Below are 144,179 nucleotides of genomic sequence, written 5' to 3' on the forward strand. Positions count from 1 at the left end.
AAACCCCCACCCCAGCCGTGTATGTATGCACCAAACCCCCACCCGTGTATGTACGCACCGAACCCCCACCCGTGTATGTACGCCCCCGAACCCCCCCAGCCGTGTATGTACGCACCGAACCACCACCCGTGTATGTACGCCCCCGAACCCCCACCCGTGTATGTACGCACCAAACCCCCCCCCAGCCGTGTATGTACGCACCAAACCACCACCCGTGTATGTACGCACCAAACCCCCACCCCAGCCGTGTATGTACGCACCAAACCCCCACCCGTGTATGTACGCACCAAACCCCCACCCGTGTATGAACGGACCGAACCCCCACCCGTGTATGTACGCACCCAACCCCCACCCCAGCAGTGTATGTACGCCCCGAACCCCCACCCGAGTATGTACGCACCAAACACCCACCCCAGCCGTGTATGTACGCACCGAACCACCACCCGTGTATGTACGCCCCCGAACCCCCACCCGTGTATGTACGCACCAAACCCCCCCCAGCCGTGTATGTACGCACCAAACCCCCCCCCAGCCGTGTATGTACGCACCGAACCACCACCCGTGTATGTACGCACCAAACCCCCACCCCAGCCGTGTATGTACGCACCAAACCCCCACCCGTGTATGTACGCACCGAACCCCCACCCGTGTATGTACGCCCCCGAACCCCCCCCAGCCGTGTATGTACGCACCGAACCACCACCCGTGTATGTACGCCCCCGAACCCCCACCCGTGTATGTACGCACCAAACCCCCCCCCCCAGCCGTGTATGTACGCACCAAACCACCACCCGTGTATGTACGCACCAAACACCCACCCCAGCCGTGTATGTACGCACCGAACCACCACCCGTGTATGTACGCCCCCGAACCCCCACCCGTGTATGTACGCACCAAACCCCCCCAGCCGTGTATGTATGCACCAAACCTCCCCCAGCCGTGTATGTACGCACCGAACCACCACCCGTGTATGTACGCACCAAACCCCCACCCCAGCCGTGTATGTACGCACCGAACCACCACCCGTGTATGTACGCACCAAACCCCCACCCCACCAGGGAATGTACGGACCGCACCCCCACCAGTGCATGTACGGACCGTACTGACGCCAAAAAAACACGTACTGAACCAGGACAAACCATATTTACACAAGGAGAGTCAAGTAGAGTTTCCCCACACCACCAAACATGCCCAACAACCCCACAAACATCACATACACTCACCTGCAACTGCCAAACTGCCAAACAGAGGCCCAAAACTCAATCACTCCTCATAACACACTCACACAAATTTCAAACACAGCCACACCCACAAATGGACCAATAAAAATGGACCACACACACAAACCATGAGCCTTTGCAACAGACCCACTGCTGCCAGAGCCCACAGACGACCCACACCACCATACTTGAACCTCACACTTGCATACCTTCACACAACCACCTACACAAACACCCCCTCATCACATTCACACACACACCTCCACTACCACACCCACACACCCACAACCATCCACACCCACACCCCCACAACCATCCACACCCACACCCCCACAACCATCCACACCCACACCCCACGCCATGTCCACCACCAAGAATCCAAAGTTCACAAAGGAGGAGCTGGAGATCCTTGTCGACGAAATCCTCAGAGTCGAGCCACAGCTCTTTGGGACATTGGTCAGACAGACCAGCATATCCGAAAAAACGGCCATGTGGCAGAGGATCATCGATTCTGTGAATGCTGTTGGGACCACCAGAAGGACCAGGCACGAGTGCCAATCCAGGTGGTACGATCTGCGGAGGACGGTCAAGAGGAAGATGACTGACAATCACAACCAGGGGAACATCACTGGAGGAGGGCCGCCCCCCAGACCGGTACAATACCATCCCTGGGAGGAGAAGGTGATGTCCACGCTGGCGGTGGAGGGACTACACGGACTGCCAGGACTCCCAGACCCTGGTGAGTACACAAACAACTCACCTCACATGGGGGGGATGCCATACACAATCAATCATGCATGCCACCCCCCCCAAGCCACCACCGCACACAACAACACTCCACAAACACACACATGCCACTAGCGCCTCCATGCCCCATGCATCAATCAGGGCCATGCCAAGTCACAGGCCACACAAAACACCAACACAACACAGGATGTGGTCGATGCTGGGAGTGGGGGCAGCAAAACTAACATTGAGCAACTCACAAGCACACAACAATGCCCTCAGCCCATATGGCCCAGGGCACAGCCATACAAACTGTGTGTACCCACACAGTACTGTCTTGCCTGCAAATGGTGGCTGCCATGCAGGATGACATGGGTCTGAAGGCACAATTTGCACATAACAGCAGACAATGAAGATGCATCGCTCTGATAGAGTCTCAGCACACACCGCCACAGCAGCAGCCTACACTCAGACACACTGCCCAATGGGTGCCCGGAGAACAGGGACTAACTCACATGAACAAGCCAATGGCCATTCAAAGACCGGCTAACTGTGTGTGCCCAGGAAGCTGGCCTGAGGTGACAGAGAGTGACAAAGAGAGGGAGGGAGAGGGGGAATGAGAGGGAAGGAGACAGAGGGGGACACAGGGAGACAGACAGAGGGAGGGAGTAGGGTGACAGAGGGAGACCGACAGAGGGAGGGAGGAGGGTGACAGAGGGAGGGAGGAAGGGAGACACAGGGAGACTAAATCACCCTTGGGTGGTGTGGCCATGTCCACTCGTCAGCCGGTGGACTGTGTGCATGCAGACCAGGTCTGGCAGTGCCTCAACCCCCCCTTCCGTAGATGAAGACCGGTCCATGTGTCAATCTGTGCACGAGTCCATCCGTGCTGCAGGCACAGACCTAACCACACACCCAGTATACCCACCCACTGTGTCGGTAAGAACCCTGTCACAAATGCTTCAGTCCCCTACCTGCAACATCAAATTGCCTTGGCAAAACACCATTTGGCCACGTACAGTGCAACACGTAAGGCGCCTCTGCATGGCTCGCTACGCCCGCACACCACACTGCTGACTGTGTACCCAAATAGATGCATCAACTAAGATTGTGTCTCACACATGCGTAAAGCCCTGACAGCTGTGGCCAAGGGACATAGCCATGCACAAGTGCACTGTGAGAGGAATGCAGGACAGATCCAACTACCCAGAGGAAGAGTGCCAAATCAGAAATGCATGCAACATGGATGCCACATGTGACACTGTTAACATTGTCTCTCTCACACACAGGTCAACGTCGACGAACACCCCCAACACTGGGGGGGAAGTCTCACAGGACCAGGCTCCGCGGGATGAGGACCCCACCGCCAGCGATGACTCTCACCACTCCGTGGATGACCCAGACCAACCTGGCCCCTCTGGTGTCCAACCACCTGCAGCACCTGCGTCAGGTACAACTGTGCCAACCACCACCCCCATTCCTGCCACATCCCAGGAGACGTCCAGGAGCCCTGCCCGCACACGACCACCCAGCCAGTCTGCCCAGGAGGGACACGGTCCTCCGGGCACCCGGAGACCCGATGCACCCACAACGGCAGGCCAGGTGCACGTGGGCAGGGGTGGCGGGAGTGGAGGACGGCGGAGGCGCGAACTTGACCAGGCAGCTCAGGACCCGGTAGTGTCCCAGGTCAGCAACATCCTGGATACATACCGGCGTGACACCAGGGGCATGGACCAGATTGCGTCCACCCTCAATGACATCAAGGGGACCCTCCAGGAGATGAAGACCCTGCAGTCCCAGCAACATGCCTGTCAACTGCAACACCAAGGAAGGATGGAGGATAGACAGGCTGAGCTCGTGGCGGTGCAAACCCAAATGACCGGTGTACTCCGTCGGATTGCCGACAACATGGGCAACCCTCCCTGTGGCACCAGGCGAAGGCCATTACCAGACACAGGGAGGGATCAGGAGGAGGAGGATTCATCCGACGGAGCGTCACAGACATCGTCACGGACTGCTTCCGAGGGTCCCCGCAGGAAGGTGGGTCGTCCACGAAAAAGACTGTGAGAGTCAGCAGAACATCACCATCTCCCAGGTCACCTGGCCTGGCACCTGGCCCTCTGGCCCAATAGCAGCACATGACATTCTCTGCCACATGGACTTGCTGGTCACTGTCTGACCTATGTTGACGAAGACTGTGGCATGGACTCTGACATTTTGCTACGGCAAGGATACCAACTCCCCCAGTGAACTTTGGATTCTACACTCCCGCTGTGCACCTCTTGTCATCCCCACAAACCCGTACCCCACCACAAATAAATTAATCACACTTACAAGATGATGCCGTGATTCTACATTATTACAATACATGTGTGTGTCGTACAGTCAAAGCATGCCTGATCTCAGAATTAACTCCAACCATCCAAAGCGTGGGGTCGCAGTCTTGCCCAGGACACACATGGGTCCCAATGTCTCATCTGATACAGACATGGAGTACCATACTCACCTGTGCTGGGCCAAACCAGCTGAGTGGTTCCCGCACAACTGTGGCTACAGACACATTCAGGGGAGCAACAGTCATGCGCAGAGGTCAGGGATCATGTGGAGTGACCTGGCTTGCCGCTCCCAGGTATGTCTAGACATGTGTCCCTACAATGTGCAGCATGCTTGCGTCAGGCGGATGTTGAGAATGGTGGCTAGGCCAAGGTTGGATGCATGGAGATGCCAGAATGCAGTTTAGGATCACAGTGCCACATGGTTGTGTTGGGGTTGTGGGCTGCATCATGAGTGTGGGCGTGGATCGAGAAGGTCATCCTGCAGCTGGCTGTGAAACATTCCCCCCATCCCGTTTGGACGTTGATGTGGCCTGGTTGCCCGACGCAGTAGCAGAGCTGTGCAGATGCACTCCGGATATGGACAAGTACCATGGGAGTCGTAAGGCACATGTCCGTAGACTGCAGGGTAGGATTCGACACGGATGTTGTAGTTGCCCTGGGGGATGGTCTCTCTTGCCTTGAGGTGGATGGAACTGTGCATCTTGTGCATAATACAGTTCCCACTCCCTGACAAACCCCTAGCATCTTGTCACTCTACACATAGACACATATGCACCACCTATGAAAACTATGCCAGACATGCCGCACGCACAGTGGCAACAGGCCACCATTGACAGGGAAGAGGCACCTTGGAGACAGAGGGACAAATTTATTAGTCATGTGTGTTGGAATGACAATGATACTCTGTCAACACATACACAGGTCATGTGGATGAACATGTGGGAGCAACACTGGCACCCCCCATTGCAACACAGATGCTGGTATCCCATTGACCTGGCACACAAGTGACGGATAACAGCTAAACACCCCCTGCTGCCACGGAGAGGCCGCTATACACCATTGAGGCCCTGATGGGGCAATCACACACCATGTCAACCCGGTGCAACCTGTATGTTTCCGAGGCCAGTGTTACACACAATGATGGCCTCATCACAATCCCCAATCCCCTGCCACATGACAGTCACCAAGTCTGACCATGGCTCCAGGTGAAGCCTGCCCCATGTCATGTTCCCCATGTAGGATCACCATGTATGCAAATGGAACACACATGAACCGGAGAAGTGCACACAGACTACAAACAATTCACACACCCAAAACGACGTGAGGCATCCCTTACCCTAAGGAGATTTCAACACTTGCCCGTGCATGTGACGCTGAATCAGCACATGTTGTTGTGTTCATGAGGAGTAGCAGGAGCACAACAATGCCACCAGCAGACAGCATGCACATGGACCTGTGGAAGAGAGACACACAAGGATTCAGCACAAAGGAGCACATCCGCAAGCATGTACTCAACACGTATCATGTTGTTAACATGACAGGTGACAATGATGACCCTCAGACAACATCCTTCCATTGCGCCATCACTTGAGTGACACTTCAATACACACCACTGACTCACTTGGCAGACATGCAGATGGACACACACATTGCAACACATGCCACACACGGCCCAATGCGTGCACACTCAGACACTGGAACTCACCACTAAGCAAAGAAGTTGCGTATGAGCCGACTCCGCATGTCCTCCACAGCCTCCTCCTCCTCCACATCACTTGCCCCGTCACCAAGGCCTTCATCCTCCACGGGTGGATGGTCCTGGTCATCTTGATCCAGTATGAGTGGAACAGCTTCCTCCACTGCCATGTTGTGCAGCATGCAGCAGACGATGATGATCTTGCACACCTTCACCGGGGCATATGGGAGTGCTCCGCCGGTCTTGTGGAGGCACCGGAATCGGCTCTTCAGAAGTCCAAACGTCCTCTCAATGACTCTCCTGGTCCGCCCATGTGCGTTGTTGTAGCGGTGCTCGGCAGCCGTGCTGGGGTTGCGGACAGGCGTCATCAGCCATGGCATGTTGGGATAGCCAGCGTCCCCTACAAGGAAACATCATGGACAGAAGTGTGTCAGCACAGGCAGTGAGATTGGAAGATGACGCCAAACACTGAACTGCCAGAGTCTACCCACCAACAATACATGCTCGCTCGTTCCGCAGCTGCAGCATCATTTCAGGCAGCCTGCTACGCCTCATGATGAAGGCATCGTGTGCTGATCCTGGAAAGCGAACACAGACATGTGAAATCACCATGTTGGACAGACACACCACAAGGGCATTAATGGAGTGATAATGTTTGCGATTCCTATACACCACCTCCTGTGCCTGTGGTGGTACCAACGCAACATGTGTCCCATCTATGGACCCAATGACATGGGGCATCCCTCCCAGGGCATAGAACTCACGCTTGACATCTGTCAACTGCTCACGAATTGGGAATTTAATGTACTCATCCAGGTGAACCAACATGGCCTCTAAGAAATCATGCAGAACACGGCTGAACATCGTCTGGGACATGCCCCCGACATCAGCAATGGTATGTTGGAACGTACCCGTGGCAAGGAAATGTAGGGATGCCATCACCTTCAACTTGGGTGTCAGTGCACTGGGATACCTGTGGCGCGGGAGGAGTTGTGCTTTCAGCCGGCCAGTCAACTCATCAATCAACCGTTGGCTGAATCTGTAGCGGCGTATACAGTCCCGTTCATGCAGGGCAGCAATGTCTGGCATACGTCGAGGGAGAGGCGGAGCCCTGCAGTGAAATGGAAGGAACACCTAAGAGTGAGCACTGTACAACAACATCGTCAATGCACTGAGCACATGTTACACAGCCAATACACATATGCCACGTTGTGAGTCAGGTCTGTGCCACATTTCCTGGACACGTACGCCAGTCAGGTGACACTCCTACCAAGGGACAGCCACTAACGGAGGGGGGCAAGATCACGATGACATGGCATGAGACTAGCTGTGGGCCAGTGTAAGTGAACATGCACACGCATCACAGGATTCACAGACATCCACACATGTGCAGAAGTAGTATGCGTATGGTACAGACAGGTAGTTGGATGCGATATGCACTGGTCACATGTCATAGGAATAGGACAGGCCACACACATTGCCTTTGAGGAGTACATGTCGAGACAGAACATACATAGGGAGCATGTGGATATGTACTTGTGTTGATACTCCGTGTAGTTGCATACATACACACCTCATGGCAAATCACATATGTGGGCTGGTGTGCGGAACAGTGTGCCATGCCCATCGACACACAGACACATGTTGGCAGCAGCAACTGCTGATGCATTGAACCACACACCTACAGCAAAATCATGGAAAGACATGCCACACACATGACATGGTTGCAGCGTGCAACGCAGCCATACACATGTCATGTGTAATATTCCGTGTACCTGGCATCAGGGGACAGGTGCGGGTGTCCGTGACTGGGACATGCAAGTGACTCATGGCTCCACTAGTGTGTACGACATGCACACATGTCAAAGGAGTGCAGGGGATGTGTGGTACAATGCGCACCATCACACACGACATGTGTACACAGCTCATCGTACATGTGCTTTGCCCACACCTCAGGGGTAAAGTGCCACATCACATCCTGACACACCTGTGTCACACACATGTGGTATTGCACAGACAATGCATTGGTGTCCACCCTTGGCAATACCTGTCCGCTCCATTCCTGTCTGTGTGCCGCCTGTCACCACTGACAGTTGTGAAACGCACCGTACATACGCTCGGAGTGCGTGTATAGGGTCCCTGGGCCAATATTGCCGCTGGCGTATGCATACGCCACAGTAGTACGGACCGTACAAGCGCTTGTACGGTCCGGATCACAATATGGGCGCTGGCGTATGCGTACGCCACAGTAGTACGGACCGTACAAGCGCTTGTACGGTCCGGATCACAATATGGGCGCTGGCGTATGCGTACGCCACAGTAGTACGGACCGTACAAGCGCTTGTACGGTCCGGATCACAATATGGGCGATGGCGTATGCGTACGCCACAGTAGTAAGGACTGTACACGCGCTTGTACGGTCCGTACTACTGTGGCGTACGCATACGCCAGCGCCCATATTGTGATCCGGACCGCACAAGCGCTTGTACAGTCCGTACTACTGTGGCGTACGCATACGCCAGCGCCCATATTGTGATCCGGACCGCACAAGCGCTTGTACAGTCCGTACTACTGTGGCGTACGCATACGCCAGCGCCCATATTGTGATCCGGACCGTACAAGCGCTTGTACAGTCCGTACTACTGTGGCGTACGCATACGCCAGCGCCCATATTGTGATCCGGACCGTACAAGCGCTTGTACAGTCCGTACTACTGTGGCGTACGCATACGCCAGCGCCCATATTGTGATCCGGACCGTACAAGCGCTTGTACGGTCGGTATCACTGCTTGTGGGGTGCCCTAGGGCGTGGAACGCACCGTACCTGTGTGTAAATGTATGAAAACACATAGGGGACACATGAGGGACAAGTATAAGGGCCTAAATGCCTGATGGTTGCCATGGAGACTGAGTTAAATTTTTGAATTTGAGCACCAGGTGCACAGCAGAAGTCAGTTTGAAAGAATCTACATTGTTGCAATGTGGATGTTGACTTGACATCATTATCAAAACTGAAACCATGCAAAGCCACACACTGGGGTAGGTTTGAAGGGATTGGATGAAACGTAGGATGCTAATGTGACTGACCAATCAATCTGTACTCCTATACATGAACAGGCCAGCCAGGCATATATAAGGCAGCCAGGTCCCATGAGAGAGCACTTGCCTGCACATCCATTCATCCATGACCACTGCTGCTGATAGTGATTCCTCTGGCACCATGTCCAGGACTGTGGAGAGGTCACAGCCATTCACCCAGGAGGAGAACCTTGCCCTGATAGATGTGATCCTCCCACAGTTCCAGAGCCTGTATGGTCGACCAGGGGTTCAGGTGAGTGCAGACTCCACTAGCTTAGACTGTGCCCCTTTTGTGTGACAGTGACTTCTGGCATTGTGTCCATGTGTGACAGACATGCACTGTTGTTTGGAGTGGGTCCCAGGGTGTGGAAGGCCTCATGTCACCCATGCAGTGCATGCTGTGTTTCCTGTGTGCATTCCTCACTTGCATAGTGCCTACTGTGACAATGAATGCAAGGTGCATGCCACATTCTGCCTGCATACTCCTCCTGGGGATGTTGTTTCCACAGTCCTGATGTGATCCTGTGTTCCCCCCAGTGTGACAGGTGTCAGTACCCATGGATGTGTGTTTGTTCAGTGTACCTGTGCTGTGAGTGTCCAAAGGCCGTGTTCGTCCCCTGCACATTGGTGTGTGTGTTAGTCCCATGTCATGTGGGTGAGTGCATATGGGGAGTGTTGCACACAAGCAGCATGAGGGATGGATATGGCCTGGCCATCCGATGTGAGCAGGGAGCAGTGCTGTGTGCATGCCGTGCTGAGCCAGCCCCACACCTGTGACACCCCCGTCTACTGGCACATGGGCAGAGTGAGGTGTGTACCCGCAGTTGGCAATGCCATGTGATTGTCCTGTACCTGTGTGTGTCTGTGTACTCTGCTGAGGTAGCATCAGTGTGCTGGGGCAGGTGACTGCTGTGAGGTGCTGTACATAATCCTGGTGTAGCCTGTGAGGCACAGTGTGATCCCTGGTCAGTGAGTGTGTGGTACCCCTCATGCCACCCGTGTGCTTTCACTGGCACGTAGTGCATTTTGCCTTCCACAGTGGATAATGTCCCTATGACAAAGGTGCAATTAGTTGCATGCATACCATGGCCTGTTCATAATGAGGATTGTTCTATATGTGTGTCTCTGTGTCTTTGCTCATGTGGATTAATGTATTCTCTCTTTTGCATCCTCACAGGTAGGCGCCATTGCCAAGGGGGAGATCTGGAGGAAAGCCGTCAGTGCCGTGAGGGGTACAGAGGGTCGGAGGCGGAGCCTGTCTCAGGTGAGGAAACGCTGGCAGGACATCCGGTGCTGGACGAGGAGGATTGCACGGCTCCTGCTGGGGGACTCACCTGAGAGCCGTAAGAACCGTGGGCGCCGTCGTCTGACCCACATCCAGAAGCGTGTGCTGGCGGTGGTCTTCCCCGATATGGACAGGCGCCTACAGGAGAGGCAGCAGCAGGAAGGGGGTAGGTACATGTGTGTCAGTTGTGTGTCCCCAGCCAATGTAAGTGTGCAGTTGCATGGATACACTGCCAGGGTTTGATTGTGCAGTGCGTCAACTTCTCCACAAAGTAGCACAGTGCTGTTCTCACTCCCTCCCTTCCCCTCCTTGCAATGTGTTCCCTGGTCTGTCTGTAGCCACTCTTGCACAAGGTTATTTAGGCAGGCAGTTCATGCAGGTGCCCTATGCTATCAGCATCATGTGTGGGGGTGATGTGCCACAGGTATGGGGACCTTGCGTGTGCCATGGCCAATTTCAGTCATTGTGGTGTCCATGTCACTTGGCACTGATTGTGAATCACGACATAGGGGTGTGTCTCCAAAATGTACAGCCTTCCAGCATGCATGTCCAATTGTGTGCCCTCTGACATGATGTGCCTGAGTGGGAGGCCTGCTAAGTGCAGGGACGGTTGCTTAATTTGCAGTCATGTCCATCCTGGACCATGGAGGAGTGTGGGCACTACTGTGCCCTGGGGCACCTCTTCCTTGGTATCATGTGCGTCATCCAACAATATGGCCATTCACTGTGTCTTCACCATGGGTTGGGTAGGGTGGCATTGTACCCTGGGCTCAACTGTTAGGACCTACAGGTTGCTACATGTGTCCACTGTACAGGGGGACCCATTTTGCTTGTGCATACTCACAGTGGGCATTACCTGTGTGTGTTGTTGAGACAATCTGATGATGTTTGCCTGTCAATGATGTGTGGACATGGCCACCAGGGGCTGTGTGTGTACAGTCATGAATTAGTGGAGGCCATGTGTTTCCATCCCAGAGTAAGAGGTGTACATACTTTCTCCGTCTCAATGAGATTGTCTCAGGTGTGGGTGGTTTGTGCGTACAAGGCCTACATGTCAGAAGCTTCATCCTCCTTGCTGGGTTTAGCCTGTGTGTGATGTTTGACTGGACATACGCTCAAGGTGCAGTGACCCTGTCATGTGTGGCCTGGTTTCATGTATTGCCTTTGCAGCATGCGGCAAGAGTAAATGGATATGATTCATGCTCATCCCTTTTTGACGACGCAGTGTGGTGCAGGTGCTGTGCACATTTGTCCCCAGAGGCTGGCTCCTCTCTAAAATTTCAGGTGCAGTGATTTGCTGTTGTGTCATGATCTCCATTGTGTCTCAGTGGCATGGTGGGTCGACAAACTGTGTGTTCCATGGCCTACATGTGTACATTGTTTTGTAGGTGTTACTCCTGTTGCTTTTCAGGCTATGCAATGTGACCTATGTATATTTGACTCATGTGACATAAGTGTACAGGTGTCTGATTTTCTCCTGTCTCTTCACCTTGCCCACAGCATCGCCGGGGGACACGGAAGGAGACACTAGCACGGACCGGGAGGAGAGATTGAGCACCAGTGCCAGCAGTGCTGTCCTGTCTGGCACATGGAGTGGCACGGAGGCCGAAGGGAGTGAGGCAGAGGACCTGTTGACTGCCAACACAGACTATGACGCAGACGGGTCCGAGGCTGAGCTCCCAGAGGTGGCGGAGTCTGCCCCCCCAGCTGATGGCAGCCCTCCACATCCCCCCGCCACCTCAGGTTCCATCACCGGCCTCCCACATGCTCGTGGCCCTTCCCTCCGTGCTCGGTCCCCACATGTCTCCTTCCTGCCAGGCACCGCACCCCCTGCCCCTGTCACCACTGCTGCGGTGAGTGCGGAGTCTGTGGACATCCTGAGGCAGTTGCAGGTTGGTCAGACTGCGATGCTAAATGTCCTCCATGCCCACACCCAGGTGCTGACCCAGATGGAGGCATACATGGAGGGCATGTCGGCTGCGCAGTCTGACCAACGGCAGTTGCTGAGGTCCATAGACTCCACACTGACTGCAGCACTGGATCTCCTGCAGCGCTGTGTAACACCCCCTACCCCTGCCCCATCCACAATTCCCACTCCCGTGCCTGTCCCACGCACATCCAGACGTCAGCGTGCACGCACCCCAACAGACACAGGCACCACACCACCAGGGAAGTCGAAGCGCACACCTCCTGTCACGCACACACAGGGTGAGGAAGGCACACCCACTGGGTCGGGGGGGAAACGTAGAACACGCAGCCACAGTGGGAGTCCGCATTCCACACAACCCACTCCCTCCAAATCCACTCCCCTTAGCTCTCCTGGCCAACAGTCGGTGACAGCATCATCCACTGCGAGTGTGCCCCCCAGCCCCAGGATGACACCACCCCGCAAGCGGTGGAGGCGGGACCCGGCCAGGGGAGTTGAGTCCCCCACCCTGTCCACACCCTCCCCCAGTGGCGCTGCGACCCATCCCTTTGCCCCCCCCCCCTCCTTGGGGCCTGTGGTTTGATTGGGTGCGGGGGAGTCGCTGGGGGAACTTGCCGACGTGTGCAGCGCCATTCTGTCCTCCACCTTTGGCGCTGGCACCCCCCCTGTGGCAGAATCATCCCTCCCTGCACCCACAACACCTACCCTTTCCCCTCCTGTCCCTGCGGTGCCTGTTTCCACCCTCCCCCCTGATGCCCCCTCTTCTGTGGATGAAATGGACTTGTGAACTGTGCAGGCAAGCTAGGGGACACACGTCCCGATGTGTACCCCCCCCCCCCGGACTTTGCTGCTGGGCTGGCCCATGGCCCTTGTACATAGTGGACATTTTCTCAGATATATTTTCCTGCTGAATAAAGCCTTTTCTTTTGGTTTTGCACACTGATGCTTTCCTGGACTTGCTGTTGGTGCTGGTGCTCCCTGCGTTGGGGTGGTGATAATGTGTTAGGGGTCTGTGAAATGTTGGAGTGTGCTGCTCATGGGGTGTACCCTGCCATCTGCGTGCCATCACAAAGGTCTCTGCCAATGGTATTTGGTCATGTTTGCTCTCACTGTATGGTGACATTGTCCCAAGGTGTGTTCCATCTTCTGTGGAGCAGGCCATTTTCCCTGCAGGGTGTCTCCCAAATGCTGTGCTGTGCTGTGTCTACATTTCCTGGATGTGTGAGGGTTGCCGTTCAATATAGCCATGCTGGCTCAGCGATGGCTCCGCCTGCATCTGGGGTATCACCCTTGTAGGTCACTGAACTTGTTGATGGGGTATATTGTCCTATGTCTGGGCACTGCTGGGAGTGATAGGTACACACCCCTCCTGTGTCTGGGCACTGCTGGGAGTGATAGGCACACACCCCTCCTGTCTCAGGGCACTGCTGGGAGTGATAGGCACCCACCCCTCCTGTGTCTGGGCACTGCTGGGAGGACTCTGCACCCACCCCTCCTGTGTCTGGGCACTGCTGGGAGTGATAGGCACACACCCCTCCTGTCTCAGGGCACTGCTGGGAGTGATAGGCACCCACCCCTCCTGTGTCTGGGCACTGCTGGGAGGACTCTGCACCCACCCCTCCTGTGTCTGGGCACTGCTGGGAGGACCCAGCACCCACCCCTCCTGTGTCTGGGCACTGCTGGGAGGACCCTGCACCCACCCCTCCTGTGTCTGGGCACTGCTGGGGGTGTTTGGCACACCCCATTCTTATTGCAGGTTCGGTGCGTACATACACGGGTGGGGGTTTGGTGTGTACATACACGGGTGGGGGTTCGGTGCGTACATACACGGGTGAGGTTTCGGTGCGTACATACACGGGTGGCCGGGTGGCGCTTGGGTGCGTACATACACGGGTGGGGGTTTGGTTCGTACATACACGGGCGGGGGTTCGGTGCGTACATACACGGGTGAGGTTTCGGTGCGTACATACACGGGTGGCGCTTGGGTGCGTACATACACGGGTGAGGTTTCGGTGCGTACATACACGGGTGGCGCTTGGGTGCGTACATACACGGGTGAGGTTTCGGTGCGTACATACACGGGTGGTGCTTGGGTGCGTACATACACGGGTGGGGGTTCGGGGCGTACATACACGGGTGGGGGTTCGGGGCGTACATACCAGGGTGGGGTGGGGGTTCGGTGCGTACATACACGGCTGGGGGTTTGGTGCGTACATACACGGGTGGCGCTTGGGTGTGTACATACACGGGTGGGGGTTCGGGGCGTACATACACGGGTGGGGGTTCGGTGCGTACATACCAGGGTGGGGTGGGGGTTCGTGCGTACATACCAGGGTGGGGTGGGAGTTCGGTGCGTACATACACGGCTGGGGGTTTGGTGCGTACATACACGGGTGGGGGTTCAGGTGCGTACATACACGGGTGGCCGGGTGGCGCTTGGGTGCGTACATACACGGGTGGGGGTTTGGTGCGTACATACACGGCTGGGGGTTTGGTGCGTACATACACGGGTGGCGCTTGGGTGCGTACATACACGGCTGGGGGTTTGGTGCGTACATACACGGGTGGGGGTTCGGTGCGTACATACACGGGTGGCCGGGTGGCGCTTGGGTGCGTACATACACGGGTGGGGGTTTGGTGCGTACATACACGGCTGGGGGTTTGGTGCGTACATACACGGGTGGCGCTTGGGTGCGTACATACACGGGTGGGGGTTCGGGGCGTACATACCAGGGTGGGGTGGGGGTTCGGTGCGTACATACACGGCTGGGGGTTTGGTGCGTACATACACGGGTGGGGGTTCGGTGCGTACATACACGGGTGGGGGTTCGGGGCGTACATACACGGGTGGGGGTTCGGGGCGTATATACACGGGTGGGGGTTCGGGGCGTACATACACGGGTGGGGGTTCGGGGCGTACATACACGGGTGGGGGTTCGGGGCGTACATACACGGGTGGGGGTTCGGTGCGTACATACACGGGTGGGGGTTCGGGGCGTACATACACGGGTGGGGGTTCGGGGCGTATATACACGGGTGGTGCTTGGGTGCGTACATACACGGGTGGGGGTTCGGGGCGTACATGCACGGGTGGGGGTACGGGCCGTACTTCCACGGGTGGGGGTACGGTCCGTACATACCCCTGCCCACGCTCTGCGTGCCTGGGTACGGGCCGTACCCATGCCTTTGGTGGGTGGGTACGGTGCGTCCCCCCATTGTTGCAGTGCCGTGGGGTCCGCACCGTACACAGGCCTTGGGGGCGTGGCTACGGGTCGTACCACGCGTACCCCTACATGACCCCAGCAATGCTGGTACGAGCTGTACCAAGGCCTTTCTGACGTGGGTACGGGCCGTACCGCCATTGTTGGAGTGACGTAGGGGGACGCGTGGTACGTTCCGTACCCACGCTCTTGCGGCCTGGGTAGGGTACGTACCGGTTCGCGTGACCATCCACTTCCGTTGTGGCGGACGCTTGCGTTGCTGGCCTCGCCCCCACACCCTGGCAGTGTCCAGGCCCTGATGGTCAGGTATGTCCAGGCCATGTGTGATTTGGTACCATGTGTTGGTGTTGTGTGTCCTGCCCCTGCCCCCCCCTTTGCCCCTGGTTGTTGTGCTGACCTTCTGCGGCGTCTGCGTCGGTTCCTGTACGCCAGGTGGACTGCTAGGAGGGCAGGGATGGCACGTAGGTTCGGGTCCATGTCTGTTCGTCGCGTCCAGCTGCTCCTTGCGTGTGTCGTCCTGATTTCCCGGCAGTTTTTGGCAGCCGGTAAATATTTACCGTGCGGGATGACGTCGGTTCGAATCGTACTTCCTGGTTCGTGAAACGTAGGCTGGATGCGTACCGACGTCACGTCGGCGCCTTTCAGGATCGGAATTGTGTTTAGTTTCTGTTCGGTCGGTGTTTTGTTCGATTCGTACGGAAATGGTGTTTCCGTATGAATCGTACTTGCATTTTCGGATGGATTTCGCACCGGGTACGAGTCGGACGGAGAAAAGGCTCCGTCCGACGGTTCGTACCCGGTTTTTACCGGATCGGAATTGGCACCTTAGTAGTACTACTAACATACTACAAAATGCTTTTCACATAACTATACGGAGGCTCTGCATATATCTTTTTCTATGCGGTGATCTTCGTCCTGAATGGGGAGTCTCCACACATTTAAGTATACGATTTAGTAGTAAATGTGGCATGGACAGAGTGAGTGGCAGGAAAATGGGGAATGATTACTACAAAATCGGATGGGTTTAGGGTGAGACGTCCACCCACCCACATACGACTGGGTCCTTTCCTGTTCACAAATTGCATTTCTAAAGTTACTACAGGCAAAAGGACCGAAAAGAATTGTAAATGTTATCCAGCTCAGAGTATGATAAGCACAGAGCCAAATGCAGCCAACCTCTGGTACTGCAACAAATGTTGAATTCATTTATTTTCACCAGTTAAAATAAGTGTAATTTAATATTAAAGAAAATAAATCACTTTTAATTTAACATATTTACATACGCTTTTTAGATTAAAATATTCATATACTAGTAATTTGTATTCAGATATAACTAAATTATGTTTAATTAAATCTATATAAATCACTTAATTTTTAATACATAATAAAACATTTTTTTTTTCACTTTAGGTTGGTTTTTCAGCATAATGTAACCTATCCAAAAAATAATCTTATTTTAATTTAATATATACAAAAAAATTACACTTCAGATTTTATTATTATCGCTGTAACAAATTATTATGTTGCTCTACAATTAATTATAAATAGTTATTTAACAATATTTTACTCCAAATGTTCGCAATTTAAAAACAAAAAGTTGAATACACTTTTCTTATTACTTTTCCATACAGAGCTCTCCACCCTAGTGACAGAGACATCTGCCTACATGTGAAGTTTCTAAGAGTAACTTTAAACTATGAACTTATTTTTCAAATAGTTACATTCATTGAAACGTATTTACATTAAATACATTTTTAAAGATTGAAAAACATCTTACCTAAAGTAAAATGTTTGTATTTACATTTCATGTATTAAACATTACACATCATTAAGTATAGATTTAACTGAAATTATTTTTATTTACAATTATTTTTACATTAAAAAAGTACCTAGAATATTTTAACATTAAATAATTATTTACAAAATACCTGTTTCTTAATACTGAATTCAATTTATATATATTGTTTGTAATAAAAGTCTTTTAATTTAACATTATTTCGTATAGGTTCTATTTTAAGTCATATCCACTGTTTTCTGTGGGACGATTATGAAGTATGTCGTTGGCCATGTGCAGTGCTGGACTTACTGCTGTTTCTTTTTGGCAGTAGTGACTTTACACTAGTAAATTTGTCTCCACACCCTGTTTCAGGAGGTGGAGACATACAAATCTACACTTTTGAGTATTTCACACTCTTAGATACAGCCGAAGTTACTCAAATGTGTAAGAGTAAACTTAAATGGGTACATTTACACACTTGTAAGCTTGTGTTGGTCTTTCAGCTACTTCAGTGCATTTTGTGTCTTCATGAATACAGGATTTAAAAAAAAAAAAAGAATACCCTACATACAAGCTAAAACAGTGAACATCAGGTATGATATTTGTCCATACTCTAGTCACCAGCTCTGCACTCCCTCTCCACTAAGTAGCGCACATGCGAAAATCATGCGTAAATCCTAGAGTGAAGCAGGCAAGAGTCTACACTTTGTCATGTCATTTCATGAACCAACAAGCATTTGCAATGCAATAGGTCTCGCATCTACGCAAGTTTAAGCTTTTGGCATTGTAAATGACAATGCCTTTTATTTAGGTTTTAAAAATGGATGGTGTACCATTAAAGAGCAGGGTACGGATCCTTCATGAAAAAAAAAAAACAGGAGCACTGACAGTCATCAGATTGAAGTCACCAACCCCTGAAGACAGTCTTAAAAAAATAAGTTCCCTACGGCAAATGTTACAAAACTTGTAGACATTAACCACTGTGTAATGGGGCTGTCAAGATGGGAAGAGGTCTGCGTTGCTAGTGAAAACCTTTGTCTGTGAAGTAACATTAAGCACATCAGCAGAAATGATCAAGGGCCAAGTACTGAATGGTGTACCCTTAAAGAGGGGAGTACGGGTCCTTCAGGAAAAAAACAGAGTATTGACAGTCATTAGATTGAAGTCACCAACCCCTGAAGACAGTCTTAATAAAATCAGTTCCCTACAGAAAATGTTACAAAACTTGTAGACATTAACCATGGCATAAAATATAACTCGACCTGCAGGAATTAATCCCGAAAGATAAAAATACATATACCGAGTTTCGAAACTATAAAAATATAGTTAAGGACCCTTATTCCAGATGGGTGTTGCTCACTGAGGAACCAGTAGCAACACTCACGTCCTCCTATCTCGCAGCAGTTTACCAACAGTCACAATCCCGCCACAGAGCACCGCCGTCAATCTAAAACAAGGCGCTCGTCTGAAGCCAGCACTCACGTCGGGTCGGGAAGCATTGCAAACAGGAGCTTCGGGAAGCATTGCAAACAGGAGGTACAGGAAGCAAGCAGATGCTTTCTTCTACCATAGCTATTCCGTACGAAAAAGGGCAACGACGTTTAAATACTAATTATTATTGTCATTAACATTGCATTTTACGGTACATTATCACAGTTGGTGGACAAAAAGTTGTGTTGAAAATGTGTGTATATTAACAGCCACAATGCATGCATCAGTGCTTGAACTTAACACCTTAGCAAATAGGCCTTCAGTCTGTCGGGAGTAATCACTGCCCGTATATTAAGGCGTTCCAGTATACTATTTACCTCTTGGAACCCGATGTCGTGACCTTTAGCCCTCTTACAGCTTGAGCGCTCAGGCTCACACTCCACACGGTAAATGTCAACAAACCATATTTTTCATCTCCGACTTGAAGGCCATTTTTTCTCTTAAAAATAAAATAAAAACCCTTGGGGACCGGTGGAAATGGCATTATGAGTCTGCAGAGCCGCACTCCCAGACCAATACTTAGCGTACTGATAAATGTCGCATTGAATTAACCTCGAAATGTCCAATTCCCTTTAAAAATACGAAGAAGGGACAGTCCTTTCTATTTGTACTCACTGTACACGAATATTCCCTGATATTACAATTGTATTCCCGTTTTAGAGTATTCGGTTCCATTCACAACGGCATGTAAGCGTAACATGAAGCAAACTGGTGGTTCTGACAAGAATAAAACTGCTCGGCATGTCTCCCTGCTCTTGCGGTGGCGCACAGCGCAGAGGAGTTATTTAATCAAGCGCAGCACCTGCTGGAGGTAGGCTTATGCACCGGTGGGCAATTAAAGCAATCTGTGCAGAGCTGTTCACTGAATCGGAGAAGGCAGCCCGACTCGGAACATTTAGAGAAGCCGACAAATCCCGTTCCAGATCAGATTTCCCTGCAAGGAACAGAGCACAGCGTGACCCACAACTTTAGTTCACAATGCAGGTGGATTATGCAAACGTTTTAAATGTTTACTCAGGCTTCCTTCGTGCTACAAGACGTGCATTATTCATCCATGCAACATGAAAATGAACACGACAGACCAGCATGAATAGTTTCATGGGGCTTAGCGTAAGCACAAACCCACAAGTTGGGCTGTGTGTTTGCCATGGTTTATGCAATACTGCATAATTCCCGAATTTGATTTAGTGAGCACATAATATTTACAGTGCGGGTTATGTGCCAAGTATTGTCACACACTTCCTACAAACATTCTTCGGCAGTACTGCTATTTCACAGGTTTTGTAGTAAATATTTAACCGTGGGGAAACAGATCAACCAACAAAAAAAATAATTTAAAGGATCGTCCCACGCACACACTTAAGGCTGCTTGCGAAGCTGCTAAGAAAAACAAGCTTGATGGAGGTAAAGAAAACAAGCATTGGCCACACGCGCGCCTCGCGCTTGAAGTTAAAAAAAAAAAAGAAAAACAAGCCCGGCGTGGCGCGCGCGCGCGCTTGGGGGCGGGGGAGCGGACCCTTTGAAGTGCTCCCAAAAGGCGGATTGCATGGCGGCACGATGCGCATGATTGTGCGCGTGCTAGCCATGCAATCCGCTTTTTGGGAGCACTTTTGAAACCCGTATTCTATAGTCTCGCTTTGCAATCGCTTACGCGATAGCAAGGCGAGACCTAAAAATGGCTAAGTGCCACAATAAGTGTTTCACCAGCAACACAACGCTCCACCACAAAAAGGGCTCTGGTAGAAGGCACTCGTGGGGCCTTGAAGGTTTTGCTGCCGTGGGAGAAATGTCAAATACATCCCATCACACCAACCCACTACCTAAATATATGCACAGTGAACATATTTATGGTCCAATAACCCATGTTATACAGAGCAACTGTACTAATAAACACATGTAATACTATTACTACAGTGGAAATGTCACACTGTAGTTTACTTGTATAATAGACTGGTGTGCAGTTCCTAAGTGAGGGTGGGAGTGTTCAGGTCTGTTAAGACGTGCCCCCACACACCCCGGAAGATGTCATGCTTCATCATTGGGCCTGCTCCTCATCGGGCCGGTGCTGCAATTCCCGACAGACACCCACGAAGAGGCTTTTGTTGATGAAGCCGTTGGGTGCATGTGGGTGTGTGGACTAGGTAGTGCAGTGAGTGCGAAGTGGTATTTAAAATAGGTGTAGGGCAGCCCCTTTGTCTGTTTTATTCGTAGGGTGCACTAACCTAACTAAAAGCAGGATGCTCTATCTGGATACAATGGTTCTAAAGGGCCTGTGTGGTGCACAAGGTCGACATGTTTCTTGCTGTAGTAACCAGCTTTGCAATTGAGCACCAGGTCTGATTAAGTGTGCTTTGACCCCTTAATTGGTAGGTCTAGGCGGACGGATGCATTTCGACAGAGCACCTCGTTACTCACAAAGGAAGGCAGGGCAGCCACTAGCTTTGTACCTACCCCGGCTCTGGTCCCCTGTAGTTTACCACAGGACTAAGAACTTGCCAAAAAAAAAAAGAGTGTACTGCCTCACAGATTGAATACTTTAATTAGTTTAAATGCGGAAACAACTCTATTAATGAGGTGGCCTTTTCAATCTGATTTTGCCTTACTACACAAATGTAACCTCTTGTATCCTGGTTTTAGATTATTACACCCTACACGTCTCCTTATATACATACACACTAATATGCCTTTTACCTCTAGTAAGTCACTTGCATCTCTTTCACACTTAAATGAATAATTGAGCATAGAACCTGGCCAAAGTGAAATAACTGTAAGCATGTCATATTTCACTGTAATTAAAATGCGCTTTGTGTTTTTCTTTTTAAAGAACATTTTATTATTTTAATTTTAAAAGCTACGGGACTGCTCTGAAAGACATTTTACAACAAAAAATACAAACATTTTTATTTTCTCATCAATTTTATACCGAGGTCTGTTACTGAAACCCATATATGGCCAGAAGATTGCATTTAAGACTGGTTTATGTGTCCTCATAGCAGCATTCAGCGCACTTACTTTTAAATGTTTTGTAAGAAACATAGATATTAGCAATAAAGCATGGATTAAATGGTTTCCTAATATGAAAGAATTTTGCTTTCGCCTGTCCTGTCACCCGTGGGAAATGCAATGGCGGGTCATGTTTATAGTGCAGGCCACTCTCAGCCTTTCATCCTTCTGAGGTCAGTAAACTGGGAATCAATAATTGACGAAATAGTAACATTAGTTGTTTACGGCGCCTAGAATTGATTTCAGTGTAAAGTGAAGTGCTAGATATAACTAAGTTACAATATAGTCTAGGTCACACAAGGACAGCAACTGGTTCGAAAGAACTGAAACAAAAATGCAGACTTACCTGGCTTTTTTTGCGAGTTTCAGAGAGGAGACATTTCTGGGAGGCATGCAAAACGGTCTGTTTTTAACACCTACCTGCATGTTTGCATAACAACCGTCCATGAGAACTCTCCCTCCCGTCTGCTCGCTTCTGTCTCGCTGTTCTTTCTCCAGACACTTACGCTGCTTCTGGTCGAGGTTCGTAATGGCCGTCTGAGGGTTCAAAGGTTACTGCGCCACGAGACCTACGGATCTTACGGAAGTGTCAAGTCCCCTGCTTCCTGTTAAAGTGGAAGTAATTGCCTTTACAATCACTGGGTAATTGATGCTGACGAATGAGGATTCAAGCTGGTGAAAGTCCGAATTCTGTTTCTCTAGAAGACATGCTTTTTGGAAAGTTGGGCCACTTCCGGCACGATCAGATTAATGTATTATTTGCATAACTAGAGGCTGCTTACAAATGGCGGAGTTCCCCCAACATTTTTTTCCAGTTCTCATCCTCTAGTTATGCAAAAAAAAAAAAAGAAAAGCTAGTTGGGGCTAACAATTGAAGAGGGCAATATGATTTAGTGTTATATATATATATATACATACACACACATACATACATCAAGGATGTAAAATATATTTTGCTACAATTCAGATGGAGAATGCAGAAAAAATATGATATAGAATGTTTCCGAGAAAGTGATGATGGTAACGGATAACAATGAATAAAAACTACAAAGAAAAACTGATAGTGTTGAAAATTAGTTTGGAAGCTCGGCTGAACTCTGTCAGTCAGAGCAACGTGGGACTATACTCAAGAGTTCAGCAACTACTGAGAGAAAAAGTGACTATTTGCCCATTGATTTGTAAATGTCACCCTATTCCATTCTCCGTGTGGGTCTAGAACGGTGAACCTCATCCTAAAAGGAGGATTCTTAATCGTTCCTGAAATGGGTAAACACTAAAGGGCCGATTCCGATCGGAAAGCTCTCCGACCGAGCCGGATCCGGAGTGTTTTCCGACAGCCGGACCCCCAAAGGCAACCTCCTGGACGTTTTGTGAGCCAGACACTCCGGCTCGCACCGGCTGTCCGACACGTGCATCGTACTGGCTCGGTCGTAAATCGCATCCATTGCATGCCACGATTAGCTTACGACTGAGACGTACGGAGCGGTTCGGACCCGGAAACGACTCGGTCGGTGAAATTCACGTCGCTCGCATCGTACTTGCTCGCTCGTACAGCTGTACGAGTCGGGCGGTAAACACACGTACAGCTCGTAGTTTTTCCGGCCGGATCACGTTCGGCGCCCTTCCGACCCAGATCGGAATCGGCTCCTAAGTGGGGGCACCATATTACAAGTGGTTTTGGAAACGAAGCGCTGCACAGGGCCAGGCTGAAAACACTCGATCGCCACTGATAGTACGCAACAAGAGCCATGGCCAAAAAACAGCACAATAAGTGATCTGACCCTTGCTAGCATATAGAAAGTGGAGAAGTAGAAGAAGCTTTGCATACTGCTTGGATGGTGCGTGAAGCCACCGCCATCACCGGGATATGGCTTTTAGAATGTGTATGGGGCCAGCGACTGCGGCCACGCCGCTGCTCTGTGCAGAATTTAGGTTACACCATCATGAAGAACATCCATCAGTCAACATGCATCGGAGAGAAAATGGCTGTGACGCGTCGCACCACATCCCAGAGAGACATAATACAGAGCTAACCCACAGACAACAGAACGATAACCACTTGTATTGGTTTGGAACCTTTTCCGTTAACAGGACTGATAGCACCAGCAACACTGAGGCCTTTCCCAAAGAAATCAGCAAGCGGGGGTAGAAAAATAACCTTGGGGCGCTGCCTACTACATGGAAGAGAATCAAACTAGATTGCAGTGGACTTGATGCCACAGCTGATGGTGCAGAGCGCAATCATCCTACTTTTCACATCAGAGAGTTAAAGGAGGGACAAAATATGTCTGACTACAGTAAAACTCTACAGCGCTGGCAGGAGAACAAGGGTCAGCAGCTACTACAATGGGTAACGGCTTTGAGCCAGCAAATTCAGATGAAGAAGCCTTCTGCCCCAAACATTGCTGCAACCTCTCAACACGGAGTACTGGGGAAGTCCATGGAGGTATTCTGAGGTTTGTAAAAGGAAAAAGTGTCAGAGGATCTGAAATGTGACCAGTGACTGGAGCAGAACCAGCGAAGGAGGACATGACCAACTGAGAAGCGGTCTCTCAATGGACAGCAGCAGAGAAAGCGTTAGCCAAGCAGCTGCTCCCAGCAAGATAATAAACACTGTGTTTACACCCGCTGAAGTGAGAATTCCAGAAAACAGTAAAGGAGCTATGGGTTTTTTGCTTCCCCTAAAGTCTGAGTTGATGCATGATGGATTGGGGCACCGGTGGACCTACCGGTGCAACAGCACATTGAGCGCATGCCGGTGGTGGATGTTTTTGTGATTCCCTTGGACCACAGGGAGCCCAGCAGCTGCAGAAAGCCATCAAGGTCAAGATATAATGCACTGGTCAACCATAACCTATGGGTGGTAATGTCATGTACTGAGGGTCTGTGTGCAATATACAGTGTCTGAGTTCACTTGGGCCCAGAAGGTTCGCCCGTAATGGTACATGTGCTGTTTAAATAAAATAGTTGGGGACAGTCAAGTGGTCAACCGTATACAAATGCCTCACAGACGACAAACCGGTAATATACTTATTTGGTCGAAATACCCGATTTGTGTTCTGGGATTGGAATGATCGCACTTTCCTATTTTGTTACAGAAGGAAGTCACTTGTTATCTGATCTTGGCTTTACAACATACAGCACATTGCGCCTCGTTACCATTGTCAGAGTTGAGTGCAAACAGTTGTTTTGTGATGTACCAGGATGCAGCTTTCAATAGTACAGGTTATGCAGTGCCATGTGTCCCAGGGATGGGAGGGACCCTCTTCTCCCCATTTATATCTGTAATTTACTACTTTACTGGGGTAAGAGAACCCTTTGCCTTTCTTGGGTCTTTAAGTCTTTTGAGAAGTTGTTTCTGAGTCGTAAGCTAAATTGGAGGGTTCTTAAATAGCCTCAATTATGAGTTGCATTCTGAGCAGATGTCTTTTTAAATATTTACCACATAATAAGCAAGTTCTTGTTTAGCCGAGTACCCAGAAAATGATCCTAAAGCCTCAGTGCTCGCCATGAGAAGAACTGGGTCATTGTCTTGGACGTCTTATTTTTCAGAATTACAAGTATTAGGTGGGATTTACGTCCACTAGCTCTCTGTCTTTCAGTCAGGTGTAGTTTATCCTTCTGGTACGTGGTTCAGGTAAGAAGCATGGGTTTGTGTTCAGCAGACGTCGTTCTGAAGTGAATTCAAGCTTCCAAGGTAGCCATGGGAGGACCGTTGAATAGTTTCTAAGCGACTGTAACAAGGTGCGCAGCGCCACAAAGTAACTGCCATTGTAGCAGTATAACATGTTCAGGTAGTCCCCTGTAACAAGGTGTGAAGCTCCATGAAGTACGGACGACTATAGGACACCGATATTCTCCAGTAACAAAATTCGCAGCTCTATGAAGTACTGACTACTCTAAGAGTTCACCAGGTACAGATAATCCCTTGTAACAAGGTGCACAGCTCTCTGAAGTATTTACCTCTCTACCACACCATGTTCAGATCTTCCCTGCCCGCAAGTGAATATTATTCCCATGGTGTTTCCCTATTCCATAGGTGCTGCTGAACCTGTGTGCAGCACTCCGGACAGTGCCATCAAGGCATGTTTTCTTCGCTTTGGTATAAACAGGCATTCTTTGGTTGCTGGGCTGAAAGTGTACCTCCATGTAGAGGGCATTTATCGGTGCACTGCAGAGTAGATATACAGGTATATCCTCCGACTGTCCTTGCTTTAGTCACTCCACATATTTATTTGACAGACAAGGACCTCAAGCTCTTTCTATTTACTGAGTGTCTGCAGTATAGAACCACTAGCTGCTTACAAGCATGTATTTAAGTGTAATATTTTTTTTATCTTTGCCACTTTTCTATTCCAGGGCATATGTCCTTTGTCCTCTTCTGATGGTAATTACTTCACTGGACAGGTTAAGCAGGTCACTGTTCTTCCGGTCAGTGGTTATTACTCAGTTTGAGGCGCTGGTGTCCCTATCCTGGCTGAAGAGGGGCGAAACCCCGAAACCGGTCCTAGGATGCTTGATTCCGGTCGAGGGAAGACATGGCTTGGCAGTTCGGGCTGGACTGTTCCCATGAGGCACAGGGTCAAGACTGATTTGCATATGGCCATCTCTGAACTGGAGTGGCGTGGTGAACAAAATAACGATGGATTAAACCCAGATCTGTGACTGGGGGTGAATGTTATGCCAATGTGCAACATTCTGTCCATCATCTTGTGTGTTGTGCTGGTGTCCCTATCCAAGGTCTCTCTGGAGCGGACGTGGTAAATGTAAAGCAGGGTGGGTCTGTCTTTTAAGGTGTCCTCACCTGTCCCTTCAAGATAACGTCTGCCTACAGGTGGAGCCAGTGCAGACGCTGAGGATGTCCTTTTCATCTGGGCAGATAGGATTGTGTCCGCAGCTGAATGGCTCTTCTGGTTTATTCGTGGACTTGGAGCGTACCAGGTGCATGCCTTGTATTGGGCTGATTCGACTTTTGGTCCTGTAGAGACATGGAATTAGTAGAAGCAGGTCTCTTGTCTTTACAAAGTGTCTCATTTGTACTTCTCAGTTTCATTATTTAGTAAGCCGTGGATTTGGTTTTTGCCGCAGTTTTGAATAATTAACTTTTCCAATTTAAAATCGCCTACTTGTGTGGATTGCACTCTCTCTAGTGCACAGACACACTATCACCCTTGAAGGATGTAATTGCATGCAATGAAGTCTGAATGCGGTATTTAGTTGGCCTGGGTGCTTGATTCGATGGGACACTGGATGTTGCTATTGCGGGTATGGCAGCAAGGCACACAGATGTTTGGAGCCGATACTTTATATCCTTGTCTAAGAGCAGTTATATGCCTTGCTCAAACAGACACAAAGAGTTCAAACACACTAACCAAATAAAGCACACGGTTAAACTCTGCGGGTAAAATAAGGTTAGCTAAGAGTAGAGACTCTATTAATGCCTCCCTGATTTTAAGATGGCAAGGCGTAAATGCATTCAAAATCTTGTAGGACAATATTTAATCTCTTCAAGCGTGATAGTCTCCCAACAGCTTTGCACAGGCTATGGGTATCCGCAGGGGTGGAATTCAAGATTCTTGCCATCTTCTGTGTCAAACATTAGTCTTGGACCAGCTGCCTGTCCAGCGATATTTCGTGGCTCTGGCGACAGTTGGCCATTTCCTTCTGGAGATCTTTCTTATGGATGTTTTCCCAAGCTAACTGAAGATCTCAGGTGGCCGTAGATTAATTTATGCTAGGATGTAGATTTTGGAATAAGCGCAGATTTCAACAAATCAAAAACCATCCCTTATTAGCTTTCAACAAAGTGTCATAAATTACTTTTTGCATAACCTAAAGTTTCCTACTAGGCTCAGCATGAGAGTTCAACCGTACCTTAATAGTTTGGTCATTGTATTGTGTGTTTTTAAACAAGTCATAGAAACTGATCCACTATTGGTCCATTGAGTTTGACTTCATTGCAGTGTACAGACCAGTCATGCTGGCCTGATGCAAGTGGATTCAAGTATATTGTCCATTGAGGATAGCCTTGGAAGTCACTCAACATCTCTGGGTGCATTATGGCTGACTATGGGTATGGTGTTGACGTCTATGATGCAACTGAGGTTCAGCAAGATTTAATTGAATTATATTGATGGGCCCAATAAGCAGTGTTAACCATTGAGGAAGACTAGGTAAATCATGATATTAAAGGGGACGCGCCAAACGATCAAAACCTGCCAGAGCACTCACCTATTTCTTCGCCGTGAGGTGAACGGCCAACTGGGTCAAGCATATCCTTCCCTGCTAACAGCGGGACCGCCGTGAGGGGAACGGCCAGCGGGAGAGGACTACATTACCCAGCAGCTCCACGGCGCATGCCATTGGAGTCAGCAGGCAGCGCTGCGGGAGCTCAAAAGCGTCGAGGGTGCACCGCAGTGCGGGACGCGCGCAGGCAGCGCCCGGGCCAAGGGCGGGCCCGTCCTTGCCCGTCACTGCCTGGAGGTGGCTGGGCTGGGCCGGACCCTACCTCTTACGTTCACCTCCACACGCCAGCAAGTTCCTTATACATCAGAGGTACTGTGACTATACGTTTGCTTTGTCAAAAACATTGAGAGCCAATTAATTTCCCCCTCGATTTCTAAGGGACTCAAGGTACTCTAATCTAATTGTTTTACCGTTTTGTTTTGGATTGTTTTCTTTTTTTTGGGTCATTGTAACCTTGCTTCTGTTCTATCATGGTAAGCGGAAAATCATGGAGGGGGTTGGGGTCGGGGGCGGAAACGGCTCCAATAGCTCTGTAGGGAAGATGAAAAAGGCTAGAAAAACTCTTAAAACTGCTGGTGACAATTGTGTCATGGATCGGATAGATACCCTTGTTAGAGAATGTGAGAACCTCTTGACTCACAAACCCTCCATTCCCTCACCAATGGTAGCCAATTTAAAAGCTGACGTGTCCACTGTCATACCAACAATGTTCAAGCAATCTTGTCGCAATCCTGATGAACAAATAGCCAAATCTTTGGCACACAATGAACCCGTAGTTACCATTTCGGACATGCAGGCTGATTCTTCTAGTCCAACTATGAGCCAAGTAGGCTTCCAAATACCCTGTTCAAACAGATTTGAAGCCCTAGCAGATATTTCGACCGTTATCCCAATAGAAGCTACAGTTAAAATGTTGCCTCCCGTAATCCATCATAACGGGGACTGTACTTGTAAATGCTCCGACAGTAATTTGATTTGAATTATCCAGTCCCTTAAAACTGAAGTCGAATCCCTAAAAAGCATGATCACAGGACTCAATTCTCTAGTTAGGTCTTTTCCACTGGCTTGTCACCCAAATCAGCACCCCACCATTTCACAGTGCCCCCCCCCAGTACATCCCCGAGCATTGGTAAAGAACGTGAAGGGCTTGGTATGGCACAGGCCAATGCGTCTCATCACCCCTTTAAAAGCAATCCTACTAATTGCAAGATGCCCCAAGTCTCTGGCTCTAATAACCCTCCTGAGAATTATCCTCGAGCCAGCAACCACCCTATGCTCAGGAGCAATATATCATCATTGCCTGACCGTCAAACTCACCTAAAGCGGTGGGCCCCAGCAAACTCTTTACCCACCCCTAACCACAGGGACTATCTGAAAGCCAAGCACATTGTTTATAAGGTTAATGTTCCCAAACTTGACGCCACTCATAGTACTGAGAGCAAAGATTCGCTGGTCAACAAGTCCATCCACTGGTTAAGACACGTTAGAGGATGCCGCTCCATTATACGGGAGGACATCCTAAGAGCAAGTAGGCGTCCATCTACAAATGGGGTGTTTGACCATATTGACCTAACATTGTCAAATATAGATCTGGCGGATAATCTGGTCGCACTAGAGTATCGTACATCTTCCCCAGAGTCGTCTTCAATACAGATAAAGGCGCCTTCCACCTCTAGCTGAGAAAAGAGTCGCTTCCTGCCAAGAACCTACAGCGTGTGACCCTCTCTCACCACTGTTTCAAAACGATTGACTACTTAATATTTCTGTCCAGTCCGAAAGGCTGAATACACTTTTCCATCAGGATAAAATTCCCTCTCTTAAATCTGTTTCTTTCCCTTTGCATCAGATTTTATACACGGCTAGTCCTCAAAATCATGGCATAGGACCCATTGCTGATTTTGATAGTGAGGCAGATCTAGGGTCTATTTCTAATCTTTTCCCTCCCAACAACTCTTCTTTGGTTTTCACATCTTCATGGGGACCATGTGCGCCCACCACCCCTTTGGTTGCCCCAAATTCGATTCAGGTAGGCCAAACAAACTTGGGACATGCCCATCCAAAAATTAACCATTTGACATCCACAATGGACACAGCTACCGATGTGGTGGCTATAGCACCTGAGAAATGCAACACTTCTCTTAAGATACTTTCTTGGAATGTTGCAGGACTCAGGAACAAACTCTCATTGCCCCACTGGAACAGCTTAGTTGAGGATCACCATCTTTGTCTCTTCCAGGAAACCTGGTGCTTGACTCCACTTTATAAGTCAGGTTATACCACCTTTTTTATCCCAGCAGTCCAGGCTGGCAAGGGGGCGCCCATCGGGCGGGTTGATTGTGTGGGTCAGCATTGACTTAGGATGGATAGTAAAGCAAAATACAGTCCCCTCTCAAGACATCTTGCGGCTCACTATAAAAGGGCCAAAGGGTGGGGAGACCCTCGAACTCTTCAATATCTACGTAAGAGGGATGCCCGCGACCAAAGTCTCATCTACCCTCTCACTTTTGGCGGAAAAACTAAGCAGCTGCCACGCACTTGCGAAAATCATGGTAGCTGGGGACCTCAATTGTACTTTCGAACCTTTAGGCTTGGATGATTTCTTGGGGACATCAGATGAAGACCTTCAATGGGGAATATCTCCTTTAGACCCAGCCCCCATTAAGAAATGGTCCCAGGTGGCTATCCACATCAATGCAATTGTCTTAGAATTCGGTCTGAGAGCACTGAATGGCAGAGTCTTATCTGACTCTCTGGGAGCCCACACTTTTAACAGAGTGGGACATACCTCACGTATCGACTATATTCTAGTGGACATTCGTCTCTGGACCGACTCGATTGATATGGTAATAGGTCCTACAGTGGATAGCGACCATAACTTTCTGTCCTGTCGCCTCCAGAATTCTTGGCTATCCCCAGAGCAAGCCTTAACTATCGATCCAATCCTAACCACCAAAGAAGTTGTCCCTTCTAACTCTGGTAGATTTTTGAAGTGGTCGAAGGTCGCTGGGCAAGATCTTAAAATCCATTCCATCTCTGAAATTTTGACCTCCAAAACCAAGGATCTCGAGGTTGTTGCCAAAGACCCATTAGCAACATCCAAGGCAACCCTTATTTATGATACAACTATCAGCCAATAGTAAATACAATAACAAAAAGGGAATTAATCCCTGGTTTACCAAGGGATGCCGTGCAAAGAGGAAAGCTTTACCTCTTGCCGTAAAAAAGAAAATACTTCCTGAAATTAGAGTAGCCAGGAAAGAATACAACACTACTATCAATAAAGCAAAACGTGATTGGGAGGAATCACATTGGCAGGAATTAAAAGACGCTTGCAACCCTAGGGATTCCACAAAATTTTGGAACATGATCAAAGCCACTAATTTCAAAAGCACCTCTCCAATACCCAACCACATCACCAGCTTAGAATGATATACCCATTTTTCTGGACTATATTCATCTCAAGACCTCCTGGCTAATCGCCAGTCTCTAGAGCACATAAACCACCTTTATCCCGCCGATGATGTTATACCTTTTAACATCACAGAATCCATAGTTGCAATCAATTGTATCGTTCCTGCTAAAGCTGCTGGACCGGATGGTATTCCGGGGGATTTACTGCGTTCAGACCCAGTTAGGTGGGCCAAATATATCTCGCTCTTGCTTAATCTAATTGTTAAGGGCGCACCAGTCCCAGACTCTTGGAAAGGAGCCGAAGTTGTCCCCATATATAAAAGGGGGGACAAGGAGGACCCTGCCAACTACAGGCCTATTAGTTTGATAGATGCCATCCAAAAGGTGGTTGGCAGGGTTCTCCTTCACAGGATTCAGGACTGGATTGACGACGGCGATATTATCTCCCAATACCAAGCAGGGTTTCGAAGGAACACTGGAACCATTGACCAGGTGTTTCGGTTATCGCTCCTTTACTGGAAAGTGGTAGTGATTGGTAGGGGCAGCTTATATCTTGCCTTTATTGATCTCAAGACTGCGTTCGATCTGGTACCTAGGGGGACCTTGTGGTCAGTCTTGGCAGAAATGGGCACCCAGCCACAAGTTTTGAATCTATTGATTTGCTTACACGAGGACAATTATGCCTGTGTAAGATGGGTGGCCCAGGGCCAAGTTACTGACAGGATCATCGTCAGTAGGGGGGTCCGCCAAGGGTGCGTCATGGCTCCCACCCTATTCTCATTGTATATGAATGGGGTGGTTGATCTCCTGGGGAAAGATCCTGCCGACGCACCCACCTTGGCTGGAGAAAAAATCGCGACCCTCTTATTTGCCGATGACACATTGCTTATTTCCAAGACTCCAGCTGGTCTCCAGAAGCTATTAGATCGATTTCATCTTTTTTGCACTATTCGAGGCCTCACGATAAATACCTCAAAAACAAAGTTTATGGTTTTTAGCTCTCGTAAACATTCTAGATCTTGTCCCACCTTGGATGGAAACCAGATAGAGAGAGTAAAAACCTTTGACTATCTGGGGGTTCGACTTTCTGATAAGATGAACTGGAGACACCATCTAGATAAAATGCTATTAAACCACAAGCGTGCGGCAGGAGCCATTAGGAAAGCACAGAGTCTATCACTGAGCAAACCGGTCGCCCCTGCCCTGGCAGTCTATGAGAGTAAAGCAGTGAGCTCGGCTTTATATGGTGCGGAGCTTTGGGGCTTCAATAATACCGACGACATTTCCAAGTCCGAATATAAATTTTATAGAGAGCTAGTTTCACTTCTCACCAGCATCCCCTTGAAACCAATTTTATTCGATATGGGCAGACGTTCATTTAGTGACATTGCCAGGTCCCTCCCCCTTTTTTTTGGGCACGTCTCCGGCGGACACAGGAGCTATCCGGGTATGCAGCCGCACTAACAGAGGTTCTGACATTAAACACGGGTAGCAAAATCAAATGGCTGACCAATCTCAATAAACTACTAACTGATCTAGGGCTGTCCGGGGCATGGGCAAGTCAGATCCCTCCTCCTAAAGAGGATCTTAAATTGTTATATTGGAATTGGGCAGCAGAACGGGAATTGAGATCTCCCCTTCTGGGGAAATTAACCGAGGAGTTTTTCCCACAAACAATACAGCTGCTATGAACCAGATTTGGATTTTATTCAAGTGCCGAGAGATAGAACTCTGTATATCCAATTCAGAATAGGCTCCTTACCTCTAAACTCGTACACAGCCAAATGGAGCTCATCAAAATCTTTCTCACAATCATGCCCATGTTGCCCTGCCCCGGAGGAAAGCCTTGCCCACTTTCTCTTCGCTTGCCCGGCATATAAACCGGCGAGGGCTAGATGGTTAAAACCAGTTTGCAGAAACCTCGGGACCACTAAGCACTTGGTCGCCCTTCGAATTTTAAAAACCAATGGTACTCCATCATTGGTTTGCGGAGTGGCCAAGTACTTAGGTTGCGCATGGTACAAGCGTAACAAACTGATAATGAAAAAATGATCATAATCCCACCCGCAGTGAAAATGTTTTATTGTCAAACTGGTTTTAGCAAAATGTTGTCCTCAGCTGGAACAATCTAATTAATACTTCTTAAACTTTTATCTAATTTTAATCATTATAAAATTGTTGTGTCTTGTACCTAAAGATCATGAATGTTCTCCTCTGGGAGCTATGTATAACGACCAAACTCATTTTTTAAAACTTCGAACGTCTATTCTTAACGGTAACAAAAAGAAGAACGACAAATTTATACTTAAAAGGACTGTCATAGTATCAGCTGGAAGAGCACAAGTAGCCATTTTACACATTGCTTATTAGGACCCATGACTGCTCAAATTATTTTGTATTATATCATAAAGCAGGCTTTGTTGCTTATTATGCTTTGTGCATTTTTTTTTTCAATTTTTTTTTCGGGGCCCCTAATAATACCTTGTACTGCTTATATCTTCTTATAAAGGCACAATGCACTTTCAGAACTTATACCTCATAGGGCATCTTTCGATCATCTTGTACTGTATTTCACCTAGGGATATGCATTAGCACTTTTTGCACACAAAAGTTGTGTGCTACTTTGCTTATTTGCACAATTAACTATGTGAATTTGAACTGTACTTGCCCAAAACATTGACTATGATCCTTTGCTGCTCAAATTTGTTTGTACATTATCTCCATCTTCTCAAATGTGATGTTTTTATCTTTTGCTTTTATGGTGATATATTTTGCACCGAATAAAGCTTGCTTTGACTTTGATTTTAAAGTCAACGTGCTTGTGTCTAGGTATGGGACAACACTGTAGCCTATGAGTAGTGAAGATTGTCACCTAAATGACTCCAATTAAGATGAAGCCATGCACATGTGTTAGACTCCACTAAAAAGTGTATATTGTTTGTTCCCTCTCATCAGACGCACAATTTGGTTTTATTGACACTGACTTCACTAAAGTCTTATGGTTCTTTGAGGCCGGCTAACCTTCCTTGTAATTAGCCCTAATGCTCCAGCACAATTAATTTTGCTGCCAGGTGGTATCTAGGCAGTGGAGGCCAGGGTCTCCAAAAAGGAAAATATTCTGTCCTATGAGACCACAGAAGTGACCTAAAGCTGCAAGAAAGAGAGGTGGATTTGACAGCAAGAAACGTGTTTACATTTTCTTTCATTACACTTCTTGCTTGTTTTTTTTAACACTGCATTTCAGACCCCTTGTCATGTGACAGCAATTCTTTTCTTTAAATTACATTAAGATCTGATAATCGAAATTCAGAGGGCTCACTAATCATTTCTGAAGTTATTCTTTTCCTATTAACCTTGCCTTAGACACAGGATGCCCAATTTGGGAGCTTGTTGTTACATTATAGACCCCTATACAGTGCATTTCCATGCACCTAGTTAGAAATATTAAACCTTGCACTTCTTTACAAGGTCTTTTGTTTTTGGTTATAGAGGTGCAATGAACACCCCATGATCCACAAAAACAGACTTGACAAACATAACTTAAGTCTGTATGCCTACGCTCATTTTAAAATTGCATATTTCAGTACTTCGGCTCAGGCATGCTCAATGGCGACATATGAATAAATTACATAAACTGCTAACTCTTGGATATAGGTAAGTAACATTTTTCTCATCTTGTGTGAACTCCTGAAAATCTAGCATGGAACATACGTTGAACCTATATGTGTCGCAGAATGCCAACCTATGTAGTCTGTAATGCAGTTCCTCAACTTCCACAAAATAGGTTGTTGTTTTGAAGCGGAAGTAGCAAAGATAATTTCTTAAACTGTATAATCAATCTGTGCCTCTTTTAACCTGGATGTCAATACAATGTTTAATTGAAGTCTGTACTGAGGTTTATGCATCTGCCGCACGGCTCCTCCGCTAAGGCGGAGAAGCTGTGCCCCACTGCTTTTCAGCATTGTAAGGAAAAATAAAATGATAATATCATTTGATTTTTTTCTGTTGCGGGTGCGGCAGCTTTGCGGTGTAAGGCAAGCCTGCTCTGCTGAGAGAGCATGGGAGAGATTTTCACTCACTAAGTGTGCATGAATGTTTGGCCCGCCGGCTGGCTCGGGCCAGCAAAACTTTCATGCACACTTAGCATGTTCTCCAACCAGGCTGCATTACAGCCTGGGTGGAGAACGTGCCCAGGCTCCCATTCCCTGCCTGTTTGCCGAACCACGGCACTCAGACCAATAACAACGCTGCATTGCAGCATTGTGATTGGCTCAGGGGAGCCTGGCTGCTTTCTGTTCAGTGTTTCGACCAGAGGGACTAGGAGGGGAGACACAGCGAGGAGGGCACTACGTGAGGGGGTACGTTTAATTTAATTTTTTTATCTACCCCTCCCAACGCCTCGCCACCCCTGCTCCGTTCTGGCAGCCACTGTGTATCTGCGATGTAAGTGGTGAATTAAAATTAAAGCAAAGTTCTCTAAGAATGCCACTGCAGTGCTCTTATTACTGGTGGAGTGATGACAAAGTGTTTCTTGGAATCTACAATGACTGGTCAGTAACAAAGCTGGATTCTTTTCACATTACCACAGTACAATCCCCAACTTAAAAATGACTTTGCCATAAAGTTGCTGTGCGAAAGCAACAAAAAATTACTTTTTGACTTGCAGCTTGCCTTAGTATCGTTAATATATTACTTAATATCCTTCTCAACGTCTAGTGTATAGAGTGATCTGTGAAACAAATCTGTGGATAAGTAAAAAACGTCAGGTACTCAAAAGACTGATCAAGATGAAAAGGTGACAGCATCTTAGACAAAAACATGGATTTTTATGTAAGACAACCATCTTTTTTATACATTTTTAGATACCGCTTTAAATGTACAAAGCATGAACCTCACTCTAGGAGGTAACAATTGTCGGCAAAAACACCTTCCATCAGAAATCTTCATATACAAATGTATTAATTCAAAAGGTGTGCATGTGTCATGCAAGCACAACATTTAAATTCCAAGTAGGCTTTGAAAGAGTCATGTATTAATGGCTTTATTATTACCATGGAGGCTTCATTGACTGGAACTTTGAAAATGAATCCATGTTGAAAATTTTCTAAGTAGATTACAATCTCTGTCGAATGAACTGGAATTGCTCTTTTCCACCATTTAAACAATATGGGCTAACTATATTCTGCCAGTCAAACGGCACGTGAAGTACATGCTTCTGGACCTCTGGTTTGAATCCTGAAATTGATGCCTCCTGCATTCCGCCCTAATTTTTTTAGTATGGAGTTTTCATTATTCCCGGGTTAGAGACACATTTATATTTCATTTGGACAACTATGAAACGTGGTTGAACACGTCTTCAAATGCCAATGGGAATCTTTGACCAGATTTGCGGTGTCTTCCCACGGGAGCTGTGAATGATCAAATCCCAACTCAGGAGACGGATTGCCCTGTATTGGGCTCAGGACAGTCATTAACAAAGACAGGTATTGGTAAGGCTTTTCTTCCTGGACAGTGTTTCCAGAGGGAAGTCATCTTCTTCATCAGAAGGCAGAGTAATGCTGTGGTTGGTGACAAGATAAGTTGGCTCTCGTGAGTGGCTGAAGCTTTAATGAGATAGGGTTCTAGGTCTTTTTTTTGCAGGAGGATTCAAACCAATAATTATTCAACATTATCTTCCTCCCCTCCCATGTATATTCCCCATCCCCCTCCTCTGTGTACTAGAGAGTTACAGGGTACAACAGGAAAGAACTGCCATGTTGGAAGGTTGGCTTTCAGAAGTGGTTTGTCCTCTTAACAGGGAAACTGCCCCGATCAATTGAAATAAGTCTGCTGGGGTGAGCGTTCTCCCGTTTTTATTTGTATTGAACGTGTCAATGCTGTAAGCAGATAAAGAGATGATAGTATCAAGATAGACATCTGTCTCATATCTTGTTCATGTGGGAAAGTGTCTGTGTGAAGTGAAATCTTTGCACCTGGTCCCACTATAATCCTTAGAACATAGTCTACTGAAATGTTTTCGACATCTGGTATTCAAGTTGAACCTCCTGTGGCAAGCGATCAACCATTCAATCAACATTTCTTTCAAGTCACTCATCTGGTGGACCTTTCTTTGAGATCAAACTGTTGTGTCGAAGCTGAGCCTTTCTCTGAAGTCAGTCCTAACGTGAAGCTAAAGCATGTTTTCAACAGGAGTTCTACTCAAATCAGCTTTTATCGTTGATTCTTGTACTGAGGTTGATGTGGTTTACGTAGGTAGCTGTTTTTACAACTCGAGCTGATTTCGACTTGGGGGATGGACCTCCAGTTTGATGGTGTTGAACGGGTCCTTAGCAACTGTTGGGGTAGTCTTCACAGTGATCTCTGTTCTGTGCACAGTAGGTTTTTGTGGGATCTTCTTACCTGAAAATTCAGCAGGATCGAGGCCTGTGACACACGGAAACAGGCACTGGCTCTGTTCCTGCTTGCCGATCATTGTTTATAACTCCCTGTACAAATATTTCACTACCAATTGTGGCTTCCTCCTCAGTAGGGCAAAGATCTTCAAGATTTTGTGGCACACCTCCCAACCTAGGTACAATCTTTTTGAGCGAGTACAAGCTGAAAACAAACAGAAATAACTTCAGAAGTTTTTCATGGCTGTTGAAGCTATTCCGAAATTATAATACTTATTTTTATTGCGTCATATTGCTCCAAGCCCATTTCCAGGAGCTGCAATTATTAGGAGTGACTTTTGCTCAAGTCAATGGTAGTCAAAGCACATCAACATTTAGAGTTTGATGTCAGTGTACTCTGTTGCAAATGCAATGGAATACCCTATTCGCCTGTCCTATTTAGGGTTGGAAGGACTGACCGCATTCTGTTGACAGAGCCCCATTAGTTCGATTGACAGAAAGAACCATCTGATGGCCCGAGGAAAGGTATTGCACCAACCCCACAATTGAGGGTCAATGGTGTGATGTCCTTGTTTTCTGTCAGTTAAAACAAATTAAGTAATCACCACCAGACTCACGGGGAATACCTCCCTGGATGTGGGGGGTCATTAATTTTTGTTTTTCAATACTAATCTCGCACTTTGGGAGTTTGTTTTTGGAAACTAAGTTTGTTATAATTTGGTGGTTGGCCATTAAAAGTGATGGTGGCTGTCCACCAAACTTGTTGTAACATGAAAGAAAACTCCATGATGCCAGTTCTTGTCACGGTACACTGATTACCGCTAGGCCAGGGGCGATCACTAAATTTAGCAGATAACATCAGTATTATCTGCCAAACTCTATATCTGCCATTTTTTTTTTTTTTTTATACAAATTCTTCTGTAAGGATGAGCATCAGGTACTTTCCCAGTAGCTCTGAGATCTGCTTCATTTGACTTGGCGAGGATAAAGAACTCTGGAGTAGATGCCTCAAAGCTTCTGAAACTTATTGCATTTTGATCCCTCTGGTCTTGGCCTCGAGTCTCGCAGGTGCCTTCTCTGCAGCTGTACGAAACAAGTTGAGCCACGTCTCAATCCCCTACTGTGGTTTATAGCTTGAAGGCCCAAAGAAGAGCACTAGTTTCCTAAATACATGGTGGTCACAGTCATCTGACTTAATAATGTAATAAACAGAACAATTTCCAGAAAAAGCTTAGAAAAAACCTAGACTGGGTGAGCTATTCAAACATGGAGTCCTGGAAACTTGTGTGTCCAAATCCAATACTCAGGGCATTTAAGAAACAAAAACTCCTCCCTAGACTAAAACTTTAAGGCACCCAAGCGTTGGCATCCATTGGAGCATTAAGCAAAAAAGTACGCTCCTGCACGTTCGACCTCTCCCTTGGGAAGGGGCTCTCCCCACCCAACACCGTGCAGAGGTCTGCTCCATTGGCAATTTTGTGAGTTTTGAGTAAATAGCAGCCCTCCCCTGCATAATGGCACATAGGTACCCCTCCCTGCAGTATGCCCCTGCTTCACTGCAAAATGAATTAGTAATTGCATCTTACAACACACCAATGGGCCATAGCACCAAGGTTCCCAGCAGACAACCCCCAGTGAAACTCAAGACATTAGCCCCAGCACTTTGCCCCCTCGACTGTAGCTCAGAAAGCTCAGGTTGTCTTCCCCCCTCTATATCTTTTCAAAATAAAATTTCAAAATAAATAAGCCCCTGCATCACAGGCCACTACAATGGGCATTTGCCCATTGGACCCAGGATACAGTTTTCACTGGGCAGCTCTACATACAACCACAGGCCTCTTCCCATCCCATGTCCCACTCCACTACCATACCCTGCCTCAGCTATCCTTGTAAACAAAGTCAGCCTGAAAACACACCCTAAAAAATATGTTGTGCTTCGAGGCTACTTCCTACCTTAGGGTGTAAGGATCTACTCGTGTTGCAGCCACCCCCACACCTCGCAGTTTGAATGCCTCTACCGTACCGTCTTATTAGACTACCATAGCCTAATAACCCTACTGGTTCTCATTTCAAAGTCTAATAGTTAACTTACACCAATGGTTTGTCATGCACACCAACTTGACTTTTCATGGTTCCTGGATAAAGTGACGTCGCTGGAATCATGGAGGTTCTCTCTGGATTGTGGTTCGAAGCTCAACTTTTTCTGCTGCTCCATTTTTGATGAAACATTCGCAGATCTTCAATGATATTTTCCCAAAAGCCATGGATTCTTTTTTGGAGCACCTGCAAGCACTTTCAAACCGCATGGCAGAAACCAAGAATCTGAGGAATCGGTCCCTGTGAGCTGGCGGTTCTAGGGAACTGGCTAATCAGCCCTTTGTCACACTCCTGCAACTAAAAGCAAAAGGCATTAAAAAGAAAAACAACTTGGAATATTCCAAACCCAGCACTAGACGACAGGTTGACACAAGCATCAAAACTTCCCACAGAATTAATTCTCAAATGCAACTATTTTTCATGCTCAGGCGTTACCTTGAAAATTTGCTTGGCTTTGATTTGTTCGATGCTGGACAGTCCTGCCAGAGAATTTGTGTTTTCTATCACTTCCACTTCCTTGAAACACTCATTCCACGCAGACAATCCAAATGCAATGTTCTGCTTCCCCTAATTTGTGGAATTATATTTTCTTAATGAAGTTTGCATACATGGAAACCATTCCCTCCCCACCCAGGCTCCTGAGTGATCCAACTGGGCACACAAAGAGAAACAACAGGAAACCCAGCTTTATGTGTTTTTATTTTCAACATGAAATAAAGCACACCCTAACCTCCATGTGTAAAGGGGTGTAGTAGAATTCATGAATTAGCTGGGATAATACTTGCTCAAATTTGAAAATCTAAAGGAAAAGAGAAAATAAAAGATGAATAAAAATACCTGTGAAAATAAAAGAGAAACAAAGGGAAGAGCAATAATTGAAAGACATTACAATGTCCTAAATTAAACATGAGCTGAGAAGACAAGTTTAAAGCATTGCGTTAGTGGGGAATTTGCGGAAGGCTATTATGGTGGGCTGCGGGTGAGTACCCACTGTAAAAGGTGCAGCTGCTGAAAAAGCTTGAGAAGAGTTTTCCTTTCCTATACTTCGGGGTCATCAATCGCAGAATATCCTGTGTGTTGCCCTGAATCGGCCTGTAAGCAGTAATTTGGTTGGTGAGGACTTAGTGGCTGCTACAATATTCAAGAATCCGGATTTAGATAGGTAAGCAATGGAATGAAGAATTTATGCTACAATCTCAAATTTACAGATACTAGCGATCAATTGTGTAGCTGAACACAGAACACCCTACAGGGTAAGAATCAGGACAACCATAAACAATGTCATTACTGACATCAAGACTTGAAAAATGCATGGTCTAGATACTCGTTTTGAAGTCAGGATCAGAGATAAGGGATTTAACTTCTTTGTTAAGTCAAGTGACACGTGCATGATTTTGCAAGAGGTTTTACATTTTGGGACCAAAACAAAACCCAATAGCCTGCCTGTGGACCACATTATTTGGGATTTAAAAAAAGTAGCCGGTATGGAAAGCCGTGACTGAACAGGAAGAGGGTAGAGTGATGCTTGAATCAAAGTAGTTTCATTTATAACATGATTTAGGTTTGAGGTAGTGATCTGGCACCCGGTATTCAACAGCAGAGAGTCAGTCCATCATGTGATGGACATCTCCCACGGATGACACTGAGAGGCATCAATGTAGTAGTGGAAGGAGATACCAGGGCTATGCACTACATAGTCCCTTGCACCCATGTGGATTTTGAGCGAAGTTAGAAACATAAGGCAATCAGTAGGAGGGGTGGATCTGATCTGCAGGCCCACAATCAAACAAACTCCTTGTTGAAAGAAAAATGATTTAACGCGGTGCAAAACAAAACCCTACAGTTCCCATGCAAAGGGATAAAATATGAATTTCCGCTCAAGGATCTATCATGGTGGAGGTCCCTAAATCTCTAGAAGCACAGAGAAGTAGGCACCTTCATTATCTATCACATTCATAGTATTATCCAGTATCTGAAGGAGATGCATTAATGTTACACAAGGGCTGGTAGTCAGCTTAAGTGAGAAGTCCTGTTATTGTGTAGACGTTTCATAGTGCCCTTGGTGCCATGATACAATGCATTCCGTGCACTGGCTTAATTTCATGCCAGGCCAGTGTCTCACAAAGTTTTAAAATCAGAAGTTGAATACCTTGTAGAACACATTTGTCTCCAATAGACAACGAAAGCGCAAACTGTTAGGCAGTGAGACATGGACAAGGCTACACTTATGACTGCATAGAATGTTCCTCCGTACTGCTGGACATTAACTTTGAAAGTGTCTTTGAGACTGAATTTGGTGAACCAAGAAGTCTTAAAGGACTTGAGCTCCTTATTCCTGGTGTATGGCCAAATGAAGCTCGGTGTACCAAGCAAAATATCTTAAAAGGAATCTTGTCCCATACCACCAATGTGTGAAATTAAGGCAGGATTAAGTGATACCAATGCTTGAGGTTGAAAATAAGTATCTACTTTTTCCCTCATATTCTAAAGAGGTTGTTTCGTTCTGATGTTAACCATTGACCTCATTAGTATAAACCATGCAAGTTTGGCTCACTGTCCTAACCAGGGACAGCATGTGCTTGACTTAGAGATAAGGAGTCACATTCTTAGGTAGTGATGGATCTGTAATGGGAGAAACGTGCTAAAAACCAAGCACGGAAATTTCCTAAATTTAAGGATCCAGTGAAGGAGCGGGAATTTGCATGATCTTAGAGGCACGGTTGGGTCTTTCTGTGACAAACTAGGGGTGAGCTTTCAATGAATCATAGCATCAGCAAAAAGGAAACTACCACAGGCTAATGGACAACAATTTCAGGCAGACTGGAATAAGATCACCTGACTACAGAGTGGCCTCTTGCACATCAATGTCAACACGTTCTCGAAAAGGTGTCTGGTAAATTTGGAACAAAATAGCAGTGGCTTGGTCAGCATACCATTACAATACTTGGGAACTATCTCTGACACGGCTTGAAAAGAACCGTAAATTTAATTATTGGAGAATGCGTTTAGCTCACAGACTCTGGCGCCTTAATGGGCTATATCAGGTGCAGGAAGAGTGTGTATGCGACGAGAAATACTAAAATATTTTTTTTTGAGCTATTACTTCATAACATAGTTTGACACTGCAATAATTGGCCTTTGTAGCGAGAAGTGTTTTCATGTAGAGGCCTTAGCACAACTAAACATGCTAGACAAGCAAAATTGTTTTTATTTTTCAAGTCTTCTAATTTGGCATTTTGTTCTCAAAATGGCTGAGGGAACCAAATGGCTGAGATATTAGATCTGGAATAGGGTCTAGATCATCAGCGACTACAGAGATTATGGAAAGATATTCAGTATCATGAATACTGGCGACTGTCTCAGAAGAAACAAAACATACTATCAAGCCCGAACACCCTCTAATGGAAAAAGTCCCCAGGATGTTTTTGTACAGGAATAAAATCAGAAGACGTAGGGGCTACAATTGCCACATAAATCCTGGACTGAGTGTTTGGTGGTGTTACAAAGATGAGATGATTGTGCTGGTGCTTTTGGGGGTACATGTACGAATTAAGGTGAGCTTGTCTGGGTCCCCCCTACACTTGTATGTGCGAGTAGAGATGAGCTATAAAGGATGACTCCTGATATGGTGTGAAGGCTTGAGGAGTGCAGATGTGGGGCTACAGGAAAATTAGTCTGCGGGTGATGGATGACGTGGTTGTCCTCTGCGGCGTTTGTCTGTGCCACGTACAGGCCTACGGGTCGGTGAAGCCATAGCTGCTTCTGGTACCTCCACATCAGAATCTTGTTGTGGAGGGCTGGTTTGCGTGGACAATGTAGTCAACTGGGCAGGAGCCTGAACAGTGGCGGAGTTTGACAAGCCCACAAAGTGCTCTATTGCGGTGGCTATGCGGCTAAACACATCCAAGGTTTGGTGGTGGATCTGGATCAGTTCCTGGTGCTGGGCCACCCTGTCCTGATGCTGCACCATTAACAGCTGCTGCAGGTCATGGCGAGTATGGTGTATGGCAGAGGCCACATCGGAAGTTGCATCCGTCTGTGCCAACATGCTCTGGCTGATGCCATTTATGTCTTGACGGAGCCCTTCTAAACTGTTTTGTATTGCAGTGAGTGATTCCTGTACAGTCTCCGGCTGCATATAGAAGTCTGACTCCCATCCGTTCTCTCCACCCCTGGTCATAGCTCCATGCATCCACTGACTGTGACTCATTTGTGGCAATGGCGTACGCACTGGGGTATTGTCTGGTGTCGCCTCCTGACTGGTAATAGGAGGGCCTTCAGGAGACATGATTTGAGAAGGATGCCCAGGCGATCCAATGCTGGAGGGCTGTGTATCAAGGTTTGGTGCCATCCCATCATCCTGAATGTCCTCTGCGAGCAAGTGAGAGGTGGGCAGTGAGGAAACTGTTCCATAGATATCTATGTGTGATTTCTGTGGCTGCAACCTTGATACTTGTGCATCCGTCAACCTAGAGCTGGTAACAGCCACAGCATTGAGTCCTTGCAGTAAATGGGCCTTGTCGTCACTATCTGAGTCCTCTTGATGATTGAGTGTGGCTTGGAGATCAAGGAGGCTTTCCCTTCTCTTGGAAGTTCGTCCCTGGCTTGTCGTTGGCGCATCCGGGTCTACTTTAACAATTGTTACATCTGCAGAGGAAATAAATTTGTACAACAGTCAAATTCTCAACAATAGCGACATTCAGAGGTTATCGGAGGAACAGACTTATTCTCAGACATGATTCAATATTAGCATTCACAATGTCAATACAGGATAGTAACTTGTTTGTGGGCAGATCATTTATTCATTCATATCCCTATTTGCAAAGGAGGCAAGGAAATTCTTCATAGCTATCTGGAAGAATGCAGTGTTGAAAAAGGTTGTGTACAGGAGAATGAATGCAGTAGTCCTGGAGTTGAGGGCATAGATATTGCATCTCCTGAGACTGACATAAGTGCTACTGTAAAGGCATGATTGGTCAGTGTAAAAAATTAGGGACAGGATAGATCATCAATGTACTGGTCAGGCCATGTTATGGCCATGTGAAAACTGTCCAAGTTCATAATGTGTATATTCTCGGTGTGGGTCTAGGATCCAATTACACAAGAAGGTGGTCATGAAAGTTATTTGATAGGACGGCAGGTGGGTGGATGCATCATACAGCATATGTAAATACAAAGGTATGCAGTTCCTAAGGAACGTGGAAGGGTAGGGGAAGGTGGAAAAAAGGGGGGGAATGGGGTGTCAGGTGTTCTAGAATGTGGACTGCGAAAGGAGTAGCTCCAATAAAGAGCACGGGCCTTCAAACACCTCAGAGGGTGTCATGCTTCATCACAGGGCAGCTCCTCATTGGGCCGGCGCTGCAATGCCCAACGGACTCCACAGGGGGGCTCTTTGCCGGAGGTCTTCTCTGGTTGCCAACGTGAAGCTAGAGACTGGTGTGGGGCGTATGTGTATAGAGTAGAAATAGGGAACAAAAGTGCAAGTAAAAATAGCTAGGGGATTCCAAAACCAATTTTGTTCACAGTATTCCTCTGCTACTATTAAAAACAACCGACTGTCAAAGTTGTGGCTGGAGAGGGAAATTATACCTGCTGCAGATCAGAATAGTGTGTGTTAGGTGGAGTAGGTCGACATGTTTCATGCCCTGTTCCACCCAATAGGCTCGGTGGCATTACTTCAGGCGAGGAGATCCTCATCTACTCTAGCAGGGACGGTCAAGAATGTGGCGAGAGATCACGCCCTCTGTATACTGTACCCAAATCGTAGTCCTGTGTGCAAGTGAAAGTGTGAAAAGAATAAAAGTCTACCTTCTGGAGAACACCTAGAAGAGGATAGGGGAATGACCCCAACCAAGATATACGTACAGCTCGCTCAGTGGCAAGGGAAGAACAACTCTACACGAGGTCCTCCACAGCGTGGGACCTACCCACAGCCGGACATCAGTGGGGAGCTGCCTTATGATGAAGCATGACACCCTCTGGGGTGGGTGAGGGCCCGTGCTCATTATTAGATTTTGAACACCCAACACCCCATCCCCAACCTTCTTTTCCACCTCACCCCCACCCTTCCACGTCCCTTAGGAACTGCATACTTTTGCATTTGCCACATTTACTAGGGGCCTGTATGCTGGACCTACCAAGCCCCTGTCCCTCTTGTTTGTTATAATATAGCATATGCAGGAAGATAATACCTAGGTTAAATTGTTTACTTATGGCTTGAGGAAAATATGTCAAACTAAATATAGTTAGGTTTATACATGTTCAGACAGCAAGTTAGGATAGGAGTGGATTTGTAATACAGAGAGCAGAGCACAGAATTCTGGCACCTCAGCTCTGCATCAGGTGTTGTCGGGATGAGGACGGTGAGAACAGCCTACTTGAAGATCAATCCGAGTTGTGGTGGTTTATGTTTGTAATGAATGTCTTTCACAGATTAAGGAATTGAGTGCTATGGTTTAGGAATTCCATTGAAATCTGAAGTCACATCCTTAGAACAGATGATATAGGACTCAGAGGAAAGCGTTAATGTAGATATGCCAGCCCTCCATAAGCTTAGTGTCTGCGTTACATGTTGAGGTACATGTAGGGAGTTAAACCTTATATATGGTATATTTCCTTTCTCCCTTGTTTGTAAGGCGTGGAGGAGGAGATGGTGGTAGTTATTTGGAAGTGGGACACAGGATGGTAATGATGTAGGGTAGCACGTAGTGGAACTAAGTAAATACTAGTTGGTTAGATGGCTTGTGCTGCAAATCTTCCTGGCACGTACATGAGCGAGTTGTTGCACAATAAGCAAAAGTAAGACATGGGTTACTTTGCAGATCCCAGGACTAACAGGTGTGACAAGGAGAGTTATCAAATACTTTGCAAATATACCAGAATGCCTTGTAAAGAACAGTCAACACCTTGTTCACCTGACAGGCACAAACAATGTATGATATATGCATAGTTGCTCGATGTTTAGGTTGCTTAGCATGAAAGATATGAGTGCAATAATGACTAGTTCAATATGAGGAACGGCACCGTATCATTCAAGTATATTCATGACTGAAGTATATGTCACGTGGCAAGCTTCCTGCCCTTTACTCTTACTAACGTGTTATTCGTTTGAAGCTTTTATGAAACATAATGGATCACGTATATTAGGTGCTGAATTAAGACACAAACTAACGTTAAAAACCTGAAAACCATTGAAATATGCGCTGCTTATGACCTCACATATTAGAACACTCAAGACATGTTAAATGACATCAAAGATTATGATGAAACTACAAACAAGATCAACCAATGATTCTGACGGTGCGGTATGGGTTTCGTAAATGGGTACTAATACACCAACCTAAATCGATGGTTGAAACCTTATAAACCCTCTGTAGGCATTCGAAAAATGCAAAAGAAATTGTATGGTTCAAAAGTGTAGCACTTTTGATGAATGTCATTGTCGATTTACTTGTACTCATCCAAAGTATGGGTGCACTGGGGGTCGGTCTCTTGCATAGAACTGGCTTCTGAACACCGTATCAAACTTGACCCAAGTAAGGCTGAGGACCGTGTGCACTGGAGGTTTGATGCTTGCGGACAGTTGGGTGCAGGGCCGTGCCAGAGCATAGGCACTGAGTCTAGGTCTTGATGCAGAATGGAAGCATAGTCTGACTGGAGGCTATGGCTTGATATGTCATGAGTGATGTCATCAATGGTGTCTTTTAATAGTTCATGAGTTATGTAAAATGTGGGGTCATGAGCACTGCTTGCTGGGGGTGCAAGTTATAGTTAGCTCACTAAACTTTAACTCGTTCCATGCTCATGACGGAACCACGCCGTCATGAGCCACGGTTGCCGTGTGCTCATGACGGAGTGGTTCCGTCATGCTGCAGCCGTTGGCGGCCGCGCCGCCCACGCGGCGCTAATTCCCCGGCTGTGCGGGCGATTAGCGCTGTGGGCGGAGTCATGACGGAACCACTCCGTCATGAGCACAGCCCAACCGTGGCTCATGACGGAGTGGCTCCGTCATGAGCACCGCGCCACCGCGCTGCCCCCCCGCACCCCCCAGCGCTGCGGCGGAATTTCCGCCGCAGCGAAGGGGTTAACGTGAGTATTTCATTGTTTTTTTTAGTTTAACATTCGCTCATGTCTCATTCAAACGCCTAAGTATAATGTTACTCTAGTCGTTTTTTTGCAATGAATTAAAGTATTTTTTAACACTGTAAAGTCTTAGCAACTAATTTAAATATAATATCACTTGAACCTTTGTTTTTTTAGAGAAATAATATAGAAACTATATACTGCGATTGTGAAGCTGGATAGACTAGGTAAACAAAAGTGGAACGGGAATGCTGCACTTAGCTGTCTCTTACTTTCACTATTTCCATCCACCTAAAAAAGTATAATATGCCTAAAATTACTAAAAAACCAAACTTTCCAGCACATGTTTTGCCCTCTGGTTTCATGTCTGCATTAACATCTCAATGCTCATTTACTTCAGCCTGCTCTTCCGTAATGGCTTTAAATTCCACATCTCCTATGCCAATAAAATTAAGTTCAAGAATGCCTCGCTTTTATCCTGAAGAAAAAATGGTAGCGCTCTAGGTGTTCATTAGAGTTCCGTGGAGACGCTGACGTTGATTACTAGGGAGTTAACAGACAGACTGACATTGGGAGTAAAGATTCTGTATTTCAGAATGTTTGACTAAAATGAATGAGGAATATATTTGAAAACTCATAGAAAATGAGTCTACATTTTACCTATCTAGAGCACTAACCAGAATTTCATTGACAAAAATAATCCCCTCGTTTTGTTAATTTCATAAGGAAATGCTTTAGGTTCCTCGGCTTTGAATCTATCAAGAGTGCTTCAGGTTTGCCACACTTTTATCATAAATATTAATGATAGTGCTCTATTTGTTCGTTAGAACACTGCTGTGAAGCTGCAGTAGAAAAACTGAATGTTAACTGCAAGTCTGCTGCTGCTGTTGGAAGTACATGTTTTACACAGAATATCAGCTTTTATTCTCACATCGATGAGAAAGATTTGATCTTATAGAAAATGTGCTCTCATTTTAGCTTTTAGAGCACCTTCCATAATCTTTATGAGAAAATCATAAGAGCATTTTTTTCTCTCAAACATGGTTCCTCAAATCCCACAAGTGGGTAAATTTTTCACATGAAGAACTCACCAGAGTTCCTAAAAATGAATATAACACCACCAACAAATGATTTATATTGTTTGTACAATCTGTTATCACTCTTTATATGTGCTCTTTGTTGTGACCCTCAACACCTGGAATTCACAACAAAGCATTTCAATGAGCACCACCAACCCAGAGTCCTGCAATGACTGCCACAACATATTGTCTATCTTGAGGCTCGCCAATAAAGGGGTGCTCCTTTTGGGACCCCCCACATGTCCCTGGGGTCAGGGTATTAAACTCTGCCCCATTGTATGTTTTGATGAATTGATTGTGAGGTCACTGGGGCCTTGTCGCTAGTCGTGTAATGGCTGCCACAACATATTGCTCATGTTGTGGCCAGCCAATCGGCATTGGCTAGACCTCTTTAATCTGAGTATATCTGAACACCAACAATTCAGCTAAACTTGTTTCTAACTTCTTCATGACCACCCCAAGCAATCTTTAAATGCAAATTTCCCAAAAACAGCTTGAAGGATTTACACCAAATCACAAAAAACACACTTTGAGTAAACATTTCAACTTTTTGCCAAATTTAGTGTAATTCCATTCATTTTTTTCTGTATTTGCGACATTAGTCTTCCATGAGCATTAACATAGGAAATCAACATTTCGGCGCCCCCACTTGATGGATCACCCCGAAACTTTCCAGGAAGGTGCAGAAGTGATGTACAATTCTTTTAAAGTCTGACGCAGCTCATCAAATGCAAACAGAGTTATATATCTAAATATGTGAATATAATTGCCATCGGGGGGCTTGCAGTATGGGTGCCTTGTAAATTGAAGTCCAATGTTAGAACAACAAGGGATTGCCTATTTAACGCCTAGTGCACTACATGTGAGGGTCTGGCTTACTGACCACCTGGCTGGTCCTCAGAGGTTCACTCGATCTGGGGGAATTTTGTTTCCTACATCGGAAGTATCAGGGAGGATATTGCGGATTGTAAGTTGTCCGAGGAGGGCAAAAGGGGGAAGTTTCAGTTATTGATCTGTAGTGATTTTACTACACAACTGTCTGACGCTGTTATCAATAGTGAGGTACTAACGGAAGACCATTGCCTAGGCATCCCTGACGCGGCCACGAGTTGTTTTAAATCAACCAAGAATGATAATCCTTTTTCTCAATTTCTTATAAATTACCCGCTGTGTTCTATTAATGGTTGCATTGCTTCAGACAGCACTGCCAAAGTGAAGTTTTATAATGGGAGAAGTTCATCACTAATTAACTATATCATAGGTAATACTGAGGGTTGGGAATGAGTGTGTGATTTAACTTATCAGAAGAGTGGAGAGCGACCACGATCCTGTGGTTCTCTATCTGAAGCGGAGTCCCAAGTGGTGTGCTAGCATTAACAACTTAAGCGAGGGGCGTTACTGCATGAGATCGCTCCAAACAATAGTAGTAGGAGAATAAGATGGAGTAGCGAGAAATACCTCCTCAAACTTCCAATGCTTGAAAGCATAGTGGCAAAGTATGGAGCCATAAACTGGACTACCCCAGCCGATTATAGCAGAAGAATCTTAGCTGCCTATGATTGTATGGTAGATGAGTTGAAGGTTCTGTGGTCCAAGTCTGAGGGGCCCAAAAATCTTTGGTCCTACTGGCAGGAGACTGAATAAAGGGTATAGCTGGAATAACAAAGAATGCGTCCGCTTAAAGAGAGTTGTCTCACATTCCTTGACGATGTGCCACTGTAACCCCCAGAGTGAAGAGTTATTTCGAAAATGTAGGCGCGAGTACAAACATCTTTTAGAAGCCAAGAAATCGCTGCTCCAAATGTAATTATGGGCAGAACTGAGGGGGACCTCCTATGATAAAAACATCAAGCATTTTTTGGAACTTGTAACGTAGGAGGAGAAGGTGGCAGTGAATACTTTAGAAAATCATATTGGCCAAACAGTGTGGGCTCATCATTTTAGTGCCTTGTAAAGTGCCAAGCCCAAAGGTTCGCCTGGCCCGCTGTTAGTGTACGAGGATCACTATGAGGGTCATTGTTCAATTGATATCTTAGTACCAGAAGTGGAAAAAGCATTGACTGCCATGAAGAAACAAAAAGCACCCGGCCCTCACCTTGTGCCCACTGGCATTTATCATGAGGAGTCCCACCTGTGGGCTAGTGTCCTTACCAAAGTATTCATCTTTCGTAGGTAACATTGTACCATCCTCCTAGCGATAAGCCACTATCGTACCTATATTCAAAAAGGGCGATCGTGGAAGTCCCTCTAACTATCGCCCAATCTCCCTTTTGGACGGTTCAGGGAAAGTCCTTGGAAAAGTCCTGCTTAATTGACTACAGGGTTAGGTGGATAGCCACAATATTATGACAGAAATGCAAGCTGGCTTTCGGTCACAGATAGGTACCATTGACCGAGTTGTTCGATTATTTATGATTTCACATATGTTTACAGTTATCAGGAAATCCTCACAGTACTTAATATTTGTTCATTTGAAAGCAGCCTTTGACCTAGTAGACCGAGATAAACTGTGGGGCTCATTGGTATATCAAGGGGCTGCTATCACCTTGGTACAGGCTATAATGGGTCTTCACTCTGCTAATACTGCGTATGGGCCGGGAGGTGAGTGTACAGAAACCTTTCCAGTAGAAAAGGGCAAATGGCAATGATGTGTGCTGGAGCCTTTACTCTTTAGCCTCTTTCTAAACTATGCAGCGGAATATTTATCAGAAGAACCCTAAGATGTCCCCATAATAACTGGAAGGAAGTTTCCGATTTTATTATTTGCTGATGGCGCAGTATTGACGGCACAAACAGAAAATGCAATCCACGGATTATTAAAGCGTTTTGTGGACTACAGTGACACAAAAGAACTGATCATTAATAGAACGAAGTAAAACAAAGAGTATGGACCTGAGGCTGTACCCCAGTTTTAAGCAGAAGCCTTTGATACACGGTGTGCCCATTGAGACTGTTAAGCAGTACGACTATCTGGGGATCCAGTTCGCTGAGTAATTGCGCTGGGGTAGCCATATACAGAAGGCGACTGAGGTTGAGGCCGAGAACCCCCTTATTGGCACCCTAGGCAGAGCTTAGTTTTACCCGAATATCTGAGATGGCAGCCCTCAGGCCAGTGCTATATTGGTTCAGGCTGGTGAGAAACCCAAAGGCAGCGATATATATTTAAGATCTCAGGAAGATGCAACCTCCAACAATGGCTGTGGAGGGAGCACATGGCCGTTCCAAGTAAAGAATGTTTGAATGAGCTGCAGATAGGGTCCTTATGGTCAGACTCCCGTAGAGTAAAGCAGGAGAGTGCAGATCTGATTAAAGATCAATACCATGAATAAGCAGTTGAGCAAGTGTATTGGGTTGAAGCCTGGGTTTATTTTAGGTAATTATTTTAACAACGATCTTGGCCCTCCTTGTACATTTTATCTGGATTCGATATACCCTGAGCTTTAACAAACTCTGTATGTAAAATACAGACTGGGTATTCTGACGACCAGGTAATATCTAACCAGAATCCATAGGCTCGCTGCTGGTTTTGATCACTGTGACTGTAAATTTGGAGGGAAGGACAACCTACCTCACTTTACCCTGTTCTGCAAAAAATATTATTCCATATGTCGGTGGTGGCTTCTTACCCTTTTTAAACTTTACGGGGTCAAATGTGTGAAATCAGCAGTGATGCTCTGTGCTAGAACTGAAGACGAGTATGTTCTTAACTCCGTAGCATCATATTTATGGGCTGCGCGGGCACAGCTGAAAGAGTTGCCTAAAGCGCTAGGTATTATACCAACCGGATAATTAATTGCAGAGCGCCTTTTTAGGTATCACCTAGCGTTAGCAGCGTGCATGCGCTGCTCTCACCATGCGAGAGCTTCTTGTAATCGATACGATTACAGAAGTGGAGTGAGGCTCCGCCCTTATTTTTGATTTTCTAGCGTCATTCTATATGCTAAAACATGGCTTCCTATTCTTTGTGAGGCTTTTAAGTCCCTCCCGGTTACCACCCTGTCCAGTTTTAGCCCCGCCCACCTGGACTGGTTGCTTTACTGGTGGTGTGACACTCTCCCCTTTATTACTTGGAGTAGGAACTTTTTTCGGGAGAAAGCGCAGCTCCTGAGTCCGACTGCCGCCTCCTTTTGTCAAGCCGATTTGTTGTTCCTGCATCTCATTCCACTTCCTGGCATGCCCATCCCTCCCACCGCCTCACTCCCCCATGTACTCCCCCTCCCCGTTCCTCGCATATTTAAACTTCTTCTTAAAAGCACTTTCAAAAGTGTTCCGTTGGATAAAACCGGCCCGCTCACAAACAGCACATGTTATCTGAATAGAGAAACAGAAAGTATTTGCTCAGCGGCGCTGAATTGTCCTGTTGCGCCCGTGCTGTTCTTTTTATCACATATGTCTCTGACTGTGCACTAAGATTACAGCGTGTCATGTTGTATCTTGCTCCAAATCACTACTACCTCCCGCAGTACGTCTTGGAGGCTCAAACTAGTTAAAACAATCAGTTGTTGTGCGCCGGTCCCCCAACTCGATATTTTTCTTTAACAATAAACGATGGTGTCTGCGCATCTTGTTTTTGTTCCTGCGTCTCATTCCACTTCCTGGCGTGCCCATCCCTCCCACCACCTCACTCCCCCTGTACTCCCCCTCCCCGTTCCTCATGTGTTTAAACTTCTTCTTAAAAGCACTTTTAAAAGTGTTCAGTTCGATAAAACCGGCCCACTATCAAAGAGCGTCATGTTATCTGATTAGTATTAATGGAAACATGAGCATTTACTGTGGATGTGCGGACTGTTCTGTAATTGGAAACTGTCCTGCAGCTCAGACCTGGTCAGTGACCTTCGGCGCTTACTGCCGCGGCTGCCTCGGGGGCAATACCATGTCACTGGCTGTAGTCCCAACCACCAGTAGTAGTAGTAGTAGTAGTAGTAGTAGTAGTAGAACAGCCTTTAATTGAATCCGGACGGAGGTGCCTGGCCCTTCCCTGTTGCCGTTTTCCCACTGGCGCCTCCCCGCCAATGGCAGTGATATTCTAGCTGCCATATATTAGCAGAATTATGCCAACCACCAAGACGGTGATCGAGTGCAGCACTCGCAGACATGCTAGGGCTTTTTTTTGGTTCCTGCGTGTCACTCTACGTCCTGGCTTGCCAGTCTCTCCCACGACCTCCACCCCCTGTATTCTCTTTCCCTGCTCTTTGTGTTTTTACCTTCTGCTTAGAAACACTTTTAGAAGTGTTCCAATAAAACCGGCCTGCTCACAAAGAGCTATTTCCACTCGCACCGCCCCACCCTTATAGTGTCACTGACAGTGTCCTGGCTGCCGTGGGCATCCTTGCAGATCACTGGTTTATCTTCGGTGCCTGACACCAGCCTGGCGCCTCTCAGGGCAGTGCCAATGGACACTGAACAGGCTGCCACTATCATGATGCCAGTTTGCACTCAGCACAGGTTGTGGCAGCGGGATGTTTTAAATTTTCCTGCCAGTCCAGGCCCCCATGTACTGATGCTGTAAAGTATGCAACAGTGTCCGCCCTGACCTCACTCGTGTTGCTGCCCTGTTCTGTGTAGGAGGAGGGGCGGGGATAAGTATATCCAGTCATAGTGAGAGCAGAGCCACACAGCACAGCTCTCAAGACAGCGTAGGCACCACTTCAAGAACTCTTGTTTTATTAACACTATAAGGCAGGGGCTTCACAGATTATTCGTCAAGCTGATCTTTGCCCATCCTGCTTCCAAGTCCACTCTGGGTAGCTCTCAGCAGCCCACTTGCTCTCTCTAAGCAAGCAGGGCTTTCGTTGGCCAGATCATGAGGCAATAAGCATTATGCGCCTTGCATGTTTTGCGCAAACGCATCCCCCATTGATGAACAGTTGCGCACACAGACAGCAGATTTGCAGCTGGCAAACTCAATTGTTGCGCCCTCCATGAGCAGACAAGCGATCTCCCCGCACAGTGCTCACCCTACTGTGGCCATGTTGACCCCTCACAGTGCTCTCCCTACTATGGGGCAGAGTCTTGCAGAGGAATACTGCTGGGTCAGTTCATTCTCCAGCCTAGGCAGACATCGCCAGGGCCCACTGTAGATTGTGGACATTCCTACGATTGTTCACTGCATTGAGCATTTGCTAAACTTGGAGAAAGCCCCGCTCTTACTGCACTGGAAAAGCTCGCAACAGTACTTCAAAAGTGACAGTTCGCAAGATGGCCTGCGCTCTAGGAAGAGTGTGGAGTATACTTCTTTGGGCACGGATAGTGATTAGTTCCCATTCATAGCAACAGAGCAATATCAATTATTTTGTTGTGCTTTGTAACTATACACCTATGGACAGAATTTGGAAAGCAGAGCAAGTACTATGTTAAGTGAGTTGTATCCTCCACTCGTCCCGGTAGGAGCTGCAATTATGCAATGAGATTTTGTATGATGACTTGCCTTCACCGCTAGACTTTGCTTCAAGTTAAACACGACTCAGAGATCTTGTCTTCAGAGGAAGGAGTTGGAGAGTAGGGTCGGGAACATACCCTCTGCGCTCCTCCCTGTGAGCATGGGAGGCAATTCCAACTTCATTTACAAAGCGCCTCAAAGCCATCCCTGGGTATTTCGCTGCTACAGTGCATACAGCATAACCTTTCACATTCCCAGTGAAATAGGAGCTCCAAGACATGGTGCAGTTTTTGGACCATTAAAGATAAAATACTTACAAATATTTCAGAGTTGATAGATTGAGAAGGTTTGTACAAGGCTTTAAACCTATTATCTGAAGAGGGATTTGCATTTGTTACCTAAGGTATGCAAGCTGTTCTACCAAAGATGGCCTATGATACATTGTGTTGCTGTAAGTATGGTTCATGGCCGATAGAACAGTTGTTCAAAATGATAAATCTAATGAGTATTTACTCATCATTTAATCTCTGCAAATATTGTGCCCACTTGACTCTATATGATTTACTTAAGTTGATGTTCAGTCTTCATCTACACCCCGTCACTTTGTTATGTTATGTTAAATGCATTTGTACAGCACACGTACACCAAACGGTTTCATGGTGCTCATGAGCAGGAGAGGAGCTGCGACAGCGATGCATTTGGCTTACAGATATACGTGGGTAAAAAGAAAAGTTTTAAGCAGTTGCCTGAATTGTGCATAAGAGGCTGTCAATTCCAAAGGGAGCGAGTTCCAGAGCTGTGGAGCTAAGACCACGAATCTGAGCCCTCCGTGTTATTTGCGTTTAAATACGGGAGTGGTCAGCAAATTTAAGTTGGAGGAGCGCAGTTCTCGAGAGGGAGTAAAGCGCTGAATCCTGGAAGAGATGAAGGTAGAGCCGTTCCCTGCTAGGGCTTTGAATGTGGTGCATCCCAGCTTAAAGGCACAGCGTTTAGACACTGGAAGCCAGTGAAGGCTCTTCATCAGGGGTTTAACGTGGTGTTGTAGGATGTGGCAGGCAATTAATCTGGCTGCATGGTTTTGCACCAGCTGCAAACGTTGTAATTGATATGCGGGGATGCCAACATAAAGTGAGTTGGCGTAATCAATACCAGGGCAAAGATAGTCAAGGTTAAGGCCTCAGTGGTTAAGAATCTGCTGATCTTCCGGATTCTGCGAAGATGGAAGAAGCACGCCGAGACCACTGAGCCTATCTGGGCCTTCATGGAAAGATCGTTGCTAATCACGATCCCTAGACTCTTGACAAAAGTTGCTGGTAGTGGGGGACAACCGAGCATATGAGGCCAGAAATTGGCTTACATGGATTTGCTGGTCCACCTGTGAGAATGAGCTCAGTTTTGTCGGGATTTAATTTCAGTTGGTTATCATTCATCCAGATCAAAATAACTTTGATTTTATTTTGTAGGAGTATTATTGATCCTCATGACTGCTGGGCCACTAATGTATGTACCTTAAGGAGCGAAAGATGCATGCAATGAAAGGAACTATAGATGCATGTAATGTAAAAGGGCCACTGATACATGTATTTTGAGTTACCTCTAATGCATGTACTGCTTATGGCCACTGATAGAGGTCCAAGGTGGGACTAAGGATGCTGCATGCACTCCACCTCTTCTTAGCCTGGAACATTTTTACATAGAATGAATGAAGTGATGCAAATGCAGAGAGTCGCAGTTTTGTAACAACAGCCCATATGAAACAGAATGCATTTCACACTATTCGCTAGAAACGTCAATTTTGATAAACATACCACACTGGTTTCCTTTTTTAATGCATGTATGGCCACTGAGACACATTTCTTAACTGAGGATAATTTTTGATAATGTGGGATTGAGGTCTTCAATGTCAGTGTGGTGAGCTGTGTTTACGTTATGTTCACCCCATGTAAGGTGGCCCAATTGGGAACCATCTGATGTCCGTTAGTGCTAGTGCAGCATGCAATTCCCATTGCGTTAACATAGCCATAGCTTTACTGTACAGTTGCTATAAAAGCTTATAGTATGGTACAGTGTGCACTTTTTCTTTAAATTATCACTCCACTTAAAAAGCATAAATAAAAAACATTGCCATTTACAATGCCAATAGTTCCAACTCCAACAAATGCGAGATCTATTGCATTGCAAATGCTGGTTATTTGATTTTATGTATATTGTATTATGTACAGAGATATTTTATTTGACAGTTGTATATAGCGCTAGCAAATTGTTTGCTTGAATTGTCTTCTCCTCTAATGCTCCTTTGCACATGCACTTTAATATAACCTTGTTTTGCACTGATGTATTCGTTGATTGTTTTTACTGGAGCTGTATGTGTAGGGGCTGCTTTCTTTCTGTGTACTTCTCCCACCTCTTTATGCACGTTTAAATAACATTGCCCGCAGCCGAGAGCAAAGATATCTGCGCCCATTTACTGTTTGTCAACATGCTGTTCAGTTGATTGTACTATATATGATTTGAACATTTATAAAGTACGTTTTTTGTTTTTTAAATTATAGTTTTAACCATTGTAAGGCTGATAGCTGAAACGATGAATATATATATAGTTTGGGGGCAACATTGTGTGCTTTGGATTCGCTTCATCACTTGATGAGATTTCCACGAAAAACAACATGTTCCAGCATGCAACCTGCCAGGAAACGCTGCGTGAGGAGGTACACACCTGGTCACAAGGAGGAGCCAAGTAACTGCTACACTGGGAGTGGTCACTAAATGTTTTAAAGATCTCCTTGTGCATTTGAACCTTACCTATGACTCCGGCACTGATGAAAGCCGTCATGGCCAGAAACGCGTCTGCCTCAGCGATTCATGGACATCCTGTGTGCGCATCAACTGCTTCAATAAAGCCACTTTTTTAATCCCTGGAGCTGTGTCCTGCCTACTTCGTATAAGGGAGTGAGCATTTGGAGGTGAATGTTTAGCCGGTACTGTCGACACCGGCAAAGGACACGCCCTCTCGTTCTGGCGCTCTGCTGGAGGCGACAACTTTTGTTTGGCGCAATGACATTGCAACGCAGAGCCCCGTCCAAGCGGGTAATCACCATTCAGGTATTACTTTTCTGCATGGGTGAGAGAGGAGGAGTAATCGTACTGCCTGAGAAAGGGGACACGAGTGGAAAGAACCGGACAATCTCACCTTGGCAAGCCGCGGCGGAATATGGTGCATTTCGCCAAGTTTGGGGGCAACATTGTGTGCTTTGGATTCGCTTCATCACTTGATGAGATTTCCACGAAAAACAACATGTTCCAGCTTGCAACCTGCCAGGAAACGCTGCGTGAGGAGGTACACACCTGGTCACAAGGAGGAGCCAAGTAACTGCTACACTGGGAGTGGTCACTAAATGTTTTAAAGATCTCCTTGTGCATTTGAACCTTACCTATGACTCCGGCACTGATGAAAGCCGTCATGGCCAGAAACGCGTCTGCCTCAGCGATTCATGGACATCCTGTGTGCGCATCAACTGCTTCAATAAAGCCACTTTTTTAATCCCTGGAGCTGTGTCCTGCCTACTTCGTATAAGGGAGTGAGCATTTGGAGGTGAATGTTTAGCCGGTACTGTCGACACCGGCAAAGGACACGCCCTCTCGTTCTGGCGCTCTGCTGGAGGCGACAACTTTTGTTTGGCGCAATGACATTGCAACGCAGAGCCCCGTCCAAGCGGGTAATCACCATTCAGGTATTACTTTTCTGCATGGGTGAGAGAGGAGGAGTAATCGTACTGCCTGAGAAAGGGGACACGAGTGGAAAGAACCGGACAATCTCACCTTGGCAAGCCGCGGCGGAATATGGTGCATTTCGCCAAGTTTGGGGGCAACATTGTGTGCTTTGGATTCGCTTCATCACTTGATGAGATTTCCACGAAAAACAACATGTTCCAGCTTGCAACCTGCCAGGAAACGCTGCGTGAGGAGGTACACACCTGGTCACAAGGAGGAGCCAAGTAACTGCTACACTGGGAGTGGTCACTAAATGTTTTAAAGATCTCCTTGTGCATTTGAACCTTACCTATGACTCCGGCACTGATGAAAGCCGTCATGGCCAGAAACGCGTCTGCCTCAGCGATTCATGGACATCCTGTGTGCGCATCAACTGCTTCAATAAAGCCACTTTTTTAATCCCTGGAGCTGTGTCCTGCCTACTTCGTAATATATATATATATATATGAGAGAAGAAAGAGGGTGCCCCCAGGTGAGCCGCACACACAGGAGGTAAGCATGGATTCAGGGGGAGTAGGGAGAGTCCAGCGCGTCCCCGACGCGTTTCGAGCAGACGCTCTTCATCAAGGGGTTCAGCTCTACAAACCACCAGCGAGGCATCATTCCAGACCTTCTTTTATTTCAATTTAAAGGCACGCTCAGGTGAGCCTATAGCAGGAATTCTGGGACTGGAAGTCCAAACGCCGTTACCCAAGTGGGCCGCATGGCAGGCTGCAGTATAGATAGTTCGTATGGTTGCTCAGCCAGGTGCTCCCTCTAATGCCACCACACAGCTCCCGCTCCGTATCCACCAAAAATCATCAGCAATGGTGGATACGGAGCGGGAGCTGTGTGGTGGCATTAGAGGGAGCACCTGGCTGAGCAACCATACGAACTATCTATACTGCAGCCTGCCATGCGGCCCACTTGGGTAACGGCGTTTGGACTTCCAGTCCCAGAATTCCTGCTATAGGCTCACCTGAGCGTGCCTTTAAATTGAAATAAAAGAAGGTCTGGAATGATGCCTCGCTGGTGGTTTGTAGAGCTGAACCCCTTGATGAAGAGCGTCTGCTCGAAACGCGTCGGGGACGCGCTGGACTCTCCCTACTCCCCCTGAATCCATGCTTACCTCCTGTGTGTGCGGCTCACCTGGGGGCACCCTCTTTCTTCTCACATATGCGGCCGGCCCGGTCGCGAGCTGCACTGCCGCTGATGGGAGCGGATCCGTTGCTGATGATTTTTGGTGGATACGGAGCGGGAGCTGTGTGGTGGCATTAGAGGGAGCACCTGGCTGAGCAACCATACGAACTATCTATACTGCAGCCTGCCATGCGGCCCACTTGGGTAACGGCGTTTGGACTTCCAGTCCCAGAATTCCTGCTATAGGCTCACCTGAGCGTGCCTTTAAATTGAAATAAAAGAAGGTCTGGAATGATGCCTCGCTGGTGGTTTGTAGAGCTGAACCCCTTGATGAAGAGCGTCTGCTCGAAACGCGTCGGGGACGCGCAGGACTCTCCCTACTCCCCCTGAATCCATGCTTACCTCCTGTGTGTGCGGCTCACCTGGGGGCACCCTCTTTCTTCTCTCATATATATATATATATATATATATATATATATATATATATATATATATATAGAACCAGTATTCTTTATATTAGTATATCAAAAACCATCACTGAGATATACACACATAAGACATCAATAAAAATAAAATCTTCTTAGTTCACTTCTTTTTGTTGCTATTTATTTTTTCTTAAGCAGTCAAAACATAGCCGCAGTCAGTACAAATTACAATTCTTATAACGATGAACTTAGAGAATAAAATCGTACTTCCACAAAAAGAATTCTTCTAACAAGTGCTAACTTTAGAAGATGAAAAAAGAATAGCAAAATCAAGAGACTATAAAAGCCCTGAAGAAGCTCAGTGGAGCGCGAAACACGTGTTGGCTTTGTACAGACTGCAGCTAAATAACAACAAAAAGAAATGAACTAAGAAGATTTGATTTTTATTGATGTCTTATGTGTGTATATCTCAGTGATGGTTTTTGATCTCTCTATGAGAGTTTACATTTGCAAGAAAATAATGATTAAATTAGGTATGCTTGAGATAGCATAACTAGGCCACTCTAGGCTGCAATGACAATAATTTGTGAAATGATGCAAAATGTCCATGTTTATTTTAGATGTACAAGCAATCCACATGTATATTCCCTTCTGTTTTCAAAAACATCAACACAAATGCAGCTTCAATCATGGTCTGTGTATAATATGTGTAATATTTCTTCTCTCCAAAGGGAAGGCTTTTCTTACTGTGTCAAGGCCAGGCTCTATGGTAGTTGTACAAAGCATTGTATTCCAGTGTTTCAAAACATGTGAGTTTATTTCCTTAATTACGTGTAGCTTTAACAAATACGATACAGTAGAAAGTATGAGTTTTTGGGGGTGCCTGGCAAACAAATAGGATGATTGGTTATTATCAAGGAAACATTTCTAATCCAAACCTCTTCCATATTGACATGCCATGAAACGAGTGTGCCTTCTCTTCCAGAAAACGTATAAAATATGTGCTTTTTGGGGGAACAGCCAACTTTTTTGTTGACTTCACTTTTAGCTACAGAACAGTGAGCAGCGATCTTTTGGACTTTTATCTGGAGTCAGACTTTATGTTGGTCTGTGTGTTAGTTCACTTGATTTATTAACTAACTACGTTTGCTTTCTATAATGTTACTACATTTTTTAATAAAGCCACCATGAAATTAACTTTAGAATCTTGTCATGTGCAGGTTTTAATAATAGCCGTACACTAAATCTACAAGAGACTCTGAGAGTCCCGCAAGATGTCCTAATGAAATATTCGCTCTATAAATGGAACCTAACTTCTGTTGTTGACATGCAGTACTCTTATCCTCTCCACTTTGACTGTAATGTGCCTTCATCATCTGTCACCAAAGTTTTTGCATCACTCCAGCTTTACTGCACCCGCCTTTCTTTAATATGCCCCATGTATTCCCATATTCCATATCAATACACCGTAATAATTCAAACTGATATTGTAAAATCAGCCATACACTACCTCATTGACTGAGAACTACCTCTAGGACACTCATGTTCTGTTGAGATAACTGAAAACAGCAATTCCAGCCCCCTCATGCATCAGCCTAGATTTACCTGCTCCATGGCAGTACTCACAAGAACAGAAAATCTACCCCGTATAAATCACAGCCCGCTTTGCTCATTCTTTGATTACAACAGCTCACAACAATTCTTTGTGAAAGCTATTAGAAGTATTATTATGTTCACGTCTCTTCCTTCTCAGTACCAGTTCTCTGGGTAGCTAGTTATCGACTCGCATTTTTTCACCCTCTGATACAACCGACTTGCATTCTTTCGCTTTAATGACTTATTCATTATTGCCTACCTCTGCTTCAGAGCTTCCCCAATTTTCTTTCTGAAAGCTTTAATAGAGTCTTCTTCCAAGACCATACCTTCATTATGTTATTTTCAACGTTCCACTTTAAAGTATTACTTAGAGTAACTTTTACAGGTTTCTCTAATAACTATTACCACCACGCACTTTTCACGTTTGTCGAGATATATCAGTACAATACTTGGGTGCACGGAACGCCCGTTAATGGTTTCTTTATTTATTTCACACTGCACAACTTTACGCACGGCGTTGTTATTCACCCCACAGGACCATTTGCTTCTATACAAATACCTTCTGGCTTCTCACCCGCGTTCTATGTTACAAAACACAATTCTATGTGTTATTGGCATGCTTTTTCTTTAACGTTTTCTTCTCGCTCATTTTGAACACTTTCATCACCCCACTATCACTCATTACTTTTCGGTGATCATTCTCACCATTCACGGTTCACAGTGGCCTTTCGATGTAATTAACTCCTGTTACATATACGTCATTAGTAAGGTATCATTCGCTGTTTATTTTTTCAGACATTTCCCCTGAAGAAGGGCCAAGAGCCCGAAATGCCTAGGAAAAGTTGAACGTTTTGGCTGTGAACCTTTTCTGAATTATTATTCTACGTGTCAGCATTTGAAAGGAATGAATTAAAATTCCACTGATGGTCTAAATGTATCCAGCTTGGGCATATTTTTATTTCATCTTTAATAAATCTCCACAAGACCCCAATGTGGTGCCCAGGGAGCCGTCGCTTAATCTAAGCTCCGCAACTCCAGTATTATGGAAGAATCACATCTTTGATGGACTAGAACGAATTCTTGTTGACAACGCTTTAGATATATTTATGTATACTAACTGTGCAATGCAAACTTTTCATGTGGAAAGTTAATTGTGGGCAATGTACAGTTGGAGGTAAAAGTAGTGTGTCTCATCGTGGAGTTCTGGGATTTTGTCAGGGCGAGGCTGCTCATTTTCCAGGTCTGCATAAGACGTGTGGGTACAGAGGGTTCCTGCTATTTAGTCAAGCTCACTATCTCAGTTAGTGATGGCGAACTCTAGTAAACCTGCATCTCAACAATCGTGTCTATGGTGGACATCTAGCAGATGAATACTATTGGTTGCATGCACGCACACTAAAGCATGCTGTCTTACTAGGTACTGTACACGCTGTTATATCCCACCTAAGTGGGACCATCAGAGAACACCATGTGGAAAAAGACTAACTTTACTCCAAATGACTAATCGCATAAGTGTGGCTTTTATTATGCTGGTGCAAGCTGCTGCAGTGATGTCATTGCGTCTAGTTGTCACATAGAACTGAGCGAAGAATGCAGCCAGGCCCAAACGACCTAATGAAAAGTTCTCATTTGTAAGTCCTCCTCGCTGCATACTTTGTCAGGTGAATGCACAAGAAAACTCTTCCTCCACTAGTCTTTGGGCAAGCTTGGTGCTAGGAAATATTTTCCACATACGTTGCAAAATTAGAAATAAAATTTAAAGAGAGCAAAATCAAAAATTAAACAAGGGGGACAAAACGTGAGTTAAATGGTAAGCTGTGTATTTGCATAATATTCAGTGGTGATTATTGGACAGGTGAGGTCACAGGGTCCACTGACTGGACTGTTTCCAGCTTTTATTGTACTTCCGTTTGAAAATATTTGTCCTTGTGTAATTCCTGGGAGGAAAATGCACATCAGGTTCCATAGCAGAACGTTGTGTGCATTTCCTTCCTGTGGGCAAATCTGTATTTTCTTGTGCCTTATCTGGGGAGTAACAATAAAAGCCGCTATCAATGAAAAATGTTACACTCAATACCCAGCTATAGGATGTTATGCCATCTGTTGTTAGTCTCACTTATTTTAGAATCGGAGACTCAGTATCACAAGCAGCATTTTGTATATTTCAGAGTTATTTTGCTATTTCTTCAAAAAAGTGTTCGTAAAAAACGTATTTAAATGTGAAGACCTGGCCTCATATTAGATTTAGTTGCGTCCTTGGTTAGGGTGTTCAGTGTTCTAATTGAGGGCTGAATTAATATTTTTCCGAACTTTAATGCTGCCAAAATTGTTTTTAATAAATTAAAAGCAGGGACAACAATTTAACTATATCTAAAACATAAGAGTAGAAGGCGCTCATAGATAGTTTGCCTCGTAAGGGATTGAGTCGTGCCAGAAAAAGTGTTTGTTACGTGCTCACATTTTAAAAGATCGTTCAGAAGAATTTTAGACAATTCTATTAGAAAATAAACTGATGATGAGGAACTAGACCCGTATGAGGAAGGAGTACATAATTTTGAAAATAATTTCAAATTTCAACCTATCACAGTCATGGGAGGGAAAGGAGCACTTGTTTGACGAGATGCTCAGGAGCGATATGAAATGTATGTTGCTACCCAAATTTAAACATTTTATAGACGAGTTAATATTTTCAGAAGATGAAAATGTGATTATATTCACTTGTAAAAATTAATCCCTGAGCTAGATAATAGCCATTCCTTAAAACGAGGAGGACTCAGTCAACTTTGTTAACGCATACAAAAAATGGACCTTCAGATTTAGCGTGCCTAATGGAAAAAATACAAAGATGAGCAACTTTACGAAGAACAGAGATCGCAGAGTGGCGTGGAGTGGTGTAGAGTGGAATTGTGTAGAGTGGAGTATGCATGGTGTGGTAGAACACAACCTTTACAGCTAACACATTTTGAAATGAAATTACTATTACTTTTGCACACACATACAGTTTTACTGATAAAACTTTACAGCGCACACGATGTGGAAATTGGCGTCACTTGGTGTATTGATTTGTTTTGATCCTATTTAAATAGTTGCTTCCACCATACTTCAAAATTACAAAACAAAATGTACTTCATTTGTGGTTTCCCAATTCTGATATATTCTGAAATATTTGTACAGTTAATTTACAGACATTTACATTTTGTTGCATGCAAGAAAAATAACATCCAACAGCCTATTTACATTCCCCTAGTCAGTAAAATTGTCACACAAATCATCTCACTTTGCAGTGGAGAAAGACAAAAACACCATACTCCCTGGGAAACAGAGCCTGACAGTTGACATCTGTCTTTTGAATGCACAGTAAACGGGACAAGATCAAAACAAACTTTAAATGCCTTTTTATTGCTCATTCACTTCTGAACTTCAGTATGTTTATTTTGGGGGTGATTCAGCACTGCCCTATTTCCAGTGACTATGGCATGGGTGTAAAATTAAGGAACACGATTGTTCAAGTTTTAGTAAACAGCACTAACCAAAATAAACAGGCTGGCAGACAGAGCATTGTTCCTCAGAAGAATGCGAGATTGATGACCTGGACACTCAGAGATAAGTGGTAAGATAAGAACCAGGAAACCTTTTCGAAGAAATACAGCAGTTTACGGCTGTGAGCTAGTATAAACATCGACCCTCCTGCAGTGCCTCAGGTAAATGAGAATAAGCATTCGCAAAGGCAATAGATTTCGCCTATGTGAGAGCTATTGGCTTTGCCAAAGTCTTATAGCCATGTTGCACAGCAGAGTTGAGTGGAGTGGCATTGTGTAGAGTGGAGGAGACTGGAGTAGAGTGAAGTAGAGTGGTGTAGAGTGGTGTAGAGTTGCTTGGAGTGGTTTAGAGTTAACTAGTGTAGAGTAGCGTGGAGTTGAGTGGAGTGGAGTGCTGTAGAGTGGCAGAGTGGACTGATGAAGACTGTAGTGGCATAGAGTGGTGTGGGCATAGAGTGGTGTGACATAGATAAGAGGAGCGTAGATTGGACTGAGGTGGACTAGAGTGGCATTGAGTGGAATAGAGCACAGTGGAGTACAGTGTAGTGCCATGGCGAGGAGTGGTGTAAAGTGGAGTGGCGCAAAGTGGTGTGGAGTAGACTGGCATAGAGTAGAGTAGAGTGGCATTGTTTGGAGTCGAGTAGAGTGGCAAGGAGTGTCAGAGTGGCGTGGACTGGCTTAGAGTGGAGCAGTCTAGAATGGAGTGGTGAAGAGTGGCATAGAGTGGACTGGCATAGAATGCAGTGGTGTAGAGTAGAGTGGTGCAGAGTTAAGTGCAGTGGCGTGGAGTTGTAAAGAGTACAGTGGATTGGCACAGAGGGCAGTGGCGTAGACTAGAGGGGTGTATAGTGCAGTGGTGCACAATAGAGTAGTGCACTGTACAGAGGCGTGGAGTGGTGCACAGAGTATTATTATTATTATTATTTAGAAACGTATAAAGTGCTTAGTTACCCCCAACGGGGGTGTCCCGGCGCTAAGACAGGTGGCAGATGCAGGTACCAGAAAGGGGCTACGGGCTAGAAAACAGCTAGGTCCTCAGAACACATTGAAAGATAGTTTTTGGCCGTAATCCCTGCAAAGGCTCTGCCACCCATTCTAGATCAGCGGAAACGGGGAGCCTCGAAGAGAGGGAGATGATTCGATAATAGGGTACGGTTAGACTGGGAGTGCTTGAGTCGAGCTCTAAGATAGGCTGGACCCTGAAGCGCTTTAAAACCCAGGACAGGAGACTTGAATTGAATACATTTGATTACGGAAGCCAATGGAGCTTCTTAAAATGGGGTGTGATCGAATGGCGATATGGGATTTTGCATATCAGCCTAGCCGCCGCGTTTTGAACGATCTGTAGGCATCTAATCAAATATGCTGGTGACCCCACATAAAGACTATTTGCATAGTTGAGATGTGAGGTGATTAAGGCATGAATAATGGTCCGATGGGAATCCAGAGGGAGAAAGTGAAGGAATTTGCGGAGCATGTGCAGTTTACCAAAACAGGCAGAGGAAACCTGACTAATTTGAGATTTGTAAGATAGCTCATTATCGAACCGGAACCCAAGGTTCCTAGCCGAGTCCACAGGTTTTATTTTTGGGGGGGGGGGGGGGGGGGGGGGGGAGCGGCAGGGGGGGGTCAGGGATTCAGCTCAGTTGGCCACCAGAGCAATGGAGGAGGGTTTCTTTTTTTTTACTAAAAAACAGAACCTCGGTTTTGTCTGAGTTGAGCTTAAGGGTGTTCAGTGACATCCAGGTGGAGATATTACACAGGCAGCGTCTTAACTTTGCAAAAGCTGCTTTAGAGTGATCTTTAAATGAGAACACCAGTTGTGTATCATCTGCATAGGTAATCACTCTAACCCCGTAAGATTCTACCAGTGCTGCTAAAGGGTAGAGGTAGACATTGAAGAATAGAGGGCTCAGAGCATAGCTCTAGGGGACCCCACAGCTCAAGGGTTTCTCCTTGGAGACAAAAGGCTGAGTGTGGCCGCCAAGGTAGGATCGAATCCAGGACAAGGAGGTGCCCTGGATCCCGAGGCTGTAAAGTCTCTCTAACAGGATAGAATGAGAGACCATGTCGAATGCTACAGACGGGTCAAGAAGCACTAGCATAGCTGCTTCGCCTGAATCCATGAATTCGCGAACGGTCTCAGAGACTTCAAGGAGGGCAGTCTCAGTACTATAACTGGATCTAAACCTGGACTGGGAGTCGTGGAAAAGATGACCGGATTCGAGATAACTTGACAGTTGTTCCTGAACTCATTTTTCCAAAATGTTGGCTGGCGCTAGTAGAAGGGAAATGGGTCGATAGTTTTTAAAGACAGACCGGTCAGCATCAGATTTTTAAAGGACAGGCACTAGGAGGGCCTGTTTCCAAATTAAGGGGAAAGTCCCAGTGGGCAGGGAGGAATTCCAGATCATGTTCAGAGGAGAAATAATAAGAGGGGGCTAAAGTGCTAATTAGGTGTGCCAGTCAGGGATCCTTAGGGGAGCCTGATTTGCAGGCAAGAAGTTTTTGAAGAGAGGTATCGATGGAGATAGGGTGAAAGAAAGTCAGCGCATCGCTGTTAGCCGCCCCAGTGTCTGGGGTAGGGGAAAGTGATGACGGGGCAAACGTTGAATATATATACAAAATGTTATCGTAAAAGAAAGCCGATAACCTGTTACACAAATCCTGGGAGGGAGGAACTGTACTCGAGATGGCAGACGGCTTGGTGAAATCTTTAACTATTTTGAAGAGAGTTTTTGATGAATTACCGGCGATATGAACTTTATTGATGAAGTACTCTCTAATCCCAGAGCGCTTAAGTTTGGGAAAATTCTTTATGGTGGCTTTATAGACTGATTTAGCTGTGGGATCATAAAGTGATCTCCAACTGCGCTCAAGTTTCTTACAGCGGCTTTTCTTGGCATGCAGTACCGGGGTAAACCAAGGGGCTGATGGTTTTTGTCTTGAGGAATTAATAGGTTTAAGGGGGGCAAAAGTATCAAGGGCCGAGGAGAGCCAGTTATTAAAGTTAGACACATCTAGCTCAGGTTCACCAGGTGTAGAGTGGAGTTGTACAGAGTAAAGTGGCATAGAGTAGAGAGGCATGAAGCAGGATGTCATGGAGTGGACTGGCATAGAGTGGAGTGGCAGAGAGAGCAGTGGAGTGGCAGAGAGTGCAGTGGAGTGGCAGAGAGGGCAGTGGAGTGGCGTAGAGTGGAGTGGCATAGAGCGGAGAGGTGCAGGCTAGAGCGGCATAGAGTGGTGCAGAGAAGAGTGGAGTGCATTGCTGCAGAGCAGTGATACTCAAAGTACGGCCTGGGGGCCGCATGCGGCCCTCCTGTCCTTTACATGCGGCTCCCTGGGCAGCAGCAGTACTGGGCTGCTGTTTACTCGACTCAGCACTAACATGGAAAAAAATAATAAATCTACAGCAATCACTTATTTAAAGATTCATTGCTGTTAGGGAAAGGAAGTAACTAGGCCCTTAACTTTAGGACACCTTCATATTTAAAGACAGACACTAGATATACATACTTTGCTTCCCCCACACCCACTTTACATCCCCCGCTGCCATCAGTGCAGCCCTCAGTCACATCACAGACCAAACTTTGTAGCCCCCGGGAAAATGTTTGAGAGTATCCATGCTGTAGAGTGTAGTGATAGAGTAGAGTGGTGCAGAGTAGAGTGCAGTAGTGCAGAGAAGTGTAGAGTGGCGAAGAGTGGAGTGGCGAAGAGTGGAGTGTGAAGAGTAGAGTGTGAAGAGTAGAGTGTGAAGAGTAGAGTGTGAAGAGTAGAGTGTGAAGAGTAGAGTGTGAAGAGTAGAGTGTGAAGAGTAGAGTGTGAAGAGTAGAGTGTGAAGAGTAGAGTGTGAAGAGTAGAGTGTGAAGAGTAGAGTGTGAAGAGTAGAGTGTGAAGAGTAGAGTGTGAAGAGTAGAGTGTGAAGAGTAGAGTGTGAAGAGTAGAGTGTGAAGAGTAGAGTGTGAAGAGTAGAGTGTAAAGAGTAGAGTGCAGTAGTGCAGAGTGGCCCAGAGTGGAGTGGTGAAGAGTGAAGTGGTGAAGAGTGCAGTGGTGCAGAGTAGAGTGCAGTGGTGCAGAGTAGAGTGCAGTAGGCTAGAGGAATGCAGTCAAAGGCTTATGTCAGAGCCTCAGTTCGAGTTCTATGGGGTGCTTAATCTCTCATGGGTTTTGTCAGTGTTTCACTGAAGTACTGCGCTGGTGAGCACTATATTTTAGACTAAGTGGAAGAATGCATCATAAACAATTATATTTGAGGGACAAGAAATAATGTTGCTGCATCTTTATTTGGAAGGCACACAGAATCTCAGTCACACTTTACAGTACAAGGAAATGCGTATTCTAGGACATAACGAGGGACCTATTCGCTGTCATAAATAAGCTGATTTGCTTACGTTATTGGGAAGGTCATGTGATGGAAAGGAAGCAACATGGGAGGGAATAGAAGCTAGGAGGTGGATGGGAATATGGGAGACAGACTAACAACACAAGCACTCATATGGAGTGCTGGGCGCAACAACAACAAAATATATATATACACACACATATATACACATCTATATACACACACACACACACATAAATACATACACACATACATACACACATATACACACACACATATATATATTTACACACACACACACACACACACACACATATATATATATATATACACACCCACACACATATACACACACACACACATATATATACACACACACACACATATATATATACACACCCACACACACACATATATATATATACACACACACATATATATACACACACACACATACACACACACACATATATATATACATACACACATATACATACACACACACATATATATATACACACACACGTATACACATACACACACATATACACATTCACACACATATACATATATATATATACATACACATGTATATATACACACAGATATGTGTTCACAAACATATATATACACATACATATATACACACATGCATACGCACCTATATATACACACACACACATACTAGATATATACACATACATATATATGGTATATACACACAGATACATATGAATACACATATATACACACATATATACACACACACATATATGCTCACATACACATTCATACATATACATACACACATACATATATCTATATATACACACACATCTACACACACAGACATTTACATACACACAGATACATATACATACAGATATATACATACATACAAATATACACATTTAAACACACACATATATATACACATATATTTAAACACACATATATACACACAAATACACATATATACACACACACACATATATACACACACACACACACACACACACACACACACACACATATATATTTGAATCCAATATATTTAAACAAGCATTTGCAATGCAATAGGTCTCGCAATAATGAGAGTTTAAGCTATTGGCAATGCAATAGCTTAATCTCTCGCAAACTCGAGACCTATTGCATTGCAAATATTTGTTTTTTTACTAGTGCCCATGTAGCGTTTTCACATTCATGAAGGTCGTGCCCCTTTCTTTAGACAAGCCGCTTCTAAAGAAAGGGGCGTGTACGACATTTTAAAAAACTGCGGCCTGGGGGCTTTGACAAACAGATGTTTTCTTTGGTAAAAGCACCTATGCCGCGCTTTCACTTTAATGTCAGCCGCCTACCTCTCTTTAGACGCGGTTTGTTTAAAGAAAGGTAAAGAAAGAGGCGCAGCCTCTATGAATGTGAAAGCGGCGCATGGGCGCTAGCAAACAAAATAAATAAATAAATAAGTGCGCCAGCTAAATGCGGACCGCACTGCTAAAATAAATACATTTTAAAACATGGCTGCTATAGTTAAAGTGGACCGCCATTAGTAAAAAATGTTTAAAAAGCGGGTGGCGTGCTGCGAGGTAGTTGGTGGAAGAGGCGAAGAGCATTAAATAAAATAGTGATCACCGACTTATAAAGCAGACGATACATCAACACCAGTAAAAGGTTCAGTCGTTATGGGAGGTAACAAATGCAGACAAGGCGGTGCCAAGGAAGGACTAACAAGCCTAATAACGACTCGGAAGCCAGCGTTTATGAAGGACAATGACACAAGCCAATTCAAAATATGTGCGGGCTTCAAAACCATACTCCACTACTGCATGCCTCGCAGCAGCGCATGCGCTGCCAGGGCTCGACCTAAAAATTAGTCTAATATATTTTGAGATGTATAAAAGTGTTTTCTTACAGGATCAAATTAAAGGCTAGGAAATACAAGTGAGGTTCCAAGTTTTGGAATAGATTATTCAGCGTTTGAAATTAGTTTTATTTCAATGTTACACAACATGTGCTTTGTTCGGTTTATTAACCCAATCATTTTCTCCACTGAAATTCACCTACTGTATTTTCCTAAAAGACAATTAGTGAGTTGCACTTGTAGATTGATTAACTCTCAATTATAAATCTGAGTGGATTTTAAAATACAGGAGATGATGGCCTTGTTAGGACTGTTTAGGATATTTTTCGAAATTCTGTACAGCATGTAATCAGATCATTTGAAAGCACAGGCAAGGCCATTTGCTGAAATTACATATCTGGAGTGGTACATTTCAGTGTTTGAGAATTTTTCTTGGTTTTGCATATGCTGATTTGCAACGTCTGGTAAACATTTTAGTGGAGTGACAAAAGTAGTGTTGTATCACATACTGATTTAAGGGAAGAGTAGGCAAAATTATTTTATTTTTGTTCTGATTTGTAAACATTGTCAAGTCAAGGAAAGTGAGTCTGTGATAGGTTCAGTATATGCTATTGCAAAAGAAAGTTAAGTATTTTGTAGCTCTGTGGATACAAATTGTAATTAAAGTGACATGTTCTGGTCATTTGTCCATGCAAATGTTTAATGCCTCCTTGAGATGTGACAGTTTTGCATTAATTCAATTGAAAAATTCTCATACAAAACATAGCTCCTCAAATAATTGTTAAAAGTGTGACGTTTACTTGGGAGATCAACGAGCAAAGGAGAATAAAGAAATAAAAAAATCCATTGTGTAGGAAGCATCTTTTGATAAGTAGTTGACAACACTATTGCTTTTGTTTATAAAATCTTAAAATGAACAGATGATATAGAAACTGAAGTTTCCTCCTGAATCTGGATTATCAGATTTACAGTAAAATCACTCTCAGGCTTCTCTGTAGACACATCTGATTTTGCATGGTGAATACATGTCTGAATATATATAGAAAAGTGACAGAAATGTGGGAAAAAAACGCTTCCCATGATAATTACCACTCTTCATGGTCATGCACAAAATGGTGTCTTAATCTTGCACTCGGCGGTTTTGGAATTTCAAAGCACGCCGTTATTGCGAGTGCAGTGATGTTTCACTTATATGTTCAGAAATTGTTTTATTTACCTGCCTGGCCAGAACTCTGTGTTGCATCATCTCAATTATGAAAAAGAGGAAAAGTGTATGCTTGTCTAGCTAAACTTGCCTCCAGACATCACAAATTTCAATGAGAAGACAACATCTACTATGATGTACATTCGTTCACAAAGGTCTCTTGGTCATGATGGGTACAAAGAGAAGTTTGGAAATGGGTGAAGTGCTCTATCAAATGTCATATATTGAAACAATGCCAACAGTCTGCAAATTCGCTGTATGCTATTGAGATGCTTAATCTCAACTTTCAAATAGTTTTGAAAACAATTTGAAGTACTACCGCAACAGCAAAGGGTTTCGACGGATCATTAGAATATTTGTCAACTTGGACTCAGAATTACCCACAGATTATGTTGTTTTTGCTGTCTCCTTAAAACATAAACATTAGAGAAGATAATCCAACTTTGCTGAAGTTGATATCTAAAAATGTCAGAAGTGTGGGATAACGCCCTTTATTAATGAAAAATTATTGCTATTGCAGAGAGAGCACAGTTTTATTAATTGTACAATAGATCACTGGTATGTAAATGTCTAAGGTGATGGAACCATGCAAGAGTTTTGGAGGTTCTGCAGCAATACGCAAGGACACCAGATAATGACTGAGCAGTATTTAGACCAGTGGAACATTGTTGCAGAAATGAGGGTAACCTGTTTGTGAACTGATCAGAGTACATAATTAATGCTGGACTACCACGAGTCTCGAGTCTTTTAGATGTTCCCTCATTTACTATTTCAGAAATTTCTAGCAATGCATTGACACTTCTGAATAACAAAATAGTACACATGAAAATTTGTGATTCTGGTATTCTGTGATCTGAAAATTGAACGCCCAACAAAGGCAGTCAATTTGTCAGATACAATGATAACAACAGGGATCAGAATATTGTTGGAGATATTATGCTGAAAATGAAATAAACAATAACATTTGTGATCCTTCAGTTTACAGCAAGCAAGCAAATTCTTTATTTCACCTGAATATATTCGACTTTGACGCTAACCTGAAAGAAATAGGTTTGTAATTAAAATTTGCTAGAACTGTTTAAGGATTGTCATATGTAAGAGCTACAAGGAGATGGACTGTGTGACCTGTCATAGTTATGTTGCAGTTCCTTTTTATAGAGTGGAAGGTTATACATGAAAAATGATGTCATCTGTTATATAGTGTTCATGGATGAGGATGGTGGGTTGGGTGCAAAGAAAAACTACTATTAGGAGAGATTTATAACAGATTATCTAGATGGTGATTATGGTGCAGGTTCTTGAGAATATAAGCCTAAAGTAAAGAGTTCTAGATATGGGATTGCCTGGTCAGTGCACAAGTTGAGTTAGGTTTACTTTGTGGTCTATACAACAAAGAATGTACATACTAGATACGGTGAGACGCCAGGTGATCTGGCAAATCTTATTTTTATCATGTACATAGCTCTTCACTTACCTGGATCTGTGGTGGCTGTGTCCAGACCACCGATACCAGACTCCGTCGCTGTCTGGGGACTGATGAGAGCACACACGGCTTGCTCCCTCGGGGTCAGCCTCTCATGGTTTCCAAGACCACCTCCTGGGAAGGCAGCAGCAAGTTGGATTCGCAGAACTTTGTCCCTGATTCGGCGCTTCTCGTCCTGCCACCTTTTTTTGATATCAGTAACAGTGCGGCGCTCAACACCCATGGCATTGACCTGGTCTGTCACCTGCTGCCACATGGCCTGCTTGGCCCTAACGTTTAAATTATGTCCTTGGTTGTTGTGTAGCGCTGGATAATGCTCCATCACGTAGCGAATTAGGATATCTGCTTCGGTTTCTGTAAAATTGCGCTTTCGTTTTTGCATTCTGTAAGGTGGATTCACACTGCTGTCGACATCCATGTTACTCGGATAGTGTCGTACCAGATGAAGTGGGAGGTGGCTGGACCTCATTGTCTTTTTTGGCATTGAGATCATTGTCCACTGATTTGTGGTTAATCCAGCAGTATGTGTTCTGAAAGCAGCCTAATATGTCAGCTAGCCACACTTGATAACAGTGCTGTATACATGTGCTATATAAGTGATTTTTGGTAGCTTGTGTACTTAGTGGCACACATGCACTTGGAGTTGCATTTTACTCTCTCTTGAGCATTTATTGTAGGACGTGTGTCTTTATGCACAGCTCAGAGACTCACGTCAAGTCCATGGGTGTATACAACCTCAGCTTGTCAGAGATGGGATTCCATTTAAGATTTGTCAGGCGTGAAACATCTTTAGAAATATATACATCCACTGGGTCATGCTAGGAATGAAACACCCTTTAAGCCTAGGACTTCATTGAGGCTGGCTGAGCTTCATGTGGCCATTAGGGCTTGCCAGATGTGGCCCTACATGCAAGCTTATAGATCCAGAGGACATGGCCAGGTGTGAGCCTCCATTAAAGTCTATGGGTCCACTCAGGCGGCCAGAAGCGGGACTTACTTCTTGAGGACGAGGCAGGCATCCAATCGGTAGGGCTTCCGATATCTATATTGCAAAAATTATAGTGGTACCCGAGCAGGAACTTTTGGAGTATCTCTTTAAAGACCGCCGATTTCCGGTTACTCCGAAGGCATCGAGTACACCAGACCAACAAAGGCGGTGCGCATGGGCAGGGCGCTCCGCCGCTGCACAGGCAGAGCCAGGCTAGACTGCAAGGGGCCTCCTGCTCTCATACCTTGAAAAAGCAGAAACCATCTTAAAACGCTTATAATTATTTAGGGCACTGCGCCGTAGAAATCAAAACGAAAAAAAGCATGAATGATTTTGAATATCATAATAACACCCGAGTTTATTATTTTGCACAAGATTAAAAAAATATTTTTTAGAACATGATATGCAAAAATAAGCAAACATTACTCATAACAATATTAAATTACTGAAAAACGTAACATCAAAATTACTATTTGATTATGGCAACAAAAGTACATGCGTTTAAGCTGTAAGCTTTAAGCGAAACAGCGCTCAGGTGACGCGTGTTGGTTTTAACGTTGCACCCACTTAGGTTGGCTCCCTTTCAAGATGGCCGCTTCGTTAATCTTCACCCTCACTCGTCCTTTGGTTCCATCTATGAACCAGACTCCCGGCCGCTTTTCTCGCGAGATTTGCCGCTGTGTGCCCTTGCAGCGTTGAAGATGGGGTACTGGGACGCTGAGGACGGGACAGACTGTTTGCAGAAGACATGGATCCCCACCAAGCTTGGGGCTGCCATTGGTGAGGGCATGGTTCTGCCAGAATCCTCGAAACTCCAAATAGTGGGGGTTGTGTGATTTTGGGAGTGGGTGGTAGATGTGGCTCCCGTTTGGATGAGGGGCAGTGCGGTACATTGGTGACATTTAGGGGCGGGCAAAGCTGATGGAGTACTTCATTGGCTAAATTGTTCTGCCGATTGGGGTGGTGAGCGCCCAGTTACATTTACAGCTATAAAACCAGAGGTTTAATTACAGAAAAGGTATTCAGACACCCGGGCGAGGCCAGGGTGGCTTGGCACTAAAAGCCAAAGAACGAGCCGAGCCCCTGAAGAGACCTCAAAATAAATGCAGTGTAAAAACAAGATGAACAGTAAATATTGTAAGAAGTTTTCATCTTTAGCTTCTAAATTCCAACCTAGAATATATAAGATTGCAGAATTTGGTGACATTTAAGCAGTGAATTTGGACATAAGGCCACCTTTAGAACTGAATTATGTCAACGTGGCTTGCTTTGACAGTCGGTGTAAATGAGGAATAGTGAAGTAGATTGTCTGGAATAGCACAAGAGGGGAATGTGTGACTTTTTTTTGTCTTTGTTACATGTTGTGCAGTTCATTATATAATGTGCAACAGAATCAATCAATATCAACTTTATTTGGTTTTAGAAATAAAACCCAAAAGAGTGCAACAAATCATTCTATATACAACAGTTGAAAAGCAGACCTCAAAATGTTACAATAAATGTTGTTTAAGAAATAGATAAAAACAAGTATTACATTTTTTTTAAACCACCAATACATTTATGGAGGAAAAATCCCAAAAAATGCATTACAGAAACAAGAGAATCAACTTGGCAATATACATTTCTAATGTTAATTCAGTCTCTATGGAAACAGTCTTTGTAAAAAAAACATCTTTGTACATATTAGCATCCTAAGGAAAAAAAGCACAAAAGATGATTACTATTTGAACAGAGACTGTTTAGAAGAATGCATCATTTAAGAATGTATTAGATCTGTCCTACATAGTACAAAGTTGCGTGTGCAGGAAAACCGGCACTCTGTATGTTAAATTTACTGGCTTTTCCTGGATTGAACAGTATTAGGAGCATATGTACACCACTGGAGAGTTTGAGGTAGAATATCCTAGCATGACCTCCGGCAATACACTTACACCTTCAGTAATGCTAGAGCGCACTCTGAGGATAAACACTTCTAGTTCCCTCTGTGTGTCACAGGTCCCCCAAATTATTGATAGGTCACCCCACCCTCTTATTCTCATGGCATTCTTCATCATAAGTGACCTATCCACACCAACGTAGATGGGTTGCCACCTCAGAGGACTCAATCGATGTTCGGGAGTTCTTAATGAAATGGCACAGGATCCAGATATCTTAAAAATACCTCCGGCTTTACCCGCAAGGTTATCCTTTTTAATAATTGGGTGCCCTGCATATGATTAAAATGTAATGATGTATGGATTTCAGTGAAATACAATGATTTTTGTACAGCCAACATGTTTCGATTTTGTACAGCCAACATGTTTGGCCTTCATCTAGGCTTTTGTTTAAGGGCTGTCACTGCCTCTATGGCACTCAGTCCATGTTTATTAATGAGGCATAAGGCTCCCTTACCTGATTTTGTCTCTAATAGACAAACCTGTAATAGATATGAAATAAAGCAGAATATAAAGTCACAACGTTTGTATGTTTATTCAGCACACTCCTGTATTTGGTGGACACTGCAAAGCAAAAACACATCTATTATGCACTGTGTGTTCATGCAAATGTATATAATCACTGCAAATCAATAGTAGGTGTTTATGAAAGTGTTTTTCATTCAACCATACGTTACTCACAACTATCCTTAAATTGGGTTAATTATGTGCCCTGGTCATAGTGAGGAGACACTTCCGTGTAGTCACACAACATTGACCAGAAAGTAGTGAATAAACATTTATTTATTTATTTGCAACATGACTGTCATTTTCTTGTTATCATGTTGCCTGTACTGCAGTTGAAGCCACAATCCTTATGTTTTATATATCTTCAAGTGACGTCTTTACAGGTCAAATATCTATGTATTAAACAGACCGGTTCGTTATGTTTTTGCTTATTTACTTGCGCTTCAGTGTAAACTGAACATGTCAGGCTCTTGGTTAGTGAAACTCGATTACTTATTTTATGTACCGCTCTTAAAAAGCAGTGTTGGGTGTCTGGTGGTTACCTTTTTAAGCCTTTTTGAGGTTAACACATTCTTCTCTATGGTTAGAATAAAACCACTAAATTCCTGTGACGAGCTATATTTATGGCAGCCGTTTCAATAATTAATGGCAAAGCTTTTTTTTTTGTGGTATAGAAGAACTAGGGATTAAATTAGACCCCCAACAAAAAAGAACACATTTTTTTAAATACTTGGATCATATACAGGAACAAATGAGTTAACAGAATTACCAGAACTGTTTTTCTTAAGTTAGGCTTACTTTGTAACTTTAAACATGGGATTGCATTAAAATCAAATGTGTTACCAGTGGTGCAAAAAATACCCTCTAATCTACACATTTGAAAGAGCCTTTGAGGGATGCGTTTGATTGACCTAAAGCAGAGTGTGTGATTATAACCCATAACAAGCATTAAAAATGCAATAGGTCTCGCCTTCGTTTAAGTTAAAGCATTTCTGTTTGTAATTAGGCCGTGTCTTAGCATTGCTTGCATTAGTGTTTTTCAAACTTTCATGTACATAACATGCATATGTAGGCATATATATGTATATGTATGCCTGCATATATTTGTATTTATTAGAGGTAGAGACAAGCCGATCGCTAAAGTAGCTTCCCCATAATGGCGCTGGGTGAGGGTGGATGTGACTGTTCAGATGAGGCGGGCAGATTGTTGTTTTGGGGGGGTGGGGGCTCCGCACGGCCTCTGCTTAAACTATATTGCACTAAAGAGTGCGTGTCTTATCTCTGGAAACGGGGACGGAGATGCAAAAATTGGAAAGTAAGTGTAAGCGAGGAAGAATTACATGTAGATAGGGAAGTGGAAGAATGAGTGCGGGGCCAAGTAAGGCAGGAAGGAGTGCGGGGCCAAGTAAGGCAGGAATGCTCATAATAAAGTATGAAAAGATGGAAGAGCGGCAGCGTGGTTCCCGCGCGAGGGAATATGGGACAAGGCAAGCGATCATGAAGAAGAGCTGGCGATGAACCCCAACACCTATTACAGCATCTGGGAACCCCAGGACATTTTTGTGAAGGAGGACAAACGCTGGTACCACACAATGGCCACAAAATAATGCAAAACATAAAATATATAGACGTAATAGATCTAATGCTACAACGATGTGGGTACTGTTTACAGGGTTCGGGTGCACAACCCCTAGGACACAGTGCCGGATTCCCAGCAAAGTCGTGAAGATACTCAACGTACTTTTGGGTTTGTGTTGAATGCCGGGCTTGTGCAAGGTAATCCTGTCAGCATAGAAGGAAGTACACATCAACTCACATTAACACAATCGTCTGACTTCGGCTCAACACCAAGCTCTTTTGAAACCTCAGAAGACTGCCCGTCATCTGTACATCAAGTGCTCTCCAAGTCAAACTATTCTTGCCGTTATTGGTGGTCATTCTAGCGACAGGGAGGAGGCATGCTTTTTATATGGTGGCTGATTTCTATTTGCGTTCTTTATCCCATAAAGAACGAAAGGTGCCCCTCAAGCTCGGAGTCAGGCAGTTCAGGTCTAAAAGCGCATAAATGCTTTCGAACAGGAACCTCATTGCAAATTCAGAATAACATTCAGCATTAACCTTAGGTTCGAAACACTTGCCCAGCTCCAACTGCATATCTTCTCTGGAGTTCCCAAGCTGTCACCTTTATATACAGTCTTTGTTGGTATGGGTCCCTGGCCTAGACGTACAAGTGAACCGAAGATTTACCCTCATTGACCCTTTCAAGGCCGGAAATAGGCATGCACCGCCATAATACATGCAGGAAGTATATATTTCAAACAAGTCAGATCATAAAACAGCAACAGACAGGTAGAGAGAGAATCGGCTGCTCTGACTTTTGCACTATGTTACCAATCTTTCGGATTCACTGCTATCTTGGTGATAATTACTAGTGTTGCTTTACCACATAAAATGCAGCTAAAAAGCACCTGTATTTATTAAGCAGTTGTGTTCTCGAAGTTGTTGGGTGTAGCAGCACCTGTGGAATTTCCACGGCACCTTCCTACATAGCGCCCCTTCATTAGATCCGAAGGGAAGATTTCTTTGCGGTTAGCCCAGAAGAGCTGTACCTTGCTTGCACTTCTGGGATTTCATCTCTATAGCTCTTTCCCTTCAGACAAAGCAAAGGAGCGCGCTCCACTGCTGAATGGAAAAGGTGGCCTATGGTAGAGCCACTGGAATTATGCGGCACTGGAGAGACCAATTATACAACGGGTTGGATAAATCAGAAAAGTTAAATAATGCCACAATAATGCTGTTCTTTCTGCAGTCATTTCTACACATGATACTGTTTCAACAAAGTTTCAATTTAATATTACGAATTGAACATCTGAATACAGCAATCAGCAACTGAAAGGAGACAAGCCAACCTTTGCAAAGGCTCTCTCATTGAGCAAAGTCCCGCGTGAGTCTTATTTACTTAACATTCGATCTAATTTGAGCCAGAAGCCAATTTAATTGCGTGAAATCTGCGGCAAACTGTTGGAAAGGAGTCTCAAGGATGTGCGTTTTTAATGCAAGGGGTCCATTGTAGGGAGCATCGCTTCCGGACGGGACAGTCTCCTTCAGAGATGACGTCGTCTGGTCTTGGTTAGCCTGGAAAGGAGGGGCGGTCTTCACGCGGAATGCTTTATGCAAAGGGGAACTTTAGGAGTCTGACTTTGTGAAAGCAGCCTCAGCAAAGAGAGTTGTTTGTTAATTTAAAAAACGTTTTGTTAAATGGAGTGGGGTTCGTTAAGCAATAGTGTTTCTTTTAGTGGGTCAGAGTTCTTTAGTTAAGGGATTTCATTTAAAGTGTTACCGAGTGGACAGGAGGCCTCAATATGGCAGGAATTTAAGAAAATAAGTTTTTTTTTAGTGGTCTCTGAGAACTTGGGAAGGTCGTCTCCATGTGAATTCCTTACGCAACAGTTTGGAGGTTCTTCATCCAAGGTATCTCTTTGTGGGGACTGGTTTAAGGGCAAGGACAGCTTTTCACAGGGTTTGGGGGGCCTGCTAAGGGGGTGTCCTACTAGGCCCAGTGCTGCCCACCCTCCTCCTCCCCTTTACCCACTCTTATCCCCGCCGGTGCCGAGGCCCGCTCCCGGGCTCTCCCAACTGCTCCTCAAGATGCTGACGCCGCTGGCGTCGGTTGGATCTCCGCTCTGTGCAGGCTTCCTGCTCTGCTGGTCCGGGGCGTGCTGATTGGTTAAACCGGGAAGCAAATGGTGTGAGGCCGGAGTAAAGGTGGTCCCTGATTGGACAAACCGGGTGGGACAAAAGACAGCACGCGACACTGGCGAAAACCGGCACACTGATTGGTCAGACCGGGAAAAGCAGGATAGGACTAAGACAACGGCGCGTGCGCAGCGAGACCAGGTGCCTACTGATTGGCCAGACAGGCGGGGGAGCAGGGCGCGCGCGGCGTAGTCGTTATTGGTAGAGGCGCGCACGGGACTCTCTTAGAGAGGTCGCGAGACGGTTAAACAAGAGGTGACGCTAGGACCGAAAGGCTCTGCGCATGCTCACATCGAAGCAGAACTCGGCGCTGTAGCATATGCTTCACAGCAGCAAAAGTGTGAGGACCCGCCTGGAACAAACCATCTAAGAAACCAGCCCTTGGAACCTGCTCTCTGGCGCTCATCATCTCCATTACTAATTACACAAGCGCTCGCCATGACGTATTTGCTCGGCTTCTGCCACAAGGTTTCTTGTCTTTATGGGGCCATGTGTTTGACCCCATAAAGATAAGAAACCTTTTGCGACGAACGCAAAGCAGACGAGGCCGTCCAAATGGGACGGCTCAGAAAGCCGAGCAAATACGTCACCGACACCTCTTTTCCAATGGCTGGCCACCGTTTAGCATAAATGGTGACGCCAGCCAGTAGAAAAGAGGGGCGGGGCTTAATGCCCCTTACAGAAAATACCACATCTCATTAAATCTCGCCAGCGAGACTGCGCATGCGCGCAGCCTACGCCAGGCGAGACCTAAAAATAGCTGAGTGGTTATCCTCAATAGTTATTGTAACTAAAGCAGGAGGAAAAGGTACTTGTTTACATGTGGATTTGAAAGATCTAAATACAAACACTTGGGGCAAAAAATACTGCTTATATAGGATTAACATAAACTTGGTTTAATTGGTAAAGCCAGTTGTTTCAGCTTCATTGACCTGCCGTAGGCCCACCATCCGTTAGCTTTACATTCCGAATCCAGATGCCTGACGTAATTAATTACCTGTTTTGGTATGTACAGAGGCTACAGGGTGCCCTTTGGTCAGATGGCTGAAGCAGACATATTCCAGAGGCTAAATCAATACTCCTATGCAACTCCCAAAACATTCTGTATTTTCAGGACAACAGCTTAATACACGGTGCGTCAGAAGCAGAACATAATAGCTCCTTACATAGGTGCTAATCCCTCTGAACAGGATAATTTTAACAGTTAAAATGAAAAAAAGTAGTTTGTTTGGACAGTAGATTACCCAGCTCTCACTATTAGGAAAGATATTAACTATCGAGGATGCTAGGAAGCACTAACGCCACCTTGCATGGAAGAAATTAAGCCGTTTCTAGCCTAGTGGAATAAATGCTTAAATGCAGAAAAAATTTGCTAATCCGATATATCTCCTTTAAATGTTACTAAAGAAACTAATTCAATTCCGATGGGGCCATTTATGAGCAGATAGTTTTGAATAAAGAGTTAAATCATTACTATTTCCGCCCCTCCCCTCACAAAATCACCTTTACCACTCATGCTAGTGTTAAACGTCTTAGCCCTACTCTTTCCCAAACGTGGAATCAAGAGAAAGAATAGTGGCCTTTGCGTTTTACAGGAATATGAGTGTAATTATTTCAAAGTCGAGCAAAGCCCTTGCTTGCTTTGGGGCAATTAATGATTTTAAATTGGTTTTGTGGGGTCTGCCTTTGACATTAAGGACACGTCATACACCACTCACATCTGTTTTCACATCTAAAGAGATAAAGTGCCATTGGATTTTGAAAGGTGCAGTTGTTAACTATGTTCTCAGAGAACGCAGTTTAGCTGTGAATGGACTGTCCTGGATGCCTATATATGTCAAAACCAAGAAGATGTTGCAGATGAGAATTTGGTTCTATCCATATCCATATCAGCCAGGAAGCATGGACGGAGAAAGATGCATCCCTTGCAGGGGTTATGAGGAATATTTTGGAAAGTTGACCAGGCTAATGTAGTGAGCTGTCTGATGATGTTAAAACCCTTTGGGAAGTAAGAAATGAACTGATTATAATGGGAAACATTATGAGAGTTGAGAAGATTGTTCCCTCTGTGGTTGTAGGAAGGTTTTGCGGATCAAGCTCACAAAGGCTACTTTGTCGGAAACGTTACCAAAAGTAAGACTAGAGCTAAGTACTGGTTCCCTAGCACCGATTCCATTATGAAGCAGAAAGTGTAACATGTAGAATGAGTAAAATGTACATATTTACAGAAGGGCCCTGTTATCTTCTGTAGAAATTCCAGATAAATGGGACAAGTTGGTGCTAGATATTGAAGGACCATTCAGCACCCCCAGCTATAGTGGTAAATGCATTCTCATTGGATTGTACCCAATAGTGTGCATAACATCACTTCCAAGATATTGATTAACTTTCTTAGATACACGTTTCTGGTAGGTTTCCCCAGTGCTATAGTGACAGACAAATATATATTTCTTTGGATCATGGCTACTCGCAAACATTTTCCCATGGGTCTGCAATTTGTCCAAGGGCTGCATTGATGCCAGCGCTGTAGTGGCCTGGTGGGGAGGGGGTGTTAATGTGGGTATAGGGGTAAACAAAGCATATCCATCTAGTGGCTGACTTGCACAATGTGAAATCAGAAAACTGGGGTCAATCCCAGCTTCTCCACTTTACCAAACTGTTTGATCCTAGGCAGTTAATTTATTTCACTTTCCCTCCTTTTTCTTCATTATCACATATAAGAGAACCTTGAAATACATTACTTCAGGATGTGTGCTGTAAAAAACCTTCTACTGTGTTTGATTTAATAAACTAGAATGTTCATAAGTAATAGGTACCTAGGACATCCCAAGAGTGCAAATACCAACTGTCTTGCCTCTTGGTTCTCTATTGGCATTGTTGTCAGCATGGGGGGAAAGAAGGAATATTTTTTAATTCATATTTTAAAACTATCACTTTAAAAAAATACTTCTCAATGCACTGATATAATCTGAAATACTAAGGTGAAATGGTTATGCATGTTAATGAAATACACTTTTACAATTTTGAAGATACCTTATCCTTTTTTTTACACTTTTGCTGCAAGATGGTGCAGGACAACCAAGTTACCTCCTTTTCTTGACTTCAATTAACCTTTAAGTAAAGGCTTGCCTGTTTATTTAACATTTTTTAATGTTCATGCTGAGTTGAGTGAACAGAAGCCCAGTGCTGCTGTTGATCAGGGGGCCGTGTGTAAAGGCCAGGAGGGCCACTTTGAGAATACCTGCTTTAGATGGTATTAAGGATTTCATAGTAGAAATGTGAAAATGCCATTATATGGTTCCTTGCACTGTCTCAGAACTAATGGGCGAAACTCAAAAGAAATGACATGACAATTAAGAAATGTTTCCAATCAGCTAGCATGGCTGGAAATTCTGTTAATAGATCTCTTCAATAATTGTTGAGGTCTTGTCTTATACTACCTGTAACTCATTTTGAAGGATTTACCCTTTTGTGTTACGTTTATATAATTAGTTTCCAGTTGGTTGATTGGTGGAGAGCCAGTTGGGGTTCCACAGAGTGTGTAGGATTACCAAAAGAGATATGATACTAAATTTGGTGCTTTGGACCAAACTTGGTGTGTGCTCGAATGTGTGGTGTTCAAGAGACAAGAACTTGCAAAGACAAGATTGGCGTCTTCACTAAACCTATGAGGATATTGAAAGTTAGACACAAGATAGTTGTCATGGACAATGGGCAAGCTTGGAGCATGGACAGATGAACAAATACCCCACTGTCCTATGGACACCATAAGTCAAGCTGTGCATGCAGATTCTCTTGGTGAAACTTCTGACCATTCTGTCAAAAAGTTATTTATTATAATGTGTTTAATTTTAAACTATGGACAAAGTGGCAGTTTTAGTTGCACAATCAGATTTTGAGGTACAGAGTTTACATCCGACACAAGAATACAATTTTGTGTGTGTACTACTGTGAGAGCATAATAGCTTTGAAAATGTTGAACCCTTCCATTTCTCTATGCCCTTCATTTATCATCTCCCTGCATTTTCAATTTTAAATAGTGTTATTTTGGGGTCTATCAATTGCAGATTCATCGAGTGACCTATCTCCAACACATCATCTGGATTTTGGCTGACCCAGCTTTGGCCCAGTGTCTCACAGTCCGTTACATTCAGGGATAAAGCTTCCTGCTTGGTGCCTCGTTCTAGATACTGCATATCAAGTGTATGGTTGTTCATTGGTACTGTGGTACACATTGTCACCCTTGGTTAGGCAGGAGTAGTGAGCGTGTAATGCAGCACGCTCCTTGAATTGCTGATCTACTGCCTTTACCGCACATCTTAAATTGACTTGACAGAGACATTTACTTTTTGGCACTTTAGTACACGACCATCGTGATGCTCAGCCGCACGTCCTGTGGTAGTTGGTCTCATCACCATTCCAACACATCATTCGTGCCCTGAGTTTTTTCTAATCCTCTTTCACATTTGCAGCAAGAGCCTAACATTCCATTCCATTTGTCTGACTATGTTTCTTAATTTCTTCCACTGAATTTTAACCTGTGTCCATGAGGATATTCCTTTATGCTGTGAAAAGCAGGTCACGCAGAAGAATGGGATGATGGGAGAAATGAAGGGGATTGGGGCTTCCGATACCAGGTGGTGGAGTGAGTGGAAGTGCTAGACAGGTGGAGCTAGGATCTGTGTAGTTTCTTTGTAGGTGTTGGATGAAGTCTGTATGTTTGTTTGACAAATCAGGAAGTTGGATGTATTAGCCGGACTTTGAAATGTCCTCTGTTCTTAGGTATCAAGAAGACATTGCTCGCTTTTGACATGTTCTTTTCGTTTGCAGGACTGGTGGGTTCTGCTTATCATCTTATCATATACCAACCAGAGACTGCACTTCAGGGATTACAAAGGGCATCTGGGGCCACTCTCACTATGGGTAAGTACAACTTATCCTAGCCTTCGACATCCTAATGTATTGTCTGATATGGATAAGTTACGTTATTACCAAATTTCGTAAGAACATGTTTGACAGCCGTAATGAGACTTGCATTTGGCATAGGACGCACAGTCTCTGGTGTCGCCATTAATGTAAATGATTGTGGGATTCTCATTTACAGTAATTTGTTTTAAAACAGCAACACCCTCAATGTTTTTTGCTTGAGCATTACTGTGATGACCACATTGTTTTGTATAGTCGGTAAAGCTCAACAGACCGCCTTTCTTGATTATCTTAATGGGTAAAAAAAATTTCGTTTTACTTTGGTGATGCATGTTATGACTGAAGAATGCACAGCCTGCGTTTATCTCACACATGAGAACACATATCAGAATTTGAGAAGCTTGCTTTCTAAAAGCTTATCTTGGGCGTCACAGAATGAAAAGCAGCGCTACTTGGTGCTTGTGATTAACCATATAGGGTCTTGGAAAGCGATGTTAGTCACCACCCTGTTCCTTGACTTTGCAACGTTCCTTGTTGGATGAAGCTTTTCAAATTCATATAATTTGTCAAAAAAATTAGCATTCAAAACATTAATTTCGAAGATATCTGAATGGACATTCATGACGTTTTTTGGATGTTCTCACTGAAGTTAAATAACGGAAGGTAACATACATGTATGTCTTATGTACAGCCGGAGGGAACCACCACCATAGCTATCGCCTAGGAGAGCAGGTGGGGATCACTGGTGGCTATTGGAACCTTTTGGTCGGATAGCCGGGTGCACGGTTTGGGTGGGTCCATCATATTAGGGTGTTCCGAGACCATATAGTGTTTGAAGTGAATGTCCTTTCAGACCTTTGTGAAACATCAGGAAATCAATCTCAAGTCTTTGTGGCTGAAGGTCTCAGGGCTGGGCACTGGATTTGTAGAAACCTTACCCAAACCTTTAAAACTAACTTTGTGGATTGTCAGTCGCTTGTGTGAGGCAGACCGGGAGTGTCTGCTGAACACCTCAGAGTTGTGTTTGTGACACCATTGTGCAGTGCTTTATGTTCTACATGCAGGGTTTCAAATTTATTTATTTAATTCATAGTTATTGGAGGGTATTCTTGGCTTTTGTGGGGGTGACTGAAGTGCATTTCAAAGACTCGGGCTACTGCATAGTTGTTATAAATCTTTGGCAGTATTTTTAGGGTATCTATTGTAAATCCCGATAAATGGTGTTGAAATAATCCAGGTGGGAAATTACTACAAGCACCAGGCGGTTTCTTATGCTGTTTGGGGTACTTTATGTACTGTACGTTAAAGAAGAATGCTGTTAAGATTTATCGTTGATCTAGGGGGTGAAGGTGAGGTTGTACGTGCTTCATACTCTGGTTACATCCACTCACTAAAGGTGGCTTGAGCTCCCATTAAGTCTGTCATATAAAAGGAAGGTGCCTGCACCATTGCGCTCATGAGCAGAATTCCTGTCTTCAAAACCCTATGGCATTGCCATTTTTGACGTATCCGTTTTCAGGCATGATAGTCATCAATTGCTGTATGTTGATGTGTCCTGGTGTCTTCTACAGTTTCAGACGGCGATCAAAGAGGAAACAAAAGGAAGCATTAATGGGGGGCAATTTCTAAAAGAAACAGGCGATATTAGTGGGGAAGTGAAAGAAGCCGAGCATTGATGGGGGCGAGGTCTTAGAAAGAAATGGAATCTTAATTGGAATTGTGCTGTAAGGCAGGAGTGGGGTATTAATGATGGTTAGACCTGCTTGTGAAACAGAAGCATTAATGAAAATGGAGCGGCTGGAAAACAGAAGGGTGCATTAGTAGTGAGAAAGCTGTTAGGAACAGGAAGCCTTAACTGGGCAGAACTAAATGAAGCAGAACAGATGTAATAGATGTAATTATTCAGATGTAATAGAAATAATTGTCTGTTCTACTTTTCTGCGCTGGGATCTTTCCTGCTGATTGTATAAAGCAGAACAATTAGAAATGTAATTTGCAATGATATCCGATAAGCTGGTTGCTAGATCCAGGGACTACAAAGCAAATCAGGGGGTGCCCTTGGAGATAGTGGAGTGACACCAAAACATGTAGACTCAACGATTGCGGTAACAGCTCTTAATCGCAGGGTATGCCGGCCTACATTTACTCACAAACTCAATCGTCTTTAATCAGTACTGTCAGTTTTTTATATTGCCAATGCAGGGAGGCAACTGGTCTGTGTGAGGCGGATTCCCATCTTCTGTATGGAGCAATGTAAACAGTGTCCAAGTACTTTTCTGTAATTTTGGGGTACTGATTTTGCTTTCTCTCCGCAGCCTCTCTTGGAGCTATATTTGGCATGACCACTTGCATCACAGCGCAGATCCGTGAGAAGCCAGACTCACCACTCAATTACTTTGCAGGCGGATGTGCATCTGGAGTGTTTCTTGGAGTGAGAAGTAAGTAGTAACTTAGTCTGAGAAAGGCAAAGGCTGTATTCACACCTTTTAAACTCTCCTCCATTACTTACTTTCCCTCTTATAAAGGAATGTCTTAGAGAGCCTCCTACAGATCTGTAATAATCTGCTATCAATCTTCAAAAGATGAAAAGTTGAGTCTCTTCTAGAGACCACAAAGCAGCTCAGCATGGTAGGGGGCTATAAGCATGAAAAGAGATGGCCCGCGCCTTGCAGGTCATCAAGCGAGTTGCACAGCCACATGAACTTTGGTATTTCAATAATACGCATTAACCATAATTACTCCAAATTTTATCCATTTTATTCCATATTTTATCCAAGTTTCATTGTCGCGCCAAAGCAGCGAAATTCCTTTTTACTTATGCATGTATTTACTTCATGATTGCCAATCCAGGCCTAAACATGAGCATTTTCCGAATCTCGAGTCCTCCAAAATTATGCATGACAACATCACACCCAATGCATTTCGGTAACAACCTTCGTCAGGGGTATCTATGATGTAAATAATGTACATGTTTCAGTCACTTATTTAATTAATTAGCGCTAGACATAATTAAAAAAATACCGATAAACAACCCACTCTTAATAAAAGAAGACTATAAGCAGCCATTTTTGTGTCTTGCGCTTCTATGTGAAGGAAACCATAGTACTATACCTGAACAAGCGAGAGCCAGCACTACTATACAGCAGTGGCATTGACATCTCAATGCAAGTGGGTTGTCCTCCAAGATTACTGCATTTCCACCATTCACCCAAAGTCAACACAAGAAAGGAGTACGCAGGCCTTGCAAATGGCACACCACGTTACAGTAGTTGAACCTAGGTCAAGTATTACACTGAGCCAGATGCCTGTACTTTTTTTTTTACTCGAGTGCCACACGTACAAATACTGCGTGGAAAGAGAACCCAAAACTTTAGGATCATTGTTCCGCAATGGTCAGGCAGCCATTTTACAAGTGAGCACCTGAAACACTGACTCCACATATTAACTGATTAGAACAAGGTACCCTGCTGTTTCATCACAATACAGCCCAGAGTCCCCAGTTTAACTTTTTGAAAAAAAAGTGTAGTGAAACATTAAATTGACCACTGCAATTCATCTGAATTATGATATTAAGGACAAGGTTAGGAGTGTGTCTGGTTCAAGCTTATGTAGAATAAATGTTAGGATGAAGACTTGGTAAATGGTTGTGGGGCCTAGGTTTGGTGTAATCTAGTGCAGAGATGGGGATTCGAAGTAAAGATACCTTTCAAGGTAAGGCCAAGGGCTGTGGTTAGGGTGTGGTTACAGTCAGGCTAACCAATAAGGGTCAATGTTGGGGTCAAAGTTGATATTATGTAAGTGCTAGCTTTGGGGGAAAGCTCCAAAAATATTCTGGCAAAAGACAGGGCTGGATGCCACTGAGAATTAATAATTTTTTTCAGTGGAATGGTTTTCAGCCAAATTGATTTCAGTGTCCTCTTAATTACACCTATAGCAAAATCTGACTTTTTCATTGAAATGAAATGCTGTACATTGAGAAACTTAATTGTAATATATTGGGATGATACGACGTGTGTTGAAATAAGACCACCATGTTTCATTCTAATTAAAACTACCTAAAAAAACGCAAATGAACAAACCTTTTTAATGGAATGTTTCGGTGGAACATTATTTCACTTTTTGGAGAAGTTTTTAAAACACATTTATAATAAGGGCAACAAACAAGTACTATTGGATTAAAGTTATTTATTTATTGAATATCATTTGATAGTGGAGCACTGCCCCATTAGAACGTTAGTTTTCTGTGCCCCATTAGTTTCTACAGTACTTATAGACTAGTGTGTGTATGTAGAGAGCAATCACTATGGGTTGCTCTCACAAGAAAAGAGTAGGCATTGATGAGAAAAACAAAATTGGTTTTTTCAAGTGTACATTGCTGGCAACTGATTCTCAGTATATTGCATAATGTTAGTCTCTGTAGTCTTTAATGAAATCAAGATTCTCTCTGTATGATAATAGAAGAATCGTCATTCTCCTCTCCTTGTGTTCACAGCTCACAACTATATGACGGGTACCACCGCGTGCCTGGCCTTTGGAACAGTTGCAGCCTTTGCAAAGATCGCCAAGATGGAGAATATCAGAATCATTGGACCACCGCGGCTATAACGGCCTCTAAGTGTGGAGCAAGACTCTGGAGCCGTAGAATCCGTCTTTGCAACGTTGCTTGTAAAATAGGAAGCTAAAATCTGTAATACTATTCTGTGGTTTATCTATTAAAATATAAAGAATATATTTGTGTATGTGAATCGTCCTACTAAATCTTTGTGTACAGTTATTTCTCTTAAGTCGAACCACTTGGTATTGCGAGGGATGAGAGATTATTTTTATGAAGTTGTGCGGCCTTCTCATTCTTGCTAATAAATCTGCCTCTACTGTTTTATTCTAGATTCTCACCCTTTTAAATGTCTACTGAACTTCGGACATCTTCAGGGCATAGGATTGCACTTGGGTGCTTGGTGGTTACTATAACGTAGCACAGTTTTAGTGAACCTTAACGTTAGTGTCTGAGACCCATGGTGCTGTAGGGTGATGGCACGAGTCAGAGATTTTCCAAAATATTGCCATAGAAGTGAGTACCTCTAGGCAGTTTCTTGGTTGTCTTTCAAAGCTACATCACTCACATGCCTTACAAAATGCTGGTGAGAATACAAAATAATCAGAATATTGATATACTTTTAAAGTAAATCCTTGTGCATTGGTCAAGGCTTTCAAAGTAAAGTCATGACGTTGTGCACCCCGTTTAGAAGAGTAGTCATTGTAGTGGCCAGTATATGTTGTGCCTCTTCTCAGCCAATTGTCCTTTCGGATGATTGGCAGTCCATTTGAAGAGATCCTCTGCCCATGTGTATATTCTTTGTTATGCTGCTTTCGAGGACAGTTCTTTTGATAGTTTTCCTACCACCAGCTGACTAGGAGATCCTGTATTCATCCATGTTCAACGCGCTCGGATGATTGACAAACCTCTGGTGTTGACATTACGTCCACCCTCCCAAAAGATCTGGAGTGGATAGTGTATCGGGGATGCAATAGTTTGGTTAATGAGTAGCAAAATGAATTCCTGCTGGAATGCCCTGAATATTAGGAGCTTGATTCTATAGTTCAGTCTCTACCCTCTCCAAGTTTTAAAGAATACCATGGCAGTATGTTCCATCGACGACCTTTCATGGTCGATTTATTGCCAAATCGAATTATCTCTTGATGTGAATTCAAGGCGTTTTTTGTCCGCTTCTCTGTTTCAAATGCTCCACTTTCAACATTACGTACTTTTCTAAGAAACTCACCATAGACTTTCTTCCTTGTAAATGCATCAAACTCCTTGCTTTTGTGGCAAGTATTTGCTGCAAATTAGAGATTTGTCATTTACAGCATGTATTGTGCAAGCAATTGAATAAAAGCGCAAAACCCTGTTTTTAAGGAGTCGCAGACTTTAGATGTTTGTACTCGGCAGGCTGATCCAGGGATATGGTGCTGCACGATGAACGCTGGCCAACAAGAAGGGAAGGCAGCTGCATTAATGATGGGAAAGTGAACAAAGCTTTGAAAGGAAGGAGGCGCGCCAACACCTATGAACACACAGCCACAAAGAGGTTATCGCGATGGTTGGAGTTCCGGAGGTGGTACTCTTTTGGCAGACATGGCTTCTCGCCGTGGATGTGAATATCAGGTTTTAGGAGGGCACAGTGGTAAAACCAATGTCCTGTTGGAGAGTATAATCCAGGGGGTGGAGGATGAGCACTCAAGGGGATTTTCGTGTAGTTTCCACAATGACTACCTAGGGCTGACTAGTCCTGTGAGTTACCTGCTGTTATGTTTTTGGAACAACAACGTTTACGGGACTGACTTGTTTTCTTTGACGAGGACTGGTGGGCTGTTACTTCCTGAACCCGCTGGATGGCTCTGGAAATTGCATGCATACCTCACGAGTCTGTCACTTTCCTCTTTTCTGTGCATTGCTATTTTTTCCGGTCGTTGATCTGCAATACTAAGTCATCATGTAGGGTATTCCTGATAATTTAGTTTGGACTTCACTTTTTTTGTCTCCAGCTCAATTGTTGCTACCTGTATGGGGTGTGGCTACACCATCCTAAAAATAAAACTTATTTTTGGTTTGGAAGGGCACTTTCCGGTGTCTTGCCTGACCTCTACTGTGGTAGCATTTGCAGTGCAGGGACAATAGGACATTGAATCTGCGTTAAGTAGGGGAATACTTGCTGCCAGCGCGCGCTTGGTACTTTTATACTTTTGTGAGGGTCCTTTATCGCTTGTTCATTGAGGATAATTTGCATGAATGATCTTGAAGGGCGAGGGTCATTCATTCTCTGGTCCAAAGGCCCCAAAGATCTTGTGAGTCACTCTTTGTAGTGATAGACCTACTTTAAAGATGGGGTTGAGAGAGAGTTCTATTGGGTATATGAATGAGTGTCCGTATGGAATTCCAGTACCTAGTGGGACATTCTGTGCTACCCACATCTGTCCTCTGGGCCCAGCGGGACATTCTGTGGTACCCACATCTGTCCTCTGGGACCAGCGGGACATACTGTGGTACCCACATCTGTCCTCTGGGACCAGCGGGACATTCTGTGGTACCCACATCTGTCCTCTGGGACCAGCTGGACATTCTGTGGTACCCACATCTGTCCTCTGGGCCCAGCGGGACATTCTGTGGTACCTACATCTGTCCTCCGTACCCAGCGGGAAATTCTGTGGTACCCACATCTATCCTCAGGGCTCAGCGTGACATTCTGTGGTACCCACATCTGTCCTCTGGGCCCAGGGGGACATTCTGTGGTACCCACATCTATCCTCGGGGCTCAGCGTGACATTCTGTGGTTCCACATCTGTCCTCAGGGCCCGGCCTATCTAGTCCTAAACATCATCTTTAGAAATAATTTTGTTCAGGTGTGTTAGTTCAACTGGAATGAACCAGGACTACAACTACATATGCACTGTAGCTCTAGGCTGGCCTGGTAGCACTTTGTGGAGCCCTCTCAAAAAGTCTCGCCAGACCAGCGCATGCGCTGGGTCAGGCGAGACCTAAAAAAATACTCCTGGAAGTGTTTTTTTTCCCTGCAGAATTTGCCTTGACCAGCACATTTACACACGAAAATTGGCATTAACATGCTTCATAATGACCTAGCCATGCGAAAAGGTGAAAACTGGTCATGGGATGTGTATTGGCCACCTGGCTGCATACTCAAGTAGTTATAAAGCGGTTTCAATTCAAGAAGCCATGCACTTTCCATAAAGGTAGTGCTTTGGAAATATGAGCAAAGTGTCCCAGCCCTCCAGGCGCCTGCTATTGGCCTTGTCAAACCGGAGGCCATCTGCCACCGCGAGCTCATGAGAAATCGAGACAACGCATGCACAAGAATAAACTGTTGTTTCTACTTATTTTGCAGAAAAGAAAATTCTAAAACCACTTAATTCGTTGAAAAAATAAACGAGACCTTGCGAAGTGCAAAAATGAATGGCTTCCTTCACCTGGGCCATAAATAAATACCTACTAAATGCAAATGCATTGCTTCTAGGGAATCCCGCGATTAACGTTTTCAAAACTTCTCATTTTTAACCACCAGAGGGCGACATAGGACTCTCTTTGATTTCTTACATTTGCTGTATGGTTTCCAACAGTATCCATGTTGATTCTTTTTATTGCCTGTTATAGTGGGATGGAAAAACTTGAGGGTCTCTCAAAGGGGCGTGGCCAGTGTAATTAAGGGCGTGGCTTAACACTTAAACTTAAAAAAAACTGTGCTTAGCATAGTGTGTATTTTGCTGTTTCTTTCATTGCATCTAGATATGATACATCATCATACCTTCAACAAGTCAGGACTATTGGCTTTGTCAATGGTTGTTAGTAGCATTAGGTAAATAAGCAGCAACTATGGCTTGTTATATATAATGTTTAAAAAGCTTCCAATGAAAGCCCTGGTGACACCACGACGATGTTGCTGCTTACGATTTTCAAAAAGAGAAGTGAAATCCAGAGAGAGAATTACTCTTTAAAGGATTTCCCTTCCCCCTACAACGCTCACCTGGCATGACGTCATGCCGTTACTTCTCCACTAGTGAGAAGAGAGCAGTGTGAGCATGCGCACATCCACGTGCCTGCTGTCAGTGCAGTCCTGACAAAAACGGACTGCAGTGACAGCAGGCACAAAACAAAGGCCGAAAGAGACCCGTTTCGAGGCCCCCTTTAAAAAACTGAAGGTGCTCAGACCCGGTGAGACCCGGCCAATTAAAGCCCTGCTGTTAACTGTGTCCCCTTTAGTGCCTTTGTTGCAGAAAAGGTGCTTCAAGGCACTTGGGCAGTCGCATACTGAAAAGTATGACTGCGAACTGAACTTGGAGAAGAAACCTAACACCTGTTGAAAATGCTTTATAAATCAGCTTCTTTTTTCATGCTTTTATTTGACACCTCAAGGTCACACCACATGGCTCCATAGACGGGCCCTCACCTGAGGGTTGCCAGGTTTAAAGCACACACCCTTCGTGTTTGATTTGGGAGACTCGGAGCTGAGTTGAAAAAGCAATTCTTTGAGGGTCGCGATGGAATTTGGAATAAGGCCCGTGTGTTCATAAGAATTTCTTGGCCCCTAAAAGTTCTATCCAGACAACGAATAGTCAACTAGGAGTCGCTAAAGTGTCCCCAGTAGACATTTACAACCACAGATGCACATCACAGCTGTGGAAAGTGCAAGTAAGGTGGATGTTCTGAAATCATGTTTATAGGCTGGGGAGGGGGCCGAGGAGGGGTCAGAGGTATTTGTGGGAAGATGGTAAACTATTTTCCAAGATCTCTATTTTTCAATTTGTGAGCTAGGTATGGAATAAATTACTTACCTCTAAAGGGTAATTCGCACCAAATCAGCAGTTCGTCATTACAGCGTAGGCAGGGACATCTTAAGGGTTTTGGGGGGCCTGGGCCAAATGTATATTGGGGCCCCTGTTCGGAACAGCTTTGAATTTATGGTCAAGTTTCAGCTCTTTCATGCCCCCTTTTGCCAGGTCACACCTTAATGTGTTTACACCTAATATCCAGGGAAAGTGCTGTTTTCAGTATCGTAACACATCAGCTCACTAATATTACTGCAAATAATCTCTGTGACGCCCTCCCATCTCGCATATGTGAGGTCCTGGTTTGATCTAAAAGAAATTTTTTTTAATGGATGTTGCATGAAACGCAAACACATTTCTCTGCAAAATGTCTGTAATAGACTCTCACGCGTAACCCACATTAAAAATAAATGAAAGGAAAACGGTTTTCAAAATAATCAGTTTAAGACTTTTTCAAGGTAGAACTGAGGTGGCCCTATCTAGGGGCCCCCTGAAAGGCTGGGGCCCTGGAGCAGGGCCACTTTGCCCATGCCTTAAAACGCCTCTGAACGTTGTGCCTGATTTAGATCTCTGCTGAAATATAAATCCCATTATATCCTTTGGGATTTATATTTCAATATCCCGTCTGCAGAAATATTAATCACGTTATATCCTATAGGAGTAACTCGTCCGCCAAAATCTCAGTCAGACCTTTAGTGTCAGGAGTCCTAGGAGAATAGCACAAAGCAGTCACAGAATTATTTTTTGTTTAGGTGTGTTTTATTCTATCTTTTTTGCGACTTAACCATGAACTTCAAGCAGTGTTCGCACCTACACTGGCACGCAGCTATGTGAGCTGGGCTCTTGCTTACATATGTGTAAGATTTTTCCTGTAGTGAATGAGGATGGATAGACAGCAAGGCCACCATGGGCTTTACGTTGCATGGTCCACCACAGGTTTGATGCTCTGCTAAGATAGAGAATGCTTTTGTGTGCATGTTCCAATGAGGCAGACTTCTCTGAAATTCAACTTAAATCTAACTTCGTTTCACATCTCAATTGAATCTGTAACATCAAAACATTAATATACAATAATAATATAAACCAAGAAGCATTAGTTGATTTTTTAAAATTATTTTTAATGCAAATGAACAATCATTCTTTGAATGAGGTGATGGTCACTCCTTCTTTACAGTTATACGGCACTTCAACCAACGCGTGTTTCGTCCTTAACATAGGTTGTTTTTAAGGATGTAAAGCTTAAAGACACAAACGTTTACATATAAAATGTGAACAACCTCCTGCATCCAACAAGCTTCAAATTAGCTGATGTTACTTGCTAAAGATGTGTGCGCTTGATTTACCTGTCCACTACCAACGGATCTTCTTTGAAATTCAAGTTTGGGTGAAGAAAAATTCAGAGCTGCGTGATGAGGGTAGATCTACTCTGGTATGAGGGATGACATGAGACCGGCACCGAATGTCCCATGTCGTGGCCCATATTCGCTAGTGCGTTAGTAATAGTGAGATGGAGAATCGGACAGGGATGGGTCGAGCGCCAGGTGATAACTCCGCTGATTGTCACTGTTACACACCAGGGGCCACAGTACACGCATTATTATATTTGCAGTTTTATAGTCACTACACAATGTCGATAGTATGGGTTTATGTATAGGTTTTCTGTTTCACCTGTGCGTTCGTTATTTTGGTCAGTTTCTTGAGGATTTCCTTTGTGTCTAGGGATACACAGAGTGGGGAAACACGTGGTTGGTCAGGGGCGGTTTATTTTAAATTCAAATAAAAGTCACAGTGGGAGCATCAGTAATGTTTATGCACAAACAACTTACAAAATGGCCGTGCTGCTCGATTGGCCGGAATGTTGAAATGAAGGTAGAGAATTTATATAATTGATAGAATTTCAGCGCACGCTTGTGCAGTTTAACGTATTTGTAAAGGTGTACAAACATAGGTCATGCTAATGGATGCATTATTTTTGGTAATTTTATTGATTTTGGTGTTACTATGATTTGGCAAAACTAGGTTTTTAGGGGGGGATAAATAAAATGAACACGGGGACCATGAGTTAACATTTAAAATGTATATATAGATTTTCGCGTGGTGGGTCATTGAAAATTGTTTTCTGATGCATTGTTTTTTTTGGAACTGTAGTTACCCCTGGATACGCTCGAAATGCATTGGGTCAAATTATTCGTATCAACTATGGAACTGGGGATTTTGACATGCTGTATCAAAGGCTAATGGGCATTATACATGTACTTGAAAATTGGAATCACTGTGTTACAATTCAACAAAATGTGAAAAAAAATGAAGAGTAAGGAAGAAATATAGCTGAAATGTATTAACTTTGGAATCGATAAGGTGGAAGCATCCGGGGACTGATATAATTTATATCAGCTTGTTTAGTGAATGCTTCTTGGTGCCTCAGGATGACGAACACACACCAGGATAGCAGCCTTACATGAATACCTGTGATGAACTTTGTAGTAAAAGGTGTGCGGGTCTTAGAAATATTTTCTCTAACAGTGATAAGAATTAATCACATACCAAGCATGCGTTTTCCCTGCTAATGTGGCTTTATCCAACTTAAGATATTCTACTTTAATTTGTTTTTTTATAAGTAACTTATAATTGGACTGTGTCAATTCCTGAAGTGCTACTTGCAGACCAATATCCCTAAGGCATGTTGAAAAATGAGATCTCCATTTAACAGTATGAGCAGACTTATTTATATCAATCTAGCAATAGTTCCCTAGGGTGGCAGGGGCAGCAGAAAACATAGAGAACATTACAAAAAAAACTCCAGCTGACACCAAGCTCTGCCTTTGGAGACCAAACTCCGGTCTTATTCCTGCTTGGCCTACTGATCCGGGGATCCCAAAAGTTGGTTTAAAAGCCTTGACCAGCTATAAGTTTAAAAGCTGTACATCTTTCCTCGTGGTAATGGGTGAACCATATACAGGAAATACACAGCGGCTGCTTAAAGCAGCCCATAGGACCGGTGTAAGATCACGCCTGCCCCGAGGGCAGCTCATTGATAGTACAGTTACCAGTGCACGGGGTAGAGCTTTTGGAAGAAGCGTTAGGCGCAAACGGGGAAAGTGCACAGTTATATAATGCTGGCCCTGATCTGTGCACCCAAAGTGCATGTGAATGCACTCTGAACCAGTGGCGGTGGTGCTGAAGTGGGCGGAGCCAGCTAAGCCCCAGAGAATAATTAGATCCCTCTTAGAAGCTATTTTTAGGACACAATCCTGGCACGCGTCCGTGATGCGAGAGGGCAGAAGATTGTATAACTCGTGACGTGGAGCTACAAAGAAGGCCCTTCTGTGAAAGGATTAATGCATGAGTGTCTGCCTGCAACCCTGCAGATAACGTTAAGTTCTTTGAGGCATGTCTCTACCGGTCTGAGCCGGAAGGAAGTGGTTTCTAAGCACCATACCTTTACAACTTTTGCCTGATTTGCCTTGCTGCTTATGGTAGATGTGTATATCCGGGTTAAGAGGGACACGCATTGGTTCTTTTATAAACGTGATGCACGTGTATGAACAGAGAACACAAGCATTTTCATTGCATTACTTTTATTGTTCGAAGTATCTGCATCTATACTGTATTCTTACTCGAATCCTGAGGGTGGCAGTATAAGATAAGAAATAGGCTGTCGGAAACTAAAAGCCCGCTGTTTTAATCATCCTCAGCGACACAGGAGAGTCGGATTTGTGAAAGCTTACCATCAGCGAGGCCCGGCCATGGCTTTCTTTTCCAGCCTGCTCTGGACACGAATACCGTCCATAGTCTCCAGCCTTACCCTGAGCTTCCCCAACACTACTGCTGTCCAGTGTCTGAACCGCCATTTTGTAGCCCCCAGAACTTACAAAAGTTATTGTTACGTTTCCTTGCGGTAGATCCAGGGACCAGGCCTGAGGCTGTACAACGTTTTTGTCGCATAGCTTTTTCTGAGGGGACTCCCCACTTCCAAGCGCTGTCACCCTAAGCTTTAAGATGAATTACCCGGGCGGGTAGGCGAAGGAATTTGCATAAGACCACACAGGGTGTCCGTTCGGGAAACCCTGGCTTCTTGTCGCAATGGGAAAACATTCCAAGCCAGCACTACTACTTCGCATTTTCGTATTGTCGGTTGTCATTTTGTGATGCAATTGTAACTTGTAAGATGCAGGTAGGTGCTCTAGAAAAGCCCCGACATTTTAGTTATAGAACGTCGCCATCAATCAGTTCTATTAAGAAATAGTTATGTAATTCTTCATTAATTAAACATTTCTGCACCCTAAAGTTGTCCTCGAGATCCACCGAACGGGTGTAAGCCTCGGTAAACGTCCCACCGCAGGTGGACTTGGGGGGGGGGGGGGGGGGGGTCGTGCGTGGTGTCTGGCAGTGTCACTCACGCGGATGCACTGTGCGCTCCTCGGCTCCGCTCTGGTGCGCTTGTGAACGCTCGAGGACCGTGGCAGGGTTTGTGCGGACAGGCCTCACCGGGAGAATCACCACCTGTGAATGGATAACTGTGAAATGTCTCTGTGTGAACACTAGGGGGCGTGAGGTACAGATGGCAGAGCTGGGGTCCCGTGTGCAGACTAGTGAGCGCCAGCACCTTGGCACTGCCCGCTAATGTGCCCTGCGCTCACTTTAAAGCACCCACAGGACCCTCTTGTGATAGACGATGTATACATACATAGACAGACAGATGCAGTGTGCACATTCCTTGCATTCACTCCTGTACTTTCTAATTTACTCCTGATCAGTACATGTTTTCTGTTTTTCAAGGACCAGACTATGTGTGAACTATGCGGGAATTCCGCGTCGATGTTCCCACACCCGGCCATGCAAACGGCAGCCCTTCTCAGTTGCAGGGATACTGGAAAGTTACAGGATTACACCTGACGCCTACTATTTCTACACTCATTCCCAACCGGTCTAGAGAGCTATTGATGAGTGAAGTAAGGCCACGTGCACTAGAGGCGTGCACACATGATCCCCAGAGCTGTTGATCAATAGAGTTGGTCCTCATGCAGTATGACCAGGGCATTGGAATTATGCGATTGTGCGGCAGCGGGTGTTTTTCGCATATTTATAGATTTGCCGCATTTGCCACATGATCCGCAACATAATCTGCAGATTTTAAAAACAGTTCAAAAGGTACTAAAAATGCCGCAAGCGCGTTACCGCGCAGTGGAAGGCCCTTTGGAAAGATTGACTAGTTACATTTTTGTTACTTATTGATATCTTTGGGTGTTAAACGGGTACTAATGAGGTGTAACCAACAGCCAGACAATGTTGACATGTTTGAAAATCACAAAATAATGAAGTAATAGTATCACAAAATGTGCCACATAGTCTGGCTTTTCTTGCCGCATAATGTACTCAACCCTTCCGAATAATTTAGCCTTCTCTGCTGCATAATTCCATTTACCCTGAGTATGACCGTACACACCTGATCGAGAGAGCTATTGGTTAATGCAGTTGGTCCCCATGGACCAGAGAGTTTTTGAGTAATGGAGTTTGAAAAAACACCTGCTTGAATCCCAGCCCTCTGCTGGCAGAGTCCATCACTACAATAAAGCCATTATTGACTAATAAAGGGTCTGCTCTATGTATCTTCATCGTTAACTCTGTTGAATTCTTAGACCTGCATGTAATCAAGCCGTCTGTCCACAGTTTAGTCAAATGTAAAGCGCACAAGCACCCCTTTGATAGGGTGGCAGTGTTGAAAAATGAAAAATAAATAAATATGAAAATGTTTAGAATCTTGCAGTGATATTGGAGACGTATTCCAGTTATTTGCCAATTGGAAGAGTGGAAGTTTGTTTGCGTAGGGTTTTTGATTGCGTTTTCTATCGTGTGTTACTTCGGTTGAATTCTGGCTTCAGGAAGTTTTCGGGAACCACCACAAGCACCAGGTTTGAGTATTTTTTTTGTAGATGTTTTAGAACTTTAGAGTTGCTCTCCAAACTTGCAAACAAAAATCACTGTTTCACATAGTGCACCACATTAGTACACGCCTTGAGCAAACATCCAATGCTCAATTTAGTAAAAATCCTGCCGCATTCTTTCGCCACCCTACACTTTGTGGGTCTTTAGGGCAATCTTGCAGGTATTTTTTAAAGCTTCTTTCCTCGTTTCTTATTGTTTTCTTATCTTTCTCTTCTCTTCCTTGTTCTTTCTCCCTTTCTGGTTCTCTTTCTTACTATTTGCTTGAAAATAAATCCGGTTTTCAAAAATAAGTTTCGGTGCTCATCACCTGCAACCACCAGCAGAAAGTAAGCCCTGGGAACAGTTGTTAATTTGTAAAATAAAAAGTGCCTGGGCTCTCCTCAGGAGGCAGCGCTAACAGGAGAAATGCGCTTGTGAAAACTGCCTCCTGACTAGAGCCCCGGCACTTATAATTCTGGAGAGGAATTGACCTCATGGCTAGAACTGTCGATTTCGGAGCTGGGGAGCCGGGTTTGAGTCTCGGCATGGCTCAACATACTGTGATTCTGGGGCATATCATGTGCCTTGAAAATGAGCGTGTCCTTAATTGGTGCTATAAGCACCGGTGCTGAGGATTTGGTGCCAGTGCTGAGCACTGGAAAGCACCGGCTGAAATTAAGCACTGCCTGTGATACCCCAAAACGAGTACCCTGTAGCAATGCACCTCCGCACGACACCAGAACGGGTAGGACGAAGAGAAGGGAGGGAAGGAAAATGTTGAATCCATTCGCTTAACAAGCTATATTACCCACAAATAAAGAAAGAAAAAGCGGAAATAATATTATTTGGACATAAGTACATCAGCATCCCAAGGAAACAGGTCTCTAATGATGTATAAGTGTAAGACTTTATCTTATTGGAGACTGTTATTAATCACAACTGTTCCTTATAAACCTCTAAATGTTTTTTTAGTGCAGTTACGCCTAATATTTTAGCCTAGGTACTTGGTTTCAAAATATTCCCAATTTCTCTTTGAACTGAACAGGTCTCTATATTTATAAGATTACTGTGTAAACTGGTAGCAATACAGGCAGGGCTGGCCTTTGCTCAGATAGCACCCTGGGCAAAACACAATGTGGCACTCCCTTCCTACTTGTCATCTTTAATTGTCAGTGTGTTGGGAAATGGGTGGGATACGGGGAGGTGAGGGGGGACAAGAGAAAGGAGAAAAACAGACTTCATAACAATGGTTAACACACTTTTCTTTAGAACCAGGTCAGAGGGAGACTGCTGCAAGCGAATCCTGCGCCCCTCTGAAGGTCAGCGCCCCGGCCATGGGCCCAGCTTGCCCATGCTAAAAGCCGGCTACAGAGTCCCTGCCTCTACTCTTTTTTTTTTGCAGATTTATATAGCGCAAACTAGACCCGAAGGTATTGAAGCGCTTTACATGAGCACCGGTTACGTTACACAAGGACACATTATTTTTTTTGGTAGGCACGGGGAGATTAAGTGATTTGCCCAGAATCACATGATGTGGACGTGACCCTGAGGCTCGAACCTTGGTTTCCCAGCTCCAAAGTCGGCAATCTAGCCGTCCGACCACATCCTCTTTGGAAGAGGAGCCTCATGTTCAGCCAGCTACCAAGAAAGCAAGCAGGCTAGCCACGGCCGGAGCGGAAACCAAAACAGCCCCGGCAAAACGGTTTAAACCCGCTCCACACTGCAGCAAGCCACGACTAGAGCGGGTCCTAGGAGGCACGCTTGGGTCATGGAAGCCCATCCTCCTCTGACAGCAACTCCTCGTCTGCAAACCACCGGAAGAATGCCAGAGTGGCAGAAAGGTCAGTTGCTCAGAATGGGACCCAACCTAAGCCGGGGCACCAAGAAAAAGGTGGGATACTTGTGAATCGTGACTATTGTGCAGCATTCCTCGGTTGGCCTTTGGGAAGAAGATAAGACAAGTACTCCACGCAGACTGTGCTACCCTGCTTGTGTGGCTCAAAGAGGCCCTGGCTTGGGAGAAGAAAATGGTCCAGGCTGACCAGTGTTTTTGACTCCATCAGTCAAGGGTCAATTTCCTTTATGGCCTACTCAACCGTGCAGGCTAGGTTGCTTAAAGGTGTTTATTTTTTCGAATTACATATACATTATAATTTCGGTCAATTGTTCCTACATGGCTGGATAGGAGTTTAAGACTAAAAAAGCGAATTTTGTCATTACTGAAGAAACTGGAAAATAATCCAAATACAGTAAAACTAATTTATCAGAGAAGATATATTGTGATGACCAGTCAAGGCAATGCCACCACAGTAATCTTATTCACTTCAAACTGCCACTGATCTACCTTTGATCTTGGGCGCTTGTTGGCTTCCTGCTGGTGTAAATTCCGCTTGGCTCTTCAAAAAATTAGTTCTGGCAGATCAACTTCTAGCACATGGATTTTGACCATGTTGTGAACGTCAATGGAGAACATTCCATGTAATATGTTTTTCTGGGAAACTGGTTCTTGGTGCCTTATTAGATCTGCAGACGGTGGCTTCGCAAGGCCCACAAGGGACTAGGCAAGTACGGAAATTGTTCATTACCGTCCCCAAAGTTGGTACTAACATTTCCTAATTAGGTCAAGTGGGTCCACTCAAATACTTTGGCTCTGGTATCACTGCACCTGCTGCACCATTGGTAGCTAAGTCCTTGCGTATTGATATCAGTCTGTATTTTTAATAGGTAGAAATTCCCTCGTTTTTTTCTGCTGAACGTATGTGGCCCAACCTCCAGAAATATATGTTCCCAAGCTGGAGCGAGCGCAAACGAGATTTGTTTAACTGCACAGTCACTTCCGGGTCAGGGTGTGCCCCCGGAGGAGTCAAAGCAGGCTCTCGCCCCGGCTCAAGGTGTAACAGCTGCATTCATAGGCCTGGTGCCCCCAGCATCCATCTCTGGGACACAAACAGGCTCCCCTCTGCCTGCTGGGAGAAGCGCGTCAAGACAGATTATGCCGGGAGGGGGAGACGAGCCCCCGCCCCTTTTACCCCCGTCTGCCCCCTGGACAAGTTGTTCTCAGCTCAGCTGCAAACAGTTACAGGGAACACTAATCACATGCTAATTACCATGTTGTTTGCGCGTCGCCCTTCCTATGGTGGGCTCTGTGGGGACGGACCCTGTCCCAGCCCATTGAAATCAGGGTCTCGGAGCCCGGCAATGGCGGAGAGCCTCAGCCTGGCTGGCCCTGGGCGGGAAGGGAGCACGTGGGCCGGATGCCCGGGTGGCGGCGTGCCGTCGGTCCTAATGAGCGTGCCGTCGGGGCCAGCACGGTTGTGGATGAGTGACAGGCACCGCCGGGAATGTTAATGCCTTGTTTATGGCTGGAGAGAATGGGCGAATCCAGGGCAGGGGACTCCTGGGCCAGCCCATGAACCTACGGGCCAGGGGGAGGTTGTGTGACTGACTGCCTGTGGAGTGATACTTCCGCACTAGTTCCAAGGAAATGCCCCGCCATGACGAATGGTTGTGTAAGAGTTTAGTGTCGTATGCACGTACTATGGCGTGGAACATAAAAAGGACGCCATTTTGAAAACATGGAACTCTCATGCTACTTGTGAATAAAATCTGCTTTGTGTCCAAAAATATCGGCCAAGCAAAGGGGGTTGAGGAGGACACTTGCACGGTTGTGCAGTGAGTGCACCACGTACCTGCTGAGGGTGGCCGCAGGCCCCATCATACGTGGAAAAAGAACAGGACTGTGACAAGCATTCCGCACCACAAAATGCATGTTGCATTTGACATGCATGGAACACTCCCAGCCTGTCAGCCTTCAGAAGGGCATATTGTATGAGACATGCATAGTGTGTAAGATTGCACAGCGGCACGTGAGAGCCACAGGTGGGGTGCGTGTGCTGTTATATAAGAGACATGCTTCAAAGGTAAGGAGTGTTTGTGACATGGGATAGGTTCCGGGTGAGTGACAGTGTAACATTACATGACACAGCACCTCCAGTGAGGGTGCCTTGCCACATATGAGTGACACGCCTCATGATTGAGGGTGTCGCAGGTGTTATATATGAGGATACACCGGTAAGATTTGCAGAGGGTTCAATGTTAGGCGTGGCAGAGTTCTTTGCTATATCTGTATTCAAACATTACCTGCCATAAGTAAGGGTGCAATACAATACTACGCGAGACAGGGTAACAGGAGAAGTGAGAGAGACAAAGTGCACAACTACATTCAACAGAGTAGGAGTGCAACACTAGGTGTGACGTGGTAAACGTGCAATACTAGGTCTGAAAGTGTTAAAGTGCACTAGTGGGCATGACAGGCTAAGCGTGCAACGCTAGGCCGTACAGGGTAAGCGTGCTGAAAGGGTTAGACTGCAATACTCGGTGAAGCAGGATGACAGTGCAATAATAGGTGTGCCCTGGTTAGAGTGCAAGGGGTGATATGAAGGTTGGGAGTGCAAGACTCCATCCAGCAGAATAAGAGTGCCATGCTGTGTATGCAACTCTGTTATGTGACATTGAAAACTTTAATAAACAAAACAAAAAAAAAGAGTGCCGTGCTGCGAGTGTCAGTGTAAGAGTGCAGTACGAGCAGAAATTAATTTGTAAAACAATAAGTGCCAGGGCCCTCAGCAGGGGTCCACTGCAGCTTGCACCACCCATTGTCCAGGGCCACCACTGCTAATGAAAGTACCTACACAACTACTAACCATCACACCCCTACAGCGTGACATTTCAGACTATTCCTGGCCCCCAATGTAAGACAAATTGCTTAGGTGGCAGATATTAGACATTTTTTATGTATATTGGATTAATAAAGCATTGCTTTTGTGCTCATCGTCAATTTACACCTCAGCGCCACCATGTGGCAGACTGTTGTAGGTGCCGGTGCTAACATTTCCGTCCCGGTGCCCAGCACCTGAAACCACTTGCTCAAATTAAGCACTGAATATGAGGCGTGAGACGGTATAAAGGCAAGATTCCATTCAACGGAATAAGAGTGCAATACTGTCAGTGTCAATGTAAAAGCGCTAATACAGAGTTTGAGACGGTATGAGGACGAGACTACCTCTAACAGAATAAGAGTGTAATGCTATGTGTCACTGTAAGAGTGCAAGACTAGCTGCGAGACGGTATGAGGGCGAGCCTCCATCCAACAGAGTAAGAGTGCCATAACAGGGAAATCAGATTGTAGTAGTAAGCAGAGGTTGCAGTACTAGGTGTGAAAGACTGTGAGCCTGATTACAAGGTGAAGCGTTATTTTTTTGATAATCAAGTTTATTGTTTTTTAAAGAACAAATCACAAAATACATTGGCAGTAAAATCAAGCACAGTGGTTGGATAGACACATTTGGAATAGAGATGACAGAGACTTGTAAGGCACTTTAACCCATTGCATGCTCATGACGAGCTCAGCTCGTCATGAGTCACAGTGGAGCTGTGCTCATGATGAGCTGAGCTCGTCATAACGGCCGCGGCCCACCCACGCACGATTAATTCCCCGCCTTGTGAGGGAGAATTAATCAGTGGGCGGGGTTGTGACGAGCTCAGCTGGTCATGAGCACAGCTCCACTGTGAGTCATGACGAGCTGAGCTCGTCATGAGCACAGCGCCGCCGCCGCCGCCCCCCCCCCGCATCGCGGGGCCATTACCCCCGCAGGGAAGGGGTTAAGGTGAGGCGTTATTTATCGCCCCTGATAAATAACAATAACATGAGGTGCGTTGTTTATCAGGTGTGATAAACAACAACTCTTATGAATATATAGGGAATAGCATGCGGATTTAGGTGTTTAATGCACCAAAATCAGCATGATACGGTAAATACCCTGTTAAATTGACCTGCCGAAGTTTAAGGAATGCAGTGTTATTTAACGCATCCAATAATTATGGTATGCGGTAAATAAAAACAAAATCGTAACCCCGTCGGGTGCGTAAACAGGTGTTTATGCCCGGCACAGAATTGAACAAGCAACTTGTAATCAGGGCGTAAGAGTGTAACCATAGGTGCAACAGGGCGAGAGTGCTCCATTGGGTGTAAGAGAATAAAAGTAAAATAGTAAGTGTGATAGGACAAGAGTGCATTGGTATGTTCAACACTAAAAGTGGAGACAGAGCTCGAGTGTGACACACGACTGACATTCTACGCACTGCAGATTAGTGGCAGTACAGTGCTCCTGTGACAGAGTTAGTATGCAGTACCTGCTGTGATTAAGGCCATGATGTTGTCAAGGATTTAAGGTACTTTGTAATAGTGGGTGTGACAGTGAGAGTGTATTTTTAGGTGTGCCTTGGGTAAGAGCCAAGTGCTAGGTGTGGCAACGTGAAAATTCTGGTCTCACACAAAATTAATTTTCTTTATTCGGTGCTTTGCGGTTGTCATTAACCTGCAGTTGGTGTCGCTGACTGAAATACTGTGTGGGTACATTGAGTAGATCTGTGTGTATCGGCAAGGGTTTCAATGCGGGTGTGAGATTGTGGCAGTGTTTAATTTGAGTCAGTGGTTTCCGCCGCTCAGCACTGGCACTTAATTCTTAACACCGGCGCTTGTGACAGTCTGCCACATGGTGGCGCTGTCCGCCAAATTTGGGATTGAGCACAACAACACCTGTTTATTAATTAAATATACATGACCAATCATTAATACGTGCCACCCAAGCCATTCTTACAGCTTTGGGGGCCTGGAATAGTCTGAATTATCACACTTGTAGGAGTGCGATGGTTGGTAGTTGTGTTTGTACTGTAATTGGCAGCGCTGGCAGGGAATGGATGGTCCTCATGAGGAGGGCCCTGGCACTTATTGTTTTACAAATTAACCACTGGATTGTGGCGCTAACAGTGACAGACAGTCGGCGAGTCTCCAACAGTGGCCTGTGGGCGAGCTGAGATCATCTATATGGTCTTGAAGTCACTCCTGAAAAGGCTTAATTAATTCTTGATTTAAGAGCTCCTTCTGCGGACCCTGACTGTAATGTGCTCAGATGGATGCAGCCTGAACTCAGGGGTCAACGTGAGGTCATCCGCTCGCAGACGTAACACTCAAACATGGCGTCGGTGGATTGTCACTTCATAGAACCTACTGCCCTCGCATCACAGGCTGCAGAAATACTGTCGCCATTTGGAAAACACACAGCAGACTCAACAGAAACTTTTAGAATACGCCCCCTAGTGAAAAACAGACCTATATTACGGACATGTATGCCGAGATGCGAGTGTTTTGTGCAACTATAGGGTGTATAACCTATTTATAAAACATTGTATCGACAATTTTATGTAACAAACAGTGCTAAAATCTACACGAATGCCAACGTGTCCCTCTCCAACAACAGCACTAAACTCACGGAGGCAGGATGCTAACTACTTGGTACTGAAGTGCTTAACTCCTGCGACAGCATCCAGTGCTGAAACACGTCTGAACATGTAAAGCAAACACATACAATTCACACAGAACCAAGACAGCACCGAAGCTACCTGAACTGTATTGTGTCACTTCACCTCACTATGAAGCACAGACAGAACATTGTAACACCTACAGCACCCGAAACTCAACAGATACAATACTGAGCCTATATCACAACTCCAAATGAAGGGAAACACAGTGGAACGTCCCAAACTCATTAAATCTGTATACACACATACCAAAACCATACATACACACACAGCACACACAAATAAAACACAGGACACACACAGAAAATACAGGACACACACACAGCGAAACAGCGCAGAAGCTTTCAGCTTGCAACAGGTTGACTGCTCTTCGGCAGATCAAACCACAAATCGAGCTCAAAACTAAACAGTTTCAAACACCATTTACTAGCAGAAAACTACCTTCCAACCAACAGAGGCACATAAAATGCGAAATTCAATCATCCATCACAACTAATATGACTAAACACCTTTGACACAGTCCAGTGCAAAAGACACAAAACGTAAAAGATGCCTAAACAAATTGTCACAGATCCATACATTGAACCCACCAGACCAACAACACGCACATGTGTCGATAAAAACCACCGCTGCGGCAGACAAGCTTCTTATCCAAGATTGGTGGAGACGATAAAACTGAAGCCAAGCTCCAAGGATGGAGGCTGTGGAATCTAGATTGATTTGATAAGCCCATGCTTTCCAAGCTGAGGGTCACTGGGCCACTGGTGATTGAGTGCTCTTCTGGACTCCCACCAAGAGGGGAGAAGACACCAACCTCTAACCGCCAAAAGGTCCATTCCCAGCCTATTCCATCAAATGTCTGGCTGGGAAAACTGGGACCTATCTGCCCAGATATTTATGCTTGAGGATAAACAGAGGCCTCAAAGCTAGCCTCTTCCTGTTGACCGTATACATCAGTGGACAAGTTATTTTAAGGCGAAATTCATTAGTCCTGAGAGCAGACACCATTCCACCACCAGCTCCCGCATGCAATCTTTATTTAATACAATATGGTCATTTTATTTCATACTCAGATCAGATCAGATAATCTTTATTTGATCATTTCACAGATGATCATAAAAGACAAGCATAAGATAAAACACACGCAATTAATATAAAAAACAAATATTTAAATATTTAAAATACACCAAAAAAAGCACTGCATACCAAGCATAAGACCATTATTAAAAAATCCAATCTTGAAATATAAACGAATATAATACATAATAAAATTGGAGCAAAAGATAATACAGGCTGGGACATAAATTGCAGATGGAAATGAGCGAACAATATTTAAAATAACATTGCCTTTCTCACACTCAGCTTTAGTTAATGGGAGCAGGTGCTGCATAGAAAGTGACAAAAGACTCAACACGCCCTCTCGTGATGAATGTTAACGTTGGGCCCACCAAAGCACAGGAGTCTTTCTTGTTTTCTGCAAAAGGAGCTTCTCCAGAAAATAATAGGGTCATTTAAAAAATAAAACAAAATTAATTAGTTTGTGCACATGGAATTATGAATTCTGTGTGAAATTTAACATTCTGCTCAAGAGGTTTCCACTTGCTTTGGTTGACATTGTAGGAATAAATCACTTCATGTCCCGCCTGGGACTAAATATCTGTGACTGCCTGCTTACAAAGAGGACCCTGAAATTAACACATTCATCCACTGAACTAGTGCTTGCATGGCTGTGTGATTTTTAATCTGACCTTAATCCTCACAGGATCACTTAAAAACCTACGCTGCAATGTGTTGTAGTGTAACAGAATTAACAACATAAAAGAAGGTAGTTTAATTTATGTGTTCCAACTAAGAAGAGCTGCGCAAGCATTGTCATCTTTTTAAAAAAAAACAACACGTATGCATCTCAAAAGAATAACACACCCTGCATTAGTGGTTGAAAGCCGCTTCAAAGAACAAGTTTTGAATGTCCGCAGTTGGTGCAGGAGAACTAAATCCATACCCGGCGTCCACTGTTGGTCAAGAAGGCTAACCTCTATGCCAGAAGTTTATGACATACACATAAGATATATTTATATGCAAATAATGTAAATAAGACTTGTTTATATAGTTACTGATTAGCCAACACATTTGATCTGGGTCTTTCCCACTGGAACTACGTTGAACACCCCTAGACAAAGCCTCATATTTCTTACTCGATTCCTAGGACTGATTATTTTGCTAAACGCGCTTGACATCCACCCGAGAAGTATTGGCAGCCCACTTGAGATCTCCACGGACTGCTTTGCTGCAGTGATCTAGCTATCCGAGGTAGACCTTCTCTCGTCTCCTTGGAGGCATGTTCTAAACCCTCAGATACATGGATGAAATGTTCTTCAGAGAGCTTCATGACTGTATAAAACAGTTGCAGGCTACTGGTTCAATGTAGATCTTACTTTTCCAAAGCAAGGGAGTTCAACGTTGGTCCATGAGAGGTGCAGCCGTGCAATATATCCAGCATCATCACCGGCTATCCAAATCATGGCTGGCCAACCTTGGGCGAGGATGGCCCAGCTATGCCAGATATTCAGGGTATCCACATAAGATACATTTACATACAAGGGGCCTGATTCACAAAGGTAAACTTACACTTTATTGTAAGTTTACGACTGTTTGCTACTGCAAAGGTATTTTACTAGTAGTATTTTAACAACTGCGGAGTCTCCGGATAAAAAAAGATACACTGTTGTATCTGTTTATGTGCTGAGACTCCACAGTCGTAAAGATACTACTCCTAAAATACCTTTGTGAATAGCAAACAATTGTAAAGTTACAGAAAAGTGTAAGTTTACCTTTGAGAGTGTCTAAATAATGCACATTTACGTAATCAGTATATGTACTGAAAATCTGGTATTGATGTTTCCCTACTGGAGTACATGGGATGCAAATGATTCCTATTAAGATTCCTTGTAGGTATAGGTCGATATCCTGAAAATATAGCATGGATCCACCCATAGTGGAAAAACATTGGATTACATTAATTGTATGTATGGCCTGGAAATATGGCATGGATCAAGACATCATGGACAAACATCATGGACAAGCCATCATGGTCCATCATGGACGCCATTTGAGAGCGTATTCAAGTACGCTCTCAAATGGCGCCAATAGCCTCAATCTAAATGATTCACATTTACATTAATTTTATGTTTATTTATGGCATGATGTGAATATCCCTAAAATATAGCATGGATCTAGCCAGTGCGGACAAACATTGGATCACATATTAATTGTATGTGTATTTATTGCATGATGTGGATGTCCTGAAAACACTACATGAATCCAGCCATGGTGAACAAACCTCGGATACCGCTAATCTAAATGATTTACATTTTTATTAATTGTATGTGTATTTAATGTAAGTGGATACCCTGAAATTATTGCATGGATCCAAATGTTATGGACAAACACTACCCTTAATCTGAATGATTCCCACTTATATTAATTGCATGTGTTTTATCACATGATTTGTGTATTCTTAAAATATGGCATGCATCCAGTCTTTGATACATTAGATAACAAATTACATGACATTTGAAAAATATAACAAAAGGATGCATGATAAAGGGATATTAAGCCCCCCTCAGATGTTCTAAACTTGGCTGAAGGCGGTTTAATATAGCCTTATAGCCCGCTGTAGCGGGCTATACCGGCTATTAAAGGCCTACTGCATCGTTAAAGGCCCGAGCCGGAGGCGAGGGACTTTAACAAAGCAGCGGGACTTTAATAGCCGGTATAGCCCTGCTACGAAGGGCTATAAGGCTATTAGAACATTCTGCCACTAGAGAGAAGAATGTTCTAACAAATAAAACAAAGCCTTCAGGGAGCACGAGGGGATTGAAATCCCCTCAGGCTCCCTGAAGCCTTTGTTCACAGCCAGAACTGTGAACAAAGAAACATTGGAATGTTGGAGCTCCGAGCTTATACCAGCCATTATAAGCCCGGAGCACTCCATTGTTTTCAACGGAGCTTCCAACATTCCAATGTTCTAATATAGCCTTATAGCCCGCCATAGCGGGCTATACCTGCTGTTAAAGGCCCGCTGCATCGTTAAAGGCCCGAGCCGAAGGCGAGGGACTTTAACAAAGCAACGGGACTTTAATAGCCGGTATAGCCCTGCTACGAAGGGCTTTAAGGCTATTAGAACCTTCTGCCACTAGAGAGCAGAGGAGCTCCGGGCTTATACCAGCCATTATAAGCCCGGAGCGCTCCATTGTTTTCAATGGAGCTACCAACATTCCAATGTTCTAATAGCCAGTGGTATAAGGTAACCAGCAAACTATTCAAGTATGCTCTGAAATGGCGCCAATAGGTCGCTCTTAAGAGACAATTCAGCCATAGTGACTTCCGCTGTGATATGATTTTTGCTGCAATGACAACATTAGCCATAGGCTTACTCCGTAAATCCCGCCCACTCGCACACGTCAGCGGAATGCTGAGACCTATTTCCCTACGGCTGCTTCTTTTACAGATTGGCTCACCCGAACTTGAATCATATACTCTGTTTATTTCGCTGGGATGTTTTGTAAAGTGGATTTCATTAAAAGGACGACTGCCAACATCCAAAAGTTCAACAATATGGACTTTTTCTGTCCAAATGTGAAGCAACCACAAATATCAAGTGCATTGGGTTCAGTGTTTGCTTTTAAAACTGACAGCAAAGAAAAATTAACAAATCTAATTTAAGTTTTGGCCTGTTTCTCAGAAAGAGGGGCAAGTGGAAGTCTTAAGAAACAACCAAAATAGTTTTTGTTTATATTAAGTAATGGCATTAGCAAGGGATACATTCCTACTTATTTTTCTCTCTGCTATATCATTACTAAACCAATATTTTTTTTACTAATGCAGTACTGGCATGGGTTGAATATCTAATCTCCTTAATAAAACCCATGCTGTAACCTAATTTCTGGTAATGCCACGCAAGTGGTTTAATCCACTACCTGAGTCATGGTTTAAATTACATAATCCTGGAAAGGTTTTATGAATTCCTTTTTTCTTGTAAGAAAACGGGCATGCATATATTTTTGCATTACCACCCTAAAAAAACTGGAGGCACTTGAATACACTTGCTACTTCTTTAAAAAAAAAATCTCCACAGGAAAATGCTTTCTTAATAGAAATAATCATTTGCAGGCTTTCACAAAACTCCAGGGTATTCCTGTATTATCCTGTGTGTACCCCTGTACGTCTTAGCTGGTGTTTGGAAACTTGAGTGTGAATGAGGTAATAGAATGTTGGTGTGCAGTCTACAGTGGAAGCTATGAGCAGGGCCACTGGAATTATGTGGAAGGAGAGGGCCAAATTATGCAGCAGGGTTGAGTAAATTATGCGCAATGAAAGGCAAATTATGTGGCTTGATGCAGCACCCTTTTAGTAATATTACTTCATTATTTTGTACTTTTTACACTTATTAACACTGTGTTGGCATTGGGTGCCCAATTTAATACCCAAATATAGCAATAACCAACGGAAAGGTGACCAGTCAACCTTTGCGGAAGGGTTGCCACTGAGCGGTAACATATGCCTCTCGGTTTTTAGTAACTTCTGAATCATTTGAGCTAGAATTTGTTTTTGTTTTTGTTAAAATCTGCAGATTATGCGGTAGATGATGGTTTATTGGGTAAATGTAGCAAATCTATAATTATGTGAAAAATCAATCTGGCTGTACAATCGCATAATTCCAGTGGCCCCGGCTATGAGTGACGGACAGTTGGAGGGAAGATGGAGCTGTAACCTGGCCGACCTGCCGTTGCTATAACCTAACGGCCTAACAGGAAATAATGAATTTATCGCCTACCGGAGCAGCTCCAGTCTCTTGCATGAAGACTCTGCCCTCTAACTTCAACATTTGCCTCCTTCTACGCCCACTCTTCCCCAGCAGAAGAACATTTCCTCACATGGAGGAGCTCTTTCACGAGGGCAAAACTGACAAAATGGCATACAGATGATAAAAGTTAATTTCACCTTCCTAAAACAAAGGACTATTTACACATGTAAGCAAGACTTACACTTGCAAATAACTTTTTGAATGAAGACGTGCAATTTTAAGATTATTATTTCTTTTAATTTCAATAAGATTTTATTGAGATTTTGTCATATACAAAAAACAAAAAATCACAAAACTAAACAAGTAGACATAAAACATATAACATGCACCTTGTCTCGCGTGATGTTACCGGGCAGCGCCTGTTGGTTGTTAACTAATTTATCAACCAAAAAACAGGACTGGCAAGGTGAATGCTTTTCCAGCACAAATGTTGGAACTTACCAAAAATAGGAGATCCGAATAACAACAGTTTTCGATCGATATGTGTGGAAAAAAAATCTACAAATGTATTCAAACAGCTAGTTTTGTGGCAATCTAAATAAGTCAGTTTAACTGGGAAATAATATAAACTCGCATAAACAAACATTGGGCTTTAAATGAACTATTGAGTAAGTTATAGCACACAAAAGCAAAAAACCCAAGCTGCAAATTGTATTTACATAGTGAAATTCCGTTGTAGGTGGCCAGTGACTGGCATATTTGAGTCTAGATTGCGGCCTTCAGTTTTACATGATTTGAATGGAACAGACAGCATGGAAAAATGCAGCTAAAACGATAGGAAATGACGTCATTATTTGAAAAATATTTTACTACCCTATCTCTCCTCCTACCCAGGCAAATACCTGGGTGGTCTGTGCCAGGTTATATATCCTGCAATCCATAATAAATCGAATCAAAATGATTCATCTAAGAGTAATAGCGGAAAATAACAACTAAATGTGTATGCAATTCTTCTAATTTTGTGAATATTCCATCTTTATTTATCTTGGGGATTTGTGTTTAATTACCTACAAATTAAGTACTTTCAGATTGAATTTTCCTGCTTCCCATAGTGGCAGAAGCCTTAAAGCAACAACATTAACACTATTTTTTTTTAAATGCTCAAAGTCTCTGTGCAGTACACATAGATGCATCGTCACACAAAATGTAACCACTAATTGATGACACAGTTAAACAAAAGCAGAGACTGCCAGCCACAAACTACAAGAAGCAGACATGCCAGTGTGTGAAGCTAGCGGGTTACTGACCCTTCCGCAGCTCTCCTCCCCTTTCAGAAGAAGGGCTGTCAGAAAATCATCCTATAGCCTGTCTCTTTTCAAAGGATAGGAAAGTAAGGCATCATGGGATATGTAGTCCCAGGCTGCTCTTTGTGGCCATGTGGCCTGCTCAACCAAACAATGCTGGCTGGATTCAGAGACCGAGTTGTGCAACAGAAGGTTAAAAACAAGCTTGCAAAGCTCTTTATTTGAGTGACATATGCAATTCAGAAAGCTTGAATTTGTGCTCATAAATTGATTTACTCCATAATTACAGAACCACGAGGCAATTTTACGTAGGGGCAGAGCTGCCCTCTGAGGAAGAAGCGGAGTTCTTTGACGGAAATATCATGGAAACTGGATGGACATCCATAAAGTTATGTTTTAAACTTTTACATGGTACAATGCTCCTTGAGTAGGGTCAGAATGAAATGGATTCCTGTCACAGGAAGTGCACCCTTAAAGATGAGGGTGTATTGAATGAGATTCTCAACAGGGAAAAGTATTCTCGTGATGGTGTAAAATACCACTAATACATTAGCATGTACAGGCACACTCTAAGAAGCAATGTGTAAATGTACACCAGGTGCAAATATGCTGTTGTAATTGCTTATGGGCACTCCAGAAAGTGTTTGCTCATTGCAGCATTGAGGAAAACTTATAGAATTTAGATATTTGGGAATCTACAGGCAAAAGGTCAGTGTTAGAAAATTTATGTAGATTTACTGTTTTTTGTGAATTTGACTCTGCATGAAGAGATTTCTTGCCCTCCACGATGGATTCCTGTTTTCTAGCCACAATTTAAGTACTTCACCAAAAATCGATCATGTGATGCTTGGCAAATCAGTTTATCTCCTGGTGCCTTACATTTTAAAAGGTTTTGATATGAATGTTTAGAAATCTATGTGATGCAAAAGATTCCAATGCTCTTAGGGACTGTTTCACGCATGTTTCTGTCCCCGTCACATTCTGGTGCCAATTGGTCACCGCCAACACTCATCACCCACAATTCTGGTCTATGTGCAGCACTACCTGACGAGACTCTCCGGCTGATAGAAAACATTCTCTGTAAAGCGTTTAGCGGGTCGATGGAGCTATGTTGGAGGTGACCTGCCAACTCACATGGTGAACCGTGTTCCACACGATATTGGCTCTTTATGCATGGTCATCAAGTGAAGGGCGGATATCACACGGTGGAATGGAAGACGAGCTGTAAACTCTGGCACTGAGTGGGTTTCCAGCTTGTCTTTGCAGACGTTAAGAAGCCGACGTCCATCAAGGGGTTGTGGACACACCCCCAGGACATCAGCCGCAGCCTTAGCAACCCTTGTGTTTTTGGGAGAGGAGTTAGTGCATGGAGGGTGCACGTGGCATAAGTACATCTCAGACAATTCTCTACCTGAAGGCCTGTTCCTTCCAAGGGCCTGCCACCCCATCACGCTGTGATTTTTGTTATAAGATGGGAGGTCTGTTTGTGTTTTGCATAAGATACCTTAAAACTGAGGGGCAGATTTACGTTTTGTGGCGCATCCCTGCAAATTAGCAGAGATGCGCCAAGAAACGTGCGACACGCAATGCCATTGTTGCGCCACCACGGATGCGCCGCATTTACAATGCGGCGTGCCATGGCGCAAGGATAGGCAGATGCATGTTGCATCTGCAGGCGTAAGGTTGGCGCAGATTTCAGGAAATGAGAGGAAAAAGGTCCCAATCCCTTACTAACCGTAAAATAAGCATAAATCCTTCTTGTGCTGGTTCTTGCCCGTAACAGGGGGAAGGCCCCTATCCCCCTAATTTAAGGTAAAGTTCTGAAGGTGTGTCTGGGCAAGAGTTTTGGTCTTATATTTCAGGGAAAAGATTTCCAAATGAGTACAATTTGATCCGATGGAGTGAGTCATTTATTTGTACTTTATTCATAAGAATGAACGTAGAGAAAGAGATGGCACAGCCAACACGTGTTTCGCCCCCTACATGGCCATCCGGCCTGGGGCTTCCTCAGGGCTGTACATATGCAACGTAACAGAACGAAATATATAACATGTGGTTGGTTAAGTGAACATATCGTCAGGAGGTGTAAAGGATAGGTGATGCGGGGTTAGTCAGAGGAAGAGAGGAGGGAAAGAGAGAAGAAAAAAAGGTGTAAAGATTTAGATGTGGAAGGCGTACGTTTACCGAAGTGTATTGGTGGGGATGCGAAAGGGAAACGATTCAGGGTGAGAGTGAGTGTAAGTTTAATAATCGAATATAGGTTAGTATAGAAAAGACAAGATGGAAGTGGGAGAAGAGTCATAGTTTAATAGGGGTGTAAGAATAGCGTGAAAGTGAATTTATAGTAAGTTGGTAGGAGTAGAAATGAGTAGGTCGTATATTAGATTTGAATTATATTGGATGACATATATACGGCATAGAGAAAGTAGTGCACAAAGATGTTAGTTATTTATAAATTTAAGTTTTAAGGCAGTACGTCATGCCCACAGTTAGTACAAGGTCATGCAGTCAGAAATAAGTATAGCAGGGAATGGAGAGTAAATGATAAATTAGGCAAAAAGTGCGAGAGGGATGGAGAGTTGGCATTACACATATGTTTATCAAGCATTTCATTATTGAAAAATGGGATTGAGAAAGGTCAAATTACAATCACATGATCATCAATAAGAAAGGAGCAATATTGTATATAGTATCATTTTCAGACCAGTGCTGGAGTTGTGTCGCGGCCGCAACGCAACTCCATCACTGTGCCAACTAGGCCTATCTTCTACATTGTGCGTCACACCTTACGCCTGCTTCAAGCAGGCGCAAGGTTTTGACGTAGCGGGGTCGGAAAAGTGACTGAGTGAAATCTTGTAGATTTCACTCAGGCACTTTTCCGAGGCGTTCCTGCGCCGGAACACCCACCCTGCGCCGGTATGCCCACATGAAACCTGACGCAGGTTTCATGTGGCGCAGGTCTTTACAACGTAGAAACAAAAAACAGGAGTACGCCCGTTATCCCAGCAGAGACCGGGCAATAATGTTTAACGAAACAACAATGTCTCAACTGGATGTCATTAGAAAGGCAAGTTTCACAACAATAATGAAATCACGGGGGAAAGGAAGGGAGACCACAAAGGATTTTTAGAGAAGGGTATATATTGTAGGTAGTTATAACAGCACTACGGTACAATAAAGGTACAAATGACCAAAACACATAAGTGAGCACTGAGCGTGCTAGTGATAGTGAACGGTGCAGTGAACACAATAAGTGAAGACAGCGTGAACGGCGATGAAATAATAATGACAATGTGGTCAAGTGAATATATAATTATATACAATCAAGTACAAACAAATTTATAAGTGACCACAGAAAAGCCAAAGTTCTTTGCTGAGGGTTGTCGACGGCGTTTCAGCCTGATTGATTTCAGGCCATCATCAGGACAATGGTCATAAATAAACGTGTGCTGGGCATAGTACAAGTAAGTGCGGGGAATCCAATTGAAATGGATTTAACACTGGTGTAAATCAGCGCGCAATCAATGTTGCAATAATCATGGATCAACATCAAGGAAGGAGGCAATCAAGGTCCGGGAACTAGACGTAGACATCAATTCTGTACGCCTTGGGAGGAATTCTTCAAAGGACTAAATCGCAGGGGTCACATAACTAGAAGGGCAGGAACGAATCCACAAGAAAAGCCGGGCGAATTAAACGTCCATGCCGGTCTTTACAACGTGACGCATCTCCCTAGCTGCTTCACGTTGTAAATCCCCCGCAGCATGGCGCTAGCTGTACGCTGCCACTGAGTCACAGAAGTGACGCAACGGCAGCGCAAAAGTGGCACAAGGGGCTTGTAAATCTGCCCCAGAATGCTCAATGGAGGACATGTCCTTTACTTTCCTGAACATAAAAGAGTGACTTCCAAAGTGAAAGATTAATCACTCAAGAATTTCTTATATAAAAGCGGGATTGGGCCAATGAGGCCTCTGAAGGCTCAACCTTGGCCCTCATAAGCAAAGTTGGGTAAATAAACATTACTGACTGAAACTAACAGTAGCAGAACTCTAAGTTATGTGCGTACTGTTTGCAGTAATGCAGACCTGCGACTTTGAAATGAGTTTGACGGTGGGAGGAGGTGACCCGGCCTTGAAAGGGTGGGAACTGGAGTAGGGCGGCACTTTGAGTCTATGCCCACGTAGCCAAACATGGAGGGGTTAGGGGGCCAAGAGAGGGGGTGGGGCCTAGAGGACTTACTCCAGAGCGGACCATCCTACTCTCCAATGTAAATGGCTTGTATGACTGTCACCGAAGACCTAGGGAGGTTTTGAAACCCTTGATGGATGTCGGTTGCCAACCGCTTACATTCAATGTGCTAGAAACCAGCTCTACGCTTTCCAGATCACTGCGTTCTCACCGTTTTATAAGGATGCCTTCACTGGGAGACCATGTGAAGAGAGCCGATATCATGTGACGCAGAGTGGCGCCGCGTGCGTTTGCAGGTCTGGTGATGTAATGCAAACGGCACTGGCCCATAAACATCTCTCCGCCATATCTCTGTTCTGCCTGCCAGATCCAGACTCGCCCAAAGGCAAATAGTGATATTGTTGCTAATGTCTTTTTTGTTGTTTTATAAAGCAAGAACTCGACCCAAATGTATCAGAGCGCTTTACATAAGCACCAGTCGCGTTACAGATGGACACATTCATTTTGTTAGGCATGGGGAGATTAAGTGATTTGCCTAGAATCACAGGATTTTAAGCGTCCCTGCCGAGACTCGAACCCGGTTCTCCAGCTTTGAGGTCTACCGCTCGACCTAGAAGGTGGTAGGGCTGTAGAAATGTCAATAAGGGGACCGGCCTGTCAGCGCAGGGTCTCCTATGACTGAGTGCACATCAGTGCCGCTGGCCTGGTGTCATAGTTCTAGCATTGCTTGAGTGACAGGTCTTGTTGACATTTCCTCAGCCCTGCTAGTCCGTCAGAGCTACTGCAACTCTTTCCCTGCTCCTCCAGCTTTTCAGTGGCATCTGACTATCTGCATATCTGCTTATGTCTCCATACGCAGCAAGTTCAAGTCCCTAGAGGCGCACAGCCTTTCCTGCCCCAATCCCTTGTTCTAAAATGGCGCCTGATGACGTCATTGGCAAGAGACCCAATGCAGAGCTCAGTTACCGCTCCTCTCTTCCAATGGGACTCTTATCTCTGGCGCAGGCGTTGTTCTCAAGGACCTCTGCCAAGTCATTAGTGAGTGCAGTGAACACCAGGGGCGTCAGAGCAGACACAGAGGTCAGTCATGGGTCAGAGTAGGGGAAATTGTGCCAATTCCTAGCCCTACTCTTAATCATTTAGGAATCGGAACCCAGAAGAGGCCCCGCATCTCCGTGATTCAGCCTACCACCCACCACATGACCCCTCACATGGATTTCTGATTTGTTTTCTACAGTTGTGAAAAGGTGGCACGTTCAAAGCATGCATAGAAACCTGGATTTCTCAACTTCTCCTAAATGCAACAGCCCAGCAAATATGAAAAGCACAACAGCTAGGAGGCCACTTGTCTTCTTAGCCAAAAAAACATTTTGCATGCTGGCATTCCTAGCCCTCCAATGAGCTGTCAAAAGTGAAACTACAAGTCCCAGAATGCCACGTGCTACTGGCTAAGAAGCTGAAAGTATCATACATGACATGGGAATAATTGGCAACTGGGTCAATAGGGTTAAAAAATATGTTTTATTGAAGGTATTGTGTAACCAAACAGTTGCCACACACGGTGGGAGGCTTTGAATTAAGAGCCAAGAAAATTCATGTAAAACAGCATTTACATGTCGCAGAATTCATTTACATCTCTGATTTTATGCCCGACATGGACTCTGCACACAACAAGCCTTCCAATGTCCCAAAATGCAGCTGGGATCTGAAATTAGTGTCCGTCCTGTGTTAGTAGTTGAACAGGGTTCACGTCCTAGTATAATATTAGTCTGAGATGCAATATTTGAACTGCACTTGTTAGACAAGATGCCTGCAGCCAAGAATGCCCTGGATCTCAAATATTGTGTTGTATTGTAATTCCATTTATATAGCGCTTACTACCCCTGACAAGGCATCAAAGCGCTTTTTTGGCGATTAGCACGCTACTCCAGAACCCATAAAGGATTAGTGGTGAATTAGTATAGTGAAATATGAAATACATTTGAGCGATGGTTATGTGAGTCTGGTCTTTGGATTGAGAAGGATAGAGGAGGAAAGTTATATAGCGCTTGTTACTCCTGATGAGGTATTGAGGCACTTTTCGGCGAGTGAAATATCTAAAATTCTGTAGTTGGCAAAGAGACAAGAATCGCAGGCTCCAAATGCAGTGCATTCTAGACTTTAGCACCTCTCCTGGGCTTAGTAGACAAAGTTTTAATTATCCCAGGATGCACTGGAACCTGAGATTTAATGCAAGGCCTGTTCTTGGTAGACTAACAGTCAACTTTGTGCCCCTAAAGGCCTTAGGCGGGGTCTGGGGATTGACTTGTACCTGTCAGTTAAAGGTGAAAAACGGGTCACGTGATTGGATTTCATATCTGACAGATTCTTGGTCCAAAAACAATGGGTAGCGTGTTCCAGAATTTGATTTGTGTCCAAATGGTGCTTCCGTCAAGGTTTTGGGAGAGGAAGTTATGAAAGGCAATGACAACAATGTTGGAAGTTATTTCTGGCAAGCAGTGAGGAGAAAAGTCTTGTGTCTGTAGTTTTGGGGTGTTACAGGAAGCAAAGTGGATTCGATAAAACACCAGTGCTGGTGTTTATCTTTGAAGGATGAACGCATAAGTAGGCCCTGTCGATGCTCGAACCTTTGGCTTGCGGAATAGAGGCGCGTCTGTGCACTCGGCAGTGTCCCTCTGGCTGGCGCTTGAGAGAGGGACACAACCCTAGAGCCTTACCACCAGATTATGCACTCTCAGGGCAGGTAAGTGGCCTGGGCACACAGGGAAATAATAATATCACCCATCTTTCTAGAGCACATCACAAAGGGAGCTGTTCTTTGCTGATTGAATTCGTATGTTTTATTAACTGGCACTTGTCGGCCCTGTAGGATGCAAAGGAGAGCCGGCCCTGCGGGCATTCGAATCTGGAAGTTGCAGGTTAAACTGAGACCTTAGCAGCACGCACACAACCACCCGAGCTGCCGTCTCGGTTGTAACAGAAGAGGGAGACGTCAGCAGCACCGGTTCCATCTCAGTTCAAGGTTTACTGGGCTGAACCTGGAAGTTGCAGGTTAAACTGAGACCGCAGCAGCACGCACACAACCACCTGAGCTGCCGTCTCGGGTGTAACAGAAGAGGGTGACGTCAGCAGCACAGGTTCCATCTCAGTTCAAGGTTCACTGGGCTGAACATGGAAGTTGCAGGTTAAACTGAGACCGTAGCAGCACGCACACAACCACCCGAGCTGCCGTCTCGGTTGTAACAGAAGAGGGTGACGTCAGCAGCACAGCTTCCATCTCAGTTCAAGGTTCACTGGGCTGAACATGATGAAAAGCTTCAGACAGATGCCTCGTGTAAACCGTGTCATGCCCTCTAGTTCCACAAGGTGAACAGGGCAGGACCTCTGCCCACCCTCGGATGATGCATGCCAGCCAGGTGTCTGGTGTGAGGCTTCAAGCCGCACGGGTGGCACTGGGAACCCCTCCCTTGCACACAATGCAATTTGAAGTATGGATAAATATTTATGCACCGGTGCGGCTTACAATAGCTGGCCGCTGATGGATCACGGGATCCCGTGACCCCGGGCCTGGCAATGGCTTCCTTTACACAAACACCAGGTCACGGTCAGGCCCAGCACGGCCGCATCCCATTTGTCAGCTCCCTGCCACCTCTGGCGCTCTGACTCGATGACCTCTTGATAAACAGTGTCAGCTTGGATCACTCGTGGTCAGGCGTCCAGGCCAGCCCGTTCCTCCCAGAATGCATTGCAATTCTCATTGAATTGGGAATTAAAAAAGTATATAAAGTGGTCCAGGGCTTTATGTGGGATGAAAAAAGCAGGCGGGATGGAGCAGGGTGCCCTAAAAGAGGCGTGGCCTAAAAAACAAAACTAGGTATCCGTCCCAAAAGGCGTGGCCTATATTATTAAGAGTATGGCTTAAAACAACTAAAATTCTGTGCTTCCCTTAGCTTACCACCCGCCAATATTTTAGTGCGTCTCTGTGACCTTTCTGTTATTGCGGCCAGACATATCGCAGCACCAACGGATATGCACCTAAAAAGACAAGCCTATTGGCTTTGCCAATGTTTGTTAGCACTATCAGAAAAGGAGTAGCAATAATGATTTTGATTGGGTATGAGACTGTGAATGAAACATTTCTATGGTCTGTGGAAGGGGTAGACTGCATCTGTCTCCCAAGTTCTTCCTTCACAGGACTTTCATCTGCATTCTCTCTTTTTAGCATTTACACCCTTTCCCACCCACATCTTTCTGAAAGTGTCTAACTGCACACAATTCATGTCTCCTCTTCAGCACCATATTTTCACTCTCCCGCATGCCCCCCCTTTGCATATCCTTCGACAGCGGTGTACCTCCTTCACCGGATTGGAATCGCAAACCAGCCCTGGCAATTACGTCCGACCAGCGGGGTTGGGGCGGGACAGGCAGTAAAACTGCTGCTGCACTGTTATAAGGAGTCGAATTTGCTGCAGTGTTGCAAAACCTGCCCCCAGTAACAACAAATGGCCCTCACTGGTCTAAAACCAGCCCTCACCCTTCCGGCCCACCGGGGAAATGCCTGGTGCCCGCTACGGCCAGTCCGGCCCTGCCCTTCACACACTTTTGCATATAATCACAATTACAGTTGGCACAGGTGATTATCACTCTGTGGCGAGGGAAAGGAGTGCACACACATGTAGTCTGAATCCTTTATGACTGGCACTGTGACAAACCTGCACTGCCTTCAGAATCAGCACTTCCGCTTTCAACGGGGCCCATCATCTGTGGAGAACTTGGACTCACACAGACACCTAGAGGCCGCTCAGTTCACAGTAAGCGTTATACGAGAGTAATATGCTGCACGACAAAATGAGAGAGACACAACATCAATCTTAGGGAATACAAGATTGAGTAAAACATGCTTACATGTGAAATGTAAACAGGGCCTGCATCGCTGACATGGATCCGCTAGACGTGTTTTACAGTCATTGTTCAGAATTCGATCAGTGTCTTTCCTGCACACTTAAGGACACGAACATAGGGCCCGATATGGACCCTTTTGTCAGGGCACAAGTCGGGGGTACACGCAGGTACACGGTGTCCACACACTATTTTCAGGGGGTGAACGCTGTCCACCCTGCCAAGAAGTTGGGCCCCACAGAAGTATGTTGAACTTGTCCCGGCGTAATTTTCAAACACTGGGACACGTTCAGCAGCGCCTGTATGTTGTCTGCTTTCCAATCCCAGCAGCAACCTGCAGGTGGCGACGGGGCTTTTTTTTCACTTCCAGCTTGGCCAAAATTAAGGGGCCATCAGGCCTCCTTCTGTTTGAATACCCTGACTGGAGGTGGCCTGGAACCTCACACTTAAATGTAAATGCCACATTGGTGAAACAAAGGCACACAGCTTGTTATCTCTTCACAGGTACTTAAGAGAGGCATTCTTTTGACTTTGTTCAGTCCCTGTATATAAGAGATGCATGCACTGTAAGAATGTCAGGTGTGGTGGTCTGTCCCAGTATTTACACAAATAACAATTACAATAGTACTATTTTATTTCTTTTATAGTACTATGCAAACCAATGCAGGGTTTCAGAGCTCTTTACATAACATACACATTATACATGGGCAATAAATCATGTAAGTGTGTAAATCAATGTACAAGATGAGTGACATGAGACAGGGTTACAAGCTGTAGGAGTCACATGTCCATATCTCACTTCGCTATATTCCCAGGATCACAAGTTATGAACTGCAGGTAACAAAAGGATCTCTGTGTTAAAAGCAGTAACTCACTTTACTATCTACATAAAATAAAAATCTGTCATCTCCATGTTACGTGATGTGCTTAGCAGGAGACATATTACCTTCTATACTACTTTGATTCAAATCTGGGACTTCACAAAACAAAGATCTCTCCCACAAATGCGTTAACCTCCAGAGCTATCTCACCATTACTACTATTCCATAAGATTTACTAGGCACCTGTGCAGCAGATGCCTTAAACCAATATTTTAAAATGCAGACTTTGCAACCAATTAAGCACAACAGATCTACTGCCATGCGTGTCCTTGTTGCCAATATCTTTGTGGCAGGGTTAAAAAAAAAATTATTAGTTGAGGCCCAGATTTTGCGTCAGGATGTGCAACCTTTTTGGCACAACCCCAACGCAAAATCTCATTTGTTAAATCTCATAATGCGCTTAAATGTACTCATGATAGACCTGATAAACATATGTGTGAGGTCTCAATATATGATGTCACGTCTTGTGATGTCACTTCCTGTGATGTCACATGCAATGTCACACGTCGTGACATCATGCGCCATGATGGCACGCGTAATGATTTCACTTGCATACTGCCTAACCTGGTTAGTCCCCCCACTTCTTTTTTTAGGACTTGTGCCCTGCCCTTTGTTTCTGTGTGAGTCTTTAACTACTGCCAGATTTGAAACCCGGAGGGAGCCGCTGTAGTTAAAGCCCCAGTCTGGTCTGTTGGCCATATTACCTTTTGTAAATTAGATCCAGTAATGGCATGCAGCTCACTAGGCTCGAACCTGCAACCCCTACAAACATTAAGAATGAGAATCCCAGAATGGCCTCTTTGTCTGATGGTGACTTGCTATGGTGTGTCTTATTTTGACACCATTCACAACTTTTTACCCAACACCACATTACAGGCAATGGTCACCTATGAGGATTCAAGGGCCCATTCTTTTGATGATGTCTGGTTGGGCTTTGAAACCTACTGTGACGTCATTCACCAGCCTCCGCTTATGATGTCACGCCAGAGGCCTTCTTGGGTTGGCTAGCGGCCCGAGGTGTCACTCTCTCCTCTGCAGCAGTATTGGCTCGCGCTTGCCACGCATCTGGGTCAGACGCAGACTGGGCCCGGATGACGCAGCTTGTTTTGCATACCGCGTACATAACGTCAGTCCTGACAGCGCTGGACAGAGGAAAACACAAGCATCAGGTGTCAGCTTTGTGAGAAGACTTAATCAATGACTCTTTTATTGACAAGACTGAAAGGGCTGAAAGCGGTGCTTTCACGGCCCCAAGTGGCCCCAATCGGCTGGCTGCTGCTAAACCGGGGTCTGGGGACTCTGGTGAAAATACATGTTTATTCTTTGGAAAGTTGGGTGGGGGTTGTTGAATTTGGCGCAAATATGCAGTTTTCCAAGTCATTAGGTACACAGCATTTCCATCAAACACAAAAGGTGATGGGAGGCTGCTTGCAATTTGTCTAACCACTGGCAGTCGTTCAGGGTAGCATCGCAGTCCATTGTTTTTCACCCACCATGCCACCTCTTGGACCCAGCCATATGCAAAACAGTCTTGACCCTGCTCCTCTTGGGAACAGTCCAGCCCGACCGGCCCAGCCAGGTCCTCACCAAACACGAACACAAGCAACCCAGAACTGGCTTTGCTCAGTTAAGGGCTCATTAGCCGAGTACATCTTGGTTCCAGTGGGGCAGTGAGCACGGGACCCACGTCTGGGCATACCCGTGCCACTTAGGGTGGTACATGAAACACACAAAACGCGATGGGAGGAATGCTTGCAATTTGTGGCTTGGGTGGGTAGCACCCCAAGCCATCATTCTTTTGCTCACCTGCCACCTCGGTTTGGACCCAGCCATATGCAGTCACCCTTGACCTGTTTCTCTTGGGAGCAGTCCAGCCCTAACTACCCAGCCAGGTTCTCACCAAACCAGAGCACAAACAACCTAGGACTGGTCTTGCCCCGAAAAGGGCCTGGTATAACTTTGTTCCAGTGGCACTGTTAGGCAGTTCGGCTTTACTGTTTCCATGAAGAGCAGGGTCAAGGCTGTTTGCTCTACTTTACATGTTTGGTAGCTGTGCTGCACAGTCCACATCCGCGATTCTTAACTTGTGTTCAGGGCCCCCGGAGGCCCCTTATGCATGTTCAGGAGGCCGTCACTGTTCAGAAAATTAAATCATATATGCAGATTAATAAAGTATATATACCTAAAAAAGAAAAAGTGAAAATTGAAAATGTTGAAATGCTCTATAAATGTGAAGGACTTGGAAATTGGAGGTTAAAAATTAAGTTAAGCTTCAACAGAGAGAGAATGCATTAGGACCAAAAATACAAAGTTACATGCTACCATCTGGCACATCTTTTTAAGAAATAAACCCAACATTTTGAAAATCTCTAACCTTCCCATGAAAATTAAAATCTCAATGATTGCATGTTTGTGTGTATTTGCTGTATACTCGTTTCTGTATTTTTGTGTATTGTTTTGAGGGTTTTATCACAGATATTGATTAGACGGTGGGGCTTCCGATGGCTTTCAATAGGCGATAATAACAATTTAGACGTGGCAAAGAGGTGTATAATGCATCATACAAATAACCATTACAATGGGACTTTGCTTCACTCCACTTTACATGTTTCTTCACCCCATTTCATAACCCCGTTGATTGTACTTGACAACATGTCTATCGTAATTATCATGCCTATCTACTGTGCCTGACGTGTCTCTTGACAGTATTTGACATGCCTGTCAATTGTAGTTGACATGCCTGTCTTTTGTATTTGATTTGACTGTCTACTGTATCTGACATGTCGCTTGACTTTATTTCACCTACCTGTCGATTGTTCTTATCATGCATATCTACTGTACCTGGCGTGTCTCTTGGCAGTATTTCACATGCCTGTTTGTTGCAGGGCCGGACTGGCCATAGCGGACACCATGTGTTCCCCTGGTGGACCGCCAGGTTGGGGACCGATTTTGGACCCCTGGGGGCAGTTTTTGTTACTGGGGGTCGTTTTTGTTACCGGGGGCCGGTTTAGCAGCATAGCTGCAATATCGGTGACCTGTAAACAAAGCGGCAGCGGTGAGATGGAAGTGGTGCTTTCAACTAGCACCCTCCCCATCCCTTCCGGGAGCTGACCGAGCTGTGTGCCAGGGCCGGTTTCGGTTCTCACCCAGTCCGGCCGTGGATGGTTGTACTCGACACGCGAGTTGACTGAACTTGATATGTCTCTTGACTGTGTCTCACATGCTGGCAACTGTATTTAACATGTATGACTACTGGACTGGACGTGGCTGCACAATTAACATAAGAAGATATCCCACTGCTTCTGCACTGTATTTTTCGTACATTGCCACCAGCATACCCCCAAAACACAGGAACTTAATTTTTGTCTCATCTAAACCCTGTTAACCATTCCCCCATTTTGATCTAAGTATTGAAGACTTAAAGGGAGGGCGGCTATGGATCCTTGGCCTGCGCCTCGTTAATTAAGTGGAACAAGGTCCTGCTGCAAGATAAATTTGCATGATTAATATTAAAAAGGCAGGACCGGCCACTCATTCACAATGGAGTAGCTAAGTCAGCCTTGGTATCAATATAATACAATAATAATTCCAGATTTGTAAAGCGCGACTTATCATCCCTAAGGGTATCCAAGCGCTGTGGGCCATCGGGGAGATTAAGTGAGCTATTGCCCAGAGTCACATGATGCTGAGCTGAGCTGCCGCTGGTGATCGAACCACGAGCCCCAAACTCTGGAGTCAGCCACTCTGGCCGCTGCCCCACACCTCTCCCACCATTTGACGGCTACAAATACTTTCTCTTCTCTTTACAAGTTAAAAACTACAGTGGACCCAGCAAACCTTTTAGACCCAGGCCCCACAAGAGTTTCTGATAGGCCTGGATCTAATTACTGTTACAGATTCTATGCAGAACAGTTCTGCTCAAAATGTTCTTGCTGTCAAATAAATACATATGATTAAACATACACTGCTCCTGATTGGCAGTTCTTAATCGAGTTGTGCAAATGTCTGCTGGGTGGTCGGAAGTAAATGTGAAAGTTGAGAGGCTCATCCCACCCGAGCACCAATAAAGGCCTTGCCTCCCCTCCTCAGAGTGCCTGGAGTTTCTAGAAACCTTTCCCCCCTTGAACTCAGAGGGCTGGAGGCTGCACGCCCCAGCAGCCGAGCTCCACGCCAGAGCTGCCTGAGCTCATAGCAGAAGGTTTTTGTCTGCCCAGAGGGATCACGGAGAGCCCCTTCCTAGACCAGGGTTGGTGGGGAAAAGAACGCTCCATCGTTTAATAAAATATTTATTGGGGGAAATGGGCATGTTAGGGATTTTATTTAATTCCCTGCTTTATTGTTAAAAAGAACAGGACAATGGCCTTGTTTAGCTTTTTCTGCCAAAAAGTGTTGGCTCGAAAAATTAACTGGAAATCCTAGGTCTTCCTTACGAGAATTGAAAATATATGATATCTAAGAAGAAGCAAAAGAGATTATTAAATTACAGAATAATACCACCAAACCACTTGGTCTCTCTCCTGACTCTGTAATTTGATTCACTTGGAGTCTTGACGAGCAGGCAGAGGTTTGAACCCATAAGTGCAAACCCCTAATACTTGTTCTAGAGAGACTGGAAATCCACAGATACTGAAATAGGACTAAATGTTGGCAGCCACCATAGATGCAGAAGGACCACAATGACAGCGTCCACTGACATTGAAGATGGACTTCTGTGGAAGATAACAAGAACCTATAAGCAGTGGCGGCTGGCAGGGAACGGGGGTGGCGATGGGAGTATGGGGGTCAAAAATAAAGTATTATAAAAAAAAAACATTTACCTTAAGATGGCTGCCGTCTCTCCTCTGTCGAAGCTCCTCTTCCTGGTGAGTCCCAGAAGAAAGAAGCACACAGGCTCCGCTAAACCAATCACAACGCTGCAATGCAGGATTGCGATTGGTCTGAGCATCGTGCTTCAGTGCTCAGATGGGGAATAGGAGCCTGGGCGTGTTCTCCTCCCAGGCTGCAATGCAGCCTAGTGGAGAACATGCAAAGTGCGCATGACTGTTTGCCCGGCCCGAGACGGCTGGCCAAACAGTCAAGCACACTTAGAGTGTGCCACCGCCCCTCCCGGGCTCTGATACCAGCCCAGCCCCGCCCTAACCCAGCCTCACAGCTACAAAAAATAAAATGATAATTACAAAGTTATTATAATTTTCTTTTTTCCTTTTTTCACTGCTCTGAGAGCAGTGAGGCGACGCTCCTCCGCCTTACCGGAGGAACCGCCACTGCCTATAAGACTATGTAGAAGAAAGCCTAGACCAAAGTTTTAAAGGCTGCACACTCTGTTCCATTTCAAAAAGTTTTAACTGGCCAAGAAAAGAATACAAGGACCTCATAATGTTTCAGATCACACATGGACTGCTCATGCAGGCCTGCTTTCTTCTGATTTTGGAACTCATTTCTCCTGCATTTATAATGACAAAACAAAGCGACAAGTACTAGAAAGCAAAGGAAAGAACAGGACATGATGAGCTGCGACATTTGGTTCCGCAAGTAGGGGGCAAAGGTGGTGCGTTCGTCTGTGCTCTTTAAAAACATTATGGGATTGTACATTTTACAAGTTTTTCAATCAGCAATATAATCTGGGAAAAACACCTCACTACCTGACCCCTGTAAACAAACACTCTCCTTCCCTTCCTTTTGTGATATTGTTAAGAAAAGAAGTCTCTCTGCCTTGCATACAAAATGAGATCTGCAGCCGAGCTTGACATTTCCTGAGCAGCTAATCGGAGACTTGAAACAAGCATTGGCAAAGTCAATAGGCCAGGCTTGCTTTTTGAGCCCCTTAACAAATATTTTGAAACCCTGCTGCACTGAAAAAAGAAAGCAACACATTATAGCTTCCTGTAATTAATGCATGCATGAGAATAAGAATTTTAATGTGTGGTGATTCAGTGTCCCTCAACCAATGCAACTGAAGCATTCCACAGGAGATAGTCAAACAACAACCAGTCAATAGCATGAGGTGGGAGAGTAATACTCCTCTGGCTGGAGCCAAAGCATGCTAGTAGGTATTCCGATTCCAAGCCGTAGAGTCATTTTGCAGTTACCCACGTTTTTGTTACCCCGCAAATTCCTCCAGGTTTTCCAATGAAGATTTTGCGTTGGTAAAACCACCTGATTTCAAGTTTTGCAGCTCAGAATGAAAGCAAACCAGCACAGTAAAACAAATCTCTCATTCAAAAAAGGAATCTTGCAATAGGGAGGTGAAAGTAACTCAGGAAGAGCTGTAAGGTGTGGTAATGCTATTTCAAAGACAGTTTTACCTCCAAGAAATATTGTGGGTCTCGGAATGAGAATGCTAGTGTTCTTTTCCCGTGCAAAACCATTCTTCAGGCAAAACTCAGTGTAAGAGAAGATTGTAAAGAAAATTTCTGCACACATTTTCTATCTCTCGTTATTAAATTAGTGCAATAATAATCTTGCAATTTGGCAAAAATTGACCAGGAATTTAGTAAACATAACTCTACTTATGCAAAGGTAGATCTTGAACCTCTAACCTTCCAACAGGTTGAAAATCTGTCAATTTGCAAAACTTTAAACATGCCATGTAGGCCTTCCTCTGGCCAGAAAGATATCTCCTCACCTTGTATTGCCCTTGAGCAAGGCATAGTGCAGAAACAACAGCACCCAGAGCCGGCCAGCAACACGCTCTCATGTGTGCAATCCCTGTCTTAGTTCAGGCTAACCCTAGCAAATTCATTAGTTGGCTTGACCATTCGCTTGGTTATCACCACAACAGGGAATCCATCCAAAGGGCAGTCTGGAAGGACAAGCCGCAGGAGAAATCCTTGTCTTGCAGTTGCATATCTATTACTTGAATGATTTCTTCAGTAGAAGGCAGAACGTTCTGAGTGCCGTACTGAAAATCGGATTTGTCACGAAGGATTTCCCCTTTCCTTTTTAACAGACCGAGGAAGGAAAATGAATGCCTGGCAGTTCGGTCTGGACTGTTCCCATGAGGCACAGGGTCAAGACTGATTTGCATATGGCCAGGTCTAAACTGGGGTGGAGTGGTGAGCAAAAGAACGATGGATGTAACCCAGATCTGTTGACTGGGGGTGAATGTTTTGATTTGTTCTGCATTCCATCCATCATTTGTGTGTCTTTTGGCTTTGTTCCTCAACATGCCTGTTTCTGTTTTAAGTTTTTTTGGTTGCAGACTCAAACGTTGTGCCTCATATTGAGTTATGCCGATACGAGCATCTTGAGAGTTGTACCAGGATGCTCTACACTTTTGAAAGGCATTGGACATCACTCCTTCTTCACCATGACTTCCAATTCAACATAGTCGCCGCCAGCACCAAATACCTATTCCACCCACCTCAAGGGTCTTGTCTGACAAATGGATTTCTCATCTCAGACTTTGTTCATCGTACGTCTGACATCCTGAAACATTACGACAAATATCAGATCAGAGGCCATGCATCTGTAAAACCTAAGAAGGTGTAACTTGAATTCTTTACTTATGATCGTGTCTCAGATCCCTGGTGATGACCTCTGGCAAAACTGGAATGTAAAATGCATTGCTGTTACCCCTTTTTAAACAGGTTTTGAACAGACATTATCGAAATACTTTATCACAGATTTTTTGGAGTCCAAAAAAGAACACAAACACATTTTAGGAATGAACCAGGAAGTTGAAGACCTCCACAGATTTTATTTTGTTTATACTACTACTTTCAAGTTAAGAAGTACTGCAGTAGTGTCAGACATCCAGTGGATTCCCACTACTTGCTTCATCTCCTCTCATCTCATGTTGGATAGTGTCGGGGTAAAAAATACTTTTCCCACTCAAGTGAGAGCAACAGTAGGGAAAGTGTTGGATAGTGTCGGGGTGAAAATTACTATTCCCATCTACCCCAAAACCCATACCCACCCTAAAACTAAAAAATCTCCATTACTTACCTCACAATGCATTGTAATGGCATGTGTTGTAATGGCATGCGTTGCAGTGACATGCGTTGTAATGGCATGCGATGTAAGGGCAGTTGTGTTGTAACAGTTGCGTTGTAAAAGCAGTGCGATGTGATGACTGTGTTGTAATGGATGTTTCCCACTTTGTGTGGTATGAGGTGTTGGCTTCTGTAACTATGTTTTCCTCAAAGCTGTTTTCTGTAAACTTTAGTCTTAACTTCCTTGGTGGGATTGGCTAGCAATTATTGAGGTGGATGATCCCAAAAAGCGTATAGTTCATATCTAAATTTGTAAAAATAAATAGAGGCACTTGGTGGCCAACAATTTACTTACATACCCTGTGCTGGTGCATCGAAATACCATGGGCCTCGAATACCAAGGGTGCATAGTCGTGGGTCCTTCTTAGGCCTAATTTGTACCTCCATCCACCTATTCTTGTCTCTGTATCTCACTCCTGAGGTTCTTTTTCATCCCCAAGTTCTCCTATTGTCACTGTTTTTCCCATCTTTTTCTTGCTCCTCTCCTCCTCTCTTACTTTTCTCCTTTCCTCTCTCTTGCTCAGGGTCAATGTTTGATGATGAAAAATAAGCCCAGGTCTCCAAAAACGAGTGCTGGTCCCCACTACCTGCAAAAAAAGAGACATAAATGAAACATTATTAAGGTTGCGGCGACCGTGTTGCTTCACAGAGGCGTGCTTGGTCAGATAGAAACGTAGGCTGATAGACTTGCGTCTTAGTAACGCAAAGCTTGATCGAGAGCAGGCCCACACACCACATAAACCTTTAGTTTGGTAGCTGCCAGGGGGGTGGAGGGGGGAATGTTTTTCACGTCGAGGCAAAATGACCTCTTAGATGACCTTAGCTTGATTTTTCTTGCTGCCTCTGACATCACTTGTAATCCTTCAATGAATGTCACCCCCACTGTGGACAGCTTTCCAGCTACAATAGTATATGCATTTCAGAGACGAAACAGTAGAAAAGCAAGGATACCATAGGCCCCGGTGCAAGCAAGAAACAATGGCCCAGTTGCCCGCTATTGGGTGGTAAAGTAAGCATTTACCTGGGTTCATTTGAGCCTCTCAGGGCTCCTGGCTCCAGTGCCACTGCACTTGCTGCACCAATGGTAGCTATTTTCCTGGACAGAAAGGAATTCACTGTAAGAAAGATACAGCTGTGGTTCAGTAAATCAGACGCACAGTTTTTAATCCATAGTTATGGGTTCAAGCCCCTGGTCCTTTCTGGTTAAGTAAATGACTACTTTCATTTCAATCCACCTGAGGAAAGCGGGTCAGGTCAGGATTTGGTTTGAGCGTCTGCGCAAGCGCACAAGACCCACAGCTCCCTGCCTACAGAGCACAACGGGTGAGGGAGACGAGACAGATACACGAATGGACAATATAACTCGGCCGTGCTACTCTAACGAGTCCTTTTTCGATGCTGAACCCTGCAGATGGCACCAGAAGAGTTGGTTCTCCTGTAAAGATTACGCAACAGGTGGAGTTTCCCCATTGATGGCTCCTCTGCGTAGACGACGGGCTCTCAACACGGAAAGCCTCTCAGAACGTGGTGCAAAATCAGCGGCTGACGCAACCGCCTCACCTGCCACGTGCCCAAAATCTAGATGCCAGACAGGGGTGAAAAGTAGCCCAGCGCCTCTCAGAGCAATCACCTTCGACGTCAGATGCTAATCCTAGGTAGGTCTATGCCTCTGCCTACTGCTCAAATAAAGGACTACCACCACCACTACTATTACTACTACTACTACTACTACTACTACTAGTAATAATAATATTAACAATAATACAAATAATTACAGCAGCACACAATTTTTTTACCGGCCATGCTGCTAAATGCCAAGTTTCTTGATTCCACCTCCTGCCTCTTCCTTCCACCACTCTACACTTCTCGCATCTTTATCTCACTCTTGAAGGTTCATTTCACACCTCATTTCTCTCTTTGTCACTGTTTCCTACCTTTCTCTTCCTCCTCGCTCTATTATGTTGCTTTGTTCTCTTGTGCCCCCGGTCAAAGCTGACAATGAAAAATAACTCTTGGCCCCCAAAAATGAGTACTAGTGCCCACGATTTATTTGTTGTTCATTCAAGGTGCTAGTTGGCTTTACAGACTGAGGTTTGTTCAGTCCCATTAGTCAAGCTTTCCTAGAGGCAATGTCTGACACCCTCTCCCTCACACGAGATATTTAAGTGACAGCCACAGAACATGCATCACATTACTGTCCATCTGCAGTCACTGAAGATTATATGCAATCTTCAAATCCTAAAACACTGAATTGTGGCATGCATGGGGCATCTTTTGATTAAATACATAATTTGGAATGGATGTTCCAATATATGGCGACAGATGAGCCCGTTCTGGGAATCATCCTGGACAGTTCTTCGAGTAAGTCTTAAACGACTGCTACCTCACCCGTATTCGTCATCTTTGTAAGTAGAACCAATCAGGGTCTAACTGGGACAGAAAATAGGCCTGGGCACCAAAATACAAGTGGACCCCCTAAGTGAACTAGGAAAGTAAAAAAAAAAAAAGTGGCCCATGATTGCAAATTGGGGCATTTTAGACATGCTGTATAAGTGTTTTGCAAGATACGGAGGACTGTATAGATTTGAGCTCACAATGTTTGTTTTAATATCAGAGGAATCAACAGTAAAACCAAGAGAAGTTTTAAGGCCCCCTGAAAGAGCCAGCTCTGTTCTGCAGCGTCTGAGAGTCTTGCCCTGATGACCTTGAATAATTCTTGAACAGATATTTTTAAATACCACTTTGCCTTGAATTTATTTTTAATGTGAGTGATGTGTGAGAGTCTCTTACGGGTATTATACAGAGAAATGTTGTCTTTATGTTTCATGCAACATCCAAAAATGTTTATTTTAGATCAAAACAGGACCTCACATACGCAAAATGGATGTCACAGAGATTATTTGCAGTAATATTTATTAGCTGCTCCTTTGGTACAATATTGAAAACACAAGTCACTATCCCTGAATATTACATGTAAACACATTCAAGATTTGGACTAGAGTGCCTGTGTATTGTCTGTGACCTGACCAAAGAGGGCATGAAATAGCTGAAATTGGATCATACATTTAAATCTGTTCCAAACAGGAGCCTCCCAAATACGTTTGGCCCCGGGCCCCCAAAATCCTTAAAATGTCCCTGTAAAAGTCATCTCAGCAGACCAAAAAACAGGCCCACAAACAGCCAAAAAAATAGCCCACACATAGACCTGTCACAGCAGCTCAGTCCAACCCTGGCAATAATCACTGTTGTTTGGTTCGCGATGGGAAACTCCACATTCTACCAAGATTCTTGTTCTGGGGCAGAATATTTTACTGTAAGTGTGAGCCTTGGACGAAGTTTCCATTACGCTGGCATAATCTTGTAAATTGCGCTTGTTACACAACATTTCTGAACTTATGTCATTATGCCACGTGCTGTATTTACCCCACGCTCATGGCAAAATTGATGTTTATGAGCACAGGCACAATGAGACGGACCAAAATGTGAATTGCTTTTGCTTGTTGCACTTGTGTTTTTTGTCCTTTTTTTTGCGTGAAATCAATCCTTGTGATTCGCACTAATATATAATCAGGGCCACTGGAATTATGCGATTTTGAAGTGGCGGAATTTTCTGCACAATTATGGATTTGCCACATTTGCTCCATAGTACATTATTTGATGCATTATCTGCAGATGTTAAAAAAAAAATTGTTCGTAGCTCATACGGATCACAAATCACTAAAAGCGCAGTGGAAGTCCCCTCGCAATGATCAATGGACCTTTCTGTTGCTTTTTGCTGTATTTCGGTGTTAAACTGGTACTAAAGATTAGAAACCATTACCAAGACAAAGTTAACATGTATCAAAATGACAAAACAATGAGGTAATACAATTACAAAATGTGACACATTAAGCCACATAATTTGCCTTTTCTTGTTGTGTTAGACAATCATCTGCATTAGTTGGTCTTCCCTGCTGCTTTATTCCAGTGGCCCTCAACACAGTATAAACTGGTTTTGCATATTGCATAATTTAATTTTTGTGGAATTACACAGAATCAAATTACACAATTTTTGCACACCCCTACTGATGACATGGGGCAAAGAGCTGCCTACATCATCCAGGTAACAACAGGAATGAGGGTGTGATTACATAAGGGCTTCAAGAACTAACAAGAAATCCTTACCTTTGATTCTTTTCTACCACGCTCACACTCAAAATACCTGAACACATGCGAGCCCACCACATACCAGCATATGCCATGCCATGCCTGCCCACCACTGGGTTTCAGTTTCAGGTCAAACATGTAACAAATCTGATGATGCACTACGTTATGTTATGTTAATTGATTTGTAAAGTGCATGGCTGCCCCAGCAACGGGGCATCCCAGCGCTAATTCCAGAACCAAATAGCGGAGGAGAGATAGGACTGGGGATTAGACCGGAAAGAGCCAAGTCTTCACTGCCTTTCTGGAGGCCCAATGATTCTGAATGTTCCTGATGGTCACCGGGAGGGCGTTCCAAAGGGCTGACACCATTGCTTGAAACAAGCGCCCTCCAGCTCTTGCTCTTCTGACTCGAGGAACACAAGCCAGGTGGAGGTCCGCAGAGCGGAACTCACAGTGTGGGACATACGGAGATAGTAAATTGGATAGGATAGGGGGCGCTAGGAAGGTAAGGATTCTGTGGGCAATGCACAAAGTCTTGAAGTGGAGTCTCTTGTCCACAGGGAGCCAGTGTAATTTGAGAATGAGTGTTGACACTGAGCAGGTTTTTGGGAGTGCGAAAAGAGTTTGTGCTGCAGCATTTTGAACCCTCTGTAATCGTTGGATTCCAGATTTATTAGCGCCCAGATACAAAGAGTTGCAATAATCCAGTCTAGAAAGTATAGAGGACTGGATATTAGTCTGGCGTGTTTGTGGGTCAAATAACCCTAGCAGGGGGTTGAGTTCCCGTAGAAGCCCAAAGCAGACACCTGCAACTGCTTTCATCTGCACTTCAATGCACTGTCTACCCAGACACCCAGATTTTTTACAGCCTCCTTGGGCAGGGGAGCTGACCCAAGTGAATGGGCCACAACTGCTCACTCCATATGTGAGTATCTTTTCCTAGAAGAAGAATTTCTGATTTTTTGGCATTAAACTATGCTGTGCACTTGGAGATTGTCTTGTGGCTTTGTTTGCATATAGAAATACCAAATGCATGAAGATATACATACACACACACATCTAGATATGTGTGTGTATATATTTTCACTGAAAAAATGAAAGGTTACAGGGACGTTATTGCTTATATTTCTCTCATACAAAACCATAGCAATTCGGCAGTTATCTTTGCCTGAGCTAACAATAACGTACGGCCCCACAATGCACTGCTTATGACCTCACATATTACGTCACTCATGATATGGTCAGTGACATCACTGATTGCATCACTGATGACCTCTCAAATGACATCACTGACGTGGTAGTACATGGTACTTAGGGGGTGAGTTGGCACGTTTCAGCATAAAGTTATCTCTGTTAATTTTGTTCCTTTTGAATCCTCAATAAAATGTCTCAAACAACTGGTTGCCTCTGATGTCATTATTAGTCTTGCTTTGATCAAGAAGGTACCCCTCAGATTAGTGACATCATAGAAGCCTGCAACGTACTGCAGTTTACTAAGCTGCAAGCCACCCCTCTCGTCTGAAGTGGACTGCTGCCAAAGTGACTTTGGGAGGTGCATGGTGAAGACACTTCAAAGAGGACATCCAGAAATTTGAAACTCTGTGGGCATAGACATCCTTTTTGCAGGTAGTTTCCCATCTTGAATACAGTCACTAACTCGTCTGGAATAGTCAAACTGAGCAACCCCACTACAATCAGAGGAACTTTCAGAACACACCCTCCACATATTGTATTCCTGTTCATTAAATTAAACTTACTCTAAAGTGAGGTGATATTCCATTAAAAGGGCCATTAATATATATACATCTTCAGGAAAAGGTTTCTGTGCATTGAAATGTACACTATAGCTACATTCCTGTTTGTTCATGTAAGTGAGTACTGACTGAAATCTGCACTTTCTGCATCAACCCGCAACTACCTCAAAGATTCCAGGAAAGTGGGAAATGTTCTCAAAACATGAGCTTAAGTGAATAATTTCCAACTTCTTTGTAAAGAAGATGTTCGGTCTGTGACCTCAGCCGGCCCAACCTCTGAGGACCTAGTTATAGGGAGCTCTGGCGGGAGATGAGACCATGGACCATTGGTGGCTCACAATGCCGTTGACATTTTGAAACTCCCGCGTGTCAACGGGTACATTGATTTTCCTTCTCCTTTCCTCTGTCATTTGTATATCACTTGTAAAAAAAAAAATTAGGGGACCAAAGATTTTCTTAAGGGCCCTCCACTGGTGCTGCCGAATGCCAAAGCTGTCTATTCGCTATTCCACCTCATGCCGCTTTCTTTCATCACCCTACACTTGATCTCTCTTTATCTCATGAATACAGTGGCTGCCTGGTCTTGATTCCACCTTGTGCCGCTTTCTTTCACCACCCTACACTTCATCTTTCTTTAGCTCTCACTTGCAGTTCCTTTTCATTCCTAATATTTCCCCTTCTCATAATTGGTTTGCTCTATTTTTCTGTCAGTTTTTTTGTCTCTTTCCTGCATTTCTCTCTCTTGCTCAACATTTGATTATGATGAAAAATGGTGATGATGCTACTAATTCCGCTACCGGCACAAATTGCGCTCTGTTTGTCCCCCTTCCGCCCTCTTTCATTCCCACCACTGCCCTTCCACAAGACTGCAGCAGGTATTAAAATCCCTTTTGAAGGCATTTTCCGTACTCCCTCATTGATAATGCTTCTTGAACTCAATTGTCTGAACATTGACCACCCTGGGTCGTGGGAGTTCCCAACGCCTCAAACATCTGTCAGATGTCATCTTCCTGAAGCCATAGCTACTGTTATCATATTCCACTAAGCCCTCAAATTCATTTAAGAGATTCTGCTGAAATCACATTTATGGTCAGGTCAAGTATGTTTCCCTTCTATGCTTGGAAAGCTGCAGCACTATTCCATCAGCCCTGAAGGGTCTGCTGAGATGTTTGCAGAATGTAAGCTTCTAGCTGTCAAATAATCAAAAAGGCTTAACCAAGCTTCCTCTTCTCTGGGATGAAATGAGAAATCTCAGAGTGATCGGGTTCCGGAAGTGCATCCAATGCCTAAGTCTCTCTCTCTCTCTCTCTCTCTTTTCCCCCTCTCACTCTCCCTCTCCCCCTCTCTATCTCTCTCACACACTCTTTCTCTATCTTTCTCTCTCTTTCTCTCTCCCTCTCTCTTCCCCCTCTCACTCCCCCTCTCTCTCTCTCCCCCCTCTCTCTATCTCTCTCTCACACACTTTCTCTTTCTCTATCTTTCTGTCTCTCCCTCTCTCATTCTCTCCATCTCCATCACTATTTCTCAATCAGATGGTGTGTAAGTTATGGTTTGCATGGCTATTGCATGAGTTATGGTTTGTGGAGATAACCATGACTTGTGAAATCCAGAGAGTTTTCAGTTTTAGTTCATAACTATACTTTAACTGTGTTTTTTTAAGTGAATTTCAGAGTTTTTTAAAAACTGTTATTTTTGTGAATCTTAGGATTTTTATCGACACTGCAATGTCAGTAGGGTCAAAGGGCATTTGATGTCACTTCTGTCACTGTTGGCGTAATTCCGTTCTCCTCTCTCCAGAATTATTCTAACCCTGCTGTCTTTTGCATGGTGTAAAACACAGCTGCCCTTCTGGAGAGCACTTAGGGCTCTCAACATTCTGTTCTAAGATGTATTTTAAAAGGCCTTCTAGTGCCAGAGAATTTTGCAATGGGCTGTTCAGATGCATGAAATCCAGAGAGGTATTTTCTTCGCCTTCAAAGAAAAACAGCATGTCAGCCAAGTGCTGAAGAATATGTTCAACAGAGCCAGTCAAGTGCAGCCCTTGAACAGAGGGACACTCTTGTTTTCATCATGAAGGCTCCATTCCAGAATGTGTTTTGTCTTCCAAGCTGCCCATGAGGCTCTGGTGTTTGCTAAGAGTTGCTCATGTGTTGGGGCTGTAAGGCATATATCAGGTGAACTGGCCCACAGGGACATTAGGCAATGAGGTGTCAAAATCAAGATTTTAGAAAAATAGGACTCAAAGATATCGCTTTAATCCCACCACCAGGCACTTTCTTCCAAACAGAATAAGGGTGACCTTAAATAGTAATTGAACCCAGTTCTTCGGGCTTGGGTTAAGTATGACCCGATGGAGGAGCAAAGCGTGGGCCGATAATGTCAATCCAATGAGAATCCCAGAGACTTCAAATACTTCACAAGAGAAGAAGCGGGGATGGGTAGGGGGAGGAGAAGTCACAGGATTCTAGGTGTGGGGTAACATTGTCAGGAATACCCAAGATGGGTGTTTGTCTGTTAGAAGCCTGGCGTGTGGACTAGACTTCAGTCGGCTGACGCATGCAGTTCGAATTAAGTGAGATATAAGCTAAAAGGTCCATACACAAGAATTGCAAAGTAGGAGCTGGTGCAGAGATATGATCTGTTGTCAGAGTTAGGAGCTTCACCTGAGCACTGGCAGTAATGAGACCCAGAATTCCCGGCTCTAATTCCCAGGAGGACACCAAGGGGCAGAAGATTCCAAAACAGTGACAAGCGTCTAGAAGGAGTAACTACATGCAAACAAGGCAAGGTAAGAAGCTTTGACGGGGACAGGGGGGGGGAACTAACCTGAGGGGATCTAAGAGGGAGTAAAACAACAAAGATGCTAGGACTCAGGGTCATATGTATGAAGTCAGCAAAAGGCAGAGCCATACAACGACAAAATGTTGACATGCAAGGAGACACGAGTACTGACTCTACTACTGACAATCCCTATCTTTGGCAGGTCCAACCCCTGCGGTTGAGAGCGGTCTAGTGATTCCACAGTTACCAGTTCCCTCCCTGTCTGAATCGTGTATTTTTTATGACTGACTTGTGAGGTGGTGTGGTGCTGTTGGGTTTGGGGTTGTGCACCAGAAGTCTCATCCTGTGAGATTGTTCCTTTGACCCAAATGACCTGACCTGAAATCCCGACAAAGGGAATGCACAGGGCAGTTTGATTTACCCAAAAGCATTTGTCAAGGATGTAGGCCAGCACCTTAAATATTTGCACAAACAAACTAGAGTCGTCAGCGAGGGGCCACGGCAGGATACCTCAAAATTATGTAGGAAACAATCCCAGTTCTGTTGTATGATGCTGAAACTGTAATAAAGTCAAGAGCAGCTAAAGGGTATACAAAATTGCATCTCCCATATGTAAATATTATGGACAACTTTCACCATGGTACCAAACCAACAAAAACCTATATTTCGACAATGGGCCCAAAGAATTGTTGATCAAGAGCCTACTCTATTTTGGGCAAGAACCTGGCGTTCCCATATTTAGTAATTACCTTTGTCAACTCTAGACAGTGGGGCCCATTTGTTAAAATCTAGAAGATTATGATTTATGCAGACTGCTGCAATAGTTTTTGAGTTTGCAACCCATTTAGGCAACAAACCACCGAAAGACACACTCTCTATATTAAAAAAG

The 144,179-nt window shown here is 44.7% G+C and overlaps 2 protein-coding genes across 2 annotated transcripts; one reads left to right on the forward strand and one right to left on the reverse strand.

Moving 5' to 3' along the window:
* Positions 1-40,586: 40,586 nt before the first annotated feature.
* On the reverse strand, positions 40,587-75,977 carry LOC146772529 (uncharacterized). Its single transcript, XM_085637146.1, has 2 exons — positions 74,777-75,977; positions 40,587-44,552 (listed from the first exon to the last, which is right to left on the reverse strand). The coding sequence occupies exons 1-2, from the start codon at positions 75,276-75,278 to the stop codon at positions 43,576-43,578; spliced, it is 1,479 nt and encodes a 492-aa protein (XP_085493272.1). The 5' UTR covers positions 75,279-75,977; the 3' UTR covers positions 40,587-43,575.
* A 420-nt stretch (positions 75,978-76,397) lies between these two features.
* On the forward strand, positions 76,398-91,625 carry NDUFA11 (NADH:ubiquinone oxidoreductase subunit A11). The gene is made up of 4 exons (XM_085637745.1): positions 76,398-76,553; positions 86,801-86,893; positions 89,212-89,334; positions 91,389-91,625. The coding sequence occupies exons 1-4, from the start codon at positions 76,475-76,477 to the stop codon at positions 91,499-91,501; spliced, it is 408 nt and encodes a 135-aa protein (XP_085493871.1). The 5' UTR covers positions 76,398-76,474; the 3' UTR covers positions 91,502-91,625.
* The last annotated feature ends 52,554 nt before the right edge of the window (positions 91,626-144,179 follow it).

This window comes from Triturus cristatus, chromosome 12, assembly GCF_964204655.1.
Source record: "Triturus cristatus chromosome 12, aTriCri1.1, whole genome shotgun sequence".
NCBI lineage: Eukaryota > Metazoa > Chordata > Amphibia > Caudata > Salamandridae > Triturus > Triturus cristatus.

Excerpts from the sequence above, each read along its gene's own strand:
- LOC146772529 (XM_085637146.1), bottom strand. The coding sequence starts at position 75,278 with ATGATCTCAATGCCAAAAAAGACAATGAGGTCCAGCCACCTCCCACTT. Across the intron at positions 44,553-74,776 it reads CACAGCCACCACAGATCCAG|ATGTAACAATTGTTAAAGTA; the intron begins GTAAGTGAAGAG and ends TTTCCTCTGCAG.
- NDUFA11 (XM_085637745.1), top strand. The coding sequence starts at position 76,475 with ATGGGGTACTGGGACGCTGAGGACGGGACAGACTGTTTGCAGAAGACA. Across the intron at positions 76,554-86,800 it reads CAAGCTTGGGGCTGCCATTG|GACTGGTGGGTTCTGCTTAT; the intron begins GTGAGGGCATGG and ends TTTCGTTTGCAG. Across the intron at positions 86,894-89,211 it reads TGGGGCCACTCTCACTATGG|CCTCTCTTGGAGCTATATTT; the intron begins GTAAGTACAACT and ends TTCTCTCCGCAG.